The sequence below is a fragment of the Sylvia atricapilla genome, chromosome 13, assembly GCF_009819655.1.
Source record: "Sylvia atricapilla isolate bSylAtr1 chromosome 13, bSylAtr1.pri, whole genome shotgun sequence".
Taxonomy (NCBI): domain Eukaryota; kingdom Metazoa; phylum Chordata; class Aves; order Passeriformes; family Sylviidae; genus Sylvia; species Sylvia atricapilla.
Genome location: NC_089152.1, coordinates 5,990,527 through 6,132,259, shown reverse-complemented (window position 1 = coordinate 6,132,259; position 141,733 = coordinate 5,990,527). Strand labels below are relative to the sequence as shown.

The following is a 141,733-nucleotide window of genomic DNA, read 5'->3' as shown; positions in this document are numbered from 1 at the left end:
ACAGAACTAGGAGTAGAAACTTAGTGCAGAATGAAAAGTTTTAGTTATAGACTTCCTAATTCTAGCTCATATAACCTCTACCAATTCTGCTGTTTGTCCGTGACAACTTTATACAGCTGCAAAGCAGACATATTGATTAAAAAAAAACCCTCTTCAACACTTTATTGGGCTCTCGGAAACCACATCACTTTATGAGCACATTTATTTGCATTGCCTTTGCCAGCTGCTGCACATACTTAAGCAGAATACAGTTAAATGTCAATTTCTTCAGAAAGTATCAGCCCTGATCATTTCGGTTTATAGACCACACTTTGGAATACTACCATCGTGAACGCTGCCCTTCCCACGTGGAATTAGTTCAAAGCAGGAGAGGCAGAGCATTTCAGCCGTGCACAAAGGAGCTGCCTGAAGACAGAACAAGGAAGAATACGCCGACTCCACTTGTTTAACCGCTTCTGTCACCTGAGCCCCGGCTCGGCCTCCTCCCGCCGCCGAGCGCCAGCTGTTCCCGACCCTTTCCGGCTGTCCCTGCCCAGCAGCCGGACACCGAGCTGTGACACTTCGCCATCTGGGCCTGGGTCTCCGGCTGGGCTTTGTCCCCACGGCCAGGCGGCCCCAGGCTCCTCGGGCGCCCATCGCAGTGACCCACCACCGCCAACAGCCCTACGAGCTCCCAGATGTTCCAAGGGGTTCTCCCGCGTTTCGCTCCGTGCCCGCGGGTGTACCCAGGCTGGAAACCCGCCCTGGGAGGCCAGCTGTGCCCCGAGTTCCTGCAGGAGCGGAGGAAGGCGCGCTCGCCAGGCCGGCAGCCCCACACGGCTCCCCGGGGATGCCGGGCCAGCCACACCGCCGCGCCTGAGGCCGGGCTTTGATCACATCGTTAGCAGGTTATATAATACATGTACTGTACGTATTATAGACATCAATGATAAAATGATAAAACAATAAAACGGGAGGGCCTTCCCCCCCTCCGGCCCCTGGGCCGGTGCCCCGATCGCGGGTGTCCCCCTGCCCCGCCGGGTCCCGGGCTGCCGCGGGCGGTCCCCACCTGAAGACGCGGAGCAGGAGGCAGGCGATGAGCGCGGCCGTGAGCGCGCAGGCCCCGATGACGGCGGCTTTGAGCGCGGAGAGGTCGCGGAGCACGGCGGGCACGGGGCTGAGGCGGGCCCCGCTGTGGTTGCCGGGGCCCGGAGCGGCGGGCGGGCGGCTGCCGTTGCCCGCCGGCGGTTCCAGGCTGCCGCGGGCGGCGGGCGCGGCGGGCAGGAGCAGCGGCAGCAGCAGCGAAGCCGCCAGCAGCGGCAGCGGGGCGGCGGCGGGGCGCATCCTGCCCGCTCCGGTGCCCCGGTTCCAGCCGCACGGCGCCGAGCCCCGGAAGGCAGCGCCGGCCGGCCCGGCTCGGCCCCCGCCCCCCCGAGAGGCGCCGCCTCCCGCCGCCGGGGCCCCGCGGCCGGGCACGGCCGGGCCCGGGGCCTCCTCCGCCGCCTCCGCCCCCGGAGCTGCCCGCGGCCTCGCCGCCGCCCCGGGGCCCGCCGCTGCCTCAGCCGGCGCTGCTCCCTCGCTCAGCACCAGCAGCTCTTGGTAGAGAGGATCCGAGGGGCCTGCGATGGTGGGGAAGGGTCTGGAGGGGCCACACGAGGAGCGGCCGAGGGCACTCGGTTGTTCAGCCTGGAGAAGAGCAGGGCGAGGGCAGAGCTGACCGCGGGCTGCGGCTCCGCCAGGAGAGGCACCTCCGATCTCTGCTCGGTGTCACCAGCGACAGCCCCCGAGGGACCCGCTGGAGCCGGGTCAGGGGGGGCTTAGGATGGAGATCGGGGAAAAGGTTCTTCACCCACAGCTGGTGGGCGCTGGAAGAGCTGCCCGGAGAAGCGGGCACAGAGCCGAGCCTGACAGAGCTCAAAGCAGCGTTTGGACAAGTCTCAGGCACAGGGTGGGATGGCTGGGATCTCCTGTGCAGGACCGAGTGCTGGACTTCGATGATCATAGTGGGTCCCCTCCACAACATTCTCTGTTTCTGTGATTCTGTGGCTACTCTTTTAATTACAACACACGACATCAGCCCAGCTGCAAAACAATCACAGGGTTCACACTGCCATCAAACAGGGCACAGACCTCCCGAGCTGCTGGGTCAGCATGGCCCAGCTGCTACATCAACAATTCCTACATCAGATTTATGTTCTTTTTGCCTTTTTGCTGATCACCAGGGCTCTGCTTCCAGGGTAATATATTTACAGATCTTTCCCATCTTTAAAAATGTAAGATGTGAGAAAATCAGAGTCATGTTTCTGCAGACCATCCTGGAGCACTGAGCATGTGAGTGGTGCCATCAGCCAAGTCAGACAGGAAGCATAAATCACAGAATTATAGGAGTCAGAGAATATCCTGGGTTGGAAGGCAATCACAAGGATCATCCAACTCCCGGCTCTGCAGAGGACAGCCCCCAAAATCCCACCAAGTGCCTGAGAACCTTGCCCAAATGCTTCTTGAACTCTGACAGACTCACTGCTGTGATTGCTGCCCTGTTCCAGTGACCAGCCACCCTTCTCTAGATCCTCCACCATCTTCATAACCCTCCTTTGAACACTATCTAATGGCTTTATATTCTTCTTATCTTGTAGCACCCAAAACCACACAGTGTTTGAGGTGAAGAGTAAATGAAGGAGTAAAGCGCCTGTGCCACAATACTGCCAAACACAAACTACTTTTGCTTTCAGTGATCAGTATTAGCAAGAGCTCCATCACTGCTAGATAATTGTACATGGGGAGAGGGGCACGTTGGCACTGAAATGATGTGAGACAATGGGGAAAGATGAAAGATGTGATTTCTGTCCTGTTAAACTCTGCACTTCACAGCTGGCATGGCAGGGTATGATCTGTATTATATGTGTGACTAAGCTGTGCAGGAGATGACAGAGGTGTATTCCTGCAGGCAGTGTCCCTGTGGAGAGGTGGCAGTGAAATAATGCCTGGTTCATTGGCCTCCCTGGCCAATTGGGATGCTGTATCAAATGCCACCCACTTGGTAATAAAAGCATCCTGTGTGTTTTGCAGGGAGTTCTTCGAGATGAGGAAATTTTGACGTGGACACTGTACAGAAGGCCCCCCAGACCGTCTGAATCGGGCATTGTTCCAGCTTTATTTCATTGCTGACTTTTGTGCAGTTTCCCAGTTTCCACCATGGGGCCTTGGTTTATTTCTGTTCTGTGGAAAAAAAAAAAAAAAATCAGTAAAAATTCCATCTGGGCAGGAGGTCAGATTGGTGGTGCAGGCTATTTCCCAAACACTGGTATGAGCTCTGCTCACATGAGTTATCATTTGTAAACACTGACCCTGTTGCTGGCCCTGCCTGTTCTGAGATGTTTGCCAGCTGCTGCCCGGCCTCTGGCAGATCCCTCTGGCAGAGCAGTGCTTCTCCATAGGATGAGGGAAGGTGTGTAAAGGACTTCCAAAACAAGAACCACCTCCTGCAGTTGGAGTGAATATATTGGAGGTGAAGAGCCATTAAAACGACAGTTTTGGAGAGCGTAATTTGTTTCAAGTGCCTTCAGGATTTCTTGTTTTGGTTTGGCTTTTTTGTAGGTTTATTTTTTTTTTCTCCTCAGATGCTTTACTGATATTTCACATGTCATTTGCCTAATTTGGGAATCATTCCTGGGTCCTGGTCTGGAATGCGGGATTTCGCAACTCTGTTCTTCAATGACATCATGTGGTTTGTTCTGAACACAGCAGTAATAAACGAGAGCAAGGGGAGTTTACCAGCCCTTCTATAATAAACATTTTATCTGAACAGTCATCTTTTGGGGATCTGAACTAATTTGTGGGGTTTAAATTTTACCTAGTAAGTCATGTTTTCCATGTATGTAGGACAAAGAGTCTCACTTGGATAACAAGGAAGCAACATCTTGGTTTCATCTCCCCTTTAGCAGTGCCGGCTGTGAACGCCAGCGCTCCCGAGAGCTTTGGTAGAAGAACATGACTTTGAGAAATCAAGAAGAAATTCAGACAGTGAAAAATGCAGAAAGTATTTGGTTTCCCCTCTGATGAAGCTTGTGTTTCATTCCTGACACACACAAACTCCGGAGGAGAAGGCTCTGCAGGTTGCAGTGCTGGGAGTTGGTGTAGTTTTTCTCCCTGCTGAGTTTTCTTCCCATTTACACCTGTTTGGTATCATTACAAGTTGGAGCTCTCAGTAGCAATTGCACTTTCTGTAGGAGAGTCTGTGCTGGCTCAATAGAAGGAACGAGTGTGTTTCTGTATGCAATTGCTTCTGGGAATGGCAGATTTCTGTATTTATGGATGCCTGATACAGGAGCAACCTTGTTTGTGGGGAAGGCTCTTCATGCACTGCTTAGCAATGCATATGAAGCTCAGGCTGCCCCTTCCTTTGTGCTCTCAGATGGCCTCCAGGCAGCACCCAGATGTATTTTTAGCTCTCAGAATAGGGGAAGAATTGGAAGAAATTGTGCAGAGAAGAAATAAGCAAAGGAGTTGAAGCTGGCTCTGTCGTCAGATTTAGGCAGGCTGGATTTGCAGGAATAAATAAGTGTTTCTGTGAGAGAAATGAAATGTGTACAAAATGAGGCAAACTACATTCCCAAGGTCTTGCTGCAGAAGAAATACACCGTTGGAAAAGACCAGGGTCCAGTAAGGAAGGAAATAAAATGGAGCTGGTAAGATATCTGTGCTCCATGAGTCCATCTCTGACATCTCAAAACCAAAAAGCCAGGCTACTAGCAAAGATAGAAATTCAAGGAGCAATCACCTCTCCATCAGAGGCTGTTTGGGCTTGGATGTCAGACAAGAGAGCACAGGGTAATTGCAAGATTTAATCATTCTTCCAGTGACTATTGCTAGATAACCTCAACCAGCAGTGCAGTAAAACTGCAATGCCTCATCTATCACAAGTGGGCCAAGAGCTGCAAAGATGTCCTATTGCTAATTAAAGACCAGTGGTGTAGAGCAAGCAGGAGCTTCAGATATACTTGGACAAGTCTTTGCACATTCCTAGTTAGCACATTACATTAGCCTGTTATTTCTATAACCCTCTAAAACATTTATGGCTTTTTGCAGACATTAAAAGCCAGTGTTACTGCTGCAAAAGGCCTGTAATTTAAGTCTGTGATAAGCAGCAGATTCCTCTTAAGCGAGGTTGGTGCAGTCATTAAGCTGGGGTGCAGAGATTATCTCTTGAGCAGGTTCTACAATATTGCTAATACACACAACGTTGCAGTGCAGCAGTTAATCTAAAGAAAACAGGGAAAGGAAGGACAGCAGTAAACCACAAATCTTTGTTTAGTTTGGATAACAATAATCAAAGAACACAAAAGCCGATTATGACTTTGCCTCCTACTGCTTCACTGGTTAGTCATGCAGTCTGTCCTGGCTGGCCCGCTGAAGTGTAGCCTGAAAGAAACTGACAAATAATTCAAGCCCTTTTTTTTTTTTTTTTTTTCTTTTTAAGATAATTTGCAAATGGTTGCTTAGACTGGTTTTCTTCATTTCAGCTGCATGAAATAAACTTGACAGGGTGGTAGTGGCTAATCTTGCAGCCTCAGATGGGCTTAGAGGTTCATTGATGATGGTAAAGTGATTGCCAAGTAGCAGCACTCCATCCAGAATTGCAAGTGACCAGGATATGGAATAAACAGAATTAGATTTAACCTCTACACTACATCATAGTGCAGCTGAACCATTGTCAGACATAGTACTTATTTTGTCATTGCAGGAAAATAAGTCAGACCTGCTCAAAGGGAAAATATCTGTGCTGTGATAGTGCTTCTTATCCATCAGTATCTAGTTACCCATGTCTTAGAAGTCCTGCACAGGCAGAAGAAGCAGGCAATCCACCTTGCCCTTTGCAGGATGCTGCTGTAACACATCGTGGTCATTGCTGCTGTGAGAGCAGCTCGGGATGTCTGTGGAGCCCTCACCAGCAGACATCCCTCTGGAGCGTGCAGCTGCCCTCCAGAACGGCTGAAGGGCACTGAGGTGCTGTGTCATTCCCATGTCCATCCCAGTGGAGCACCTCACCCTGGCAGTGCCTCTGGAGAGGTGATGCACTCTCCCTGTCCCACACCGTGCCTGTGATTTGGAGCTGCTGCTCCTGGGTGCTCTTCTGTAAATCATGAACCACCCCAAAGGGCTGCAGAAGAGGGAGTTGTTGGGAGTCATACACCTGGCCAAACATCTGTTTGCACGGCCCAGGAATCTCAACACCCAGCAGAGCAGGGAGCAGGGATGAGGCACACTGCCCCTGGCTCTCCAACACATCTCCCTTTCAGCAGCAGCAGACTGTAATCCTGGTTTAACTGAGCCTGTAACTGTCATCCCAGCACCGGCCTTCCCCCTGGAATGACAGTGATCTTGAGTTGCCTGGAATAATTCTCTGTGTGAAGCAGCTCCCCTGGAAGCTGTGAGATTAAATCCTTGTGGCATCTTGTTACAGGGATCAGCTCATCGGGGATTATGGATGTGCAAGTGGCACCCACTCTCTGGGGAAAGCAGGGAAACATCTGTTAACATCTGCAGCCAGGCTTCCAAATCCCCAGTGTGAACCAGACTTAAGGCTGTCTCGTGGCAAGATGGATATCAGGAGGAGAGTGTGCTGACCAAAAGGTGTGCTGACAGCAGGAAATCCCTGAGCTCTCACTGCAGTTTGTTGCTTTCTAAAATGTTGTTTGTTAGTGGAGTTTTTGTTTTGTTGTTTTTGTTGTGATTTCCAGAGAAGGATTTTTCTGGTTTTACTTTAGCATCATTGATGTGACCAGGGGAAATCCAGCTCCTCTCCTCACCTCAATAAATTAAAGAGGGGGGACAGATACTCCGTGGTGAGCCCCAGCCAGGGCCTGACCCAGTTTAAGAACCTGCACAGTTGTTGAAAATTCCTCAAAGTCCTAGGCCTGTCACTGGTTGCCAACTTCTGAGGTGTTAGGGTCTGGTTGGCAATCTCAAGCCCTAGCTTTTTGGTTTTGTTTTGTTTATCAGAGTATGAATGTTTTATATTCAACTAGTTCTAGCTCTGGTTCTAGTTCTAGCTCTGGTTCTAGTTCTAGCTCTAGTTCTGGCTCTAGGTCTGGGTATTTCTTGTCCTAAACTGTTGTGTGAGTCCACAAACCTGACACACCACCACACATCGTGCAGCCTTATCTCTGTGTGGCTGGAGGGTCTCTATGGATGACTGAAAAAATAGTAGGATTATGACCTTACTAGATCCAAAAATAAAAGATAAGCAATCGGGAAAGGAAGGATTATTTCTTAAGCTGCCAAAAATTCGCTGTTGCTTGTTATCATCTACTTAATTCAAATATCAGAAAGACACCTGGGGTAGGAATCGTGCTGCTCAGAAGATTCAGGTATCTTATCACTGTGAGAAAACCTCATACCTGCTTTCCACTCCCTTTAAAAAGCAACGCAGAAAGAGAAAATGTCTTGATTGTTCTTCAGCAGCAAACCTGTTTTTTTTTCAACTAAATTTTGACACAAGGAGTGGGTGTAAAATATATTTGTTTCCCTTCAAACCAACTAAATAAGTGTCGCTTCCTACCACACAAATTGTCACTTAAGCCAGCCTTTGCGAGCTGCAATTTCTACCCATCTCTTGTTTTTGCTTCCTGAAACACCTTTTAAAATATTTTCAGCATCACTCCAAATACAGCTGATGATTTTTGGAAACAGCACTTCAAATGAGGTTGGCTGTGAAGAATTTGCCTGGCACTAAACATCTGCTGTCAGTGCTGTTATCAGCAGAGTGCCACAAACCCTTCCTCACCTGTGGGATGCTAATGGGTTTACTGCAGTTCAGATGAAAGATGTCTAGTCCATAAACCTATCCTGTTTCTCCCAATTTTCTTTCCCCAACCCAAACACCTGTGAAAGAATGTGGTGTTTAAGAAGTTGGAGTCTGATAGCACTATTTGGAGCCAAACATAACATACAACCCTCCCTAAGGATGCACTGGGATTCTAGCAACAAAGATTTGCTAATTTAGTCCCTACTCCAACTCCTGTCCCTGCCAGATCTGCCATGCCTTTAAATCCTGAGCACCAAAAACCCTATGAGCCCTTCTTCTGAGCCAGATGTACTTACTGTCTTCCAGTGTACCATAAACTTAATTTCAAATCAAACCCCTTAAAACTTCAGTCCAAAATTCAAATCCTTACTGGTAGAGTGAACCTTGCTAGAGCATGAAGCCTCATCCAGTGCAGGGAACAGCATACCCATTCTCTAGGAGAAGGGCTGATAGAAAAATCAACTCATTTGAATTCAGCTCAGAAAAATTTTCCACTTTATGTCATGCTTCCTGCCAGCAGAATGCAAAGCCTTTTTAATCAGACTAAACATTCTCCAAATCCCTGGGCAGTGAGTAATAATGTCTACTTCTATAGTGCACTTCAAAGCCTCTCTTCAAAGCCTTCACTACCTGCACAACACCAAAATGACCTTTATTTCACAGAGAGATAAAGCCACACTGGGCAGCAGTGCCAGCCAGGGGAGAGATGATGCTCTGCACATGGATTCGTATCAGCTTCAGTCAGAGGCAAGGTGGGACAGGCCTGTAGGTCAGAGAACAGTGAAATCATGCAGACGGTGTTTCCACAGGCAAGAGGGCTTTAGCTAATGCCAGGCAGGGTGGTGTGAACCTCCAGGCAAACATCATCCCCTCTGCTCCCACTTGCTCCAAATCCTTTAGCACTGGGTGCTCTGGAGCCATCTAAAGCAATCTGGGCTCAGATTCCCTTCTCTCAGTTCCCTGGCTGCACTGCTCCATCCTACCTCTCCTCCACAATGTCCTTCCCTGGCTGCTGGCATAGTGTCCAGAAGGGAAGGGTGCCACAGCATGGCAGGGACACTTGCACAGAGGAGCTGCTCCAACTGGCTAAATTCACCCAGTTTCCCCAGGGCTTACAGATCAATGATTCATTTACAGTTGAGAGTGTCCCTAGGAGCCTTCTCCCTGCCCTAGCCCACTTCTCTTCCAACTAAGAGGTGCTGGGAGATGGCTTAAGGAACTCAAGGCTGTCTGCACACCGTGGAGATTCCAAGGCCTAAACCTTGTTTGGTATCTCGAGAATCCCTCCTTAAATCCAACTCCAAATCACTAAACCAAAGGAAACACAGCAGACTTTTTCACTTCTCAATTTTCATCTGCCAGCGGAGGAGCCGAGTGTCGATTTCAGGGAAATAAGAGAGAGTTAGTTACGCTTCCCTGAATAACCCACTCTTGTCAACAGAGGTGGCTAATAGAGGCTCTGCCTGGGCATTTGGGTGGAAATTAATGCATGGAGGAGACAAAGCCGTGTGCAGTTTGCAGACATGACACCAGCTCGGTGAATGGAAATGATACATCGAGTTTTATTAGAGAAGATTCTTGGTAGACATGTTTATTAAATGACCTGCCTGCCAGAAATGCTAGAGGACTCTCTGTTGTTTCCCTTCTGGCTCGCTGTATCACATCTCTAGGGCTTCACACAAAACATCTCCCCACACATTGCACTTTTTAGGCTTTTCACCCCATGGCATGATCCTAATGAGTATCACCTTTAAAGCCTATAAGGCATCTGCAGAGATGAAACTTTCAATCTGCCCAGATTCACTGCACTGGGGTATTTTTGCCCCAGACTTCTGGTCTATCCAGATTCTGTTGCATTATCTTTCAGCTTACCCTGGTGTGTGTGTGATCCCTTTCAACTTTACGTCACTGTGTGAATGCCTGTCATCCTTTTGTTTAATCTTTCCTTAGAGTCATCAATGAAAATGTCAGTAAAGACCAAAGACCTGATCTCTGATGCTCTAATAAACATAATTCTGTAGCAGAATCATTCCTTTTTTAGTATTCTTCTTTGCAGCCTCTCAGCTGTGATGTGGTCCATGGATTATTGTATTCAGATCATCCCAAGAGCTAAATTCTGTGATACGTTATCAAGTGCTTTACCAAATCCAAAAAGGCTCACTGATATTTAAGATCAGAAAGAAGGATGAGAACATCAAATCTGCTCCTTTCAATCCTCAAGTGAACTTGCTAAGGTACCACTAAAGCATTTCTTCCAGAATGTCCAGAGTTGAAGACACCATGAGATGAAAAAAGCAAACATTTTGCTTCATTAATCACACATATTGCTTTTTTTCATTTGTTTTAAAATAATTATTGTTAAATTTAATCATGCTTTGCTTTCTAGGCATTTGGTTTGTGTCTTTTTTTTCTCAGATTAAAGATTGCGTGGTATCCTGTTGTTTCTCACTGTGCTTATTGAAGTTTCATGCAGTGATCTTTGGGGTTTTTTTGTGTTTGGTTTTTTTTTTTTTTACTAACGCTGCTCTTGATTCTACAAACTCTTCTTTTCACATGTGCCTGTGTGGAGAATTCAGTCTCTCTGATGAGGAGGCCCTGCTTTCATGGGGCAATTTGCAGACTTTGAACTAGAGCTTCTAATTCTCCCCATAAACAAATAGCTCTGGCAAGGCTCCCCATCCTGCACATCTTGCTATTGCCTGTCGGTTCCCTGATGTACTTTAATTTTCATATTTCTATGCATAAATCATTTTCAATCATTTCAAAGCTTAGGTAAGTTTCAAGACTATCTTTAAACAATGGTCCAGCTTCTCAACTTGTTCAAATGTGGGCAAATGCAGAGCAACTACTTTGAAGTCAGCATTGGAAAACAGGTATAAATGCCAGGGGAGACAGCCACAATCTCTTTTGATATCTCTGGAGCAGGTCATGCAGAAATAGAATCCCAAACAATATCTGTGACCAGCTGTTCCGTTCATCCTGGCCTCCAGTCATTCTCCACATACATCAGATCTCATCTCCCAGCTGACAAGAAAACCAACTAATCCAAAAAATGGAATTACCTAATTTTCTTCCCCATTATCTGAGGCTCATAATAGAAATGTGAAACGACCTGCTCTCTTTCAGCAGCAAAAGCAAAGATGCCAGTTGACTCTCAGCTCTCAATTCTCACTACATCATATTTCCATTTGCAAAGGTCAGGGTCAAGCCTGGTGGGGATTTTTGTTCAGGGAAAGCTCCCTACAGATTAAATGGGATTCTTTCAGATTTAAAGAAGCAAGGGGAGAAAAAGAAAGAAAGAGCTGCAGGATTTATTTAATGGAAAAACCTTACTTCTCAGGTGGAGGCAGTTCTGACTTAACACCAGCTGAAGATTGGGAGCATCCTGTGCCTGTGCTCCACGGTCTCATCCCATAAACTGTGGCCAGAATGACTGAGGCTTCCCTCTGCCCCTTCAGCCAGCTAGGGCTGTGCCCTGCCTTTCTCCAGGGGAAGGACAGTGACTCACCCACTGTGATGTGGATTCAGGGATTCCCCAGAGCCATCAGTGAAGGAGAGACAGGCAGCTCCATCCTCACACTCGTGCCTGTGATGGATAGTCATCCCACAGGCAGGGAATCAAGAGGAGGGAGAGATATTTAAATATTTTCTTTACTTGCTCAACCTCTGAGCACAAATATACGGGTGTGTAGGTCTGAGCTTCATCTTGTGAGCTGTAAATAAGGACCTGTAAGCCATCTTAAGCTTGCAAATCTCCCTGTCAGCCTGAGAAATCAAGTGACGTTGCCAGCCAGAGCCGGCAGAACCCATTTCATAACACCCATTGCTCAGGGCTGAGAGCAAACCAGCACTGCCTGCAGAGCTGGGGCATCACAGAGCACATGGAACAGGGAGAGCACAGACCCATGCAGAGCTGCTGTCACCACCAAGGCCACCAGCAGAGCTGGCTGCTTCCTCTCCAGGGCTGGAGCACTGGATGAACATGGCCAGATGCTGTACAGAGCCTGTAGCATGTTCAGGCTCCTGGCATTGAGGTTGCCAAGGAAGCAAAGTCGCAGAATCTCCTCCATGACATCTGCATTGTCTCATAAGGCATCAAATGTGTCAAGGAGATTCCTCCCTTGGGCCATCATCTAGATTGGTGGCATGTTTGACTTGCATGGTAGTGAAGGTGAGAGGCTCTGTGCTGTGAGCTCAGTGCCACCAGCAGTAAGGAATGATTTTGCTCTCGGGTTTGAGTTTCACAGTGTCAGAAAGGCCCACACTTTATGCCTGAGCACAGAGCTCTATATCCTCATTCATGTGCCTAAAGGAAAGTCAGCCTCAGGCTGTGAATTCAGGCCAGGTGGTTTGGCAGAACCCTGCAGCAGTTTTTTGTAACGTGTTGCTCTCAGACCAGCTTCCTCGGCTGCACGGCTCCAGGGAGGTGATGGAGGGCCCAGTACCTGCCTGCAGCATGGTGCCAACAGTGCTGAAGTTATCCTTTTTTTCCTGACTATCTTCTCTTCCTTCCTGGCCACCTTTCCACAGCAGAGGCTGCAGTGGGACTGTGGAGGCACAGGTTTATCCAGGGACTGGGAAGCCAGAGGGATGAAAGGGAGCAGCTCCCACGGCTCCCAAGATGTGAGGAAAGGGGCAATGAGTCAGGCAGGAGCACTGATCCACGTTCTGCACGGTGAAGCTGCTCTACAGCACATCAGGGGCTTTTTGGAGAGAGAGGCCAAGCCCTGGCTGGCAGAGTTACATCCAGACAGTAGCAGTGATGAATGGGATGTGATTCGTGTAGCAAATGGGCTCCCGTGATGGAAATCACTTTGCTGGAGGATTGATGATGCTCGGCATGGGTCAGTTCATCGCTCCCAGCTCCCTGTCCTAGATCCTGCCAGACACAGAGAGCACAGCTCACCCTCCACCAGCCCTGAGCATCTCTCACACTGTAGGAGTGACTCAAGGCATCTGCAGGGGATTAGCTTTTTGGATGGAAGATTTTCTGGATCCATTTGTTGGGAGCTTGGGCAGCACCACTGAAAACAGCTTTGCAGCCCAACTGAAAGCTGCCCAGGGCTGCAGGGAGGCTGCAGAGCCTATGGCACAGGCTATGCAGTCTGGGGGAGACAAGCAGATTTTGAGGGATCAAAGTGGTGTAAAAGAGGGTGTTTCTCACTTCGGCCTCAAATAATAGGGCAAATCATTGCTGGGAAGCAGTAGGAGGAGTGAAAGCTGGAAACTTCTGTGCTACCAAGTGAAAAGGTGTTTGGGACCCCAGGGATCAAATGTTCCTTTTACACTCCTGCTTGATCCTGCATGAGGGACTGCACTCAAGAAATGGTATGAGAACAGTGATATCACCTGGGGATGGGACTCCAGTTCCCCATGAGTAAATGGTTAAACTCAAGCAATTTTGTAACTTTCTTTTCCCAAGTCAGGACCATCTTGCAGAACCTCTGGGGATAACAGAAGGAATTTTCCCTGCTCCTTGGAAGCACCATTGCCACGTGATGCAGGCCAGCTGGGGAGAACTGTGGAGCAGCGTGTGGTGCAAGAACAATGCCAGCCTGCCTCTGGGATTGAGGCTGCTGCAGCTTTCTCTCCTGCTTTATTTCAAGAGGGTTTTAGTAACTCTTGGGACCTCTTAAAACAGATTGTCTGATTCTTGGCAGTATATTTTGAGCGCCAAATTTGTTTCATGGCACAGAAGCATTTGTGGACCATGATGTTTCTATGTCAACACGTGCTTGAGAAGGGTTTTTTTTCACCAGAAGTGGCAGGTGTTAGAATCCAGATCAGCTCTCTCCCCACATCATTATTTTTAGAAAGGGATTTTTTATAATAAGACATGTTGATATGTTTTCTCTATGTGGGATTAAAAGCACTTCAGGCTCATGCACAGAATTTTGCTTTATAAGTCTGTGGGAGTGCAGATTTCCTCCACTCTTGTCCACTCATGTTATATTGCCTTTGTGAAATGGGAATAATAAACCTTGTCTGCCTCCTGAAGGGGCAGAGAATTAACTCTTTGAAGTTTGAAAGACCATATAAATGCCTTCCTATTATTGAACTTACTGCTGCTCGGGGCTTTTAAACAGCTGCCACATTTCACTTCAGAGGAGGGCGCCTTGAACTAGGTGAAGTGAACACAGTATATCAGGGTGTTATGCTGAAAAAAAAACTTTGGGATCTGTTAGATTGAAAGGCCCTATATAGATATGAATTATGTGTAGAAATAGATTTTATAACCCTATCATTCTCCTCTGGTGTACCTCTTAATCTACGGGTTTCACTATCTTTTATGAACACTTAACAAGACCTATATTAAGCTTCAAGCCTCTTCAGAGCACATATTTTACACGGAGTCAATGCAGAGGGGACAGACCCATTTTTTTTCCCAGCTTACACAGCAGGTCAGTGACAGACCCACCTGGCCTACTCTGGTAATTAGTAATTCATAATGACCTGCTGCACAGAAAACACTGAGAGAAATGGAGGAGCTTCAGGAAAAGATGGCCTCTAATGCTGTCATGGTTTGAAAGATTCACTGTCTTTTCCTCTCCTTTCAGCTTTTCTAGGAATAGCTGAAGACTGATGGTCTTGTTTAACAAATGTAGGCTGCTGTTAAGTGGTTTTGGATTACAGGCTCAAGGGCCAGTCTCTGAGCCTGGTGTCCCTGTGTTGGATCTGCATACACCCATTCTCATACTGTTCAGGAATGCTGGAACAAAATAGTAAGTAAAAGCTTGTGATTGTTCCAATTAATGCTGTTCTGGAGACACAATGGGGAAACTGAGGCAATTCCAGACCATTCTATATTGAGAGTGCCAGAATTTGGATTGATAGAAGATGTAGGAGAATGGCATATAAACATTTATTGAAGAAAGATTTGTGAGGATTTCACTGCTCTTATTTATTTTATAATACGCATTTCTTGCTTAATGTCCTCAAAGTACTCAATGAGCATTAGCTAATTAATCTTTCTAGTGTGGCCTGTAAAATTGGTAAATATTATTCTTGCTCTAGAGCCAAAGAAGTGGAAAAAAGAAGACACAGTGGCTCCACTGAGCTCACCCAGAAAATTGGTGTTAAGGGCAGAAGTAAAGGCTCCTGACTGTTGAGGGCTGTTGTCATCTGTGCTGCCATGGGTGTGCCTGTGTGGTACCTTTTCTAGAGGAATTAACAGCACAGGCCTCATTTGTCAGCATCGAGATGTGCTGAGGTGCAGCATGAATTCTGATTTCCAGCCCTGTCAGCCACTCACGCTTCACCAAGCATGGGGTTGCTAGAAGGAACAAAGCAGAACGTGGTCCCACTGTGCATTAGATGCTCAGCACCCTGTGCTCAGTCGCATTTACAGGTGCCATGCGAGTTAGCAGTTAAATACTGGGAGACAGCCCCTTCTTTTACAGCCACTTCATTTACAGCTGCCAAGTAAATCGGTTTTAGAAAAGGCATCTGAATTTAGGACATTTCTTTCCACCAAACCAATGGAAGTCCAACGCAAGTGAAGCATGAGGGTACCCTGGATGTGAAACATAAACCAGTTTCCTATACCTGTTCTCAGCTGGAGCTAAAGTTTCCCTATTAAAAATGAGCAGCCAGCACTATGGATGGAAATGATTTGCCTTTTTTGGATAACATAAGTCTTACAATAAATAAATAAATAAATAAATAGAAGCCTAAGAGCTTCACACCATTTCTCCCAGTTTGATGATCAAAGGTGCTTTTTGTTCTTCCTGCTGCCCCTGTTGTTTGACATGGAGAAGATGCAGTAAACAGGGAGCACGGCTGCCCAGGCAGCAGCAGGAAAAGAGGATTAAACTCCAGGAGCGAGGCACAGACGGTACCTGGAGGTGACACATTTTGCACTGAACATTTCATTAGCTCCCACAAGGCTGACGCCTGTTCATTAGCCACAGACATCCCAGCCCAATTGCCCATGTAGCTCTGCAAGGGATCCCATCGCTTTATCCCAACGGTGCCGCATACAAAGCAGGAAGGCTCCAGATTTCCAGCCAGCTCCTCAGTAGGAGATGTAATTAGGGACCCTGGTCCATCAATATTTCACCACATCTGCTCCTGATCTTGCTGTGGGATGTTTCTCTGTAGCTCATGTGCTGCTTAAACTTATCTCCTTGACAACTCTTTAGTTTAAACAAAGATTATTTTAGAACAGGAGCTGTCAAAAAAAAAAAAACCTAGCAGCTCCAGGAAGTTTTCTTGTTAAAATATGTTGGCTCGGCAGCACCATCTTCTGTCCTGCCCTTCAAACAGCCTGAGATGTCACTTGGCGAACGGGAGCGTGTGCCTTGGCCAGCTCGAGGCGAAAGAATAGTTTGACTAAGACTGAGTTAATGTTTTCCGTGCTGGGAGTCGAAGCCATAAAGCAGCGATAGCACAGCAGATGGGAACCCCGAGTCCAGCTCTGCAGGGACCGGCCAGCCCTGGAATCCACCGGCAAATCGCTCCCAGTCAAGCGCTTTCCCGGTGAAGCACCTCGGCTCTGGTGGCTGTACTCCTGCTCAGAGGATTTATCAAGGGCTGTGTGTGACCCCCGTGGCTCGGAGGGAGCAGGAGCTCAGCGCTGCTCGGCACAATCCATCTCACACACGCTCGCTGAGCCACGCTTCCCGTGGATTTCTGCCGCTGCGTTCGCTCGGCTTTGAGGTCATAACATTGCTTCTGGCCAGAGAAGTGGCTTGATGGTTGCCCATTGCTTCTGCCAGGTCCCACTCAGCAAAGCCCAGGGAGATCCAGGGACAGGAGAGGAGGAAGGACTCAAAGGAGACAAGGCAGACAGTGAAAAATCAACAACGGTGAGAAATCAGGAATTACAGAAAGAGCTGCTCCTTGTCCCATTCCTCCACAGCGCATTGGGATTCAGGCAGAGATTTGTGGCATGAAGGTTAAATTAGGAGGGCAGCTACAGTCATTCCTCATATGTTCCAGCTGGCTGCTGTCTCCTCTCAGCATCCTGCACACATCCTCTGGGCTGGCAGCTCACTTTTCCTCCAAAACCAGCTCCTCTTCATCCCACCACTCAGGCAACACCCATGTATATCTCTATAGTGTGTACAGGAGAAGGAGAGGCAATATCTGTATTTACCTTTTACTTTAGTGTATTGTTGCAGGCCCTAAGTAATTAATATCCGAGTAGCTCAGATCCTCGTGTGACAATCATCACACAAGAGAAAAGCATTCTTATGAAAAATACAACAAAGCCCTTAAATCTAAACAACAGCAGCTTCCTTGTAAGAGACACTCTGTGGCAGGATTGTGCAGCACAGCAATCAGTCTCGCTTTAATATACAGATCAGGGGAATGTAAGAAATACTTGGAGAGCAGCCACAGCTTTCACAGCAGCTGCTGCTACGTTTTTGTCAGGATTAAGTTCATTTCAATTATAGAAAGGCTTGTGATCACCTGCTAGGGGGAGGGTTTCAGCCGTTCAGGAGGCTGAGGGTGTGTATACAGCTATATTTAAATGGCAAATGTGCAGCACACTGTGGTACCATCCCATTTGCAGAGCACTCTGCACACATCCCCTCATTAAGTGTTTAACTATAGATTCCTTCTTCCTTTATAGTGTGATATAAGGGGATTTTTAAAGTGAATGTAAAGGAAGGGAAGAGAGGAACTAATATGGACACCATGCTTTGCATCCCTCTGTGCTGCTGCATTGCTCAGGCTATGTCAGGAGAGGGCTAACCACCATCCCTTTTAGTGCTGCTGCAACCCTTCACTTCTTACAAGGCAGCCATGGAATGTTCTGTCCCAGTGTAAGCACATGACCCACAGCAAACACACAAAATGACGAAATTTTGCACAGACGTTGATGGGCAAGATGCTGAGAAACCCATATGGAAGCCTGGAGGGAGAAGGGGACTGGAAGCTGGGACAGAAAACAGATATCCAAGAAGTTGTTTCTGGTGAGAAGATATGCAGTTTGACACGGCCCTTCTGCCAACCACTGACCCCAAAGGGCTCTTCCATGATGTAACTGGGCCCAAGCAGCCAGAGCCTCATGGGTGCAGTGTGAAAGAGAAGAAGCTTACAGGGATTGGTCCAGGTTAAAGTGTGTTTTGCACAGTACTTCCAGCCTGTACCATTTCCTTCCTTCGCTCTAAACTAGGTGCAGCCACAGACCTCTGCAGCTCCTGAAGTTTAATCATATTAAGACTTTGCCCTTCTGGGGCCTTATGTGTAGGAGGTTTGCAGAATTAGCAGCAGATGGTCCCACAAGAAATTCTGGTATCCCTGTGTGACTTCAGGAGAAGGCAAAGAGGGAGGGGGGCCATTCACCTCCCACTCCCCATCGGGTGGCCCTAAGGAATGTCACCTTGCAGAGCTGGCCAGCTAGGTCACCACTGATGCTCCCCCTTCCTGTCTTGTCATCATCAGACCCCACAGTCACTGTGAAAGTGCCAAAAAAGGACAGGAAGAAAGAGGCCAAAGGACTTCATCACTCAGACAGAAGGGAAACCTTTCAGGGTGACAACAGCTGTGGGAAGTGATTTCTGGTGAGGAGGTTTGGCACCTCATGTTCCCATAGCACTGCTGGCAGGCAGGTCACAGCACCCAATTGACCTGGGAAGCAATGTGGCTTGATTGTCCTTTCAAAAATAAATTAGGAAATGGCTAATGCCAATTATAAACAAGTGTCAGAACAACAGAATCTTCCTAGCACTTTCCAAAATGATGCCAGAAGGTTGCTCTCAAAGGAATTAATTTTGTCTAATTAAATATCTTCACAGAGCTCTCCAAGTATCAAACCACAACATCAACATACAGCACTCTGCAGACTAATCGGAGTCACACTGGAATTGGCATGGTGTGCTGAAGTGTCAACAGATGGAGCGAGTGGTCATGATGGAGGAGGAGTGGGATAACAAACCTCCCTTTCCACTTCTGCCCCAAATGACACACTTCACCCCCCCATCTGCTAAATCCATGGAAATACTTCCTACAGCACGGATTTACCCAGAGGGCAAGCTAGCTATGGTCATGGAGCAGGGCAGCAGAGGCCTTGAGGGAGCTGAGAGCTTTGCATATTTTGGATGAGGTTCAGATGAGCAGGGGTAGAAGCCCTGGTGGGATCTGGGAGATTGCACTACAGCAATGGAACTCTCTCTGTTTGCACCCCCTGAACATTCAGGCCTGCTCAAGGACTCCCAAATCTCCGTGTTTTGTTGTACACTGCAGCAGAGACAGCCTGGAGGGTTGAGCTGCACCCTGGAGGCAGAGGGCTGCTGCCAGCTCTGCCCTGGAGCATCCTCTTCTTGGATTGCTGATTCACACCAAAAATCAACCAATTTTCCTTCCAGCCTGATTCAGTTACTGTCACTGTCTCCTTTTCCTTATTAATGTCCCTAGGAAGTGAAAACCTTGTGTTACAATAAGCTCTGTTGCTACCGCCAAGTTGCTGTTCTGAACTCCTTCTCTATCAAGGAGGATTTACACCCATGGCCATGTTTTGGCAAAGCTGGAGGGGTTTCTGACACTTGAAAAAGGGAGCTTTTTAAAGTGTTCCATATGTCAACACCTCCTGTTTTATAAACCCAGGGTTATTAATTACAAATCAGGTCAAATGAAAAGGAAAAAAGTGGGAAATAGCAAAGTCTTCAGAGGAGTATACAAAATTGCCAGTGCAGCCTGTTATAACACAGCCATTCCATGCAGGCTCAGTTATTTCTCCAGCTGCTTTGAAATCCCACTCTTGTTGTTACCTATTACGAGCATTTACCCTATTTATAGGAGACATTTGTACACAGTGCAAACTCTGGATGAGACTGGACGTGGATGCTCCTGGAAAATCCTCTCTGCATCAGCTCAGTTTGCAGCAAACCCAGTGCTTCAGCACTGCACGGGGTCACCTGCCTACAGACAGGAGCCTCTCACCTGCTTAAAACTGACAGATTACTGATCCCTTGCAGCAGACAATGTGATTATTCCAGGGTGTTTTGGCTTTTTAGTGAAGTGACAGGCTTTCAGTTGAATTTTTGCACGCAGGATGATTCCTGTTGACAGGGATAGTCCTTGCTGCAGTAGGAAAAAAGACATCACAAAAAGACCTTTTTTCTCTTGCAAATAATACAGGAGGTGAACAAAATTATCAGTGCTGTGTGTCTGTGTCCAGTTAAATGTTTCTGTTAATGGCATCTCCATTGCCACGGGCCTGATCCCTGTAAATGCTGGGTCTCCCACAGGTGGCTGGGCTAAACAGAAGTTTCAGCAGGAGAGGGAGCTCTCTCTGCACCGACTGCTGGGGAACCAACGCTTGCTGCAGGCATTAAAAATGCCAGGGAGAGGCTGGGCTCACCATTTTGTCCTCATGTGTTCTCTCATATGCTTGCAGGAATTTCACAGGCTGTTTAACTGCAGTGATTTGGGGTTATATATCTAGTGACACTCTATAAATCTAATAGTAAAACGAGCTTCCATGTGGAGTGTGCGTTCATTTGGTCCAAGAAGAAATAACACACCCGCTTAAACAACAGCTTTTGGAGGAGCTTGGCATCCTTTGAGGGAGAGCACACTTGTCACATCCTTTACAGAGCTGCAGGTGGGAAAATTTCCCTTATTTCAACAAGTTTACAGAATGCTAAAAGCTGTGCAAGACAGAGCCACAGTGATACCGAATTTCCTATTAAAAAATTAAAAATTAGATCAGATGAAAAGGGAAGGGAAGGGAAGGGAAGGGAAGGGAAGGGAAGGGAAGGGAAGGGAAGGGAAGGGAAGGGAAGGGAAGGGAAGGGAAGGGAAGGGAAGGGAAGGGAAGGGAAGGGAAGGGAAGGGAAGGGAAGGGAAGGGAAGGGAAGGGAAGGGAAGGGAAGGGAAGGGAAGGGAAGGGAAAGGGAAGGGAAGGAAGGGAAGGGAAGACCCGTGCCGCCTGGCATCCCACTCTGGTGATCAGGGAAGTAGGAAATAGATACTGGATAGCTAGGTGGATGCTCACGCCCTTGAGCTCTCTGAAGCCGAGTTTACAGATACAGCCTTCAGGAGGGCTCGGGCGGTCCCGGAGGGAGCGGGGATGTTGGGCTCGGCTCTCCCGGGCCGGTCCCGCCGCGCGGGGGCAGCAGCGGCCGGTTCCAGCGGGACCGGAGACAGAGGGCGGCGCCGCATCCCGGGAATGCCGCGGCTCCCGCCGAGCTGCCCCTGCTCTGAACTACACAGTCACGGATGGTTTGCGTTGGAAGGAACCTTTCATGGCCTGGGATACCTTCCACTACACCAAAACCCCACCCAACCTGGCCTGTAATGTTTTCAGGGATGGGGCATGCACCACCTTTACGGGCAACCTGTGCCAGTTTCTCCACCCTCGTTATAAAAAACCCCTTCCTTATAGCTAATGTAAATCGACCTTCCTGCAGTTGAAAACCATTCCCCCTTGTCCTTTCCCGACAGGACCTGCTAAAAGGTTGGTTCCCATCTTTCTGGATGCAGCACAGGGTATTTTGGGTCTGTGGGCTGCCAGCCTCTCATGTCCTGTCTCACACTCAGCAGCACCCCCAAACCCTTCTCGATAAGCTGCTCTCCATAAATTCTAGAGAGGAGCCTTTTTATCACTCCCCGCAGTGTGCTCCCTTGGCTGTGCTTTGCTGGGAATGGGTGTGGGTGGGATTTAGCCCCAGTCACTGATAAGGGCAATGCCACGCAACTGGCAGAGTGTTAAATCGGATTAGGGTTTCATTTAGGGTCATTAGAGTGGATCAGGGTTGATCTAGGTTAAAATTGATTAGGGTTTGACGTAGCAGGCCCCAGATTTAAGGACTTCACGCTGCTCCTGCTGGGTGGTAAAATAGGGCTCTCCTACCTTTGTCCTCTGGTCCTCCGGGATCTCCAAATGGATCCGTGGGAGCTTAGTTGTATTTTCTCTCATATTTTTTCCTTTATTCATCCTGAATATTTAATTTTAATATCTGATGTAGTTCAATTCTCCTGGCTGTTAACACACTGAATAAGGCAGATTTTAGCAGCCCATTCGTTACTTTATTTTTCTTGCCGGTTTTTTGTTTTTTTTTTTTTCTTGGCAATAGTAAAGTCTCATTTCCATTTACTGCTGTGGACAAAGCAGTACATGTCAAAGATGTATTTCCTTTTCACACTCTGTGTTGGTTTTGGCTGGTTTCAGGTCTGACCTCTCCCAATATACCAGATGTTTGTGTCCTGTTGTGGTTGGTGCTGGACAGAAAACAATGCCAGACAAGCAGTTCTTCTTTTTTCTCCTTTTTAAGGAGAAAATCCTTGAAAAAAAATCCTTATCCTTGGCTCAGAACAGGAGGGATTTACATCTACTGGTATTGATTTGATTAAGAAAACAACATTTTCATTTTCTGTTGTTTCTTCTCTGTTGGGATATTGTCAAACACTAGGAAATTTCACAATTCAAATGACTGCTTAACTCACAACTGCAACAACCTGCAATTGCAACAGACTTTGGAGTGAGCTCATGCCTGACTGCTGAAACAGAATATTCACTGATAAAATATTATGTGTTTAAGGAAGAAAGCCTACAATACATACCTTAAAGCCATGACTTACATTTCAATCTCATAAAAGATGGGGGAAACCATAGGGTTTGTTTTGTTTCTCAGCACAGCAGAGCCATATTCACCTCTCAGCTTTGGGCACAAAGTTCATGGCAGAGAAATGATATTTCAGGACCGATTTAATCTTTCTGTATTTCATAGTTACTCCCATGAGGCACACAGGGGGCCTCAGCATTTCACAGTGACAACAGGACTGAATTGTGGACCTGCCTGTGCAAATCTCCCCAGCCAGCAGCAGGTAAAGGTTTAGGGGCTGGAGCAGTCCCAGACCCAGTCAGAAGAAGGACATGGGACCAGTGGGGCACATATTAACCAGCTCTTTAGTGGAAGCTCTAACTGAAGCTGGAACAGCTAGGATGAAAACTGATGCAGCTCTCCCAGGAGGTCACTGGTCTCATTAGGTACATATTTAACCGGAAAAAAAATTCCAGTGCTGGGCCAAACCACAGTATCAGAGGTGAAATCAAAGTCCCCAGGGAAATCCAGTGTCCTCTGAGCACTACTTTAATCTCTCACCCGCCTTGGTATTGGCATTCATTTCTCTGTGAAAGGGTTTTTGTTTATTTGGGATAATGTGTCATTCTTCCCTGGGGAGCTGGAATTTTAGCTAGGTGCAAGTCATAGCAAAGTTTTGCCAAATGCCCCATGCACTGCAGCGGATGGCACAGGGAAAACTGCAGCTCCTGGGTGGAAAAGGACAAACCATGGTGCTGGCATTCACCAGCACAGCCATGCTCACAGCAGGGTAAGACTGGGGTACCAATGTTTGACCCAACCTTGCTGGGGGCGTGAGGTGGAGTACAGCAGCCAAAATACCAGTTTCCCCTTTCAAGTGGTCTCAGGGGTGCTATTTTGGCATTATGTGTGTCCTGCAGTGGAATGTGCACCCGTTAACATACTCCTCCAGAATTACTCAGACAAATGGGACGTGATTCTCCATGAGCAGGAAGTAAAGCCTCATTTCCTGTAAATCTATGTCCTGTATTACTAGACTCCACTGCGAAAAAGAATCCCTCCCCACAGCAAGCAGAGAGTGTGTGGTGTGATGACATGCACACTAATGAACGGGCTGAAAGGCAGCTGCCTCCGAGCAGGATGGCAGACGGCCACGCTCACAGGCTTCCCACCCCGGCTGTCTGGGGGTCAAGTGGGAAGAAGGAGTTTTCAGGAGACACACAGAAACTTCTCTTCAGTTCTAAAACATGTCTTTCAGGGACAGTTGGATGTGGCATTGGAGCATTAAGTGTTTTAGCAGGCACTGCCAGAACATGCAGCGCAGTGTTCCCTTCCCAGGAAAGCAGGATGGCAGGGCTGCGTTGGACTGGCTGCTGTCTTGCCTGACTCCACAGAGCCTCTACCATCTGCATCTCCCAAACATCCTCAGCAAGTCTGGAGCTGCAGACGTCGTCACACCACAACAAGCTCCTGTTGGTTGGAGCCTGACTTGTTTCCAGGCTTTGCCTTTTCTGGGGTAACACAGGAATACATGCTGAGCTTAGGAAATGTGTAAATACTGAAACCAGAATGGGGTAACTTCTTTGTAAGAGTGAAAGAGTTGATAGGCTTCCTCTTACAGGTTGTCTTCCTGCAGTTCCTCTAATATCTGGGGTGGCATTGCAGAGAAGGCCATGGGATCTTTTCACCTGCTGATTTCATGGTGCACACACTGTGTGCTGTGTGCTGGATTCAGAGAGACAAACTTCCCCAAATCCTTGCCTCTGCTGGCTGCAGGCATCTTGCACTCCTCTGTCCCAGTCCCCTATCTCCACTGTGTGTGTGTCGGCTCTTGTGCTCATGGAACTAATCCAGCTGAAAAGTCAAGAAAAAAGGAAAAAGATGGAGTTTGAGCCTGGATGAATCCATCAGTCTGGCTGACAGCGTGGCCACTCGATAGCAAGAAAAGAGAGTACTTTGTCCTTGAGCAGCAGCTGATCTAGAAGCCAGCTATTGAAAAGCATGTTCCATGAGCACTCCTGCTTTCCCCTCCAGCCCCATCTGCTGTGTCCCAACCCAGCAGTGCCCCTGCTCTGCTGTCGGGTGGTTTCAGCCAGGGCTGAGCTGGCTGCAAGCTCCTGGTGAGGTCGTCAGCTAACTTAATTCCTGCCCCGGCACCCTGGGTGGCTGTGTGTCCACCAAGGGTGGTGAGAAGGACATCCGTCTCTTCCCTTAACACTGCAATGGATTTGTGCCCAATTAAAATTACTATTAACTGTGGCCTTCATTAGTAGCACTGACAATGGAAACTTTTAATCAAGTGCTTGGCTTTCAAAGAGGCGGTGGAGGGAAAGGATCACTTCTCCATTTACAACGGGTAAATTAAAAAAAAAAAAAAAAGCCAACCTAAAAAAATTTCCCCATGAGTAATTTGAGTGCAATACAGCTGGATTTTAAATTCATGATTTAGGCATGGGAGGGAGAAAATAAATTTTACATCCCTGCTTTCTCCACTCAGCCAGATAAGTTTAGCAAGGATCAGGTTAAGACGGTGAGTATTTCCTTGTTGGCTCGAGTGTTTCTGCCAGAACTGGATTTTTATGTCGCACTTAGAACGGGGCTGGAGCAGGGGAAAGGTGCTGTAATGGAAGTGCTGACATCACTTCAGCACAGGGCAGCCCTGCTCATGGTACCCACAGAGCTGGAGGAGCTCACTTGGCAGCTCATACACAGCTAAGCCTGACAGAAAACCTCTTTGAAAACAACTCACTGCTTCAAAAATAAACGCAAAAAGCCCAACCTTCTTCACACTGAACGGGTGGCAAAACTGCTCTCAGCTTTATGAGAGTCCCAGGACATGGTCCGGGGCTTCCCCAGCCAGTGCTGCCATGGGATAGGGTTAATTGCTTGAGGTGTGGTGGGAATTGTTGGGTGTGATTTAATAACAGTCTACATCTAAAATCGGAGGCAGGAAAAACCAGCTAAGGTGGAACCGCCCTGGCCTTGCTGAGGGCGGATGCCAAGTAGGGTGCAAGGGTAAAGGTGTCTTATCTGTTCTGTGTCCTTCTGTCCCCAAGGAGAGCTGCTGGCCATCAGATGTCCTCCCAGCCCCACAGCCCACCCATCCAGGACTGTCCCAGGCTGCTGTGGTTCCACTCTTGGCTTCTTCACGTATTTTTCATGATCCCTTTTGTTTGTGTAGAGTGGAAATCTGTTCCAAGAGAGGAGGAACAAAGGCTGGGTGCTTTAAGCCACCAGGCTGTGGGCTTGGGGAGTTTCTGGTGATGTTTTTGGAGGAGCTGCCTTTCTCTTTCCTCCATTGGAATGCATGTTGTGCCACAAACCACAGGGCAGGGCAAACCCACTGCAGGTGTGGGCAGCAACCACCCTGCTCCACACAGCACAGAACCAGGAGAGCTGGGCTGCAGAAAAAAAGCTGCTGTTTAACACCACGTGAAAATGCTTCAGCTGAGGACACCACCGTTTATCTGATTTTTCAGGAAAGCAAGTCCAAAACTGAGTTTAAAGCAGTCAGCTGTTTGCAGAGGGGAGAACTGTGCAGAAATCAGGAAGTCCTCAGAGTTGCTGTAGCAGAAACACTTATTAAAACCACAGAATCTGAAGGGAAGTTTAAGGGAGCATGGGCCTTTCAACAAAAAAATTGCTCTTTCTACATAATGAGTGTTTCAGCAGGGAGGTGACACTTCACCAGCAGCACTGGGAATCCAAGTGATGCTCAGGAGGTGGGAGAGCAGTGGGGCTACCACAAGAGCTGGGAAAATGAATTGAAAATGTGTATTTCAAGCGAACTGCTATAGTTGGAAAAGTGATGGGGTTACTGGAAAAGCAGGCTGTGAAGAGATGTTTTAAACTCAAACCACGTTAAGGTGAAGAGCCCCAAGGCAGGGTTGTGCTCAGTGAGGCCCAGGCACAGTGCAGCACATCGTTCACTGCCTTGCCCTCCCTTTCTATGGAAAATATGTTTATTTAGTGGTGGCCAGTGCTGTGTTTATCCACTATGCTGTGACAACAGTGTCCACCGTGTGGAAAACCAGTTGCATTAGCAAACTTAAAAAAAGCTGGGGCATCTTTGCATTCCCTCCCTTGTCTGCGTTGACTGAGATGAAACCCCTTTTGCTTTCTTTGTTTCAGAGCACAGCCTTGGAAATGCAGTAGAAAATTCCCTCAATTCCCTCCAGCCAAGTAGAGGCTGCCACACAGGCAGGTCCATGGACTGACCACGGGTCCTCTGTGCCTGTATGCAAGATGTCTTTATGTAACCCCAGCCTCCGACCAAGATTAACTTTCACCGAAATGCGGGTTTGCAGCTATTCCAGGGAGGCTCTGCAGGAAGCCCTGTGTGTTGCTGGAGGGTTTTATTTCACTTCTCTGTACAGCTTGTAAAAAGCTTCTTGGAAACCAGATCTTTGCATTTTACTTTGAGTTCACTTATCTGCCAAAAGCTGTTTCAAGTTACTCTTTCCAAACGATATTAAATTAATCCTTAGGTAAGAAGGAAACAGCAACAAGTACTGTGTATCTTTGTTGAGAACTCAGCGCTTCTAATTACGTTTCCCTCTTATAAGGTTTACTATCGAGGACTACAAAATGAGGTCAACCTCTATTAAATATAATGACTTTCCCTGTAGAGCCTGCAATGAAAACAGCTTCACAACAAAGGTTTCTATTTAAGAGAGAGGAAGTTCTATTACAAAGTAGTCTCCTAACTTGGTGCAGGGGCTTTGTTTTCATTTGCTGGCTACAACAGAGTGAAAAAAGATTTGGGTTGAGACTTTAACCAGTGCTTATCTGAGAAAAAACAGGCGAGTTAATGCATGAAGATAGAGAAGAACAAAAGTGCTGTTGCTGCAGGAGCTGACCTAGCACCAGTCTGGCATGCAACATCGGTGATCCTGAGCCACACCAGGGCCACCAGGAGCTGCATGCAGTGAGCAAAAAGGTAAAAGCAAGAGCGACAGGTCTGTGTTTCTCTTTTGCTACAGGCTGGACACAGTTCCCAATAGGTATCCCAAGAACAGGCAGTGTGGTCTGCTCCTGCAGGAGACAAAATGAAACTTGTAAAGGATACAGGGGCTACCTTTGAAGGCTGGGAAGAGCACCCTTTGGTGCTGTGCTGTCATGCCCCCTGTGTGCTCTAGGGCAGATCCTGCCATGCCCAACCAGTATGTCTGCATAGCTCTCATTTTCAGAGGTGCAGTGGCTCGAACTGGCTGTTTGGTGCTCCTGTAGCTATTTGCGTGGCTTTTTGGCTTGGTATTAAAGGCTAGGTAAGCACAATGCTGTCTTTTTAACTAAATTCTCTTTTATACCAGAAACGGAGGTAAACATGACCCTATTTTTTTTTTTAATTGCTGTTGTCCTGATAGCAGCCTAACCACTTCCAAAGTTTGCTATTTATTTAAGGATATTTTATTTTCTCCCTGGAGGCTTGCAGCAGGAATGTGCCGGGCAGTTGTTAGAGCACTGCCCCTGCCAAGCGCAGGAGGGTCATTTGGCATCAGCCCGCAGCCCGCACGAACTGCGCCGCGCTAAGGTTACCACGTTCGAGCCGTGCCGAGAGCTGCCGATCCGCTCCCCCCCTTCCCTCGCAGCTCAGCTCGCTGCTTCACCCTCCTGATCCCCCGCAGCCGGTTGAATAGAATGCAAATGATATTTCATTGTATTAATGCCCCGGCGCGGTGACGCACTGCAGGAAACACAGGCTGACCCTGCGGCGCGCTGGGAAGTGGGATGCGGAGCAGCCTTCCCCGCCAGCGGCGGTGCTCGCCCTTTAAGAAAAGCCTGCAGTAATTTTCCATTACCCTGCACGGTCCTGTCTACGTGGCAAGAATTGTTTGTGCAGGCTGGAGCATCGCGGGTGAGGCGCAAGCCCCAATCCGGCTGCCGTTGCCTGGCTACGCGCTCGGCATGCCGGCGGCACGCCAGGCTCCTGGAAGCACCTTTGTTCCCGAGAAGGGATTTGAGTTGTTTTTTCATGCCGAAAGCTGCGGACAAATGCTGCTTTTCTCAAGCAGCCTGGCAGAGCTGGGCTTTCCAAACAGCACAAGCCGGCCAAAACGCTCAGTAGTAATAAATAATAACAATAAAAACACGCGTGAAGTCCATCTCTTGCGGCGGTTTCTCCTTCCTTTGCGCAAGGAAATATCTTGTAATGAGCTTGTGATGTTTGTTTGCTGTTGCTCTGATCACAAAAGTCACTTAATCAAGGTAGAAGTACTGTCAGCAAAATCCTCCCCTGCTCTTGTTCTTTCCATCTAATAAACCAGATGGATCACTATTGTTCTACAACTTGATAAGCAGGTTATTTTACTTTTTTCAATGTAAGCTCTGGAGTCGTGACAGGAGGAGTAGTCTGAAATGCCTAAAATATTTCAAATGCCGCCAGCAGAATCTGCAGCAGCAGGAGCAGGTCTGTGTGCTGTCCCTGCTTGCTGGGGCTTAGCTTTAAGTATGGCAGCAGTGTCAGTGCAACAGGCGTTTGTTTCCAGGATGTCTCGAGCAGGGCTTCAGCTCCAGGATAGCTTCTTTTATCTGTTTGAGGCTTGATAGTTGCAGTTAACAGAGTTCTGTGTTCCCGCTAGCAGCCCATGCTGCCAAGGTCTCTCCCAGCATCAACAAACAAACTACGCCGGTAGTTGTCACACAAACAAGTGTGGCACCCCACAAGGCCCCCTCACTTACGTAATGCTGCCACTTCCTTCTGCAGCAGCTCCACGAACCCTCAGAGTTGCTCCCCAGGAGGAATGAAAATGACTTTGGTGTGAGAATTAAAATACTTGGTATAAAGTGGAACGCGCTGAGCATCGGCCTTAATTCTGCTTCATGGAGTTTGCAGCCAGAGGGGAATTTTGTGCTGCGTTTTGGCATCCTGCATTGCACAGATGAACAAAGCTCACCCAACAGAGCCCTGGCACAGCTACACAGGGGACCACCTACCTGGCCCCACGTCTTGGGGAGCTTCACTTGGCTCATGGCTTTGAGGCATCTCTCCTGGGCATAGGCAGGCCCTGCAGCGCTGTCACCCTGCCACCTGTGTCTCCTAACCACAACCCCTCGGAGGTTTACAGTTAAGAGATGTTGGTTTCCTGCAGTTTCTCTCTCAAATCAGCAACGTTCTCTGCTTTCTGGGCTCCTTTTTGGTTCTGTTTCCTCACACCCAGCCTTTCCACCACCTCCTCCTCATCCCTGCTGCTGAGGGCTCTGTTGCTACCACCCAGCAGCTCGGTGGATGCCCCAGCCATCTGGGGACCTGCACAGTGTTCCCCACCTCCGGGACAGCCATGCAGGAAGGGTGGAGCAGGCATCTTTAGCAGCTTGGCTACATGCCATCCATCACCTGGAATATTCTTGTCCTCCATCATGAAGTGTGCCTTGTCTGATGGGAACGACTGAACAGACGTTTGGGAGGGTGAGTTTTCCACATCCCTAGGTCAAATTTTACCATATGGTTCACTTGATGGTTAGAAACAGCACCTTATCCACGTGACACACTGTTTGACTCTCTGCTCAGTAAACTTTTGGACTTGTTTTATGTGTCCTTGGATTGGTTTTGGTTGTTTGTTTGGATTTTTTAAGTAAACTACTGCCTCTAAGTATTGAAAAAATGTATCTAAGAAAAGATGGGTTTGGCTTTTAAAAACCGGTTGTTAGGAGTAGCCCTTTTCCTTTTCAGTGTTTTCAGAAGTGACAAGCAGTACTCGGGAATTCTTTATTTTTTTTAAGAAGGCATATAAACACAGAGGTGTGCAAAGAAGGTGCCTTTCCAAAATACATCTGCCCTGTCTGCTATAACACACCACCACAACCGCCTTTGCTTGGGATTTGCTCCACACAGGAAAATGTGGAGGATCCTAACTGCAGAGGAGGGTTTGCCTCCCTTGTTTGTGCAGTTAGGAATGTGGGTGAGTCACTGCCTTTGAGGAATGAAACCTTCCATTCCAACCTTATGCCTTGTTTGCTTTTGAACCTGCAGTGCTGTTGAAGGTAACTCACCCTCCTGTGGCTAGTCTGGGGCTCAGGTTTAACATCTGGGTTCACGTTTTTCATTCCCTTCTTAAAAGCACAGAGGTGGGACTACATCTTCCCACGTGTGGTCCAAAATCCAGAGGATCCTGAAGACCTTAGGAGATCAGAGCAGGCAAACTCCCAGCTGGTCCCAGTGAGTGAGGCTGGTTTCCAGCACCACAGTGCAGTGGAATGTGGTGGCTCTTGAAACAGCAACGTCCCTAATTAAAAGAGGCATTTTCAACTACAAAATTAGAACAGTCTTTGAGGTCATTTTGTTTCAGGAAGGCAAGAAATGTGGAGAAAGAAAAAATGTGCTAGAAAGACACAAAACCCAGAGGCACAATTTTCTAACTTTTCTAGCTTTCAGCGATTTAAGCGTAGGGGACCTGGGGCCATTTTGCGATGAATTATCTGATTTCAAGGTTTTTACGTGCCTTAATTATATTCCTACTTCAGAAAATGAAGTCTTTAATTTTATGGAAATGCTTTAAGTATCAGTTTCATTCTTTCTTTTATATTCTGAAGATTGAAAAAAATATAAAAAAGACTTTCATACATAATTGTGCCATTTTCCTTTACTTGCAATTTGACATCTAAACATGATCTTTTTTCCATATATAATAGATGGTTTCATTCTTGGGCTGTTGTGTTTTTGGGGGGTTTTTTTGCACTGTAAGTCTGCAAGTTATTCCCAAAAGCCCAGTATTTATATTTATTCCACAGCAAGCATGGACTAGTGTGACTGCATAATTATATAAAAATGAATTTGAATTCCTTTGTTGCAAAATGTTCCGGGGCTACAGATATGTTTGAAATGCGTAATAAGCTCTGGGTATTGAGATTACAAGAGAAACTATCTGCAAAATCCTGCGGATTAAGGTCATGCATGAGATATTTAATTCTCCCTCCTGTGAGGTTTGATTGCAAGATAGTATGCTCCCACCGACTTCTTAAAATGAGACAGCTTGAAAAATTGACTAGATTCTGTCAAATTTGCTTCGCTGCTAGTGGAACTGGAGGTGTTGAAGAAATGGGGAACTGTGAGGAAAGGAAGAAGTAGAGACCAGGAGGGTCAAAATCCTGCTGGTTCACAGCTTGGAAGTGAGGAAAGACACCAAGATGACTCTTTTTTTCTGCCACAATTTGATCTACTACAGAATTCGCTGTATGAGAAGGGGAAGCTCTTTTCTCTGTTGCTGTGACTGCAGCAGTGTCTCAAGGCTGCAATTGGGACCAAGGTTCTGTTTTGTCGGGCCAAAGGATGTGTCCTTGAGGGTAAAGAATGCAAAGTGCGGCTGGGAGAAATGCAAGGAGCAGAGTGATGGTCATGGGGGGAGCACATCGCCCTCTGGAAATTCCGTCATATCTTTTCCCCCCTGCCCCAAATGCACATATGTTCAGTCCATATACCACAGAGACTTGATGGAAGGTAAAACTGGGTAAAACTCTCTGGGGGACAGCCAGTCCCCAAGGCCACTGCTCTCCTCCAGATTTGCCAGGAGGCGGATTCAGTGAATTCTTTTTTTACAGAGGTGGCTATTCTTCTGTTGTTTGGGTTTGTTTTGTTTTGTTTTTTTCTCCCCATAAACTATTGAAAATCATCTGATGGGAATAACTTCCACTAACTGATTATGTCATACAAATAGTGAGTATACTTATAGAGAACAAAGCACCATGGATTTAAGGTTAAATATGGATCAGCTGCATGGACTCCCTCTCCAAAAAGGTGTGGGTGGATATAACAATTTCACCCTGTTGCAGACATGATTAGTCACTTGTGCCCTTCATGCCGCCTGTAACTAGGGCAGTGCTGCTGCCTTACTGCCAGTCCCAAGGGGCCTGGGTGGTGGTTGTGCAAACGCGATTGGGCTGAGGAAGGGGTGGAGAAATGCAGCTCTCAGCCCGGGATATATTTAGTGAACGCAGCTGTGGGAGGCAGCACGAACAAGCGAGCTTTTGTATTGCCTGTCCTCTGACAGCTCACATGCCTAAATAATCTGCTAGTTTCTTACCCAGATGTTTCCTCCTCTGGTCCCTAATGTTTTTAATTTGAATGTAAAGTTATACTTCGGTTAGAATCCTTCCTATAGCTTAAAGTGAGATGTTTTACAATATCAGCCTTGGTACAGCACTTCAGACAGGGCAACCTGCAACTTCACAGGCACTGGACTTCTCCATGGCGGCTAGGGAAATTTGACTTCATCTTTTAGGGAAGGTAGTGATGTTTGACTATGCTTTCATGTGAACTGCAGAGCTTACTTGGGGTGGGAGCAGACCTGCAGTGCTGCTGCGGCCCCTCCCAAGCAAGTAAATCTGCTTCTTGCCAGGGCTGCTGAACCGGGGTGCAGAGCCTGCTTTTGGCACCCTGGGCACTTCACTGAGCTGTACAAACGCTGCCGGTCCTCCTGGCATCCCTGGGAGTCTGATCCAATATTTGCTGGTACGTCATGGGGAAAAAAAAAAAAAAAGAAAAGGAGGACAAAAATAGGTTTACTGACCCGCTGAGTCAAGCGGCAGCAGGTTACTGTTGCTGTGCATTAGGACTAATGGCCTGTGCTCTGGCAATGCTCAGACTTGCCCAGAGAAAAGAACGAGGGCTGAGGATTCCCTGTGCGTCTTCCTCCCTGTCAGTCGCACACAACAAGCCACGAGCTGGCCTGCCTCAGGCTTTAAAGGTTTATAACACATTGTACATGCAGAATATAAAAAGAACATTTTGTTTGGTCCTATTCTGATGTGGTTAAGGGGTTGGTAAAAATGAGACTGGTGCAGGGTAGTGCTGTCTGGATGTTGGAGACATCACATTTAGAGGGAGACAGGCTGTGCCATTGCTTTCCTAGAGCTTGTCCCACCTGACGGTGTTTTTCCACCCACAGCAGCATCGCTGGGAGATGTCGCAGTGACACAGTCCATTCTTTGGCAGAGCAGCACTCTGACCCTTCCCAGCCCGCCGTGGACAGCCCGGATTGCTGTTCCCGTGGCAGAGGACCCGATATCCGTATCGGAAATGCACCTCCTGTGGGTGGCTTTTAATCGCTCCACCACAGGCCAGCACTGATCCTGACACACATCCAGCTTCTCTTAAAACTGTGCAGGACACAGCCGTCCCACCTTTGCATGCTGTGATCTAAGGGAGTTTCAGCGGTCAGTTGTCTATCGAAAGTATTATTATTAAAGTATACGGGAAAAAAATGCATCTATGAAAAAAAACTGTACGAGCAACCAATGCCCTGGGAGCCCACAGCGTCTTTTCTGTCTGGAATCCCGCGGACCGCGCGGCCGGGGCTGCCTTTGTTTCCGCAGTGAAAGGGTTAAGCGGAGCACTAATTGGCTCTGAGCGCTGCAGCCCTTTGCAACAGATTATTGGCATGCTGGTAGGAGCAGCTCCCTTCCTTCCCTTCCCCCTTCATTATAAAAACATGTACTGTAGAGAAACCAAATACCACATGGCGCCCTGCGCCGAGCCCGTCGCCCGCTCCCCGCTCCGTGTTCAGCACAAAAAGTCCTTTTATATTTGGGAAGCGGAGGGAGAAAATTCTGGAAAGGCAAGATCGTGGCGATAGCGGCTGAATGGGCACATTTATTTACAATGTTCGGGGGCCGGAGCGCACAGCCCCCCACACCGCGTGGGGAGCGGTCCCGGCGGGGCCGCTTTAATGAAGGACAACTCTCCCCTTCGGCTTTCGGCTTTGCCGAGGGCTCTCGGGAGGGACCGAGGGGCTGAATGTGAAGAGAGAAAATATAAAAGCTTTGCGGGGGAAAAAAACTAACCAACCAACCAAACAAAAAAGAAGTTGCATTTCTGTTTTGCCGAGGAGCCGTGGGCGTTCGAGGCAGCTCTCTGCAGAGGCAGGCGCCATTTCGTGAGGCGGCATTAATGCAGCGGGAGGAGACATGTTGTGTGTCGTGCAGCTTGGGTTTGAAGGTTTTTCTCCTTGGTTTGAAGCAAGAGGCTTATTCATTCCGCCTTCACTCTCGTTCAGTCCAAAGGCTTTCGTTGTTTGTTTTTTTTTTTTTTTTTTTTTTTTTTTTTTTTTTTTTTTTTTTTTTTTTGTTTTTTTTTTTTAACTTGAAGGGAAAAAAAAATAATGACAAGCGGGGAAAACCAGGGAAAAGGGGGAAAGTTCTCCTGAGGGTATCACAGTGTGCAAGCAAACATCAGGTTTCTCTCCGAGAGGCAAAAACAATCTTAGGGGTGTACATGGTTCCAAAAATGCCATAAGGCTGTAGGAAGGATAAGCGGGATGACAGGCTGTACACCCAACCCAGGTGTGCAGGGGAAAATGTGGTACATCAGGCGTGTTTTAAAATAGAGAGTGTTTTTTTCTGCTACAAAAAAAAAAGGTCTGGCTGGTCCTGTGCCCACAGCAAAACTGGCCTTTTTGTGGTTTACACGAGCTGACTTGACTTTCAGGTATTGAGATACTAGTTTGATCTGAAAGCCCAGAGTACTGCTAGTGCTGCAGAGTGCTCTTTTGATCAAAGGAGAAAACAGGAATCGTGGCAGGAGTGAGCTCAGGCTGATGCCCTTCAGTGCAGAACTGGAGTAAGCTGCAGCATTTTCATTAAGGGCCTTTGGTATGGGAGTTGACTTTTTACCACTCTGGGACCTTTCACTTGCAAAATGCATTAAGGCTCATTTGTTTAACAAGTCTCTTGGAGCTGAAGAGAGAGAATTAATGCTGGCATTTGGGAATACAACTGATAGTGCTGCATTTGATTTTGGTTTCATGTCATTATTTTCTGGTTTCAGAGTCAGGAAAAGCTTGCTCATTTATTTTTCATGTAGCTGTAGTTTTTTCCCCTGGCTTCTTAAGGAGGCAGAACTCATGAAATTGTGCCATTAAAGGCCTGGAGCCTTTTGATCTGATGTTCAGTTTCAACAAATTTCTGTTCTAGAGGTTCTGCACTTGAGGGAAGGCTGCACGGTATAGAGATGAATCAGTGCATCTGCTAAAGGAAGAGCTACAAAATGAGTGCAGGTCTCTGTTCACTTTCCTTGCTGACCCATCAAGGAGCATCTCGTTGCCAGCTGACCAGTCCGTAATGTGTAGCTGGGAAATGTTGCAGCCTCTGCGGGAATATGATGGGGGATTGGGAATGCTGCAGCAGTGCAGCACACTTGGGTGTGGGGCTGCTGACTCCCAGAAAAACAGCCGTTGTTATTTCAGCTGCTCACTAAAGATTTGAAAACTTCCAGCCACAGTATTCAAATCCCAACGAGGTTTGTGAGCAGTGTTAGTCATAATTAAGACTCCTCCATGTTACGTGCAGCTGAATTTTGCAAGGTCTTTTGATCTCCTCGCTCTGAGTCTGTAAGTTCCTTTCCAAGCTTGTCACCTGCAAAGGTTTCTTTGAGACAGTGATTCCTTTATTACAGAAAAGCCTCTTTGCCACCTCACGACCATACCATTATTTTCTTGATTGCCCTTTTTTACTCTGCTAAGGTTACATTCCATCTGCAGTTCAAACATAACCTGGGTGCAGTGCACTGATCACCAGCAATAAATTTAGTGAAGAGCTCTAAGTGTGCCATTTGTGCATATCTTGATTTGTTTGTCCAAGACTGTGCATTATAATGATAATATAAAGCATAAAATAGTTTCCATATATAAAAATCACTTTTCCGGCATATACTTACATGCTTTTTGGAACCTCTCAATTAGGTTATATTTTCTAAACTTAATTCCACATTATTACAGCACTTGAGTAGACTTCAACATTCCAATTTTCAATTTCATTCTGTTCAGTGTGTGTGTTATATATGTATATGTATATACATATTTATATGCAAGAAGATAATCCTTTATTAATCTTTTGAGCAGAACAGTTTTCGTTTGTGCAGCAAAACTCCTGTGCCTGAATGTTCATTATCAGCACCTGATATTCTAGCCTGGAGCACAATAGCCTAATAACTGGAGTTTAAGCAGGGAAAAAAAGCTAGTTATTAAAGTCACAATGTTTCATTTTCATGCATGTTACAATTGTAAATTATTCAAGCATTTGCCTTTAGCTCCTACACATACTAACTTATTCTCCCCACACATTTTTTCCCCGAAGTGCTCTATGGTTTCCTTTGTCTTACATCCTAGGTTAGAGTATTCAAATGTACTGTTTAACACCAGTAAGATGTGTGGCTCGTTACAAGAAAATCTTAGATAGTTTTCAATTAAAAGCATTTGTTTCTACTTCTGTCTAACATTGGGTCTCTTCATAGTCGATAGTCTGCTTTATTGAGAGGTTTTTCAGGTGTACTAAAGGAGAGGAATAAGAAGTCAAATACCTAGCACAATTTATGTACTTGCTTTTGCCATTATTAATAAAAATGTGAAAGAAAAAGAAGTGTTGGGGAAAATTAAAGGAATGGTGATGCAATTATATCTGTATGTGCAAAGCTATAACGTGCTTGCTCTTACTCTTGAAATTTAGACTTCTGCTTCAGGTTTTCTTTCCCTTCTACAGACTGGATTAGTTCATTTCAGTTGCATTTTCCAAGTACTGCCATACATGTTCATCCCTAAATTCACTTCATGTGCTTCCAAATCCTTAGGACAACATTCAGTTTAGACACCAAGAAAAAACTGGATTGGTTCCACGGGCCTAAATGTAATCACTCAGCCCTGAATTAAAGGCACAGACACACAACTTAAGTCCCATGTGTTTGGAGTAACAAGATGGGGTCAAAATCTCAGCTTTTGCCATTGAAGTAAATGTTTACACTTAAGACACCTTTGTAGAGAGAGGTGATAGATCCTGGTTAGATGCATAGTTAAATCTTGAAGAAAATAAATTTCATTTTGGGGACATAGAACCTTGTTGGGATCTTTGTCTGGGTGAAATGGCAATAAAGGTGGCAGTGAGATTTTTCAGGTGGTGATCAAGCACTGTGCATGTCTCAGCCAAGATGTCTTGTGTTTGCTCTGCTGCTTTAATTGCACAAAAAGCCACTGACCTAATTTTGTGACAGTTTTGTACCAACAGCGTTTTCTAGGGCTGCTGATGTTTTGTCACAGCTTACCACCCAATACAAAACTTTGACTGTTAAAAAAAAAAAGTGCACTGTGAATGGTTTTAAGCTGAGACAAGATCGTCACCCTTAACGGCTTGGTCAGAAAGGGCGAGTATTTTTTCAGTGTGAAAATTTCTTGTCTGCAGCAGTTAAGGCTGGTAATTCCAGGGTTTATGTGCCTGACATGCCCAGAACTGCTCTAGTCCCTGGGCTGATGAGCTCTCTGAGTTGGGTAAAGCTCTGGCAGGAACCAGTTTATAATGAGTTGACTACAGGAAGAACATATAAAAGCTCATGGGAAACATCAGCCTGACATAGGAGCTGTTTCTGTTCAGGTGACATTCTAATCAAGTGTGTCTGTGCATCACTACAGCAAAAATTGATTGGACTCCATATCTAGCAAGTATTGACAAATATGAAGAAGTTTGTTTTGAGCTACTACATAAAGTGTCTTTTTATATATATGGTGCATTACAACAGGGTGATTCAATACTTTGTCACACTGTCTGTGAAATAAAAAAAAGAATATGCTTGTAAGATTTCAGAAAAAAAGGTACCATTTTTTTCCCTGCATGTGGCAATTTGCTGAATAATGCATCATTTTGTCAACTTTTATATAGCAATCAATAAATGCCCTACAGTGCTACCTGCACACTGGAGACAAGAATGAAGATCATTATGGAAACAGGCTTGAAACTTGCTTGAAATAAAAATCCTAGTTCTATACTTGCGGTTTTGGAGGCCGGCGCTGTTTTTCTTTTCATTCTAGAGTAGCTGTAATTTATCTTGTTCAATCTGAGTGAAATTCCTCATGTTTGCAAGGCCGGTATGAAACCCTTTGCCTCCAAAACTCCAAGGAGATTTACCAAGAAAATATAGTTTTTGTTATAATCACCATCATAACTTTCCAAAGTCTCCACTAGAACTCAAATGGAGCGTGAGTAAAAAAAAATTAGAGCTTATAGTTGGAAATTTTTTTTTGTCTTCAGTTTTGACGTGTAAACACATATTTTGCTAAGCCTGTTTTCCCTTTTTTGATCGTATTCCTCAAACACTAAAGCAATCAATCTTTACTTGCTTTTGTTTGCAGGAAATAAGTTTCAAGGATGGTCAGGTAAATGCCTTTGGAAAATGAGCTTTAAATGTGCATAAGGAAGTAATCATGCTAAAATTTCAAATGATCTGAACTTACAAAAAAAAATGTCATTGGCTGTATCCTCTAAAAATATAATTTTACAGTTACATTTAAAATCGAGATATTCTAAAGATTTGTCTTAAAATTTACAAAATGTTCTGACTCTTCATGTAACAATTCCATTAGATATTGGAAAATGGGAGAACAGTATCTATTTTGAAATGTAAGATGGAATTAGGCTCCTTTAATTGTGCTGATGTTTTTGTGTCTTCTTTTGGTTTGTTTTTTGGTTTGGTTTTTTTTTTTTTTAACAAACTCTTGATAAAACAATGACCAAAAACCACTCCAGTAATTCTGCAGACTATTTCCAGCCAAAATAGTGAGATAAAGAACACTGCTTGCAGCTTCTACTTTTTAAAGTGATTTTAAACCTTATCACCATGTCTAATCCTTCTATGGTTCCAGTCCTGCAAGTTTCTAGGCAGGGAACTTGATCAGTGCAGAGCAGTTCAAGTGTGGAGGCAAGGTCACAGCACCTGCCTTGGTGTACTCTACCTGTGGCATTACAGCCCCTGGGAAAGGTGCACATTAGTTTCTTATTTGTTTTCAAAGGTGATGTCAGCAGTAAGCAAAGTTGCATCATCATTTTTTCTTGTAAGGAGACATGTAAGACCTTGTTAACACTTTTATAAATTCCAGTGTCTAAGTGGAGACAGGTAAAATGGTCAGTATTTTTCTACCATGTCCCAGTCCTCTTATAAAGTTTTCCAAGCCAAGCAGAAGTTTGTTACCTAAAGGGTGACCTCGAGAAACAGTACATTGCATAGAAGAAGCAGGGGCTAAAAAGGGGGTTAAATAAACAGATTTGTTGTTCCAAGCTCAATGGTTTACTTTAAGAAGCAATTAAATATATTATTATCCAGTCACCCATATTATTTAAGTTTGAAGCAGTCTAGAGTTTTAAAGTGTCGTAACATTTCACCAAAATAAGGACTACTGTATCTTTCTGTCTTTTCTTAACACTTCTAAGGCTGCCATTTAAGGCAATAGCTGTGTGTTAGACATTGACCAAATACAGCATAAATACCTTAACTGAGATGGTCTCTATTTCTTACATCTAGTTCAGATGACAACAAGGGTTAGTTTGAAGATTATCTGTGATAAAAATGAAAAGCTTCAAGTCTCAAACCTCCTTAAGAAGAGTGGATTTGATTTCCCAAGAAAATGTGTGTATATTCCCTAGTGGAGTTAATATAAAGCATAATAATTAATCCTCTCAGTAGACAATAGTTGCTGGTCTGTTATTTGCTTTATTGTACACAGGAACTCATGCAAAACTGAAACAGTGAGGTGTGTCGGTTGTTAGGGAGCTCTTAGATCTAAAATTTGAGCTCAGGCCACAAGATCACGTGTACAGTAACAGTACTGACTCTTTCACGCATTGTGACCAACAAGTTAAAAATTGCTTGGGAGAGACCATTAAATCCCACTAAATATGTTGATTCCATTTCTGACTTCTATTGTGTCTTTATACTTTTTTATTAATAACTTTCTTTCCTTTGAAAGCAAGAATAGAAAAGGCTGAATCTTGGTTAAAACTGCTTCATTTTGAATAAACTGTAAAACACTGGGGTTTGGCTTAGACTGAAAGATTTTTTTCTTTACCGTATGTTTATAACACTGATAAGAATTTGTTTCTAATTATTCATGGTAATAAATCCTTTTCTTGCTGCTCACGAGGTTCATCATTCTGTATATGAGCCTCATAAAAGTGCCAGCAAACCCCCCTATTAACATAATCTCAGTTTTCAGTGTTAAAGCCTAGGAACAAAAAGGGCATAGGTAAAAGTTCTCTTTATGTGTGTCGATGTGTTTGCAATTATTCATTACTGGCTGGAGTAAAAGTCTGGATTTCAGTTCCAGTTCCAGACTTGGAGCAAAATGAACTGCACGAGTTCATTGCTAGAACTGAGTTTTATCCTTGCTGCTGTTGGGTTTATTGCTTGTCTTGTGACAATAGCAAAAAGCTTTAGCTGTGATCAATACACAGTAATCATCTTCACCAGTCTCAAAGGGAATGTGGTTCCATGCTTAGAAGGTGAATTTGGATCTACCTGAGCAATTACTGTGATTTAATAGAGAATTACTGAGGAAGGAAACAGAAGAGGGGAGTGGGGGAGAAGCAGATTGATTGTTTGACCAGCATGTTACAGGTTACATACAAAACCTGAAAATAGAGCCCCTGCTTGATTCAGGACAAAGTGACAATTTCTATAAACACCCAGTTCACAGGACGTTAAATGCCTCCCACAAACAGCTCGCTGTGTTCAAAGGGCATTCCATATCCAGTCTGCGTAGTCTCTGTCCAAGTATTCCAAATTATTCTGTTTGGCCCAGTGCCTAGAAAATTGGCATTGATTTCTTCTGAAAAGTGAGAGTTTTAGCTGAAGAAAAGTTTGGTGACATCTCTCAGTCTTGTTCAGACTCCTGTTTTCTACTTCAAAAGACGGATACAATACTCAACCATTTTGCCCAATATTTGCCTTTCCATTATATTTGTGTTTCCAAAGAACTGTGGGCTGTATAACAAAGAGTAAACTGCTTCACCAGTCTTTTGGTGTCCTCTGGTACAGAGTGCAGGTTGAGACAGGTGAGGAAGAGACACTGCCCTGGGGGATCACAGTGTGCCTTTGTATGTTGTCCCTAAGGGATAATAACATGGGAAGGAAGAAAGGTTCAAGAAAATAAGAGCACCAGAAAGTCAGGTTCTGTGCCTCCATCTGGAATTCCAGCCATAGACACAATCTCAGAAAATAGTTCCCAAATTAGTAATGGAAACATTAACTTGTATCGTCATATTTGGATGTGTGGTTCATAAAATATGGCTGAAGTGTTTGGTCTAATGATACATAAAGGAAGAGAGTGTGTCATCTAAAAGAGAAGGAATAACTTTATAGAAGAAATTGCAGTGCAGAAATGCTGAATTTAGGAGGAAAATAACTCCTAAATTGGGGTAACTGTAGAGGAAGTAGGAATGAGAATTTTTTTCCACTGTTCCATTAGGAAGAAGAATGCAAAGAGTCTGTTCCTGGTACGGGGAGCCATGGCTCTGCACGCAGTGACTGTACTTGTGTTCACCTCCATACAACTTGCTCAGGGCCAAGGACACGTGTGTAGGGTTTTTTGGAGCTGCTTCAGGTCTTGGTACCTAGAAAAAGAGCAGTGCTGCACATATTTAATGAAGATATTAGACTTTGAGTAATTTTTTGGTTACATGTAGCAGCAATAGTGTGAGGGATTTCCAAAACCATTTGTCTATAAATCTACATAGGAGGTTTTTTTTTTTTTTTTTTTTTTGTTTTTTTTTTTTTTTTTTTTGTGTGGTTTTTTTTTTTTTTTTTTTTTTAAGAGGAACAGTCTATTACACTTGACAGGCTGGTATAGTTAAAGAAAATCAGATAAAAGTCTGAGCACACAGGTTAGGTCTTGTTCAGGTACTATCATAAACTCTCCTGGCTGGAAGCACACTACTCTAACAAGGCACAATTATGTCTAGAATCCCTGATCTTTTTTCTCTCTTTCATATGGTTATTGCAAGTGATCACACATATATTCTTCTGGTAACGTACTTGTTTTTTGGGAAGAAACAAGAGAAAGCTGGAAATTGTACATGGAATTTCTAATCTTGGCCCTTGCTGTGAAGTTTCACCACACAGGATCAGCTGAAAATGCTGACATAAGGAGAAGTGCTGTTGGCTGCACCATGCTTTCATCTGGATCCTGCCTCATCCATCCCCCTTTTTTCACTGCTGGTGGTTTTCCAGGGAGGATAGCGTCTGGGTTCTGTACATGGAAGCACCTTTAGAGACAGTTACATGTGAGCAGTTCCACTGACAGCAAGAGGATTGACCTTCGCAGGAATCTAAATGGGAATGAAGTTGCAGAACAGGCTTTCTGTTATCCATAGTGTCTGTAGACCAGAACTTCAATAATTCTTCTTGTGAGAAGGGAAAAAAAGGTGACTTTCCAGTGAGAAGTTGAATGAGCTCTTTCGTACCACCACTGATTCCCTGACTGGAGGTTCCTGTGCTGTGGTACCTTTATGTGGGTCACCACCATCCCTTCTCCGAAGATGGTAACACCTTATCCCACTGTCTACAACTAGTAGATATCCCCTGCTGTCCTATACATGAGGTCAGCTTTTCTCTGTATTTTGAAAAGAAATAGATCTCTCAGCTCAAAATCATAGGGATTGATTCTTTTCAGGTGGCCACTTCCTTGTGGTTTTTCCAGGACTCAGCTCAGGATAGAGCTGCCAAAATCCAACTGTGTGATCTCAAGTGCCAGAGTGGATCATGAGGCCTTCTATAATCATTTGAAGTATTGTTAGTTTAATTCTGTCATAATTACCCAGGTTCATTAATATGAAAAAGGAAGATCTAGACCATTTCTTTCTACTTTTATGGAGTCACCTGGGCAAATGAAAGAAGGTGAAAGGTGCACATATCATTCAAAGTGACTGCTGAAGTGTATAAATATCAGTTCTGTCATGTTTTCCTGTGTGTGCTTCTTGCAGAGTAGCAGCATAACTGGGGCTGGGACGGGATTCATGGCAGTGACCAGGAATGTGAGGGATGCCTTTCCATCTTGCTGATATCTGAAGTGGTTTCCATGGCTGTAGTCAAAATAGCAGACAGTGTCCTGGTGAGGCTGGCACAGCAGACAGTTTCTGGGGTGTTGGCTAAAAAAAGCAGGATACCTAGTTTTTATTGTGCGTCTGTGCTGTTTCCGAGCAGCAGTAACGGGGGATTGATGTGGCAGACAGGCAGGTGATTGGGTTGTGCTGGCTCTCTGCTCCAGTCGGGCTCGGGAGCTGAGGGTTCACAACAGCGGGGTGTATCACATCAGAATAGAGGGGCTCGTGGCCGAACTCCTCCGTGGAGACCCTGCTTGTCCCTGGGCTCACGTCAAGGGCTGATAACAGAGGTGGTGTTTGTGGAATGGCGGCAAACGGGGCCGTGAGATGCGGGGCGCCAGCAGCCAGCTCAGGGGGCTTGAACCCCGCTGTGTGTCAGTGCAGGCAGGCGGAGGCGTGAGGAGATCTCTGCAGTGGGTCTGGCAGGGCCCGGCCCGAGCGGGGTCACAGCCACACTGGGGCAGGACAGGTGGGACGGCCCGGCCAGGTGGGGCTGGAAGGGGGCGGCGGCCGCTCCTGCTCCCGCTCCCGCCTCCCCCTGAGGGGCGGCTGCTGCGGCCGGCGCGCGAGGAGGCGGCGGCAGCCAATGGGGGGCGGCTGAGGCGGGGAGCGCGGGCCAATGGGAGGCGGCGACGGCGGAGCGCGCGGGGCCCGGGCGGGGGGGCCAATGGGGAGCGGCGCGCGGCGCGCGCGCAGCCGAGGGCGGGGAGGGGCGGGGCGCGCGCGCGGTGCCGCCCCTTCCCCGCCGCAGTGAGGAGCGACCGGGCGGCCATGTTGCGCGGGGGGAGGGGAGCAAGGAGTTGAGAGGAGACGGCGGAGGCTCCCTCACACACGGCACAAGATGGCCGGGGAGCAGCCGCGGCTCCCGCCCGTCTCCCGGCGCTGTCCCCGCCGCTCGCACCGGGGACGCCCGGCGAGCGCCCTCGGTTCCGCTCCCGGGCGCCAAATGGGGCCCGGCGCTCTGTGGGCTCCGGGGCTACGCAGGGCGGCGAGCCGGGCTGCCGAGCGGGGCTGCCGACGGTCGGGCAGCAATGGCGCCGGGCTGCGGAGCGCTGCCCGCGCCGCTCCCTCGCCGGGCGGGCGCGGGGCCGCCCTTCACCGCGGGCAGGGAGAGCCGGGAGCAGCGCCCCGTCCTCGGGGCCCCGGGTGTCTGCCAGCGGGCTGCTTTTCGCCGGGTAAGTGCCGGAGTCTCCGGGCTCCTCATTGTCCTTTGTCCTTGGGAGGAAAAACAAAATGTCCTTGGAGCCGGGAGGGGGAGGGGGCGCTGCCTTCCCCCTGCTCCCCGCTTCCCCCCCCGCCGGTCGCTGAGGGGACCTGCGGGGACCCTCGGGGACCCCCGCCCGTGCCCGAGACCGGGCTGTGCCGAGGGGCAGCGGGGGACAGGGGGAGCCCCGGTGACCCTCGGCGGCTGCGGGCGCTCCCTTCCCTCTCCTGCGGCACCCGGCGGGCTCCGCACGCCCCGTCCCCGATGCAGCCCCGGGGGCAGCAGTGGCGGGTTTGGCTCCCCTGAGCAGCACCGAGCACAGGGGCGGCTGCAGAGCGGTTCCCCCCAGCGCAGCGGGCGAAGGGGGTATCTGCAAACCAGCCTGGAACTCCAATGCAGCAGTGCAGGGAGGGGGGAGGGTGAAGGCTGTACGACAGCATCACTGAAATGTTTAGCCCCGTGTTTGTGTAAAGAGCGTTTCTTGCCCGTCGCTGGTCGGATGGGGAGATGTTTTCGTAGGTCTTAAGAACAAAGACGCCATGTCCTTTTCTCTTAAAAATAAAACTTGGAGTGGTTTTTTGGTGGGGTGTTGGCTTTTAACTCTTTGTAAACCAGTAAGAGAGAAAGAGGCTGCGGATGAGACAGATAGGTACTTTCTGAAACAATAGAGAGAAATGGACTTCACTCGAGAAACAGCAATTCAGGTGCAGAAGTTTAAAAGAAACTCTTAGTAATTACGTGCAAATTTGATTTTGCAATTACAACGGCAACGTAGAAACTTAAAAGCTTCAGAAAAACAAAGCTCGGTCATGCCAAGTCTACAGTTTAAAGTTGGCAAAATACTACAGTTGTGATTTAGACGATACTACAAAAAGAGAGTTACTTAAATACGGATTACGATAAGGAAACGGATGAGTTTGTGTCTGACATGGAAAGCCTTTAAAAAGCATTTAACGGGTATCAGGTTTATTTTTTTATTATTCAGTTTATGGATTTTCCAGAGACCTCACTGTTACTTCTCTTTATGAAACATTTTAATCGTCGTTTCGGTGTTCCGATAATTTAGAAGTTGTACAACACCTATTGCAGGACTTGCTAACGATGCAAGTTTAAATGTAATGGCTGACGTTTGTTTTGGGCTGGCTCGCGTTCAGCAATTACCAATTTAAGGGTGAAATTGTAATTCTAAATGTATAAAATGTCTCTGTAGCAGAGCAAGAGGTAAATAAGAAAAACTTTAGTTATAATTGGAGGTTGTGTATAGTCGTATTAGTTGGATTTTGGTGGTGTACGCCTGTGCAAGGTTATAAAACTCTGTGCAGATTTTAAATACTGCAGTTGGAGGTAAATCCACATTTTTCGGTACTTGCTCTGCAAATAATTTATCATTGCACCAATCGAAGGTAGCTCTTTTTGTGGAAATAGAAATACAAGTTTCAGCAACCATTGGACTTCTGTCACCTTTATGCAAAGTGTTCGGTGTCTTTATTTTAGATTTGGATTATGGTGGTTTTATAACCCCAGCAACAGTTCTGCAGCGTAGAACAGGTTCTGGCATACACACTTTGCCCTAAAGAAAGTTCTAGCTTTAGGTGGGTGTCTGCTGGATTTGTCTTGAGTATATTAGAGGACAATTTTTAAATAGTTTTGACTGGCTTTTTTTTTTTTTCAACAGCTGAAAATAAAATAGCAGATAATTGTCCAGTAAATAAATTACCTGCAACTCATAATGTGCTTTATTTAATAGTTCTGCGGTGGGTTTTTTATATTTAAGGTGCAGAGGTTTGAATTTGTAAATTTTTTAATCCAGCATTAAAATATTTTTTCAAATTGTATATTTACAGAATGATTCTACACTTCTAAAGTATGAAGTAGTGCTGGTGATAAATATAATTGCTGTAAAAAAATGTTACGGCTTTGGTTTGTTAAAGGCAAGAAAAGTTGGCTAGAGGTAGTGCAAATATGGTGTTCCTTGTGTTAAAAGAGTATAGTTTGAGATCTTATTAAAGGTTAAAGAAGCTGAAGGCTTTCAAACTGTATTCTGAAGGGCAAAAGAGATTTTTTTTTTTGGCAGATGAAGTAACTTAGGACTTAAAATTCAGAGAAGCTGATGACAGAAGCCATTTTAAAATAACCTTGCTATCAGTAGAGGTTTTATTTAATTTTGCATAGCCTATTCTAAAGGCTTTAATGTGGAACAAAAAGTAAAAGGGCTGAGAGATACTGTGTGATAAATTACTCAGTTAAAAACTTAAAATTGGCATTTTAGCTTTGAGACTTTCAAAATTAAAGAAATGGGAGACAGAAGAGCAGACTGCAGTTATTAATGAAAACACAGATCATGCATGTTGTATGTCAGTCCCTCATCTCCAGTGGGTTTTTCTTGAGCCAGGAATGTGCAGCCACTCATACTTTTATTTTTAGAGTTCAGTTTGAAAGATAGTTACTGCAATCATAAGTTTTTCCCGACTTAATAATTATCTGAAGACTGCTGAATTTCAGACAAATGACTTGCGCTGCTTTTCTAAAGCCAAATACTGAAAATTTCCATACTTTGTTTTTTCAGGTAGAATTTCCTGAACAGAACCTTATTTCCTGACTGACGTCCAGAGGATTCATTCATGCCTTATTTTTCTTAGGTAAGAATGGTTATACGTTGTGTTAATATGTTCATTTTTGAAAATGGAATTTGCCTTTTGCTACTGTGCAGATGTGATTAAAAATATCATTTTTATGCTGGAGGGACACATTTTATAAATGGTCTGGACTTCTAGAAAGCTTTCTTTGCAGTTACATGCGGACTGCCTGCAGATAATGTCATGTTTATGTGCTGCTTGAGGATAAATTTCGGTTCTCTAACACTGTTAAATAAAGTGGATTGTTTATTTTTATAACATATGGATATGTATTTTGTATTTGTGTTGGAAAAGGACAGTGTTTGCATATAAACTGAAGTTCTCTATGTCCCATTTTACCAGTGAAAACCTGCATTAAACTTTGAAAATTATTTAGGTTTTTACTTAATGCATTTGTAGCATTAATGTTTGAGGGAAATTTTAGAATTTGTATATGAAAGTAGTAACCCAGGACTTCAGGGATTCATAGAGAAGGAGATTTGGGGGCCTGTTTCTTGTTTTTGGGGACCTGGAGGGTAATGCTGAACGATAGAATATTGGTTTTTACTGTTGGTAAAACTTCCATTTATTCAAAGACATTTCCTGTATATGTTTTCAGAGTTTGTCAGTCAGAATGTTAGGACTTACAGAGCTTGTCTGTACCTTGTTTTCAGACAAACCTGGTTTTGTTGTTTTTTTTCCTTTAAGGGCTATTGCTGGATATTGTTCTTCCCAAGATTCAGATGACTGGTTGGGCAAAACCTTGAGCAAAATTCTGTACTGTGCGTGCCAGGTATGTTACACTGTGCTGTGGGGTTTTGTTTGTTTTGTGGTTTTTATTCTTTAATTATCCTGAAAACTTTTTTTTTTTAAATAAACATTCAAAATTCAAGTTCCAGTGTTTTACCTTGTGGATTTTTTTGAGTAGTGCATTTGGAAATTGTTAGTACATACATACTACAGTAATGTTAATGTCTCCTATATCTTTGAAGACTCTTACGGTCACTCTCAAGTACAACTTTAACATTCTGCAGTGACCGTGGTGACATGTGGTGAAGGACTGTCATCTCCTAAGGATATTGTCTAATCAAACTTCAGGAATGCTTTTCCTTAATTCAAGGTATCGGTTCGTTAGCAAGGGACACTCCTAAGCTTTTCCTTTTGAAGAAATTGTATCTACAATAAACTGAAAAAATCTGGGTTTTGGTGTAAATTTTATTCTAAAAGCCTAAAGTGGTACCCAGTTGTTACGCTCTCTTCCTTGCAGTGTAAACAAAGCAGCTTTTTAATGTTTTATTTTTTTATTTTACACTTCAGATTCTGCATTTAGGATCTGAGTAACATGTTGCCTTTGAGTCAGGCTTTCACCACTCTGTAATTAAAAGTGGGGGATCCTGTTTGTCTTAACTGGTTCCTTTTCACAGCTTCCCATGCTCATGTACTTCGGTGCATACTCAGGACCTCAGAGCGTAAGGCATCTTCATGAGGACACGTGTATCAGGATTCCCAAAAATACTTTTGATGATTGGCTTTCTAAAGTTACGTAATTCATCATGATAACCAAAGAATACAGTTGTGAACCCCCACCTGAGCGCAGCTGAGGTTTTTTTTAGCTTAGATGAAGCCTTCAGTCTATTCACAGAAAAGAGATTGTACACAGTTTTCCATAAGCTCTACAAAATGTCTCTTCAGGTTGTAATAAACTTCTGTCTGCAGTGAGTCACTGCTGATGTGCAAGGTAGAGCTCAAATTATATTTAGAGATATGGACATGTGCCACCATCATGGATGTCCTGCAGCAAACACAGCTAACGAGCAAGGTGACATGACTGTGTTCCTGCAACTTCATCGTGCGACTGTCTGATGGGAAGTGTGAGAACTAGAACCTCGTGTCAGGAATGATCTTGTATCTTGAGAACGACAGGGCGTATCTAAAATCCCACATAAATTTTCAATTCAGAGGTCAAAAATCACAGATACTGTACAGTCTATTACGATGAGGGCGAGGCCAGCCTGGGTCACACAAGTCTGATAATAGTGATGGGATTGAACTTGTCAGACTCAACTTAAATTCCTGATACTAAATTCTGAAATGTCTGAATCCGTAATCTCTAAATGACTTGCTCTTAAATAAAAAGTAGAAAAGTAAAAATTAAAAAACGCAGGGCTCAAGAGCAGATCTTGGCTGAGCCCTGAGCATTTTATAACTATGAAATTGAGCAGTTCACTCTGAATGGTCTTGCATCTTTCCAGTATTGTCCTGATGCTGATTGTGCAGAATAGACATTAAAATAAAAACAGCTTTAACTGTCCCTTTTGTGAGCTCATTGGAGCTCCTTGTAAGAACAACTTGTTTTCATCTAACAGTGGCTTCACCTCTAGGTTAAGTAGACCTCAGTGGGTTAGATCACACTACTGGGACTTGAGGGAAGTTCCAGTTCATGGCTACACTACAGCGTGCTCCTGAGATTGAGGGGGGTCAGGAGGATCTCCCATTTTATGTCCAGACCTTTTCAGTTGAGGAAATGGTTCTTCTCTGGGGATTCAGCCTCTATTAAGTGTTCTCATAGAATAGATTTTGGTAGCATTGACAGCATACATGGAAGAATGTTGGTGCAGTAATACACATCGTCTTTGCCAAAATACTTTGTTAATTAAATAACAAATACAAGGGAAAACGTGATATCAGGTGATAGCTTTGGCATGTCCCACCTCACCTCTTGCTGGAAGAGGAGATGCACTGTGTGATGGTTAGTGCCAGTCTTTGGGGGAAGGAGCCATGGACCTGTGAGGCCGGGCATGTTCTGTGTGGTGTAGGCTGGACTGCACTTCAGATGTCTGTAATTTAAAACAAAAATAAGCCATAACTCTTAGATTACCTAGAATAAATAAATTCATGTTTATTTTTAAGTAGGGGATGAATTTTTTTCATCACCCAGGCTACAACAATTACAGCAAGTAGTCTGATTAAAAGATTTTGACATTAGATACAGGAAGTACAGCTGTTAACATGAAAGGTTAAAGTTTTTTAGCCAAGACTTGTATTTCCAAGCTCTGATTTCTGGCTTGTGGCATAAACCTGCAGCTTTGGTGATTTATTCTCTAGTTTGAGAGAATGTGTTTTGGTTGTTAAAATTAAAAACTCAAAATACAGGACTGTATTCTATAATAGTGAAAAAATAACTCATGTGAAATGTAATATATTATCAACATCCTCATGCTGTTTTACAAAATTGTTTGGTTCATCCACTCACTTCCAAGAAGAGAAGTGTCACTACTACTGCGTGATACCACTCTGACAAACAAAAGATTCCTACTGCACAAGTGTGCTGGGGTCAGAAGAACAAAACTCGGGGGGAATCTTATAACACTGTCATTAGAAGAAGGTGCTCTGTGCTAATAAACATATTAAATACCCTCATTAAAGTTTCTGTCAAGCTACCCTAGCTGTGCTTGCTCTAGAACTAAAGAAAACCAGCTGAAAGCAATGGTACATGTGTAGCTGTGCCATGAATTATTAAAAATGCCTGAGAGCTGTAAACTGAGTCTCCCAGTCATTAACTTTACCTGGCTTCATGTATTAGTTTTTAATTTCTAAGTGGCCTTTTAAAAATGAATTGATTCAGAGGGCCTGAGTAACTCTGTTTCCTGGGTTCATATTTCATGCCTTGGATGACTGGTGGATGCCTCATGGCTGATCAGAGTCCAGCAGCCATGTTGTGTTTCTTCTGAAATGGTGGACGGGCACTTCACGGAAGTTCTGTACTTCTGTTTAATTGCAGCTGCTTGTACATGTTCAAATACATTTTAAAATATATTGATACGTTTTTAAACCTCTAAATTTCACACGCATTGGGATATTCTACATACTTCTGCCAGTCTACTGCTATATTTTTTTTTTTTTCCCTTTTAAAGGCTTTTTCCGTAATAAGAGTTTCAAGTAAATTACATCAACAAATTACAATCCTGTTCATCCCATCTTTCTTTCTACACATCTGAGTAGCTGTCAAATGGAAGGGTAGGATTTAGAGGATTGCACATTACGCTGTCACTGGATAGGTTCATTAATTTTTATGTATTTGAAGCAATATTTCAATATAAGTAGATTCTGAGAGATTACAAGATAAGTCGTTTGCTTATGTGTCAGGAGGATAAACTGGAATGGCTTATTTCAGGTAGTTAAAATTTACAGTAAAAAGGGGGTTCATGAGTTTTCTTAGAGCTTTAGGTCTGTAATCTTGCTACAGGTGCTTAAGGTAACTGTGAATAAGAATTGATTGATACAGCATTTTCAAAGTCATATTTCCACATTTGGACCTTGCCCATACTTGAGTAACTTTGAGATAGAGAAGATAATTTGTTCCACATAAATGTCTTACATAATCGCCCTGCATCCAGCTGATACCTCATCTCAGTAAAAGGGGCTTTTTATTTTCTATTGTGAAGGGCAAGTCAATTTGCTTGCACATGCTTCCACTTGATGCCTGATTAATCTTTTTGAAAAACTTAAAAGTCTATATTTTTTGTTGGTTTTTCTCAATGAATTTGTGGACTGGGTCTGAATTTCTGGGGTTGTTTGCAGGTTCTTTAATAACAGGTTCCTTAGTGATACTTTATTTTTTAAATAAAAATAACTTATGTAGCACATGCTGTGAGGTGGGAGTGCTTGAGTGCTTTGTTTGTTTTTGTGTGTTTTGTAATAAACTAATGCTTGGTTTTGCAGACCTTAAAGTCTATATCTATTTTATTTTTAATATATTTTAATTCAAGTGTTTTAATATCCCATTTTCCCTACAGATTTGTTGAGGAATTGATTTACTCACTGTAAGCAAAATAGCTGCCCTTGGTTGAAGCACTGGTAAGTTGTTATTCCTAAAAACATTTACTTTCTAGCATTAAAAAAAAAACCAGCAAGCACACATGGCGGTAATGTTTAAGTAGCTGAAGGCTTTGGCTGAATACATTCTGGAGGTCCTCAGTGTGTGGCCACATGTGGTAGAGGAAAGGTCAGTTAAAGGGAGCCCAGGATGATCCTGCTGGGCTCTGGGGAAGGAGCAGTCCTTGGGCAGGGCTCTCTCCCTGCCTGGCTGCCCAGCAGCTCTCAGATCTGATTGTGTGCTGGCAGCTTCCGTGATTTGACTCCAGATTTCACTGAGAACTTTTATATCCTCGTTTTGCTTGTTCAGAAGGGTTTTGCTATGTAGATGTCTGTCTCTAGAGAGGTACTACACACAATTTGGATAACAAATGGTATGGAAAGTACAGCAGAAAGAACTTGGCATACAAGCATCTCGTGTTGTCCTTATGCTTCTCAGAATCGTTGGGAGCCTTTGAGCAGACAGTTACTGCCTCCTATTCTACAATTTTCTGTTTCTGTTCTTCATTCATAAAGCTCCAACTTTGCACGAAATGATAAATGCCAGTACAGTTTCCTGTATTTTTTTAATTAAACTGCTAACTGATAGACTTGAAATCGTTCCTCATATAGTCAAAACATAAAATTGGCAGGCTTGAGTAGGTAAATTAATTCAGTTTGATACTGGATGAATATAGGGAGAGAATTCTTTCCTTTCCTTAACTAAAAGAAATTTGGTCTTGACCTTTTTTGTGTCTCTGGCACATTTTATGACTTTCTTGGGAGTTGCCGGTGGAAAAACTCAAGTCCTTTTGTCTTCCTCTCTGCTTAAAATTAAGATCTTGATTCTGCATGTTCAGTTAGGGCATCCATTGCAATTTGTGTACACAGATTAACTTTTTTCCTGGAGCACTGTGCTTTGGAATACATGCTTTTCTTTAAGGGACAGTTTCTTTTAGTCTGACATGCTTACCTGAATGAGCAAGGCCTTCTTAGGCTTCAGATAGGTTGGGAAGATGTTCCAAAATGCAAATCCACTCATTTTAGTGGCTAGATGACAGTGAATTTACTGTCCTGTGGCTGTGTTTGTTAGCAGAACCATCCAGCAGCCACTGCCTTCTGCACTGCCTCAGGTGCTGGGAGAGAAGCTGGTTTTGTACTTGAAAGTCCTGTGCTTCTCTTCCACTCCATGGTTGGACACTAATGTCGAGCCCTTCTGAAAAGGGACATGTGGGGTAAGGTGCAAACCTTGCCAGGATCTGTTAGTCTGGCCTGCTGCTTCTGGTCCATTTTTTTGGACCAATTTTATCGCTTGAGTTTTCAGTCCTGAAGCAAAAGAAGTAGAAAAAGATTACCAGAGACTTCATGGACTTTGAGGAATTGAGTTTTTAATGTGTGTACACAAACTCAGTTTTGATAAGTATTTAATCTCTTCAACTACTTTGGTCTGTAAGTTTCCTTACTTTGTTCTTTCAGAAGTCTTAAGCTATTTTTCCCACTGCAGGTGTGTCGAACAGCATATTTCTTGGTATGTTCTTCTCCAGCTATTCCTCAACACTCTTCCTACTGCTATCCACTGATGCCTTCCTAGCCCCAGTCACCTACTAGAATCTCTCAACCATTTTAATATTAATCTTCATGAGATTCCTAATCTTTCTGTGTGCATTTTTGTTTTTTCGTTGGGTTGTGGTATTACCTATTGTCAGATCTGCCTTTTTTGAGCTTAGAAACTTTGGCTTTTAGTTACCACTGAGTAATTCTTTCATCCTTTCCTAGTTTACACTCCTTACCTAAAGAAGAGGTGAATATGAAACCTTTAAATTACTTAATTGAAATAATTGTCCTACAAAAGAAGTTGCTTCAAAAGCAGTTGTTGAAGCATTCAAATGGGTGGATCTATAAAGATCTGGTGTGTTGCATTCTCTGGTTAACATGGGTTTAGTTGAAGCACTGATTTTTTTTAACTCTTCTTTTTTAAGAGAAGAGGGAAAATACTCAAAACCACCAAGAGCTTTATTAAGTGTGCATACTTTGCTTAATGCAATAAGATTTATTATTTAAAAATAATACCCACAAAAGAGTGTATTTGTCAATAAAGCTACATCTTATCTGGAATTGACCTTGAAACTGACAAACAGCCTTTCTTACCTAAAAATACCCAACCCTACATGAGCTGTGCTTTACTGCTCTGCTTAAAGAATGTCTAGTGGTGGTAAAAGCAGATTTAGGGCTGTCCAGAGCACTTAGTTCCTGCTGAAGATGGTACCCAATAAATAACATAATGGACTTAGCTGCCAATAAAGGAGACTTTCCACTGGTGTAAAGTTACCAGGGATGTCATGAGAATAAAACCTTGCTTTAAATGAACTTTGAGGTGTAAAACTGAGGTTTGGGCTGCTCAGAACTCATGCTGTCCATTCAGCTCCCTCTGTTGGAGTGAATTCCCTTTCCCAAGTAGGTCACCCTTGTTTAAAAGTTTTAAGCCTCAGATTTCATTCTGGAATAGTTTGTAAATGATTGGTGTCTTATGCCGGAGTGTTGTACGTGTTGGGCTTCAGTTTCACACTTGAAGGAATGCAGGGTTACAGTGGCCTGAAATGGCTGAAGCCATGGGTTTGGCCATAAGGGATGTCTCTTACTGCTGTGATCTTTTAATACAGCAACAAATATTGCTAAAACTGAAGAGAAAAACTTTGTCAACTCAGATGTTTTCTAGTTGTTGCCTTGAAACCTTTAGGCAGGTTGGGAATGGATGGCATAGAGTGTCAACATGTTACCATTGGTTTGAAGGAAACTTTGTCGGTATTACAGGACTGCCAGGTCCTCATTTATCTGACCAAAATACAGTGTTTGGAAACCAAACCAGTAATTAGTAGATAACAGAAGCTTGAAAAATGGGTGGATGCCTAATTAATTTTACCGAAGGAATGGTAAACTCATGTAATCTAGGATAAAAAAACGGGAATTTTCAGTATCTACCTCAAGTGTAGGATCACTGCATATGTCCTCATGGAGGAATGTATTTTTGTAACATTATTGAAATTCCTTAGTAAATGTGCCTTAATCACAAGTAACAAATGCTGTGAAAATCTTTAAAGCAAATGTAAATTTCACGAGCGTAGAGGCTGCTATTAATATTTGGCCATTCCTGTGGCATCTTTTGATGTATAATAACTTGGAGAATAAGAATGTGTTCTTAATTATAATACCTCATCAGTTCTGTTTACTGCTAATTATTTTACAAGATTTAGAGAAGAGTTTAAGATGAATGTCATGGAGTTACTTGCAAAGTTCTGGTCCAACACAACGTAGGTGAACCTAGCAGGGAAATAGCTCTGAAATTGCTTTGGCAGGTCCCGTCAGTGGTCTGAGGCAGAGGGCTGACCCAGCTGGAAAGAGCCTTATAAGGGTGACTAATGCATAACTTAATTACCTTTTTAGAGGTGGGGAAAGTTGATATCAGAGATTGGATTTCTGTATGTTAAGCTTATTAAAAATAACTAAAAAATATTTTAATGGTCTTATTTATGAGGTTTCCACTGTATGCATTGTTAGTACTTCTGAGTGTTTGATTGTGACAATAGTGGACAACTTTGTGGTGGCTTTTTTTCATGTTTTGATACTTTGGGCCAGGCTTTACCAGGAAAAATATTCAAAATTTTAATTCATCTTCAAAAGCCCAAATAGATCTGAAATTAGTTTTGTGAGAGCTGGTATAAAAAGCAAACCAAACCCAAAGCGACCTCAAAACCAGCCTAGCATGAGGAAAAAACACCTTTTCAAAATATTCAATACATTGTCTTAACTGAGGATGAGTTAAATGTTGGAAACAGAGCATTTCTTTAAACTTGAAAGTTCTGTTTCTGAAAACATGAATGTTCTGGGGTTGAATACTCCTGCAACTCTGCACGTTTCACAGTGCAAAGTGAAAGTACCAGATCCTATATTTCCAGTTCTATGTGTAGTACTTTCCTATTGTATTTTAAACAAGGATTCTATAGAACAGCGTAAAAACAGGACACATTGGTACTTGAGAAAGGTCCAACTGGGGCTTGTTGCAGTGCTTCCAGTGCTCTTTGCTGTGCTATAACTGGTGATTTCGAGATGAGACTGGGGAAGCTGGGATGCTGAGGCAGAGACCACTAGATGGCCCCACTGGTTTTTGCTGGGCTGTGGGTAATTTCAGCATCCTTTGTCAGAATCTGCCCAGGGTTATCAGGGAGCAGAGTGGTGGTGAACTTTGCTTTCAGACTAAATGAGATTAAACCTGGTACATATTCAAAAAAACATAAATTGACGTTGGAGTGCAGATACTCAAAATCATGAAGACCTTTAAAATCCTTTTTGCATGTCAGCCCTAGAGTCAGCATTGGTTTCAACTGATGTTCTTAGCACTTAGTAACTTCCTGTACTTAAGTTTTGCACGTGGGGAGGAAGTAAGGTTTTACTTGAAGTAAATTGAGCTTGTATTTCTTGGAAGAAGATAGGAAGATGGGACATTGGGTTTGTATTATGCATGTGGATATTGTTGCTCTCTTGGTTTGTCAGTCACCTGTGGGCTTGATTGCTGTTCCATGATGAGTGCAGGTTGGAATATGGCTCAGGAGCCTTGCTTAAGGCAGCTAGTGTGACTTGTCACCATTTTCCATCTGATTTCTGATGTGTCCATTCCCACTAATAACTAAAGCAGTCATTCCATTTGCTTGTGTTTTTTGCTGTTGCAGTGTACATCTTCGTGAGCTTGGAAAACTGGGTTAATGTTGGTTTTCTTATCCAGAATCCAACAGGTTAAGATGGTGGAATGTCTTGTGTCCAGTCACCAATCTGTCTATCAGAAACCAGTTTCATTGGTTTTGATGACCTGTGTCTTCAAAGAAAGGAGCTTGAAACAGCACTTGAAATTTTGGCTTGTTCTAAGAACCTAAGCAATGAAAATGGTTGCAAGAGCAAATTTCTTAGATTTCCCACCACTATTCTCTTGTGGTTTAATACTCTGAAGAAATCCAAATGGAATTCAATGGTCCTGAAGGATTCTTGGACTTGTAATAATTTCTTCCAATTTTTATATAGTTTTGATTAACTTTTATTTTTGATTCTTGAATTGATTATTTGACATTGTTTCTGATAAAGTAGATATTGTGGATGGTGTAGCATGGAATGAAGCATCAGTTACATATTTAAATTATCTTCAAGGTACGTAGTGAATGTCTGAGTTTAAAAGCAATGATGTGTATTCCAACAGCATTTTTCTTCTAATTTTTCATAAGAATCCATTCAGATGAAGAGTGTCAAAGAAGTCTACGAATGAGACACCAAGATGGCAGTTCCCTGGGGATTGAGAGGTTGAGGAAATGGACTAATGCATGAGTGCTGGGATGTCTGTCCAAGAAAAGGATATTAAACGTGGACTCTCATGTTGTTAAACCAGAGAAGATTTGGGTTGTGATCATCCTACCAGAAGGACTTTGCATTTGAATTAATCAGTGACTATCCAATGATGGATCTGTTTGAGACTGGGTGGCTAATTTTCTTTTTGGGTTGTGTTTGCCATGACAAGCAAGTTAATTTGGTAAAAGATCTCTTGCTACTCCTTTAGAGAAAATGTAATTTATAAAGTGACTTTAAATAAAAGGTTTTGGTTTATTTCACATTTTGTGTTTGTCCTTTCGGCTGAATATTTTTATTGCGTTGATACTGAAGTGGGGTTACATTTTCTTTGCTATTAAACTGAGAAATACTTCAGCTAAGTACTAAAGGCAAGGTAAAATTTTCTGGTATACTTGATATTAAATGTGGTTTTCATTTGCAAATTACGTTCACTTTGCCATGACTTCCAATGAATTTTTATTTGCTGGCTTGTTCATTCAGGTGCTTAATAGTGGTTTTCAGTACTTGGCCTATTGTCAGGCACTGCTGCTGAACTTGGTGAAGTTATTTTAAGATGGAATTGATACCAATTGAAGGCTGAAAAAAATGACAATAAAGGAGTACTTGAATGTTTTGTGTAACTTTTTTAGGTATGTTCTTGGGTTGTGTGGGGGTACAGAAACTTCTCAGCAGATTTCTTGGACTACAGACTTCCTGAACCGTCTCTTGGTCTTAAAATTGTTCCATTGAAGTGTCCAATCTGCTTCACTGCTCTTGAATATAGCCTAGTGTCATGATACTGTGCCATGTGTTTGATGAGAAAAAACTATTTTTGATGTTGCTACAGATGTCATACTAACTTTGCAAATGAATTTTAAAATGGTTCTAATATTCAAAGTCATGATTTCCTTACAGGTTTCTAGTAGATCTGATAATTTAAGTGTAATAATTTCTTTCCTACATGTTTCACCTGAAACTCAGAATTGTCTTTGTTTGGTGGTGGTGGGCCGTGATGATAAATCTGGTGCTGAGATAACCTTGAAATTATCTTGGAAACCCCAACAAAATCCTGTTCATTGTCTGTTTTTAACCATTTGCCTTGCTCAGACCTATTTGGAAATACCCATTTTTGCCATGATGAATTGCTCATCTTGTTGCATCCAGCCATTTTGGTGGTGCACACTTGCCCTAGTTTGGTTTTGCCATGTGTTTTTATGGTGGAGTTGGATACTGGGACCAACCTGAAGCGTTTCTCATTCAAATGAGTGGATTTCCTTTTTGTTTCCAAGAAATGCTTGGAATGGTCTTGTATTGTGGTCTTTTAGTTCTTGAAAGTTGAGGTGCAAGGAGTCTTCTGTGAATAATTGGTAAAGTGGAACTTTTTAAAATGGCTTGTGGCATTGGAGAGTTCCAAATGAAACCTCTTGTGGAAAGAGGATAGATGGTTGTAGGAGATAAATGGCAGGTCTGTGGAGGAATTAAAGGGGATGGTGTCGATTCTAGTGGTCGAAGCCAATGGTTTTGGGCTGTTTGGATGCTGTACCATGGATGTTCCCATAGACCCCCAAACTAGCCATTGCCCCTTTGTCCCCCAGTGGTCCCCCAGTGGCTGATGGCTCTGTATTGTAGTGATGCTTATGAATGTGCAGGATGTCCTTGTGCTTTAAGGGGTTGGTTTTGGTCGTGGAAGACAACTGATGGTCATAATCAAGTGGTCAGGGGATCACCTAGATCACCTCCATTCCTTTGTTGATACATCCTCTCAATTCCAGGATGTTGTGTTGGAGATGTCCAGTGATTGATTTGCAGTTCTGCAGCTTGGCTATTGTGCAGCTTTAAAATTAATTTGTTGTGTTAAAATCTGTTCGTGACCATGAATGGGTTAAGAAAGTGCGTTAGAAACGAGCGGTTTGATGGTGTTGGACTGACTGGACCGTAGTGCCTTGGCGTAGTGGTGGAAATGGTGTGGCTGTTGGATTGGAGCTGTTGGGGAAACCACCAGGGAGGCGCTCTTGAGCTGGAGGGCAATCTCAGCTCTGTGGGCTTGGCTTGGGAGCGGGTGATGCTCCTGTGCCCCCCTGCCAATGCCAGCACTGGGGGGCAAAAGGGAGAGCCCTTGTCTGGGGATTCTGCCACCAAACTGGGGGGAAGCTGCCCCTTGGGTGGGGTGACCCCCAGGGTGGGCTCTTGCTGCCTGCATGGCTGTGAGCTCCACTTCCATGCCTTCAAAATGGCTTGTAACAGCACCACTTCCTGTCCAGGGAGGAAGTAATTTTAGCCCAGGCACTGAAATATTTAGCAAATCTTTAAAACAAAAGGCACAAATTCCATTTCTTTCTGGCTTCCAAAGGGTGCCTGAGCCACATGGGGTTAAGGTGCCCCTTGAGCTGGGGTAGTTGGAAGGAGCCAGGGCTGGTGGGGTAGCAGGCACCCTTTAGGTGGAGGCTCTCTCTTTTTTGGTAGAAATGAAGGGGTGGGTCTATGGTACATCACCTGAGTTGTGGGGTAAATGTAGAGAGTGTCAATCAAAGGCAGAGCTCAGAGCTGGGAAGGAGCTCTAGATGGCGGCTGTGCCTTAGAGAGAGCGCGCTCAGCTCCGTGCCTTCCCCAACACTTTACGCAACTTTCCCTAACTTTCAGGCAGCCTCAGGGGGCCCCCACAGCCCCTTGCCTCTCCTAGGCACTAATCGGGGGCCGAGCGGACCTTTTCGGGCAGAAAAGCAGCTTTTGAGGGCTCCTTTTCGTGCCTTGCTGGAAAGAAGAAGCCGTGGAGAGAGCCCAGGTCGTTGTTTTTCCAGCTTAGAAGCCATGGCGTACCTCCATTTTTGTGCGCTCTCCTAATGAGCTTTTTCCCCCGGACATTTTTGTACTAATTACTGCTTCTTTTGCTTTATCGGCGGCATATTTTTGGGATTAGAATATATACTTTTTTTTCATTTTCTGAAATTTGTATTTTATCGGTATAATTCTAAATATTTTGGATCTAATGTTTTTCCACTACCCGAAACTAATATCGACTTGGTCCTGGCGGCGGTGCATGGATCAGGTAGGTGAGCAATTAATAATAATAATTTTTAGATTTCTGCCGGTTTTAGTACTTTGATTTTCGACCGATTTGTGCTGTATTGGGATGACGCAATAAGATACAGAGATTATTTGCATCCAGTGTTACTTTGGGAAAGTTTGCAGGATGCTCCTCTCCTGTGTTTATTCTCGGATTTTTCTTGTAAAAATGATTATTTGTTTTAAATCTCCGGTTTGCCGTGTTGATCAGTGCTGTGTATTGTTATAACAATATCATTGCAGCGTCAGGACTTTGTTCCTGATAATGAAAGCCAGTGAAACGAACTGGGACCTTACCTTTCTTTCAACTTTTGACAGTAAATACCTGGGCACAGGACTTCAAAGCAAACAGACACCCCTGACCCCCTTTTAATATTTAAGAATAAAAAGATGATGAGAAATAAGGACAAAAGCCAAGGAGAGGAGGGTTCAGTCCACAGCAATGCATCGAGGTATGACCTATCAACTTTCTTTTTTTTTTTTTTTTGTAAAACCTGTGAATACCCTGTTTACTTTGACAGCCTGGGTTACTGTCAGTGCTTAATAGAAAACATTTTACTGATTTTGCTTCCTTTTTAAGGAATGACCTTGAGATTGTTAGCATGCCACACCCTAATTTTTTTTGGTAGCAATTTCTGAAACTTGTGTTGTGACTTAAGGGCCCATGTCCTAGGCAAAAGGTACTGTACCTTTATTCAGGGAAGCCCTTGCCCCTGTATGATGTTTTTCTAGCTTTTGAATTTCAGTTTTTAGGTTTTTTGTGCTGTGAAAAATGACCTTGTCGGTTTAGCCATTGCTGCATTGCACCATTTTACATACAAGGCAAATTTTTCTTTGAAGAATCTCAGAAGTCTAAACTTTAACTGAGGGCCATACAGAAGCCTGGTGTAGTAGTAAATTATAGTAAATAGGCACAAGAAAAAGTTACATGAATGAAAAAAAGCTTGTTTTAAAATATAAACTGAAAAGTGCCTGTTCGTCGGATACCTCTTACTTCAAATTTTATTTGAGCTTGTAGAACTTTGATTCTGTGGAGGTATTTTAGAGTATTTTTATACAATTTAAACAGACTATGTCCTGCTGGGGATGGCATTTTGTATCAAAAAATATACACTTGGCACTATGTTAACAAGAGGCACCAAATGATTTGCTTGTTTTGTTCAACGTATTTTTGCTCAGAGTGTATTTATTTACTTTTGTCAAGTAATGAGATTCTTTACAGATTTTTAGAAACTTAACCTTGATGTGGGAAAAGTGTGAAATACTGAAAATGTTTGTTTACTGGGGATGCAGAAGTACAATTACCAAATCGCTCATTTTGTATTTAAAAGGTCGGCTCTTCCAAAAACTGGGAATTAAACAGTGTGCATTTTTGTTTGTTAGTTTGTAAATATTACTGAGTTTTGCATTTTGTTAATTTCAGTTGAATTTCAGCCTGTTTCTTTTTCTCTGGTGTTGTCTTCCTGCATTTTTAACCAACATTAATAAAAAAGAACTCTGAACTGTCTGTTGTATCACATGTGCTCTATGTGATGTTCAGGTGTTGGAATAGTATTCTTGATGTCCAGTATTTAACCTTCCTTAAGAACACAAACTTGAATTAGTGTGGGAATATATATATTCTCAAATTACTGTAACCTTTTAGTATAAACTCGGATGGTGTTCTGGGTGTATTAAAAATGCAGTCAGATTTTAAATTCTAAAGTAAATATGGGTAAGATTGTTTAATTTGAAATTATTAATAACTAAATTAGCCTCAGGGGTTGTTGAAGCACTTAAACAGAGCTTTTCTAATAATGTCGTTTAAAAGCACATCAGATTTTCATACTGTGCTTTCTTTAAATGCTGCACACAAATATTATGTAAAAAAGTCACTGTTTATAAAAATTATTTCTCAATTTACATAAATTTTTATGCTTTTTTGAAGTGGAGATTATCAACAAGAGCAGCAATAGACATAATTTGTTGAGGAAACTGAAATTATTTTTATCAGTGTTGGAAAGAAATAGGAGCTAAATCTGAGCTGTGTAGCAGGAGTCCCACAGGGGGTTTTGTCCTTAGGGGTATGAGATTTGCATAGTGTCTCATGTGCTTTTGGGGTTTTCATTGAAAGGTTATTTATCATAATTGATCCATTTACATTTAACACCTGTTGTGTGAGGTTACCCTTCTCCCCCTTCATGTTTTTTTTTTCTCAAACCTGCTGTGTGTGACACCAACATACCTGAAGTGTGGGAACAGTCGAGCACAGGATATTTGCAAGTGAACCCTGTTGAGCTTATTTGCGAGCTGTGAGTCAGCTCAATGTCATAAAATGGGCTTTACTTCCTGAGGTTGACCTGAAGTAGGGGAAATGATTTCTAGGAAGTAAAGCCACCCCTTTGCTGTATTGTAACCCAGAAATGCACCGGTGTCTGCACTTCACACGCTGCTGAGACCAGCTTGGCATTTGTGGAAGTACCTGAATGTGGAAGTTGCACAGTCCTGGTGGGAGCCCTGGGTGGTGGAGGAGGTGGATGTGGCCAGTGCCATTCACCTGGGCTGGAGAAGGGTGTTGGAGTGGAAGAGAATACAGTCACTGCACACCACTGTGGTGCCCTAACTGAGGAATTGACTCTCACCTTTCCAGTTCTAAGGAATAGAAAGGCCTGTGTGGAATAAACAAAAATGCCTGAGAATTGTCCCAAAGCAGATGATTATTCTTGGAGAGAGATGGTGTTAACTCTTTGTAGTTCATAAGCTGAGGGTCCTACTCCTTCCTTTCCAGGTGCCCAGCAACACCTGTCCTTTGTGCTTTGACAGTAAATCGAACTTGGAGCTGTGTGATTTTGTGCAACTTCGCCCAACAGGGTAAAAGTTGCTCTGGGTCTGCTGCAGTTCCTGCTGACCCCCACCTGTGTGCCTGGGATTTGCATAATTGAACACAACCTGCTGTATTTTCTAGCATCTTCTGTGCTGCATGCCTGAAAGGCAGATGGTGTGAAGGTCCATCCATGGTCGGCCCTCATGGGAAGGGCAGAGGCCGGAGGCAGGCTCTGGGTCCCCCCTGAAGCCCAGGAGTGAATTTTGCAGGGATAGCGAGTAACAGGCATGGGATATAGAGTTTCCCTTTCCTTTGCCTCTATCTGTTACAGTTGCTCTCCCACCTTTGAAATACCCGGTGTGGGAATGATTTGAGCTGCAGAGCCTTGCTGCCCTGCGACTCTAGACAAGCCCTTGTGTCTGTGTCCAGCTCTGGGCTGCTTTAGTATTAAAACATCCTTTTTTCGGGGAAAAAATAGGTTGCGGTGGGTGAGCTCCCGGGCCGTTTTCTGTGCAGAGCTGGAGCTCTGAGGTCTGAAATGGCGTGTTCTTGCTCAGCAGCCACCTCCCAGCGCAGGGCTTTGCGCAGCACAACACCCTCGCCTGACGTGGCAGCCATTTTATGGAGATGTCGGTACACACGAACTAGCGTTTGGCGGAGGGGGGGGAGAGGAGGAAACGATCACGTTAATCCGCGCAAACCGCCCTCGGTGCGCGGTGCTGGGAGCAGGGGGCAGCCCGTCGTCGGTGGGGCAGCGGCGGGGCCGGCTGGGGCGGGCGGCGGCGGCCGGCGCCGTCACAAAATGGCTGTTCTTTGTGCCGCACTGCTCGGGCGCCGCGGGAAGCGGCCGCGGGGTTCAAAGGCCGCCCTGAGCCGGCCGCGCCGCCATTGGCTGCGCGCGCCGCGCGGGCCCCCGGGAGCGGCAGCGGCAGCAGCGGGCGGCGGCCGCGGCCTCCCCCCGCTTCCGCTCATCTGCCGGGCGTGGGCTCGCACCGCTTTCATTTTCAGGGGTTTGCATTTTAATACTGCCAGCTATTTTGAGAAGTCACTTGAAAAGAAGCGAGGCTATTTTTTGCTGCGCATTTTTTAGTTTTTTTTTTTTTTTTTTTTTTTTTTTTTTTTTTTTTTTTTTTTTAAACTTCAAAGGAATTGTAGAATTGCCATAGTATTCCCGGAACATCTGTCCCTTTCTCTTTTTTCTTTCTTTCTTTTTCTTATGAGGAGAGGTACAGCTTTCAGTATCCTTTAAATCACCAAAATGCACTGTTCGCTTTCAGTGTGCGTTTTGCAACTGATTTTCTTTCAGCTCAGTAAAAATATTGAGCCCATTTTTTAAAATGCCTCAAACGGTGGGTTTCAAGTTTTTATCCAGGTGATGAGTTCTTTTTTAGCTTTTGTGGCCATGTGCATGGGCCGTGGCTTTCAGTTTCGTTTGCACCGCTGCATTCTTCAACAAGGAGATTTTTTTTTCTCCCTCCCTTTTTAAGTTTTAACCCTTGTGAAACTGTCCGGAGCCTTTTTTGCAAAGGAAAAAATGCTTGATCAGTTCGGCACACAAAAGGGATAATGTGCAAGGAATTCAGATGAATCGTGGTGTAATCTGTGTGCCGCACAAAGGAGATTGTTCTTGTTTTGCTTTGTTACTTCTGTTTCACATTACCCTTGTGAAGGAAGTGTCTCATCTAATTACGCATGCACAGTCCTGAGGCTTTCAACTCCTCTGTTCCCTGTTTTGTGATTGCTGCCAGAGATGGATACAGTATATACAGTGCTATAAAAAGGACTCGCCAACTGCAAGAAACTACATTTAGCTGTAATTCATTGTCTTCTGGATTGTTCTTTTTTTAGTTAAACATCTTAAGCGAATTAATCAAATTTATAGATCTTCTAAAATGCATGAGTTTTGCTGAAGAAGAATTGGAGAATGGGAATGACCTGGGTAATTCTGTAACCCGGTTTCTGTGGCACAGCCTGTGCTGGGGCAGGGGCGTTGCCATGGCTGAGTGCACGTGTGTGCAGACGTGTTCCCAACCCCGTGAGTGCCTTCAGCCAAGGGAAAGTGACGTGGCTCAGCTCGCACATTGGAGCCTGTTCCCCTTTCTGTCCGATTGATGTTTCACCTGCCACACTCTGAGGGCAACAGTTGCCCTTATCTGCACCTTCCCCCACTTCCTCCAGCGCTGGAGCCGAGCTGTGGCTCGGTGGTGGCATTTCCGAGAACGCGGATCCTGGCTGTGTCTCGGGACTGCCATAACCACATTTCTGCCTTCAAACAAACACTTCCACTGGTAGCTTCGACAGGGCTCAGAAGGAGGGCCAGGAAGGCACCGATGTTTCATTTTAATCTCTCCAGCTCGGTATAGGGATAAACCAATTCCTGGCTTTGTTTTCTTGTTTCACCCCTCAGAAAGTTGCTCATAGCATTAGCGGGTTACTGACCTGCCAGACTTGTCTCTGAGGAATTTTTATACTGGGACATCTCTTAATTCAGGTTTATCAGTGCTGGTTTTGAGGAGCAGGTGAGGGTACCAGTGGCAGATGCAGACTGGCCATGAAGTGAAGTACCTGAGACAGTGAGCAGGAGTCTAGGCAATGAACTGGATCTTCTGATGCCATGGACTCGCTGCTTTTGAACTCAGGACAGCCCAAGCAAACCAGCTTTGGATGGGTTTGGCATTTTGTGCTGTATTTGCATCTCCTGATATGTAACCTGGAGGTGTGTGTGTCCACTGTATCTTGTTTCGTGTTGCACACAACGGTCCCAGCAGGAACTGCAATGTTAAATTAAGCTGGTAAATTCTGGAGATGGAAAAGGCTTCTAAATCTCTCCTTGCCCCTAGCTGAAATCCAGCTCAGGAAGGAGGTGATAATGGCTGGAGAAAGCTGTTCTGCTTTATCTCTCCTCCAAGGAAAATAAATACAAACAGCACAGCACTGGGGGAGGGGATGGCCTGGATTACCATTATTAGATAGAAGCAGCCTTCTAGCAAAGGATGTGCTGTTCTACTGACATGGTGTCTCACATCAATCTTTCCGGTGTGCTTTTATTAAAAGACGTGTGTCGAAGTGCCATGTGAAGATGCTCTTTCAGTAGGTGCTGGTGTGTATGTAAAGCCCACCCTCATATCCCATAGAGGAGCCTTGAAATGAAAGAAAAAAGGCCCAGAGGAAAAGTTTACCCCTGGTGACTTGCAGTGAACCTTTTATAAGTCTGTCACACTGTTAATGCCTCATTTTCTTAGAGCAGGGAGTATCTTTTGGATGTAACGAGCCAAATGTTGCTGAGTCTTTCCAAATGTGCAGCAGCCCATTTTACAGCTTGTGTAACACTGCTGCGAAATTATAATTTTCAATTCTACCTTCCTTTTTATTTACCTGTGGGCTGAGATAACCTACTCTGTACTACATGTGCTTTTCTGACCTTGACTAACAAGGGTTAAAGATTAAAAAGTTTTTACCAGTGATCTCAGATTCCTTTCTGGTATTGTGCTGGAAGTGCTGGCATGGCCGTTTGATCTTGGCAGGACTCAGTGCAGTGTGTCTGCCAAGCTCCACAGACGGGATGTGATGGGATGCTTAACACTTCATTGCTCACCAACCTTTACCCCAGCTATGAACAAGGGTGGTGCAATGTCAAGAATCCACTGACTCCAGAACACCCAACTTCTTAGGAAAAAGCTGTGTTGCAACTGTCTTCCTTGCAAGTGTTATTGTTAGGTATAGATGACTTAATAGAATTACTAATACGTTAATTATAGGAGTTGTTTGCATCTCTCACATGCGGAGGAATCTCTGTGCTTCACTACAGAGTTGTCACCAGTTGAGATTTGAGTGCCATGTGCTGTCTGTAAAATTTAGGCTTTGTGATGCGCCTTAAATCTCTTGGTAAAAAACAGCTTTTAAAGAGTCACTTGGAATAACCTCCTCAGGCCAGATCAGGCTCCCTTTTCTGAACTGCAGGTCACCTGGAACCGTAAAGGAATTTCTGCACCATCATGTTCCTGTTAATGGGGTTTAGGTCCTAAATTTCCATATACACTGCATGTCTTTAATCTGAGAGGTGTTAAAGGAAGTTTACAAATGTTAAGGGAGAAGAAGCACCCGCTTTTTCTGTACTAATTGTGTGTGCACACTCCAGCCCCCCTCATGCACCCACATGGCCTTTGCCAACGGGATCCACGTGTGTGCAGAGTCCCCTTTGTGCTGCCACTGAGCTTCAGCCTGGCTGTCCCTGGAGGGGACAGGCACTGCAGGGCTGGAACCGGAACGGCGGCGGGCACAGGGACAGCCCTGCCCGCTGTCTGAGGAGGGTGTGCACCCCCGGGCTCCAGCTACTCTCCTTGGCTGGGGGTGAGAAGGAGCTGGGAGCTGCCAGCAGCCAGCCGAGGTCCTCCCGCTGATGGGGGATGTGGGGCCCGGAAATGCATCGCTGCCTCCAGAGGAGGGAGAGACGGGCCCTTTCAGACCCTGAGAACTGCAATTGTTCTTCCCTTTCTGTGCAGGGAAGGGGAAGGGGAAGGATGCTGCCTTGGAGATTATCAATGGCACTCCTTAATCAACCAGACAGGTTTTCACTCCTTTTGTCCCTCTGCTGGTTTTTGTTGTTATTGTTGTTTCGGGGTGGGTTTTTTTCCTCTTTTCCCACTAAACATCCTAAGCATTTTCAGCCTCTGACTTAAAGATCAGAGCCAGCTCTCCCCATCATGAATGAATTGCTCCTTTTGTATGCTTATGCAAGCACGACATAGTGTCTTTGTAGTGGAGGAAAAAAGCCCACCAGCTTTTGGAAAGTATGTATCATTCAGGATAGCCCCATGTGCTTTGCTGAGCTGCAGTAGAGCACTGAGGGATATACTTAGCTCTGCCTTTGGCATTTGGGAATCCTGCGCTGGGGTAAGTAGCAGTGGCCAGGATAGGCTGGAAAGCCTCACAGCCTAGTTCAGGTGGGTATTTTGGACAGATACCTCTTGGATGCTTAATCCCTCAGCTGGCACAGCAGCACCATGGCTCAGCTGTGCCTAGTGCTGTGTAAATGTAACTAATACCCAACCCTGCAAGCCAAGTTTGCAGGCACAGGTGGGAGAAGTGTGGGTTGTCCATGAGAACTTCTCACATGCCTGTTTAAGGGGAAGGAAAAAAAAAAGTTGCTGATCATAAAGTGAGATTAGGGAAGTATTTCTATGCTTCTTTGAAGAACATGTTGGTAATGCGGAAGGGGCAGCCCTGTCACGATGGGAGTTTGCTGTGCCCCTTTAAAGCTGGCCTGGATTTGGACAAATCTCAAAAAATATTTTGAGTATTCAGAGTTGTTTGAGACTCACATCTCAACAGTATGAGGAGCCTGATTGTATTTAGGATATTACAGTTTAAGTTCATGCTAGGAGACAGATCAATGTAAAAGTACCATGCTTAAGAATGGAGAGTAGAGGAGTAGGAGTATTTTTCTTCCTTCCTCTCCCCCACTTCTACTTTTCCCTGCAGGAAATAGACTGGGAAAAGCTCTTTCACCCAAAGACCCTTCTCAAGGCTTCTCACTCAGAAAATCTTTGCCTTGGGAGACAGGCAAGCCCAAATCACTCTGGTAGACTTTCAGAATAAAATCAAGGGAACTGAAAAAGCTAGGAATGTGTTTATTTATCCTCAGTGTCACATTCTGTCCTTCACTTAGCTCTCCATGTGCTGTGTCTGTATGGCCTTGTCTATGATTACTGTGGTATTCTCTCAGTATAAAAAATTTAGTTTAATTTTAAAGGTTAAATTTAGTTTAGTGCCTTTTTACAGCTACTCTGTGACTTGAGTGTGCATATCAACATTGACAGTGCTTGTTTGTATTTGCAATATATGTAATCATTTAATATATATTTATATAGAAACAGAATGGTTTGGGTTGGATGGGACCTCAAAGATCATCTCATTCCAACCTCCCTGCCATAGGCAGGGACATCTTTCCCTAGACCAGGTTGCTCAGAGCCTCATCCAACCTGCCTCAGAGCTTCCAGGGAATGGGGCATTTGCAACTTGCTCCAGTGCCTCAGCAAGCTCACAGTAAGGAATTTTTTTCCTAATATTTAACCTAAACATACTTCCTTTCCGTGTGAAGCCACTCCCCTGTGTCCTGTCACTACATGTTCTTGTAAATAGTTTCTCTTCGTAATAGGGAATATCACGTTTATAGATCAGATATTCAAAGGAAATGTTTAACAGCAGCACAGTCCTCATCTCAGTTGGTATGCTTGCCTTTTCTGTGGTTTGTCACCGTGCTTCTGTGTCCCACAGTTTGTGCAGGTCACTTTAGGAAGACAGATGTGTTTAAATAGTTTTAAGTTGGTGGCCTGCACTGGCTTTGCTGCTCTGTGCTTTGGAGTAAATCTCAGGTTGGTTCTGCTGGTGGATGGGAGTGGCTTGGAGCAGCTGGCAGCCTGAATTGCTGTGGGGGCCCAGGAACTCCTCTGAGGTAGGGTTGGCTCTGCCAGACACCCCTGGTCTGGACCCTGCTGAGGTCCTGCTGAGGCCAGTGGGGCTGTGGGGACAGGGCATGGAATTGGGCTGCTCACTCCCTTCCCAGGATCTATTAGTTTGAAAAAGACCCCTGAGATCATTGAATCCAAGCTACTGTTGCCTTGTCCCCTCTGCAACTCGCCTGCACTGCCAAGTGCAGTTTATTTTCATTGTTCCTGCTTGCTGTTTAGGCTTGGTCTGGGCTGAGCTTAAGCCAGCAGTGACCTGCTGTTTCTCTGGGCTATCCAAATGTGTTACCAGGAAGCCCGGCTGGTCCAGCCAGTGCTGGGAACGTGCAGGGTGAGGAGGGATGAGAGCAGGGAGGGGCTGAGTCCCAGCCACCTGCCTGGGGCATTTTGGTGTCACTGAGCCAGGATGTGCACCTGGGTGTCAGTTACCCACAGCACTTGTGACGCTGCAGTCAGCAATGCACAGGAGTTAAACAATAACGGTTCCTGCTGTCATCCAGCCCCTGATGTTACCCAGCCCTGGGATAATCTGCCAAGGTCATTCTCCAGCCTTCACAGGGTGGTTTTGCTGGTGCCAAATCCCTGCCGAGCTTGCGAAGCCCAGTGGAATGTTGCTGGATTCAAACTTGTTTAGATTCAAAACATTCACAACTGTTCGTAAAGCTGGGAGGAGCTTTGCTTGTGGGAGGATCTTAGGTTATTAATCCTCCTTTATTCCCCTGTTTGAATTCAAGTTCTGTCCCTCAAAAGCCACATTTTAAACGCTGGGGCAGAATGGTCCCAGTTAGAGCCATTCCCCAGTGAGTTCTCGGTTTCACAAATGCATATTGGGGTCATTTTTTCAGCTGTCTCATACCTTCTGGAAGCATATCTACTGTTTGTTCTTACTGAGAGCTTATAAAATTATTTGCTGTTTGCAAAGATAATCCCCTATAAAATGAAGTCATGTGAAATATTAAATGCAAAGTCTAGAGGCTTCAGGCACATGGTAATTGCCTTTTAAACTCAGATGCCTCACTGTAAAGGGTCTTATCGCTGCCTTTCAGCTACTTATTTCTTGGAAGGAACATGTCCTTCTTGGTAAGGAATGATTTCGTTTTGCTCCCCCTCAAGTCAGGAGCAGGCTCTTAATTAAAATAGACTTACAGCTTGAAGTATTTCTTAGAAACCAGAGGAATGTATTTGGCTGAGTCTTTGCAGCTCTCAACTTTCTTTAGGTGTTTCTCACTTCAAGAAGTTACCAATGGCCCATCTGTTGCTTTCTTTTGATATTCATGGGTGTTTTTGGAGGATGGTGGTCTGGCCGAATTGTGATTTTTGTGACAATAGTTATATCTTATCCCTCACTTATAGATTAATTGAAAGCAGGTCTTATTTGGATGTTTACTCAGGGGCATTAAACCAGGACAAATTCCAAAAATAACTTCTGAAAGGAGGACTTAAGTCTCCAGATATATACGGTGTTAGGCCTTATTTGACATCTAATGTTGCTAATACATTATATTCTGTTGGCAGGTAGAAATGCTTCCTGATTGTCCCAGTGACAGTTAGAAAGGATTATTTTATGAAAATAGGCCCTTCAGTTATTTTTTTTTATCTGATCAACATAGAAAAGAAGACAAACACATATTTTGCCTTGATAACAGGTTGTTCTTTAAAAATAAGAATTATTTGCAACGGCCTTCAAAAGGACATAACCACTTGTCATCTGTGTTTCTTTCCTTAGTAGGGAAAGCAGGTGTGCAGACAAATACCTGCACATACAGATGTATATGTCACCAGAGAAGTCTCCCTCTTTTCAGATGACACAGTTCAAAGCCTGGAAAAAAGAATTACAGTGTTCAGACAATGTTGTGGATAAAGCACATGAATTACAGCTATTAATGTGCAGAGAGCCTGTGTCCCTGTGTCCTTGAAATAAAGCTTAGGGCTTTGAGGAACAAAGAACTCCAGAGCAGGACGAGGACGCTAATTACTGTTCTGCCTCTAAACAAATACTGTCAGGTCTTTCTCGCCTCTGTCTTGCCTGGGCTGTTAAAATTCCTTCCAGCTATTGCTCAGAAATCCAATCGAAGGAAAGACTGTCTTCCTCTTCCATGCGCTCCTGTGGGACATGGGACACCAACATGCCTCAAGGAGACCCTGCTGTTGCCACTTCGTGTTGTGACAGCAGAGGTTTGGATGCCTCCAGATCTTGTTCCTTTGTCGGGGCCCGGCGGGATGGTGCCCTGCCTATGGACACATCTGTCCGCAGGGCTGCTGGGGTGCCATTCCCAGGAGCAGTGTGGCACCACCACAGGTCACGCCTGTGGCACCACCGTGGGTTCTGGCCATGGCACCACCACAGGTCACGCCTGTGGCACCTCTGTGGGTTCTGGCCATGGCACCACCACAGGTCACGCCTGTGGCACCTCCGTGGGTTCTGGCCATGGCACCACCACAGGTCATGTGTGGGGCACCACCGTGGGTTCTGGCTGTGGCAGTGGAGGGCTGTGGTGGACAAGGGGGAGACTTGTATAGCCCAGAGAACAAGGGCTGTAGTGGGACACTGTGCACGGGGCTGCTCTTTGGGTTTTCATGGATATCCTTCAACCATGGACAGGGACAGGCACGAGGGACTGGGCAGCCTGGAATGGCCGTGGTTCAACCTGAATTTCCAGTCCTACCTGCAGGACACAATGTGATAACCCTGTTCCCCTCTAACCCAGGCTGGGACAGTGAAACAGCAGCCACGGCTGATGGCTGCCCCCGCTCCTTGCGGAAGGGAGGAAACGGGCTCCGTTTGTGTCCCCTCAGGCTCGGAGGGCCACGCTCCCCGCGATTCCCCTTCCCCGGGGCAGTGCCCGGGCTCCATCCCAGGGCTCCTCCATCCCAGGGCTCCTCCATCCCAGGGCTCCCCCATGCCAGGGCTCCCCCATCCCAGGGCTGCTCCATGCCAGGGCTCCCCCATCCCAGGGCTCCCCCATCCCAGGGCTCCTCCATCCCAGGGCTCCCCCATGCCAGGGCTCCCCCATGCCAGGGCTCCCCCATGCCAGGGCTCCCCCATGCCAGGGCTCCTCCATCCCAGGGCTCCTCCATCCCAGGGCTCCTCCATCCCAGGGCTCCCCCATCCCAGGGCTCTATCCCAGGGCTCTATCCCAGGGCTCTATCCCAGGGCTCCCCCATCCCAGCGCTCCCTCCCAGGGCTCGGGCACAGCCCCGCGGTCACAAGATGGCGGCGCAGGGGCGGCCGCGAAATGGCGGCGGCGGCGCCTGAGGGCGGGCGGGTGCTGCCCCCTGCCCGCTCCGGGCCCATCCCCGGATCCTGGGATTGTCCCGGCCGGGAGCGGGCCGGGCCGCGGCTCCGTCGGCATCCCCAGCTGGGGATCCCTCTGCCGGCGGATGGAAATGTACATGTACACGTGCTTCGGTGTTTTCTTTTTTGGGTTATTGTGTGTTGGGTTGGTTTGTTTGTGGTTTTTTGGTTTGTTGTTTTTTTTTTTTTTTTTTTTTTTTTTTTTTTTCCTTTCTGTTATTTCTTCCTTGAATCATAAAATCTGAGCAAAGCCTTTGATGTCCTTTGTTACTTTTGTACCAAAGTAGGAAAAAAAAAATAAAAATCTGTTAATCCCTCTGTGAAGTTTTCCTGACTCTTCTTCCGTAGTGTTCTACCTAAGTGAATCCTTAAATATCACCAATACATCCAGCTGCCAGTGGAAAGCTGGCTGGGAAAGGGGTGCTCCTTGTTCCAAAGGTTTGTAGCATCATTGTCAGCGTGTTTTTATTTGTGGCAGTGGGGTTTGAATGCTGCCTTGCCAGCGTGTGTGTGATAAGGTGTACTGAGATTTCAGTCTGGTTTTTGGATCTTAAAATTAAAAATATATATATGTTGGGAGTGATTGGGCAAAGGTTTTTGAATATTTTGGCCACCTAAAATAGTTTGGCCTCTCATTGTTTTGTTGAGGAGCCTTTATTTAAGGGGATACTCTGTGAGTTAACCCATTTTTATATAAAGATGCTAAAAAAACAAGGAACTACACTCACTTAGTGTTCTGCTCTCCCATTATTGGTTTGAGAAATGCAGTCTGTACAGCACTGGTGTAATCCTTTAAAGAGAAGCTGCCCCAGCCAAAAGCCATATAAGCTTCTTTCTTCTGCCCCATTGCTGAATTCATTATTTTTGCAAAAGACATATTTAACATCATTCATGATGTTATGGGTATGGTGTTTGATACTGTCCTCGTCCAGAAAGTGGATATTATTTTGAATCACTGGCCGCACCGAGATGCAGTGGAGAGCCGTCCTGCAGCGACTGCTTATATTTAATACAGCAGGATGGTTGGTTTCTGGATGCTGCAGCTCCCACTGTACCTTACTCTTCCTCGCTCCAAGACAGCCAGATCCTCCCAGTAGCACCTGGTACTGATCATGCTTCTCTTCACCTACCAGCACTGCTTTTGTTCTGGATGAGCAGGAGATCCTGGACAGGGATTTTTGGGGCTGCACTCTCACCTGTGTTTGTTGCCAGTCCTGGGAAGGAACCGACTCTGCTGCAGAATGCTCATGTGGAGTTTTGGGGCCAGCAGGGTCCACACTTTTGTTCAGGCTTTTCCAAGCCTGTTGTTGTGGCTCAGATATGTCTCAGGTTTGCTCGCTTCATATTTCACAGCTGTGCCAGTGCAGTTAAAATGTAACCTCTTCTTTCTCTACCATTAGTCACTCGGCATCTGAAGAAGCCTCTGGCTCTGACTCTGCAAGCCAGTCTGAAAGTGAGCAGGGCAGCGAGTCAAACAGCAGCTCCGAGTCCTCTGAGAGTCAGTCTGAATCCGAAAGTGAATCAACGGGTTCCAAATCCCAGCAGACCCCTCCTGAAACCAAAGAAAAACCAGCCTCTAAGAAGGAAAGGATAGCAGATGTTAAAAAGGTATTACCCCTGCTGCTCTGCACAGACACGTTATTCCTGTACCCACCGTGGAAGGTCAGACAGCAGGACCTCAGTGAAGCTGTGCCCAGGTTCCTGGCCACTTGGCACATGGACCAAACAGCCTCTGACCTCCAGTGTCCCCAGAGGCTGGTCTGTGTGCTGGAGCCCTGCTGGTGTCAGCTGTGAGAGCAGGAGCCGCTGTGTTTGTGGAACAACCCCTGTGGCACCAACTAGATAGTTATGGGGCTGACTGGTGCAAATGAGGGACAGCTGCCTGTCATCAGCACATGATCCTGTCATTTCATCCTCTCCGTCTTTGCACTCCTCTCTCCTGTCTCCCTCAGAAGCAGTAAAGTCTCCCCATGTGATAAATAATCAGGAAAGTTTGTTTAGAGTTTGAAGTTTGAACCACTTTGAGTTTTTTTACATCACTCTTCCTCTCAAAAAAAAAAAAAATAGGGAAAGAAAAAAGAATGAAAAAGCTATTTAATCTTCATTATTTATAAAGTCCAGAACAGTGCTTCTTTGTTGTGGTTTTTTTTTTTTCTCCCTTGCAGCTTCTCAGCTCCTCCTTAGCAGTACCCCTCAGATAGCCGGGTTTTCCCTCCACTTGCTGTCCTGCAGGAAAGGGGATTTTGTGTGTTGCTGCATATGAACCCTCTGCACCCCTCAGGGCAGAAGCTTTACCTCTGGTACCTGCTTTACCTGAGGGATAGAGGCACCTGAGTAACACAGGGCAGTGTGAGGTGAGAAAGAGCAACCCAAATACCTTTTGGAGACAGGAACTCAGTGAACTGGGTTCTCTTACAAGGAGAAAATTCTGGTTAGGTCAGCTTGTTTGTTTGTGGTGTGTAACCGTCCTGTTGTTCTTAGCCGTGGGTTGCATTGGGCACAGCTTGCTCCTGAGAGTGGGTTTTATGGAGAAAGGTGTTATGTGTGTAAAGATTAAGGAGGAAGGAGAGTGCTTCCAGCCTGTGCTTCCCACAGACCTGCCAGGGAGAACAGGAGGATTTTTTTACCAGTTTCTCCCTTCCACAGAGCTCCAGACTGCTGGCTCAGGTCATGGCTAAATCCTCCAGTGTTCGGACTGGCAAGGGAGGATGAGTTTATTAGGCAGTTGTGGTAACACCATATTAAAATTTGAGGTTTATTGTTGATAAGTGGGCACCAAAGGAAGTCTTCTCTTGCTCTGAAGGATTCTAAGAGCATGCCCCTAACAATAAATCTTAACATTATCCTGTGAGGAAGCACATCCATACACAGGGTGATAATTAGCATGGATGAAACATGAAAAGGTCAGGACACCCTCTAATAAGAAAGCCTCTCCCTTCCTTAATTTCTCTGTTAATGGGTGTCTTCCTTAGCTAGGTGTTACCTAGGCATGTTGATACCTCTTCCCCTTGAATAACCAATGCAATTAATTATATTATTGTTTATTTGGTATTTGTTTAGATACACCCATGAAGGCGAGGTTAATCTGTTTCAGGTGCTATTAAGATTTGTCATGGAAGTTGCTCCCACATTCAAAACCCATGCCATATAATAGATGAAAAGACAAGTTCTTCAAGTGGTTTGGGGAGCATTAAATTTGAGGGTTTACTCTTTCATGAGAATGTACCTCAGTACTTTCATGCCCAACAGATACACACTGTCACAGTCTGTCCCTTATCCCATTACTCCTTTAACAGAGGCAGAGAAATTGCTGGGCTGCAGCCTTGTATCCATCACACTCTCAATCCCACTCACTGCTGCATCTGGCAGCATATTTTGATTTCCTTTTCCTGCCGGTGGCTTGCAGAGATATTTGAGGATTGGAGGGAGAGAGAATTGGAAGGAAACAAATAGATGTAGAGAACTAAGAGCTCTGCTGAGGGAGAGAGGAATTGCTTGTGTAGGAATTTGAGAGGTCTGGTGGTTTGTGTCTGCCCTGTAAATCTTGTCCTGTGTCACCAACACAACTCTGCATTCATCCCCCTCAGGGCATTCACTTTTGTGTCCCTTTCTCCTGCCCATCCACAAGAACAATTGCATGCTCCTATACACAGTGTATTGAACTGGTGAGGGCCTCGTTTTACAGCAAAGAGCACAACCATTCCCAGCAGTCACTTCTGCACTTCCATGTCCTGTGCTGCCAAGCCACATTCCCATCAGTGCATTCAGGAGAGGAATCAGCAGCCACTGCCTTGCCTTGCCAAAGGACAGGGTATCTTGCTCCATTTGCCATCCAGACTGGGCCATAGAATTCACCTTTGAAGCTGCAGCTGGCAATGTCTCCAGGCAGCTGGTGAGGCATTCCACCAGGAAAGGAATTGTGCTGGAAGCTGTTAGTAACAGAGAATTGCCCTGTTGAGTCTGTTCATTCCATGTCCAAGGTGTTGCCTCCATTCCTTTGGCTCATTATCTCAACACTGTCCTTCAGCCTGAGTGAGCTGGAGAGTGATTTCTTCCTCGGTGAAAAGATGGACCACTGTTAAGATAAGACTGAGAAGAACACATGCTGCTTTAGAGAGGTGCCAAATATCCCAAAATAATAATAATATTTTTCAGCCAGTTTTTTAAACTGTCCATCTACTGGTTGCTAATTCCCTGTGTTTCTTCACTGATTTTTTTTAAGACATCATCAAACTTCTCTAGAATGTCAAAAATAATTGGGGTGAAGCAGGCCTTCTGATGGTCTGTTTATTTTGCAGATGTGGGAAGAATATCCTGATGTTTATGGGGTTAGGAGGTCAAACCGAAGCAGACAAGAACCGTCACGATTTAATATAAAAGATGAGGTAAGGAAAAAAAAGGATGAGGGATTACTGAACATATAAAACCAACCAAACCCAAAGAGGAAAGGGAGGTTTCAACTGCATTGCCTTATAAACACTGAGTCCCAGCTTGGTTCATGGATGTTGGAGCTCACAGTTGAGGTCTCAGCCCTGCAGCTGGATCCTTGGCCTGAGACCTCTGGAGTGAGCAGGACACAGTGTGAGCTGAGATCTGCATGCACTGATCTGATTGCTGGAATGGGGTGTAGTGCAAGTCATGCTCTGCTGTAGGAACATCCTGAAGAGGAGTCTATGTAATTAAAAAAAAACACAGAACAAAACCAAAATGCAACACAAATCCAACCAGGAATAAAGGAAAGTTCCCAGAAACACCTCATAGTGACAAAAATATCATTGTTGCCCATCCTGGAATAGATCCCACTAATAAATGCATTTGTATGTGTGCAGCTTTATGACATATCACTTTTCTTTGGTTGAATATTGGGGAGTCTTTTATGCTTCAGCTGAAGATGACAGTGGTCAGAGCCTGGCAGCCAAACCTTCTAATTTTTCCTGTTTCAGAACACTGTTGTGGTTTTTTTTCTCTGAAGATGTAGAAATTAGGTGTGGCCTTCTTTTGCATCTGACAGGTTTTAGTTTTCTGCATGGAGCGTTTCATCTGCAGGTCTTTAGGAATATCGAGTAGCTATAGCAGAGGGGAAGGAGAACCAGAGAGAGGCATTTTTGGAGAGCTTGGGGCTTGGGGCTGGGATTCTGAAGATAAGCAGCAGACTTTGAGCAGAGCAGGAGCCCAGTGGTGCTCTCTGACTTGGGCTGTGCCTCACCACCACGGTGTGTGTTTGGATGCTCTAGGAGTCACACGCAGGTTCCCAGCTCCTTGCTCTGGTGTGTTACTGCTGAGCCTTGGTGGCACCCCAGTGCCACCAGCTGCCCTCCAGACTCCTGTGCTGGCTGTCCCGCAGAGCAGAGGTCAGGAAGGGGCTCGGGGTGCATCATTGACGTAGCTTTTGTTTTCCTTTTCAAGTTGGCAGAGGCTGGGCTGGCCGGCCGCCCCTCTGTGCGATGCCCCGGCATGCACTGTGCCAGCAACCTCACACCCACCCCAGAGCTCCGCTGCACACCCCCCTGCCCTCTTAGGGGCCCAGGTAAGTCCCTTCTTTTTTTGTTTTACAATATTACGTGGTTTTGCAAATGTTGTTTTCTTTTTCAATATCTTTATTTCCTACTACTTAAGGTAAAAATAAAAAAAAATTAAAAATCTGAGATGCAAAAACTTTGCTATACCACAAAATATTGTAAAAAACAAAAAACCTCCAAATGACCCCCACTGCAACTTCTGTGAAACAGCTGAAATTAAAAAAATTGGAGCACGCCCTCACCCCTTTCTCCCCAAAGCAACACTGACTGGTCCCTACAGGGCAACTCCCATCTGCAGCAGAGTCCGATGGAAGGTGTGGCCTGTCAGGAGCACAATGCCGGCACCTCGAAGAGAGCAGGAGATGGAAAGTCATGCTCTTGGAAGATGCCAAGAGAGAGAGGAAATAGCATAGATCAAGCCTGCGTGGTGCTGAGCACGCTTTGCTGCTGCTGGAGGGGACAGAAACCCAAGGCACATCTGAAAACGATTTTTTGCCTTTGGAGGGTTAATCCTGTCACCAGTGACCTGCATCTCTCGCTTGCTGCTTGGGACTTCCAGCACAGTGTCTGAGCGGCTCGTAATTGCCTTCTTCCCTAATGCTGCTTTGCAGATTAGCAAAGAGCATTGTGCAGGCAGTGTGGCAGGCTCAGAGACCAGAGCAAGGATGAGCCACCCCAGCTCCCTGCGCTGCCCCGTGACTCACCTGCACGGGGGAGATGGCGCAGAGGTGGAGGTGATTCGGGTTTTGGGGCCCTGCTCAATCACTGTGTCCTCTGAGAGCTGCACTCTGGGTAGGGTTGTTTGTGTGTTAGAAATGGTTACCTTCTGGGGATTTCTGGGCTCGTTGTGTAGGTGTCCGAGGTGCAATCAGGGAGGGTGATAACTCATGATCAATACCCAGGCGTGGGCTGAGCCTTCGGGGAAGCGAAAATGTAGCTTTGCATAGGAGCACAGATCTGCTCAGAGGCCCAGAGCTGTCTCCAGGAACAAGAGAATGTGTGAGTTTTTTAGTAAAAACACTACTTCCCCAGGCATTTTCTTTGCAGTTAATAAATCAGCTTCAGGTTTCAGCAAGGGGATGTGAGACGTGCAGAACCAGGTGCCTTTCAGAGTCTTTAAATTGAAAGAAGGGAGATTTAGGTTAGATATTTAAAGGAAATTCTTCCCTGTGAGGGTGGTGAGACCCTAGCACAAGGTGCCCAGAGAAGCTGTGGCTGCCCCATCCCTGGAAATGTTCAAGGGCAGGTTGGATGGGGCTCTGAGCAGCCTGGTCTAGGGGAATATGTCCCTGCCCATGGCATGGGGTTGGAACTGAATGATCTTCAAGGTCCCTTCCAACCCAAACCATTTCATCGTTTCATCATTCTGTGATTCCGGGGCAGTTGCGAAATAAATGTGCCCCAGCCAGACACAATCTTTTTACTATAAAAAGAATAGTTTCAGATTGAAATTGGTGACAAATGTCAGTGTATTTTTTCTGTCAGAGAGAGGCCAGAAGTCACGCACCAGTGTGTTCTAAAAATACAGCTGGTTTTCTTACTGTAAAAAAAAACCCTGCTCATTTGCATTCTGGTCAATGCTTTGCCTCATGTATTTGCTGAAAATTCAAACACTGCTCGTCTCACTGTGAAAGAGAAGTTCAGCAGACATAAGACTAACCTGGTGAGCTGAGATTCTCCAGCTTTTCTGGAGCACTAGAGTTTAGTCTCTGGCTGTCCTCTGTGCTTCCTTAAACAAGGAATTTACCACCAGGAGACATGAGGGAGCAGGGAGGAGAGGCTGAGGACCTGCGGCATGGTGCTTCCCAGCACTCCATACTGGGATGGGGAGGATGTGGCAGCACAAGGCAGGCAGATGACTCAGGCTGGGGACTGCCTGTGTCAGAGGAGATGGGGCTGGGCTTGACACCATCCAAAAGAGACAATGCTGTCTTTGAAAACTGTAAGAGAAGGTGGCTGAGCTGCAGTCACAAGTTAAATTTTTCAAGGTGGAAGAGCAGAGTAAAAGTTGAGTCATTTAGAGATTATCATCAACTTCGTGGAGACAGTGACAGAGCAGGGGGAGAGTACAGGCATTAGGAAAATGGACACTAGAAACTTGGAAAATGGGATTTTGGCACAAAAGTGGAGTGAATTTCAAAGAGCTAAAGGTTGTATTTGGTGTTCTCCCAATGTGATCTCTGACGTAGAGCAGAAGAGAAATCCACCCCTCTTTACTTGTGGCTTGCCAAAAGACAGCAAAAGTAAACGTGCAGTGAGGGGCAACTGTTAAAATCATGCCAAATTGGAATGGAAAAGCTTCAGAAAGTGGAAAAGAGATTAAAATAGAGAAAAGGAAAACTGATGACTTTTAAATTTTGTGTGTCAAAACTGAAATCTGTGGAATGTTTGGGTTGTGTTGCAAGGGTAGGTAGGGCTCTCCAGGGTGTTTGCCAGGCACTTGCTTCATGGTTGGTAAATGAGACAGGGATTTCATGCAGGGCCATGAAACAGGTGGATGAACATGTTTGTAGTGAGATATGGTGCAAAAGGTGTTATTGTGCCACATGCAAATCTGACACCAAATCCAGGAAAGCTCATGGTCAGACATGGCATCCAGTATTTTAGTGTATTTGGTGGATACACTGATGTGAGGCAGAAGTTTCTATTGATGGAAGGAAAGCTGGAAAATGGGAATGAAGAATGCATGTTGCAGCTCACACCATTTCACAAGGTCCTTGTGTGCACAGCTGTGTGAGCTCTGTCCAGGAGGGCAGTGGGGATGTCACAGCATGAAAACTGTGGTACCCATGGTGATGGACAGACAGTTCCTGAAGCCAAGGCTGAATACTGTGGCAAAAAGCAGCTGGGAGTGAATGATTTCCAGTAAGTGTGTGGAGCAAGCAATCTTGGAGTCTACTTCTGTCATTTTAAAACTTTAGAAATCTCACATGGGTTTCTTCAGTTTTGTCCCAGCCTATTTGTGTGTTCTGGGGGAGGCTAAGGAGAAGTCATGTTATCTCTGTGGTGATCTGTTTTCATGGTTGACTAGTTTTTATGAAAATGGAGTTGTGTACAACCAGCATAAAGAGATTATTTTAGCTATCTTGGTCTGTGGGAATTCATGACGCCCACTTTTAAAATGACACAGCAAGTAGTTAGAATAGCTCTAGATATATTTAGCCAGAGAGACTTCACTGATGGAGACTGTAGGACTAGGAGGAAGGAAAGCAGCAGGACACAGCTCTGACCGAGTATGGTCCTTGGTGACTTTTGCTGTGGGAGAAAAAACCCAACAGCAAGACAGGGACACTTTTGATGAGAATATTGCCTTTTTATGACAATATTTTTATTTCATTCCTTGTAGGAGGTTTTTGCAATGAAGGCAGAGCTCATAATGCATTTGTTGGGATGAATTCACCCGTGGGTTTGCAATCCCTGAGGTGTTGCACACACTGCAGGTCTGCCTGGCCACTACTACCATGGTGTTCGTTGGGCACTGAGGGTTGGTGCTGATGGGTGCTGAGCTCAGGGACTTCAAGATAGGTGATGTTGTAGAGCTTCAGGCTTCCTGCAGAGCTTTCTTCCTCACACTGAGAGCAGAGCAGCAGGACTGAGCAGCTGAGGTGGCTGTGCTGGGAGGAGGCTGCTCTGCACCAAGGTGTCCTTCAGGCTGCAGGGAAAGGACCCTGGCTTAGACCACAAGCACGTGTTTCACTTGCACCCTTCAGGAGCCAGTCCACAGTGAAGCCTACAACTTGATTTTCTTTCTTTTCAATTAAAGGCAAGTAGTGAATCTGAAAATGAGAGCCCAAAAAGAAGACGCCAGAAGCAGTTGAAAAGAAAGTAAGTTTCTAAGAAAAAGGTTTCGAGTGGTGATGCTTTGGTTTATTTCTCAGAACAGTAGTGTATTGGATTGTTTGCGAGGAGTTGTCAACACGGTGAGCTTGTAAAATAAGTACTTTAAAAATACTTTTGTTTACTACTGAAATATGAATATGAATCTATAGATGGATGCAATTTCCCAGCTTTTGTTTGTATTTTCCTGCTGTGCCTGTGACAGAATCTGAATGAGTCAGGTTCACTTTGTGTTGTGAAAGTCTTTCACTTTTCTATCAGGTTACTGATTCCCCTTCAGAGATACTTAAAACAGTTTAATCCCTTCTCCTCCCACCTTTTTGATTAACTGAGAATAAAATGCCAAATTATTATCCTCTTTTATCTTTTATAACCCTCTGTTAAAACTAAAGCACTCCCATAAAGAATGCTTTGGATGTCTAAGCACCATAACTTGAGTTCAATTACTGCCTTTTCCCATCTAAGAAGTACCTTCTAGTTTTCCCAAATACTAAATTGAAGTGGGGAACTATAAGCTGCCTGATGGAGAACATCTCTGAACAGAGCTACATGATCCTGGTTGCTTTCTTGTCTTTCAACTCTTCATTTAGTTGTACCCATCAGTGCAGGAGGGAAGGTGATAAAGCACAGGGAGGACTGTGGTAGTATGGACCTCTCCTGGGCAAGTACAATGATCCTTGTACTCTATCTCCTCTTGGAGAGAAGAGGGGCTCCTCCAAAAGGCATTTTGGAGCTGCAGCTTTATTCCTAGTTGCCCCCAGAGAATGTGCTTCCTTCCACTAATGGTAAAATGTGGCTTCACACTTGGACACTTGAATTGGCAGGAGAGTTTTGATGGCAGGAGACTTGTTCCATTTTCTGGGCTCCAAGGAGCTCATGTAACTGTGCATGTTATGGCTCCTGCTCTGTGACAGTGAGCACTTCTCTTCAGATCCTTCTAGCCCATCTCAAAAATGGAGAAGTAGAAAAAATGTCATCAATCAAAGCCTTGCCCACCTGGGTTTGAGCAGTACAGCTCTGCCACCAGCATGTAGTAAGAGCTGCTCTCACTCAAGGCAAACCTACCAGTGTGTGAGCAAGTGAATGAGACCCACCTCCTGAAAACAGAGAATCACCACACAACATCCCCCCTGCATTGCACTGAACAGCCAAGGATACAGTTTTGGACTTTTTTCCTCTAATTGTGGCCCTGATGGTTTGTTTCACCAAGTATTTGTGTAGAAATATCATTGCCCTTCATGACCTACATTTCTGACTGCAGAATTAAATGGAAAAGAGAGGTCTCTGCTGGAGAAGAGGATGAAGATGGAGGGGAGCAAGGCACCAGTGGAGAGAGTGAGCCTGAACCGAAGAAAATTAAAGCAAGAAGACCTGTCCAAAGGAGGTAAGGAATGGCTGGTTCAGTATCTTTTCCTGCCTATGCTGTGTGGAGAGGAAATCCCTATTTGTCACTTATGAATGTGTATTTTTCCTGCAATATTACCTTTGTTTATGACCTAGTAAACCTAGGGCCTAGTTACTCCTTCATCTCCCCATCTCATGCTTTAGTGAGCACTAGACTGGTTTCCATGATAATTAGAGCAGATTAAATCCCTTAGGAGTCTAATATTTGAGATTTGTGCTTCCTTAAAGACTTACTAAAGTGGATATTTACATAAACCATGCTGTATTATGGCTTTATTAACTCTTATTTTAGAACAGTGGCCAAAACTGGTGTTAAAAAGCCCCACAAAATCCAGCGTGGGAAGAGGAAGAAACCAGACTCATCTGAAGATGACGATGATGATGAAGATGACGAGACTCCCAAGAGACAAACTCGGCGAAGAGCAGCCAAAAATGTCAGGTGTGAAGAAGAGTGGGGATTGCTTGGGAGGGAGAGCTGGCTGGGGAAGGGGAGCACTGGGGGCCCTGACTCCTTGTGTGGTCCTGCAGAGACCCTGCTCTGCCCTACAGAGAGCTGTGGCTGAGGTGTGGCTCTTTTGACAGGTTCCTGCTGGGCCCATTTCGGGTTTTCCTCATTTTGCCATCTGTGTAGGAGGGAATGTTTACCAGTCCCTCTTAGAGGAACGTGAGCAGGTTTGGTTAATATTTCTAAAGCACTCTCAGATGAGATTAATAATTGCAAATAATAGATGAAAATGAGCAAAAGGGAGCAGCTGTGCTGGACTGGACCAATTGTCTGAGAGTGGCTGATAGGTAGTGCCCTGGGGACAGTGTGTTGAGACAGGGTGGAGGTATCCATTCCCCAGTGTACTTTCTCACCTTTGGGGAGTCCCAATAAGGGGCTTGCAAAGAGCCATCCAAATGATATTTTCTAGTGGTTAAACATTCATTAAAGACCAGAAGTGCAGTTCCTAGGGCAGTGTAGGCACCCATGTAGCCTTTTTCATGCTCTGCAACCTTCATAGAATAATGTTTCCCTCAGTAGTGGAGATTTTCTCTTATGGCCTTGCTTCTGCTGCAGGGATTGTTCCACCTTGTGAATCATTTGATATTGGCCATCGTCAGCAAAACTATATGGGCAAGATAGAGGGTTAGTCTGAAAGTGTAGCTTTAAGTGTCTTGGGAAAAAATACTGAATGGATGACTTTAAGACATGTGTGTGCTGAATGTGCACTAAACCACAGGATAAATGCTGCAGAAGGTGCTCCAGTCTGAGCCATTCTCTGTGGTGGTGTGCTGGGAAGAGTCAAGGGTTTTATTTATATCAGTTTGGTTTTGATCTTACTCAGCTACAAAGAGGATGATGATTTTGAGACGGATTCTGATGACCTGATAGAGATGACTGGGGAAGGAGCTGATGAACAGCAAGACAACAGTGAAACTATTGAGAAAGTCTTGGACATCAGGCTTGGAAAAAAGGGAGGTGCGTGGCTCTGGAAGAAGCCTTTATTTCTGATGGCAATTGCGCGCGCTCACGGTTTCTCTTCAGCTGCTGCAATGTTTTCGCAACTTTAAAGTGGGGCCAAGGGTTGTTTCAGTGCTTTTCATCTTTTCCTCTATGCCTCTTATTTACGTCTTGTAATATGCAATAGCTTTTGTAACATATGATATTGAAAAGCCTAACATCTCTGTAGTTGATGTTCTCTGCAGCTTTCATTTAGCCTGCACGCATTTTAAAGACGCAGCCATTGTTCTGCAATTCCTGCTTTTCCCTGCTTTGAAATATAAAACAGATCTAGGAGAGTCAGTTTTCATAGCCCCATTGACAAAGCCATAATGAAAATAAAGCCAATGTTTTGTTCTCAAAGCCTTACAAAAGTGTTTTTGTGAAACTGAATGGTTGTGAACACTTTCAAGAGGCCTTTGAATTATACTTAAAGAAAAGCTACTTATGACAGATTTTAAAAGATTCTGTTGTATGGAAAACTTTTGTGTGCCTGCCTTATAGTGTTGCAGAATCTTCTGGACGTTCTTTGTGCTCCCACAAAAGATGTGTTAGGAGAGGAAGGTCCTGCTCTAATGCAGTTGATGTCCAAATGAGAGTACCAAATGCAGGCTGGTTTCTCTTGCAGCCATTGGAGCTTCCACCACAGTGTACGTGACCGAGGCCAACGGCAACCCCAGCGCCGACTTCGACCCCGAGAAGGATGAGGGGGAGGTCCAGTACCTGATCAAATGGAAAGGCTGGTCATACATCCACAGCACGTGGGAGAGCGAGGAGTCCTTGCAGCAGCAGAAAGTGAAGGGCCTGAAAAAGCTGGAAAATTTCAAGAAAAAAGAGGAGGAGATCAAGCAATGGTAGGCTTCACTTAAAGCAGTGATTTGGCCTTGGGCAAATTGTTTTTAGCCAGAGGTTTGAGGAGTCATGAGTGGAAATGCTTGATTTCTTCAAATAAAGTGCATTTCATGTGCACTCTGGTCTCCCTCTGCCTGCTGAGGAGCATCACCCCACACAGAAATAATATCTGTGGTGTGGATGGTTGGAAAATGGAGAGGACAAGGCATAAAATCCGCGCTATTGCCACTTCTTAGGCTTAAGAGTTGGGAAGGCTAATGACAAATAAATGGTGCACAGACTCCCCTGGCCCAGGAGGTGCTGTGGGGACTTGCAGTTTTATTAACCATTATGGCCTTCTCTGTGTGCAACTTTTCGCATCAGTTTATGTCAAACTTCCCCAGGAACTATAAGGGGAGCTACAGTGTCTTTCCAAAGTGCTGAGGCTGGAGTAGCAGCTTCCATCTCTATTTGGTTCCTGTTTTGAGACTGATTCTTGCATCAGAATAAGGCAGCATTTAACAGGGGGACAATCTGAACATCTATGACATTTGCTTCTCAGCAATAATTTATAATTTTAGGAAATTTAAGAAACATGTCATGTAATAGTAGTTTGCCCCTGTCACTTGTCTGACAGAAAGTAGATTTTTGTCTATGCAACATCCATGAGCACTATGACAGAAGCGTTACAGTCTTTTCTTGGTTTTTGTTTTGAATTATTTTGCATCTAGGCTGGGCAAAGTATCACCTGAAGATGTAGAATATTTCAACTGCCAACAAGAACTGGCTTCAGAGCTGAACAAACAGTATCAAATAGTGGAGAGGGTAATTGGTAAGTGGAACCAAGACTTTGGTAAAGGGGTAAAGTAGGAATGGGAATTTTATTCCGTGTGACAGCAGAATGAGTGTACAGTTCTCTCGTCTTCCCTGTCCTCCAGTATCCCTGAAGAAAACCTCATGGTGTTTACTGTATTTCATTGTGTGAAATTTAGGAATTTGGACAGTAGAAATCCAGTTTTGCAGGTTTGTATTTACAAGGAATACAAATCAGTGACTCTCCTTGTCTGGAGTATGGGATTACACACTAGTTTCCAACGGGTTGCTAAAATTGTTGCTACTGAATTTCTTTGTCTTCAGCCCTTTGGATGTAAGATGTTTGTTTCCAAAGCAGCAGCATGGGCCTGGCTTTTGTTAGGTCCACTTTCCGTGGTGTGGTTGAGGATGTGGTTAGGCTGCAGGCAGCTCAGGGGTGAGATTTTCATGATTAATTAATAAAAATAAAAGCAGAACTTACTGAGCACTTTGATAATATCACAGTCATGTCAGTCACAGGTGCCAGTTGCTTTGAGAATTGGCCTGGAGAGCGGTTTAACCTATTTCCAATTCCTGTGAAAACGTGGGTGCGAGGCAGCGATCGCCTGCCCTGCTCCCTCTGCTGGCTGCCAGCATTCCAACCCTCCCTTCCCTTCTCTCTCCAAACACAGCTGTGAAGACCAGCAAGTCTGCCACGGGACACTCAGATTTCCCAGGTAAAGCAACATTCTTTTGGTCTCTCTACACTTTTCCTATGAGCCAAGACCTGTCTTGTGGCTGCCCAGGCAGTTTCAACCTGTGAACCGTGTTTGTGGTTCAGCTGCTCAACCACAGGTGCTGAGGTTTGGGCTTTTTTTGCATGTTTTTCAGCAAACAGTCGAAAAACATCCTCAAATGACCCCGAATACCTGTGTAAGTGGATGGGGCTGCCCTATGCTGAGTGCAGCTGGGAAGATGAGGCTCTGATCAGCAAGAAATTTCAGCACTGCATTGACAGCTTCAACAGCCGTAACAACTCCAAGACGATTCCCACCCGGGACTGCAAGGTCTGCTGGTTTCTCTCCTCTCCTTTGCTGGGTTCCTCCAGGCTGGGGGAAGATGCAGGCAGTGGGAACATGAAATTTTGTCAGGATAAATGTCAGAGAACATTTTCCCATCCTCCCACTTGCGTTTAAAGGGTTGTTTGCTGCTCTCATATTGTACTTCAAGCAGAGACGTGAACCCCTTTGAGTTTCATTTACTCTGTGCACAGTGAGAACGTTATGTCCCCCTGGGGAGTGGGAGGCTTAATTAATCCTTGCAAAGTGCTTCCTCCTCAGAAGGAGCTGCAGCAGTTTTAATATCACTTGGATGAAAAAACAGCACACCTGGGGAAAGAGGAAGCCTGCAAGATGCTGATACAGTGAAGGAGAGGGTCAGAAATAATGGGAGAAAAACCAAAAGAGCACAAAGAAGCAAGTGGAGCTTGTTCCAACTCCTATGTATTTTGTGCAGCTTACTACACTCCTGGGGGACTCAGAGCCCTGATCATAAACCACAGGGCAGCAGGCAAATCACAAGAAATGCAGACACAAGCACTGGCTAGGAAAACATGGACAGACTTGAACCAGTGAAGAGATATACGCTCTTTTGCTGAATTCATAGATTTCATTCCTGAATTTTCAGCTTTTCAGCCACTGAGAGTTCTGTCTTTCTCTTCAGTGGGCTTATGGCAGCATCTCTTTCAGGTGTTGAAGCAGAGGCCGAGGTTTGTTGCCTTGAAGAAGCAGCCCTCGTACATTGGTGGGGAGAACCTGGAGCTGAGGGATTACCAACTGGAGGGCCTCAACTGGCTCGCTCACTCCTGGTGCAAGTATGTACAGAGGCTGTGATGTTCATTCTGTGGCTTTTTTGTTCCAGAAGGATTTGGCACTCCTCCTTTTCAAGTGAGGTCTTTACCCGCCCTCCTTTTGCAGCTTGAAGGATTTCAAATGTTATCATTGCAGACACTGCAAGCAGGAACTACCTAAAGCGTGAACTTAAAAAACCTTGTGTGAAAACAAAAAGCATTTTCCCTGTCTGGGCCTGTTCACATGATGAATTTGGCTGTTTTGTGAGCCTGGTACATATCAGCCCTAGATTTCCATTGACTTAATGGGAAAAAATGGTTTCTGGCTCAGTGTGCTTATATACTCATTGAAGTCTTTGAGACATGTCCTTCTAAAATTAGGCCACTGGTTCCCCTCTGCCTTTGCCTGTTTTCCTCCAGTTTGGAGTCATCATAGTTAATTTTTGCACTCTTTTAAGCCATGTTCAGTCTGGCTATCCCTGGGATCCACTTGGAAGTGTTCCAATAACTGTTTTTGTACTGCCCCTCTCTGTCCTTGTCGTGGATTGCTGTTCATGTGGAGCACAGTAAATCAGCAGTGGCAGAAACACGCACTCAGACAGCATTTTTGTTTGTTCTCCTCTTTCTCAGGAACAACAGCGTGATCCTGGCTGATGAAATGGGACTGGGCAAGACCATTCAGACCATATCATTCCTGTCATACCTGTTCCATCAGCACCAGCTGTATGGCCCTTTCCTGGTGGTCGTGCCCCTGTCCACCCTCACCTCCTGGCAGAGGGAGTTTGAAGTGTGGGCGCCCGAGATAAACGTGGTGGTTTACATTGGAGACCTCATGAGCAGGAACATGGTGTGTAATCAGAGAGCAAAGGGTGAGGGCTCAGGGAGAAGCACTGGGTGCAAAGCAGCAGCTTGTGCATGATGTGTGTGACACACAGTCAGCTGGAGAGGCTGGTGGATAGTGCTGGCAGCACTGCAGGCAGCTGGAGCTGGTGTAGCTGAGTGTGTGGGTGTAAATCCCTGCTGCAGGGAATTTTTTGCTTTATTTTGCCTCTTGGAGCGAGTGCAGGAGTACTGGCTTCTCTGAGTCTGGAAGCCAGTACTGATCTGGACTGAAACATGCAGTGAGAAGTCCAGCAGAGTAAAAAGTGCTTGTCTTCAGTGTTTGGAACTATTCAGACAATGGACACACGAGTGTTGGGACTCTAGTGGTGTCCACAGTGAAGTGATGTGTTCATTAATGTCATAACAGCAAGTTAACCTTATTTTGTTACTTCTGTAAGGGCAGTTGAACCATGTGTGCTCTAAAACAAATTTAGAGGCATTTTGAGCTCATCAAATGGCACCTTGGAACAACAGGAGTTTTGGCTTGGTTGGAGTCTCTGGTTTACAGCTACACTGAAATAACAATTGTTAACTCTTTCCTTTTGATAACGTGTTCAAGTTAACTTTTGTCTCCCCTCACAGATACGTGAATATGAGTGGATCCATTCTCAGTCTAAAAGATTGAAATTCAATGCCCTTATCACAACGTATGAGATCCTCCTGAAGGATAAAGTGAGTAATGGTCCAAGAATGTTTTTACTTAGTCTTTCTTTCATTTTTCAAAGGGGAAAGCCAGTTCTCAGCTAGTGGGTTTTACCTCTTCCCTCTCTGGTGATGGAGAATTACAGCCACTATTTGCTTTTCTTTCCCAGTTATTGAAAGCAAATGTGGGAATGTGGGATACATTTTACAGTGTCTTCACTTTTGTACTGCACAGCTGTGCTATTCTTTTTACATATAAGATATCTGTCAGGTCCAGCAACCTGGATTTTTACCTGGTTTAATTTAGGCTTGTTATGAGGACAAAACATTACACTGTTAAAAGTATTTGCATTTTTACATCTACAAGAGATCTGTCTGCTTAGGAAATACTATCAGCTCTGTCAGTGTATTACTGAGTCCTAGCAGAAAACAAAAAACGTAAAAAAAGGGAAAAAAAAAAAAGATAATAAAAGCTCTCTCTGAACTTTTTAGGCTTGTTCATCTGCTCTCCTGTTCTTGCTCCACTGGGACCCAGGGCCCCAAGGGCATGGAAAAAGGGGGGAATAAAAAGCTAGGGAAAGACTGTGCTTTCTGAATAAGGGAGGAGTAGGATAAGTGTACTTGCTGCAGGATTATTGAGATACAGCAGGAGTGTTGTACAGCATGGCTGATTTTCACCTTTTCCTTTCTGGGAAGGCACTCTACTCCCCAAATTTTGTTAGCAAGAAGATCCTGTGAGGGTCCAGCCTCAGGGCTGGGTCAGGACACCCTGGGCAGCAGACTCTGCTGGGCTTCCTGGCCTTGGAGAGAGACACATCTGCAAGGTGGTGGGGCCTGTCTGACCCAGTGTCTCCTCAGTGCCTGTGTTTTTTCCTTCTCTTCCTGCAGACTGTTTTGGGAAGCATTAACTGGGCCTTTCTGGGCGTGGATGAAGCCCATCGGTTGAAAAATGACGACTCCTTGCTGTACAAAACGTTGATTGATTTCAAGTCCAACCACAGGCTGCTGATCACGGGCACCCCACTTCAAAACTCACTCAAGGAGCTCTGGTCCCTGCTGCACTTCATCATGCCAGAGAAGTGAGTCTCCTTTCAAGCCTTCCAAGAAATGTCTCTGTTTATTCTTGTCTGTTAAATAGGCTCAACGGACTGCAGAATGGCAGAAATCCCTGAATTAAATCCCTGAATTAAACTCAGTGGTGTGACAGCAATGACAGGAGAACAGACATTAGTGGGGAAAATCAAAGGTTAAATAACTAACACAAGGAGTATTTCTGGCAGCAAACTGAATGGGGAAACCTGATACATGCCTTTCAAATCTGCCTGCTGTCTTCCAGCCATCTCTAAAAAGCTAAACTTGTTTTAAGCAATCATTTCAGCCATTTCTGAGGTTTCCAGTACACTGTGGTTCAGGCACCTCTGCCAACCATTCCGTGGCAGCTCTAGGAGTGCTGTCTGACTGATTGTGTGTCCACAGGGTAACAAATGTTTTGTTTCCTTTAAAATAAAATGAGCTGTGAGTATCTCTAAGGCTAAGGCAGGCATGCCCCAAATTTCACTGAAACTATGTTTGACTGCATGAAGAGCTGTCCCCCAAATTCTTTTTGTTGGATCACAGAAAGAGTGAAGGAGAGGCTTGAGGTCTCCCAAGTGGAGGAGAGCGGATCTCCACATTTCAAAGGAGCTGTCAGAGGAAGCAACAATCCCAAAAGAGTCTTCAGAGCAGGGTAAAACAGTCCAGTTGTCAGAGCCGTGCCTGGGGGAGGCACCAAGGAAAGTTCAGAAACTGCTGCCAGGTAAATGCCAACAGAGTAAAATAGTGGGAGACTTGGGATTTTGGGTCCTGGGAGTCAGTATGGAGCTTAACTATAAGATGTTAGGAAGATGTCTAAGCCCAGAGATCTTCTAGCTTTGCCACCAATCTGTTCAGTTAACCAGAGAAAAGGGAATCTGTTATCTTCCACTGTGTTTCCATTAAACTGCTGGTCTCCTGCCTTGTGGTGCAGCAGGAGTGTATCCAGTAGATGCTGTTTGCTGCCATAAGAAAAGAGCTATTCTGACTCTTCCTCTTCTTCTCCTTTCTGTTGGCAGGTTTGAGTTCTGGGAGGATTTTGAGGAGGATCATGGGAAAGGTAGAGAGAATGGCTACCAAAGCCTTCACAAAGTCCTGGAGCCGTTTCTCCTGCGCAGAGTGAAGAAGGATGTGGAGAAATCTTTGCCAGCCAAAGTGGAGCAGATCCTCCGGGTGGAAATGTCTGCTCTGCAGAAGCAGTATTACAAGTGAGTCACTGAATAAGTTACTCAGAGTGCCAGTAGAAATGGGCACATCTTTCTGTGGGCCTTTGGCAATGTGTTCCAGTATTCTGTACATACTGTGGCCCTCAGAGTGCAGTGTGACACCATCACCTGTAGTACTGGCAGCTTCCCAGTGGGAATATGAGGTAGGGTAGTTGATATCTTTCCTTCTGGAAGATGTTTTTGTAGAGTGATACAGTTCAACTGGCCAGTTTTGCAAGACAGGTTATATTCTTCTTGGAGGAATGACAATATGCACCAAGTTGGGATTCTGTACAATGTTCAACTGTGATAATACCAATAGGCAAGTCAGGTCAGGGTTTTTAGAGAGCAAATAGCATCGTGTAAGAGAAGTGAGGAGAGATGGAGGGAGGAAAGTAGATTGATGCCTGAATGAGCTGTTCCTGAAGGTTTTGTTCCTCCAGGACTCTGCTCTGCACTGAGTAATGATCTGGACTTTAATTTTCCTGCCTGCAGGTGGATTTTGACAAGAAACTACAAAGCTCTTTCAAAGGGAACAAGGGGAAGCACATCTGGTTTCCTGAATATTGTGATGGAATTGAAAAAGTGCTGCAACCATTGCTACCTTATCAAACCTCCCGAGGAAAACGAGAGAGAGAATGGCATTGAGACCCTGCAGGTGAGTTGTGTCCTTGATCACCCCCTTTTTTCCTTAAATTTCATTATTTCGTCCTCCCAACAAAATAATTTCTAGTGAAGCTTTAGCTTCTGTGGCTTCTTCTTTAAAAATACTTCTCACAGCTAAGCCATTTGAACTTCTAGCCCTCCACTTCCTCTGTAGGTAACATTTCATGGCCTTCTAGAGCAGGAGCTGTGGGCAGTGTAAGATCTATCTTGTGTGATTCCTTGTGTGTGTGGGCTCTGCTGTGTAAATCCAGATGATTAGATTAGAGATGTACAAGATATGAATGATCCCAAAAGGAGCATGTCTGTGGGATGTACATAAGGGTAAGATTGGAAATGATGGTTATTTCTTCAGTCTTTGATTAGGAGCAGCGGAAAGCTGATTCTCTTGGACAAGCTGCTGACCAGACTGCGGGAGAGAGGCAACAGAGTGCTGATCTTCTCCCAGATGGTGAGGATGCTGGACATCTTGGCAGAGTACCTGACTATCAAACACTACCCTTTTCAGGTGAGAAACATCAGCATGGAAAACAGCGGGGTCCCTTCAAAAGTGTGGCAAAAACTGGAGGGAGCTTGAGCAATGGGAGTCATTGAGTTCCCAAGAGGTTGGGGATTACAGGTGCTGGGATTACAGGTTGCACTTACTGGAGAGAACTGGGATGTCCCTTCATTTCAGTGTGGCCCCATCTCTGCAAAACTCCTCTGACAGGCCCCTGCTTTGGGCTGTGTCATGTGATAAACCCTGAGGACAGTGAGCACAGAGAGCCTGGCTGGGAGGCTGTAACGGGAGCTGTGGTGTCACCCGCTGTGTGCCTGTTCCCTGAGCATCCCCCAGCCCTTGTGACACAGCTGAGGCAGTGCAGTTATTTTTAATTGGTGGCTATTTTTAACAATTAAACGCTGCAGGCAGCAAAGGGGGCTGTAGGGCTGACAGCACTCGGGTGCAGCAGTCCCTCAGGGCTCCTTTACCTTCTTTCTTTTATCACTGTTGTTGGTTTTTGCAGCGCTTGGACGGCTCGATCAAGGGGGAGATCCGAAAGCAGGCGCTGGATCACTTCAACGCCGACGGCTCCGAGGTACTGCAGTCCTGGGCACAGAGGGTTTGTGGCTGAGCCACAGGTTGTGACTGACCACAGGGGATTAATTCAGTTCAGTCTTTTTAACAGGACCCCAGGTACTTTTAAAGACACGGATATGGCAGGTTTTGCAACCCAGCCGTATTGCTTATTTTAAATCTCTCACATCCAAGGAGCAGGGCTGCAAGTCACATTTCCAGAAAGTCCTGAAGAGGCTGGGAAGAGCCAAAATTTAGCAATTCTCTCCCTATTGGTCTGGAGAATGAGGTGGTTGCTGAGTGATTCCAGTCTGAAGCTGGTTTTGAATATGAAATGAGAGAGACAAAAGAAGGATTTTAAGTGTTGGCAGGCAGTGGAGTCTGCTGCTGGAGGTGAAACTCTCCAGTGTAATAGGAGAGGGCATCTGAAACCTCTCATCTGGGCTTGCTGACTCACAGTGACTGTTGCAAGACACTTGTTTTTGTGTCAGTCAGCCCAGCTGTGAGAAATACTTTTCTTCACTGCAGAAGCCTGGGCTGGAGCAGAATTCTTGGCTCACACAGGAATTGTGAGAGGTGGTGGTTGTAGGAGAGTTAACAAAAGGAAGTGTGAGGGGGGAAGGAGCAAGAATGCCCATAGAACATGCCCTTTTTCCTGTCCTGAGGACATCCATGGGGGCTCAGGCATCTTGGCTCTAACTTGACACAATCTGTTCATTGTTAATCTCACTCCTAACAGCATTCAGGCAACAAAAAGCAGGTGTTTTCCTGCTGTCTTTGTAGGAGTCTGGTGGGCAATGTAGTCTGACCTTCAGAAGTAACTCCAAGGTGTTTTTGCCTTGTGTTGCTCTCCCATGTCGATTCATACCTGGAGTAGCACAGCCTTCACCTGGGCCAGCACTGCCTCACCCTGGGTCTGGGCTTTAAGACTGGTGCTTTTAAGCCTGCATAAACAGGGGGTTGGGAAGGAAATAATTTTTCTGCTTTAAGAAGCATGAGTGCAACAGAGCCTTCCCTCCATTTCCTTTTACAGCTTTCGAGTCACCATTGCTATTTTATGCCCACAGTTACAAGCTGGTTAACTCATGGATGCTTTTTTATTTTCTCCTTCCCAGGACTTCTGTTTCTTGTTGTCAACACGAGCCGGAGGGCTGGGAATTAATTTGGCCTCTGCTGATACTGTTGTTATCTTTGACTCGGACTGGAACCCCCAAAATGATCTCCAGGCTCAGGCCCGAGCCCACCGGATTGGACAAAAGAAGCAGGTCAGAAGAGCTGCCTGGGTTGTTTTCACTGTGCCTTCAGTGTGTGCATCTAAACATCCTCTCACTTCACCAAAGCTTCTGAAAACATGGGCTTTTTGTCCCAGCCCTTGCTCCAGAGAGTGCTGCCCGAGGGACTCTCATTTTAAAAGTAGGAGACAAAAAACCAGCCCAGATTTGCCAGGTGCCAAGTGTTTCTGTTGGTTTTAAGCATACCCAGAACCCAACCTCATGGCATTGCACTTCTCAGCCTAGTCCACTAGGACTCTGTTCTTTCTTGCCCTGAAAAATGTAAAAAGTAGAACATCTACCCTTACTAGGAGTTATTAGATATGTGAAAAGCTGGTTTGGTGCTGGTTTGAATTTAGAGCGATTGTTTCAGAAGACTTTTACTCTGTGCTTGGGCCCACTACAGGATCTGTGTCCACCATCCTGATTTTAACTGGTTCTCCTGAGATACACAGAGAATGTGCTTGTTTTCCTTCTGAAAAAGCACATGAAGAGACAATGTCAGCAGCCCAGTGAAAACAGCTGAGGGATGCATTGCTGTGTCAGCAGAGGCTGTCCAGGAAATAGCTGTGTTCTCTTTTTGCCTCTCAGGTGAATATTTACCGCCTGGTCACCAAGGGCACAGTGGAGGAGGAGATCATTGAGAGAGCCAAGAAGAAAATGGTGCTGGATCATTTGGTTATCCAGCGTATGGACACCACGGGCCGGACTGTTCTGGACAACAACTCTGGGAGATCCAAGTACGTGACAGTCAGGAGGCAGAAGTGTCTGGAACATGTGGCATAACCTGCTTCACCTGCTGGCATTTCCCAGTATTTATTTGATAGGGTACAGGGCAGAAGGCTAATAAATAATGGCAGCTTCCACTGCTGACTGATTTGGCTTCTTCATTTGGACACGTAGGATCAAGACAATCAGAAATTTAAACCCAGTTTTAGGCCATTATTTGATTTTGTTTCTGTCTTCCACCCAGAGATCATCTTGGTCTGAGGGAACCTGGCTGTGGAACAGCTGCATTTTGGCAGTGACCTCAGATTCTCTTAATTTCCCCCAGTAGATGGAGGTGGTTCCCATTACAGTCTTTGTCTGTGCTAGAGCAGGAAAGAGATTAATAACAAAGCTTTTTATAGTGCTGGGTAGAAAACTTACTCCTTGCTTCAACTAGGAAAAACACTGGTATGGTTCTGTGCTGTAGCAGTTCTGACTGAACAGCTCAAAACACTTTTCCTTCTCTTGTTCTTGCAGCTCAAACCCCTTCAACAAAGAGGAGCTGACAGCTATTTTGAAGTTTGGAGCTGAAGATCTTTTCAAGGAACTTGAAGGGGAAGAGTCAGAGCCTCAGGTAGTTTGAAATTGAAATCACACGGCAGTTTGTATTGCATTACAGGTCTGCAAAAGGGACTGTTTGTGGTTGCTCCTGCTTTGTTCTTGCCTTGTGAGAGCATGAGAGCAGATTGGTGAATAGGACATGTGGGAGTCTGGAGAAGCTGAAAGCAGAGTCTGGGATTGGGGGATCAGGGGCTGAGGAGAGCCTTGTTGTTGGGGATTAAATAGTAATGGTCACCAAGGAAGTCGCTTGCCTCCTGAGGATTATTTGCTAGTGACAGCACAGCCTACTGAAGGCTCCTCTCCCTGCCTCTTCTGAGCACTTGCTCAGCATCCTTTTTTGGTGGTTCTGAACGAGGCAGGAGTCAGCACAGTGCAGTGAACAGGTCTCTCTCTCCTGCCTCAGTGCAACAGTGCTTGACAGTTTAGCATTGAATGATTTGACCAATTCTCTTAATGGCCCAAGCAGCAGAGCTTCGCCCCAGGGAACACAGCTTACACTTCAGACATCTCACTGCCTGGAAATTTTCTCCACTGTTCAGCCTTGATGGTCCTTTCCTTCTGTCCTGTCACCTTATTTGTACTTCCTTGTACCACTTGAGACAGTTCATCCCTGCCCTCTGGGATGACACCTTGCAGATATTTGCACTTTATTTAGCTCATATCAGCACACGAGTCTGTCCTCAAAGCCTCTTACTCCCCGCTGTGCCTGGCACCCTTCACTTTATCCCTCCTTCTCCCTGGCTGGCAGGAGATGGACATCGATGAGATTCTGCGTCTGGCTGAAACACGGGAGAATGAGGTGTCCACCAGTGCCACCGACGAGCTGCTCTCACAGTTCAAGGTATGGGACCCCCCAGGCTCTGCAGTGGGCTGTGGGAATGTGGCTCCCCACACTCTGCCCTGGTGGTGAGGTCAGGAACAGGCAGGAGCACCTCAGGGACACGAATCACAGAATGGTTTGGGTTGGAAGGGAACTTAAAGATCATCCAGTTCCAACCCCCCTGATGGAGGTATTAATTTAATTTCAGGAAAGTGGTTTTCAAGGCTGGGAATAAAAAGGCAGAATTTACCAAATTTGGAAACAAACCCAGTAATTTACAAATATTCAGCAGTACTTCTTAAACTGCACGTACTTCCTCAAAAGCTGTTAGTCCAAAGACATGGCAAGGAGCCAGGAATGTAGTGACATAGGGATCAATTATAAAGTACTTAGGAAAGTGTTGGCAGAATTCCTATGGAGAAGAAGTAGAGGCTTAGCAGACAGCTCTGGGGTGTTCCTGCCAGGGGAGGGAGTTGCTAAAAGTTCTCCTTTGCTTGTAAAAGGTTGCCAACTTTGCAACCATGGAGGAGGAAGAGACAGAGCTGGATGAGCGGTCCCAGAAGGACTGGGATGATATCATTCCAGAAGAGCAGAGGAAAAAGGTGGAGGAGGAAGAAAGGCAGAAAGAATTGGAGGAAATCTACATGCTGCCTCGAATCCGGAGCTCAACTAAAAAGGTACAGCCCATCTTGAGGGGATGAGAGGCTGGAGGAGAGAGCTGGCAAAGAGAATGCTCAGGGGAAATCTCCTCGCCATCTAAGCATCTTTCCCTCCTCCAGAGTTGGTTGTGAATAAAGCACAGAGGTAGCACAGTGACCTCTTGTTGGCACTGTGCATTGGACCAATGGTTTGGAATGCAGCATGAGGGCCCTGACTGGACTTGGTGAAACTCATCTCACCAGGCAGGCAAAATAAAAGGAATCTATAGTGACCACAAAGCAAAGTATCCAATTGTATTGGATTTTGCTGCAGATTTTGCCATTTTTTGGCTGTCTCTTTTCCTTGGGTTCTATAGCTCCCTGGGTGACTATTGCCTAAATCTGGATCCTGAGGAGCAAAAGAGATGGTGACTTCCCAAGTTCTTCTGTAGGTAATGGGATCTACCCCAATCCAAAAGAAAGCTGAGTGTGCAAGGATGCTCTGCTTGGACATGGGACTTTAAGGAGTTAGAACTATTCTCTGGGGTGAGCTGGGGAAAAACATTGACATGAAAAACACAGAGAAGGATAATTCCTGTTGGATGAATCCAGATTAATATCCGAGGTGTCCTGGTTTTCAAAATAGTCTAGAGGGACTGTGCCACAAACCCATGGAAATCAATATTTTAACATCTCTTAATAGATCAAAATGCAATTGTTAAACTGGTGGCTGTAAAAGGAGGATGACCACCACAGCCTCAGCCAGCTGGGAGCTGCAAGGGTGTGCAGCCTCTCTGGGCTGGTCACACAGGCTCCTACATCTCCAGGAATGGATGCTCAGGTGTTTTACAGTCCATGAAATAGTGCCAATGCACGGAGGGACAGAAAAAGTTGTTAGCTGATTAGATTAGCAGTTGTTAACTGTACTGCTGTTCCTCTGGTACGTGCAGGCTCAGACAAATGACAGTGAATCTGATGCAGAGACCAAGAGAAGGCTCCAGAGATCATCTGGATCAGAAAGCGAGACTGACGATACCGACGACGAGAAGAGACCGAAGCGCAGGGGACGCCCTCGGAGTGTCAGAAAAGACACTGTGGAAGGATTTACTGATGCTGAAATCAGGAGGTCAGTGCTGGGCATAAGAGACAGTTCAGAAAACAAATATAGAAATCCCATGCAGGTGGAGAAAATCCCAGATTAATCCAGGATGTGTTCACCTGTAAGCACATCAGTGGCTAGGCAGAGCTGGTTCACTGGCACAGCTTCTGCACCTTTATGTAATTCACTTTGATCCCAGCTGATGACATTAACATTCAGGTCAGTGCAAAATGGACTTAGATTGTCTTTCATCAGGCTACAGTGTAGCTGGTACCTTCCTAAAATTAATCTGTGCTGTAACTGCCCTTTGTGGGCCAAGTGGATTGAGCTAATGCCCTGTAACATGTGAGGTCTTTGGTGCCATGAGCTGCAGAGCTGGACAAGCCAAGGGCTCTGGCCTTCCTGACATTTTTTTGGCAGTCATCCTGCTGATTTAAGCACTCAGTGAAAGGCAGGCTCTGGCAAAATGACCTCATGAGAAGCACTGGTCGTGTGATCCGAGTGGTTGTGTGTCAGTCTCTGATGTCAAATGGGGACTGAATTTTAGAGCATTGTTTTCCTCTCCTGTCTTCTAGTTCTTGAGTCTTTCCCAGAGATCTTTGTCATACAGCTCTACCCAGATGTTCAGCCAAAGATGGAAGAGGAGGTGTTATGAGTTTTCCTTAACTCTTTCTATCTCTGAGCTGGTGTATTTTTAAGCAGGAGATATCAGAGTTTTTTGGCTGTGACAGTTCCCCCTCAACCATCTTGAAACCACAGAGCAGGAAGGACATGTTACAGTATGCAATGTAACAGCCATTTAGGTTATTGTGATGTAGCAGAAAGAGGCTGAAAGAATACAAAATGAAAAAAAGAAGGCAAAAAATGAATTAATTTTTAAAATAACCTGTAGTTATAGCCATTGTGTCTACTCCCAGCTCAAGGCAATGTTTGATTGCAGCAACTCTTGCCCTAAAGTTGTGTTAGCCACAGCAGGGATTTTCACAATAAAAATAAGACATGAAAATAAATAGCAAACCTCGTCTGCAAACCTCTGTGATGGATTGAACCACATTTGGCTCTTCTGTGATGGGTTGCCTGAGCTTTAAAATTACTAATGACATTGATTTAATGCCTCTTTTCTTCCTGGAAAAATGAACTTAATAATTACCAACATGGTGTAAGCCAATGCTTTTTTTTTTTTTTTTTTCTGCCCTACAGTTACCACTCTCCTCTTTTTTTTTTGTTTCCTCATCTGTCAAACACTCAACATTCATAATAATGTTATGTTCTTCTTCAGCCAAGGTCACAAAACTCTTTTGTGGGGGCTAATGGATGAGGCTTCCCAGTGCTGAGGGATGCTGAGCTGATCAGTGGGGAATGCAAGGGTGATAATGTGACAGGCTGTAATTAATATATTCAAGCGTATTTGTGATATTGGACCTACTTTTTATGGCAGTTATTTTAGGGAGTTTTTTATTTTTGGTTTTTTCTCCTTAGGTTTATCAAGGCTTACAAGAAGTTTGGATTACCTCTTGAACGGTGAGTCCCAAGTTGGCCCTGCCCCAGAGGGGAATCATTGGAGGCACATTGTACTTCTCAGCACAGCCAGGCACACACTGCTCTGGGTGTTTGACACAACTTCCACAGACAGCACAAGCCTTTCTGTCCTGCCATCAGACCCCAAGCTCTGCTGTACAGTCCCTGGTGTCTTTGTTGATGGGCATTGATGGATGCTGGCTAAAAACCAGCTGGAGCAGTCGTGGCGCCAGGCTGTGACACAGCAGTGTCCTGCTGGCACAGTCCAGCCCTTGGGGCATTCCCACTCTGCCCAGAAAGGAGTGGGAGCAGCTGTCAGAACAGCAAATGCTACCCAAAACACTGGCCAAGCTTTCTATGCACATTAGCCTCAGGACTGAATTTGGAGCATCTTTCCATTCTCTGTCCCTCCTGAAGGGAAACAAAGAGAGGCGCTATTCTTGAACATGGATCTGCAGAACCTCAGCCCTGTGCTGGCTCTGGAAAGGTGTCAGGGCTGAGGCAGAGTTCCCTGAATGTATTGTAGGAGAAATTCAGTGCTTTTTCAGCTGGTTCTGCTCTTCTGGCATGAAACACAAGGCTTACGTGTGAGTCTTGGTGTTTCTGACTTCAGGCAGGCAAAAGGGACAGCAGATGGCAGCTTTGGACCATCAAATGGAATTACTGTGGCACTGAAAAAGCCTGAGGGAATACGGGACAGTCACAGAGGGTCCTTGTTTTCCCCAAGATAGACAGTTCTCACCTTTGCTTTCATAAAAAAAATCCAGAGGATTGGATCAGTTTTTCTACATCTGCACTGCAGCTGTTAGACCAAAAACAAGGACAAAAACTGGGTTGTTTCCTTCACAAACTCAACTCGTGCATGTTTTATATGTTCATATTTGTACAGCACTGAGCTGTGAAACAATTGACTAGGAAGTGATTGAGAGGAGATATGCTGTATCAAACACAAAACTGTCCCTGTTTCCCAGGCTGGAGTGCATTGCCCGGGATGCTGAGCTGGTGGATAAGTCTGTGGCTGACCTGAAGAGGTTAGGAGAGCTCATCCACAACAGCTGTGTGTCAGCAATGCAGGAATATGAGGAGCAGCTGAAGGAAAACCCAGCAGAAGGTAGGCAGAGGGGTTGTGTGCTGCTGTTAGGATGGTTTTGGGAGTGTTCCATGGAGCTTGCGAGGAAACCATTCCCACGCTGGACAGGAAGGCCACATTGTGACTTAGAATAAATGAACAAGAACACACTTAAACCACCCCATCTCTGCCAGGCAGCTCTCACTCACAGAGAGGAGTCCCTGAGCTTTCTGCTCAGACTGGACAGTGCCACCTGGGTCTGTCAGCTTCTGCTGGACATGAGTTTTTGTGGGGAGAAGCTGAAGTGACCAGCTTATTGAATGCTGGGCCACAAAGCAAAGCAGATCTTATTTTAGCTCCTCCTGGGGCTGGAAATCAAACTGGTGCTGGGTATTCCTCAATAAAGCTGGATCCACAGTTAGCAGTTCCTGGAGCTGGAATCACCACCCACACTCTGTCTGGCTGTTCTTTGCTGTTTGTTTGGACAAACAGAGTCAGGGATGGATTTCCTGCTGGGTCTCTGCCTGTTGCAGCAGACAAGGACTGCAGAATCAACAGCTCCAGCATACTTAGAAGTATTTTTAAGAAAATGATACTGGGAGACGTTTAAATTGCAGATCTAAGTGAGATAGTGGAAGAAATCTTATCTTTTGGGCCTTATGTTTAAATAAGAGGTTGGAGGCAAGGTCTTGATCACTGTCTGTGAAGCTATTTTACAGAGACAATTCCTTCTGTAAGGGTTCTCTTAATTGCTGTGTTTTATTGCTGAGCAGGGAAAGGACCTGGAAAGAGACGAGGTCCTACCATCAAGATTTCTGGTGTCCAAGTCAATGTGAAATCCATCATCCAGCACGAAGAGGAGTTTGAAATGCTGCACAAATCCATTCCCTCGGACCCAGAGGAAAGGAAGAAGTGAGTTTGGCTAAGTAGGCAACGCAGAAAGAGGCTCAGGGAATTTGGATTTTGTAGTGGAAAGAGAATAGCCTGGGTGTGTGGATTTGCTTTACCCTCCACAGCATTAAAAGTAGCTCGTGTTTGAAATGCCTTTAGGTACCGCCTGACGTGCCGTGTCAAAGCTGCTCATTTTGATGTAGACTGGGGAGTGGAGGAGGATTCTCGCTTGTTAGTGGGAATTTACGAGCATGGTTATGGAAACTGGGAGCTAATTAAAACAGATCCGGAGTTGAAGTTATCTGATAAGGTAGGTTGCTTTGCTTGGTGCTTCCATTGGGACCATTTGCAGTGCTCATAGCAAACATGCCTCATTTACTCCAGAAACAGATGTTTGTGTTTGTAACTACTCCAAAAAATCATGGTAAATAATAAATGAGGGAAACAATGACCTTCATGGAATGTTGCATGCTGTATGGAAAGCAGAGTTGTTTGGTGAGCAGTACCAGGTGAACCACACTGAAATGATGCAGGCAGAAAACAGCAGTGCTGACATGTGTGGTTTCATGCATAGGATAGGAGAGGCTGTGACTTGATGTTTCCTCGAGCATCTCACAAGCAGCTGAGTGTGAATTTCTGAGTGGAAATAATTTTTCACAGATTTGACACTGCTCATGTCAAGGCTGGTCTGTGTTAGCTTTGAGGGTATGGTTACAGGACTGGGAATGGCAGCACAGCCAGCTGGAAAGCCTCCACCTAGCTCCTCTGTTCCTCAGTCATCCCCACAAGAACAGTTTACAGGCACCATGTTGAAATGATCTGGGTTAAAAATAATCCACCATCCGTTGTGTCAGTGTGGTAGAAAGAGTGTGGAAAGTGCAGCAGAGGGCTGAGGAGCACTGGGAATCTCCACAGCAGCTTTGCTGCCAGCATGCAGCATTCCTGTGACATCCCTGCTGGTGCTTCTAAGCAGAGATCAGGCTCTGCCTGAGAGCCCTCCATGTGTGGAGCCCAGAAAGGCATTTTGCAATGGAAACAGCTGCCTGAGACACGCCACCCATTTTCCAGTGAAGGATGAAGCAAACCTAGCTGGCAACCTGAGATATTTCCTCCACAAAGTGTCACCTTTCAGCCTTGTTTTCCACTAAAATCTGTTCATCTGTTCCCCTGCTGTAGCAATGTCTCAGGTTACCGGAGTGACTGGGCTGTTGTGACCAAGCTGTCACAAACAAATCTGATGTGTGAAGGCCAGTGGACTCAGTTTTGCAACTAGAGGCCCCAAATATAACTTGTAAAGGATTTTTTTTTCCTTCAACAGAACTTAGCAAGCCTTGGGATCCTTTAACTTCTGCAGGATTCCAAGAGGAGGGATGCTTGCTTGCTAGGAGCTTTGCCTTTGGCCAGACAGGGACAATCTGAGAGGGAAAGAAGGCTTGAATCTTTTTGTTTCCCCAGAAAGTGCAGTATCTGCTGCCCTTTGCTGGGTCTGGAAGAGCTGCTGCTAATGTGTAAATCTTTTGTCAAGCTTTGTGCATATGGGTATTTTTTTTCTGCTTTTATCAAAGATACTACCTGTTGAGACAGATAAGAAACCTCAGGGAAAACAGCTCCAGACCCGAGTTGATTATCTACTGAAACTGCTGAAAAAAGATCTGGACAAGAAAGAAAACATGAAAGATGGAGAAGAGGTGAGATGTGGCTGCTTGATTTTGGGAGTGTTTGGCTGATGGCAGGAGATACCCTGTGTTCCCAGGTCACCAGACATCATTTATGTGAAGGAATATGGACTTGTCTATTGTCTGATTGCACTGTGATATTACTCATTTAAATTATAATAAGGGGAAGGTTATTACTCCACTTACTGAAGGATTTAGGCTCATCAGGCTTCAGGCTTCCTGCCAGCCTGCAGGACCTGCAGCTGTTTGCACAACATTCAGGAGATGGGAATTGTCCTCAGGAAGAAGCTGTATCTCTTTGCTTTCCTTGACTTGTTCTATGTTTTTACCAGGGCAAGCTAAAGAAGAGGAAACCACGAGTAAAGAAAGAGAACAAGGCTCCCAAAGTCAAAGACGAGCACGGAAATGAACTCTCCTCTCCTCGGCACTCAGACAACCAGTCAGAAGAAGGTGAAGTCAAGGTGAGTCAGCCTTGGTGAATTGTGACTTTTCCAGATTTCCTTGGGCTGAGCTGTTAGTGCCCAAAGTCACCTTGGGAAGCATTCCCAGCAAAGCCCCTAGGAACCAGAGGCACTAAGAGCAAATTCCCACAGGACTGGCAAAGTCACAAAACCACCCAAACAGCTGTTGGTGTGAAAGAATGACCTTTCCCACCTATTCTTTTAGATTAGTGCTTTAAGGGATTTGGGGCATCCCAGAATGGCCACAAACATCCACATATTGACTTAGGGGAAAGGTTGCCTCAGGACAAAGCCTGTTGCCCTTATAAAGGAGAGAAAGAAGAATTGTTTCCCTCTCCTTTTGGGCAAGTCAGCCCGTGGTGGAGCTGGAGTTTACCAAGGTCATCCTGTTGCTTAGAAAACGTTCAGTCTTTGAGTGGTTTGGCTTGTAGTGTGAGGCTTTTTGTTCATGTGCTGATCAGTATCTACCTCAGGGGCTGAGCTTTTTGGAGCGCAGCTGGCACAGGAGAGCAGGGCTGCTCTGCAGCTTGCCAGCTTGTCACAGAGTGGGGCTGGTCTGGTTTTCATACCCTTTTGTCACATTTGGGGGGATGGCAGCTGCTTGAGCAGGGCTTGCTGTCTGCTTAAAGAGGTGTGAGGGTAAATCTGGATGGACCTCAAAAGTTGCCTGTGTTTTAAGGATGTTTTATGGAAGAAAATGTACATGAGGTGAGGGACTCCAACTTTGTGCTGTGACTGATGTTCTAGGAGGATGGCTTGGACAAGAGCCCAGTGAAAAAGAAACAGAAGAAGAAAGAGAACAAAGAGAACAAGGAAAAGCAGACGTCCTCTAAGAAAGAAAAGGAAAGCGATAAAGAGAAAAAGAAGACAAAAGACAAGAAAGAGAAGGTATGTGGTACTTTCAGGGGCAGCTTATAGGGCAGTCCCTGAGCAGGACAAACTGTAAGATTTAGGATTCATTAAAGGCCCTGTGTGAAGAGATATCGGTGAGGTGAAGGGGTATCCCTTTTTCAGCCCTTCTGAATTGCCACAGAAAGTAGAAAAAGGCAGAATGTCCTAAAGCTTCATGGAATGTGACCAAAACAGAAGATATTTTGTCAGGCTGCCTTTAAAGTACAGCTGTCCCTGGGACATGGATATGGCCACAGAGCTGATGTTAAGGAAGACCAGGGAAAGAGCCTGGAGCACTCAGATCAAAGTTCTGTCCAGCTGTGATTTATCACAGGGATGGCAGCTCCTTGTCTGTATTCCCCTTTAATTTAAACTCACCCAAATGACCCAACTGTCCACATCATCAAGACTGTAAGTTGTCATTGTCACTGTTCAGGACTCAACAGAATGAGTGTTTCAACATCACTGGTATGCTGGAGACTCAAATGTCTCTTGAATTTTGGGTACAACTGCCCTGAGGCTGGGTGTAAATTGGAAGGGGTGGTAAAAGCTTCCATAATAATGACCTGAAGTACCTGTCCAAGGAACAGGTATGTACTGCATGCCCAGTGTGTTTTGACACTGAGGTCATAAGTGCAAACTTAGAAGTTTTGTCGCCTGTGTAGGGGAAAGTTTGCTTTCTAGTGATTTTTGGTACAGCTTTGACTGCAAGTAAGTCATATAGGTAAAAATGTACATGAACAGGCCATGATTTGAGAACTATTGATATCACATAAAGTTGAAGATCTGTGTAGACATGAGGTTACCCTGAACACTGTCCTTTGCAAGGGAGAGACACTCTTTATTTTAACCTCTCTTCTAAGTCTTCAACATTGGTTTCTCCCCATGAGTGTGAATATCATATTCGTGTCCAAACTGTTGGCTCTGATTTTCCCCTGCTCCCTCAGGGATGATGTAAAGCTAAACAGAGCCATTGCAGCTCAACAGTTGGAGATTTTGAGAGGAAAGCTGTAGGAACTGTGCCCAGGTTTAGCAACTGCCAGTAACAATAGTGTGGAGGTTGTTAGTTGGGTCACTTGGGATCCTCCATTCTGGCTCATCGTGTGATGTGTGTAATTTGTCCTTGTGAAGCCTAAAGGTGGCGAGGCCAAATCTGGAAGCAAAGGGAAGAGATCGCAAGGTCCCGTCCACATCACAGCAGGGAGTGAGCCAATCCCCATTGGTGAAGATGAGGATGATGATCTGGACCAAGAAACATTCAGCATAGTGAGTATTTTTCTCAGCAAACGGGAGGGCAGTGCCAAGAGCCCAGCGAGGCGGCCAAGGTTTGCTCAGATGTCATCCAAGGACGTGTCTTAGTTGTTGGGGTGTGAGCCCCCTCCTTGTGCCCCACAGGGGTTTCCTCTGGCTGATCTGAGAGCAGGACAGGACAGCCCTGGACAAGAGCTGCCCACCAGTGCTGCCAGCTGATAGCCTGTCAGCAGAGCATGCACAAGGGCTCTCTGCTTCAGCTGGTGACTTCCCACTGCTCAGCTGGCAGCCCTGAGTTACAGAAGACCCTGCAGCCTTACATTCCCTGTCCTGTAGAAGCTAAGGAGCCACTGAAGCTCTTTCAGGCAAGGAAATGCAGGAGAGTTTTGAGGGTGACCTTGTAGGAAGTGCAGAGCTGTGTAAATGCTCTCACAGCAAACATGCCCACAAGGCTCATTGTAAAAATTGCTTTCTAGTAAAAGTTGTCATGGCAGATTCTCCTTGGCTGAAAACCCACTTCTTTAAAGCAGTTCTCTCAATGCAAATCTCTGTATTTGCTGCAGGTCCTGTGGGATTTTTTTGTCTTTAACTTTCCTTCTGTGATGCTGAAAAGATCCAGGCAGGCAGTCAAAAAACCTGTCTGATTTCTTATCTGTGCAAAGTGTTGATGTGCCCAGGCCAAAAAAAACATGGTGCTTTCATCTCATATCTGCCAGTTTTGATAAAAGCAAGCATTAAAGTGACCAGAGATGGGATTGGACAGGATTGAGTTGAGCAGTCTTTCAGCTGGGGTGGCTGGTTCAGTATGTGGAGGCTTGGATACACTTCCCTGCCTGCCCCAGGATCCATGCAGGGGCAGACCATGAGTGGCTACTGCTTTCAAAGCAAATTGTTCCCTCCTAAAAGGCAGGGGCAGTGGAGAGTGGGGAGACTCTTTTACTGATTATTGTCTGCAGCTTGTCTAACCATTTGCTATTTTATAGCTGATTTCTCCTTGCCTAATGGCCAGATAAAGCTAAACAAACTTCTTTTCGATTCACAGGGCAATGATGTAGAACTCTCTGCCAAATTAATCACTTTCTCCTCTCTATTGCTCTTTCAAGTGCAAGGAAAGGATGAGACCAGTCAAAAAAGCATTGAAGCAACTTGATAAGCCTGATAAGGGATTGACAGTTCAAGAACAGCTGGAGCACACACGCAACTGCCTCCTAAAAATCGGTGATCGCATCTCTGAGTGCCTTAAAGCCTACACTGACCAGGATCACATCAAGCTATGGAGAAGGTGAAGGGTTGTTTTGTTTTCCTTAGCTGGCCTAGGATATTTTGAGATGGTAGTTCAGAGACTGCTGGTTTTTTTTGTGGGTGGATGTGCCATTTGGCTCTTACCTAACCCATGAAATTTTGTGTTTTCTGGTCCACTCAGTCTACAGAATCACAGAATCATGGAATGCTTTGGGTTGGGAGGGACCTTAAAAATCACCCAGTTCCAACCCCCTGCCATAGGCAGGGACACAGTTCACTAGACCAGGTTGCCCAGAGTTCCATTCAGCCTGAACTTTGAACATTTCCAGGGATGGTCTTCCATGACCAGCCCCAGGCAAGTGTTTTGTCTTTAAGCTGTCCTGATTTCATTGATTGGTAAAATTGATTTCAAAGCTAAATCACATAAACCACTGCAAACCTCTTTATTTTACTTTGAAGAACGTGGTTCCAGCCCTCCTGGTCATCCTGTTCTTAGCTGAGACTCTTTTCCAGAGAGGATAGAATGAATTTGATGTTGGTTTGGAAGCCGTTGGCAATTAAACTGCTGCTGTAACGCTTAACAGAAAATGTTAATGTCCTTCTAGGAACCTATGGATATTTGTGTCAAAATTCACAGAATTTGATGCCAGAAAACTACACAAACTCTACAAGATGGCTCATAAGAAAAGATCACAGGAAGAGGAGGTAAGAGCTGAAGTGCTTTCCCTTTGATTTCTGTCCTTAAAAGTTGCTGCACTGGAAGTGCCAATTCTTTCTGCCTCTAACTGTGGGTGTTCTTTGTTGTTGTTGTTGGCAGTGTGTGATTTTCTCAACATCTAAACAGTCTGATTGCATTTGCCTTCTTTGTCATGTGGCATTTCTGGTCACTTTGTCCTGGCTGTTCTGACCGAGCAAAAGCACTGTTTGGTGTGGCATGTGATGTTCCATTGCCCTGTGGAGTGAAAAGCCTGGGCATGCTGCCCTGTAGAGATCAGGTGTAGAAAGCAGAGCTGCTAAACTGTGCCTGTCCTCCACCACGTTTGTGCCATTCTTGAGCGCAGAGTTGGCTCACCAAGTCCTCAAAGAGGCAGGAAAATCCAGAGCCTGGCAGACAAGGCCATTGCTCACAGTCCTGATCTTTTGGTGGGAGAGCAGCTGAGCTGTATCCCTCTGTTCCACCTTGCAGGAGCAGAAGAAGAAGGAGGACATGTCCAGTATGAAGAAGCCGTTCCGTCCGGAGCCCTCAGGCTCCAGCCGTGATTCCGTGATGTCCCAGTCCCACGTGCCTCACAATCCTCATTCCCAGAAGATCCACATGCCCCCTTCCCACACCCAGCAGCAGATGCATGGGCACCCACGGGACAACTACGGCCACCCAAACAAGAGACATTTCAGCAACACAGGTGAGCCAGGAGAAACCTTCCCTTCTGACCCAAATGCTCCTGGACACAAATCCTTCTTGGATTTGTGACTGCTCAGGTTTAAAGATGATGGGATAGAACATACATTACCACTGCACTTACTGCTGGGCTAGAAAACACGGTGATGTAGTGAGGAAAAGAATGTGAGAATGGGACAGGATAAGATTTGCGAGGGTGATAAAAAAATAGTGATAAAGAAATTCAAAGAATAAAATATCGTTATGATTCAGGATGGCTCATGTAACAACATGTAGAACTCCCAATTTCTTCAGAGGGCTTATTGCAAACGTTATTGAAAGACAGATTCTTTTTAATACAGTGTTTCGATACAATAAATAGAATTGGTCCTTTAGGGCACCACCTTTTTGTAAACATCTCTAGCAGTAAACAAGCTGGAAAAACACAAGGTGTCAGGAGGACGGTATCTACGAGACTGTTTTGGGTTCCTCCTTATGATTTCCCAGGCCAGACTGAGCCAGTTTTGTCCTTGGCTTTCCCACAGGCTTCAAGGCACTGCCTGGAGCCTAAAAATCCATGTTCTGACCACTGTCAGTTCCCACAGTAAAATGGGGCCCACATAGTTCAGGGAGGAGAAAGTTAAAGGGGCATCAATAGCTATTATTTCTTGGAGAATTCAGGGAAATAAATGCGCTTAAAGCATGAAAGACACTCAGAGGTGCCCTTTGCTCACGGCAGACCGAGGAGACTGGCAGAGGGATCGAAAGTTCAACTACGGTGGCAACAGCAACCAGATGTGGGGCGGGGAGCGGCACCACCAGTACGAGCAGCACTGGTACAAGGACCACCACTACGGGGACCGGCGGTCACGGGGAGATCCCCACCGGAGCTCCGGGAACTACAGACCAAACAACCTGTCCCGCAAGAGGCCCTACGAGCAGTACAACAGCGACCGAGACCACAGAGGCCACCGGGACTACTACGACAGGTAAGTGATTGATTGATTGATTCCCCCACCTCGGCAGGTCTGGGCAGGGCTGGGCAGGGCTGGGCTGGGCTGGGCTGGGGGGTGTTTGTCAGGATGGCTGACCACAGAAGCCAGGCTGAGGGAGCTGATCTCCGTCCGCTTTTCTCTCCACAGGCACCACCACGATTCCAAACGTCGACGGTCCGACGACTTCAGGCCTCAGAACTACCACCAGCAGGATTTCCGGAGGATGTCTGACCACAGGCCGCCCATGGGCTACCATGGCCAAGGACCTTCGGACCACTACCGGTCCTTCCACACAGACAAACTGGGAGATTACAAACAGCCCCTCCCTCCATCTCACCCTACGGTGTCGGACCCTCGCTCACCCCCCTCTCAGAAATCCCCTCACGATTCCAAGTCGCCTCTGGATCACAGGTCACCTCTGGATAGGTCATTGGAACAGAAAAACAATCCAGATTATAACTGGAACATTCGGAAAGCGTAAAGTGACTGAGAGGGGGAAGCGCACGTCTGAAATTCTGGGATTGGTGCGACGGTGGCTTTCTCCAAGCCAGCAACGAGAAACTCTGAACATGCTGCTATCATCTGGCTGGGTCAAGGAGGATTTTGGGGGAGTGGGTGGAGGAAGATTTTCCCTAGTTCTTGATTCTGGTTTAGATTCCCATTTCCTTTCCCCATTTTTTACCATTGAACTGTTCTGTCATGGAACCATCCTTGCTGCCTCGTTGTTTTGGTTTTGTTTTCCTCAGTCCAATGAACCCAAGGGAATTTTCTCCAGCCAATGTTTCCTCAGAAGAAGGCGGCAGATTGATGCTGCTTAGGATGGTGCAGAAGGCCGTGTGCCTGCTCTGACTTGATCTTATGTGACAGATGCTGCTTTGGGGTTGGGGATAAACTGGTTGGGCTGGGATTTGTGTGTCACCAGCATGGGGCAATGGGAGGATATATTCAAGGAGGGACAGGAAAGTCCCTCAGCAGCCAAACTTGGTTGAAAGAGGGACTTGATGTCCCTGCAGAATGACTCCAAAGGAGCTGGAGCCATGCTGGTGACCATCCATCATTTTCCTGGCCATGTTATCATTTCCATGTCTTTATCCATTTCAAGAAACTGGCTCTGCTTTGATTGCTCTTGTGTCCTCTGCAACAGAAGAGGTGGGGGGGATCTTCCTCCCATCTCCAGAGCTGGAACTGGCAAATCTTGACTCTGGGGGTAAGCAGGAGCTGGGATATGGGAAAAAAAGGTCAACTTCCTTAGCAAAGGCTTAGTTCACTTCTGACCAGCAGGAAAGAAACTGGAGTGAGAACAGTATTTTCCAGTGGACAGGCCTCAGGAATTCATAACAAAGCTCTTCTCTTCTGGCACGGGCAGCTTGGGTGGTCCAGGATCTAACAGATGCTGGCTGGGAGGTGCAAGATCAAAAGATGGCTCTGGGGATCCTGGAACTCCTAATCTTCCTGCCACTAAAGTCTCTGGTCTTTGGGCAAATCACTTCTCTCTGTGCTTCACAAAGCAGTGATCACAAACCTTTACTGTAACTGAAGCATAACGGATGGTAGAACAAAGTGATACAGGAATCTAGTGGAGAGATCACTGTTCAGGGAATGGTCACCTTCCTGCCACCTCTCCAACAGTCAGCAGTGACTCTGAATAGCTGAAAGTACCTGCACTTACAGACCTTTTGTTTGTCTAAATTGGAAATGAACCTGAGGACTTAGTACCTCAGTGAGCAGGGAGAGAATGAGGAATTCAGGACTGATCCATAAATATCCTTGGAGCAAATGTCTTAAGAGCCCAGCATGGCAGAAAGGAAAGAGCAATGTGCAGCCCAGCTCAGTGGACTTCAGGGCAAACACTCCAAGTATTCAAACCACAGCATTTGGTGCAAACAAGCATTAGGCCTGGACATTGGTGTGGTGAGAGGGGCTGGTTGTGCACATGCTGCTGGCCAGAAGCACCTTGGGTGATTATTTTTTTCAGGATGGAGTTCCCTAGAGACCACAATGCTCTCCCAAGATCCAGGCTGCCCCAAGCGTGGTGTCTGGGGCTGCTCAGTATTAAAGACCAGGCTGTTCCAGACTACTTTTTGGTGGGGCACAGAAGCTGGGCCTCCTGTTAAGATGCCAGTATTTGACCCTAATAAGCTGTGATGTCCCTTCCCCAAAAGACTGAGGGCAGATGGGTGTTCAGGGCTGGTTTCCTGACTCCAGCCAGTGCCTTGGAAGGCGCATGCAAACTGACACTAATACTCCTCCATGCAGTGTACCCCTGGAAATCTGCTGCCGTCACTCCTCCCCATCCCGCTGCTCTAACGGGACACACAGGAAGTGTTTTGTTCCCCTTTTGGTTTTATGTTGCAAGATTTCCACCAAATTCAGGGCAGTTTTGTTTCCTTAGGGGCACTTGCTGCCCTGATAAAGTGTTACACTTGTGTTTACCTGTGCAGGGTGAGGTGAAGGCAAGTCTTCCACAGTCCCCCTCGGAGGGGTGGGAGGTGTGGAGGGAGCACCTTTCCGTGGCATTCCCCACTAAGCTGTGATTGCAGGCTGTGGTATTCAACAGAGGTCCTTTCTTTTCAGAGGTATTAGCTTTTAATGTGAAAATGGGGGCAACCTTGGAGGGGCAAAGAGAATTGCTCTTTTTGTCACGGTGCGGTGCTGTCGTGGTGGGATGTTTGTGCCATACTTGTGTAGCAAAGGCAATACTGGCCAGCCAGTGTTAGGGTTGGTGCAGGAAAACTTTGGATCCCAGCAAGAGGCATTTTCTGTACTGAGATGTGGGGATTTCTGCTCATCCCAGGTTCCAGGCACGAGGTTGGTTGGGATTTCCTTCTTGTGCAACAGCAAAAGCTTCACCCATATCCACTGGAGAGCTGTCCCCATTGTCACTTTAGCCTGATGTTGAAGTCACATCATGTCCACTCATGGTGGGTGGGTCTTTGCTGGGTTTGGCTTTGGTGAAAAGGAGGAGATGTGGGAGAAGGTCTTCCCTGAGCACACACACACTTACACATTTTATGTCCCCTCAGCATAGGGACCATAACCAAACACAATCACGGGGACATGAGTGGGATCAGAGGGACACATCCACAGCCATAAACTTCCCTGTGGTGTTTGTGTCAGCATCTGGTACAGCTCTTCCTTCTGAACCAGCTGCAGAATTCCCTCCAGCCTCTTGGCAGGAAAAAGCAGTAACTTGCTGGGATTCAATAAAAAAAAAAAAAAAACCCAAAGTTTTTCAGCCTGACCTCTCGGGAAATGGTGTAAAGTTATGAGTTCACATGGTGGAAATCGTGCAGACCAAAACCTGCTGTGGGGACAGGCGATATGGTCCCAGCCAAAATGGACACGGAACCGAGTGCTGAAGCCCTTTGTGTGAATGGTTTGTGATCCACACAAAACTATTATTCTGCTTTCACCCGTTTCCTCCCCACCTCTGCCTCCTCTCTGGGGGGAGAAGGACTCTTACTGTAAAAATACGGACTTTTAAACCTCTTGACTAAAAACAGTAATTAATATTAATTTATATTTGTGAAAGAAATGCCACTGTCCTAGTGATTTCTGATGTAAATATGTTGTTTATATAGTATGTATGAAATTTTCCTACATTGTAAAACTGCTGTACTTTTGATTCTTGTATATTAAAAAGTGTTACTGAGATTTTCAGAAGGGCCCCAGCGTGGTGTCTCTGGGGGGTTCCCGTGGCAGGTCTGGGGGCTGGTTTGGGATGACAGGGCCCTTTCCTGCCAGCCACACCGTGGATGTTTTTGCTGTGCAGGAATAAGCATGTTCTGCTTGCCTGTTTTGACATAGTTTCACAGTCTGTGGTGATAGAGACTTGGAAGCCTCTTCAGATGGGAATTTCCAGCTGATGAGAAGGAGCTGTACATTCTCTAACCCAGCTCCACCAGGATTTCACTGAGATGATACTGATGATTACACATTTATCCCACCTCCATGTTTTATGGATCTCTGAGCATGTGTACATTTCTTTTTCTGTCCTTTCTGAGGAGAATTCCCCCTTCTTTAGACGTATTGCTCCTGTTGCATGGCTGAGTTCTCCTCTCTGTGCCCAGCCCCTCCTGGGCAGGATGTGCCTCTCCCCAGGTGGGATGTGATGGCATCCAGGGGCTGCTTTGGGTTGGTCTTTACCCTCCACTGCTCACACTGAGGCCCACACGGCAAGACACGGAGCAGGGATTGGAGCCATTTCTCCCAAGTTATAAAAGCTCATTGTAAAAAGCACTTTTCACACCTGCAGCCACTGGGTCCAGCCCTTCCCCAGTCTCTCTGCTGCTGAGCCAAGTTTCAGCCAAGAGTGAAATTTCACAGCTGAGTTATATGCTCCTGAAAAATGGATTTCCTAATGGAAAGAATGACTGGCTGTTAGCCATGGGGCTCAGCAGGGAGAGGGGCTCAGCTGCAGGGAGGCACAGGGGCTGCAGGGAGCTGGGTGTTACGTGCCTGGGTGAATTTACCTGAGACCGGTGACTATTTCTTTTAAATTATTATTTAAGCAGGCAGGTAAGGACGTGGGCACCCTGATGCCAGGTGTCTCCTCAGCACAGCTCAGCCCAGCATCTCCCTGCACACCCATATCCACAGCACCACACTGAGAACAGTTCAGTCCTAAAGCCTCAAAACTGATGAAGAAAGGACTCCTTCCCACCTGTCCATGGTGGGCAGGGGTGGTCAGTCCCACAGGACGCTATCCTCCGTAAGGACATGGTCCATGCAAAGCCGTGTGTGGCACAGGGAGCAGGATCCCCAGTGAGGGACAGGGCTGTGCTTTACAGTGGGGCAGAGCCTCTAGAGGGCAGCCGGTTCCCAGCAAAAAGCCAATTTTTGGTGAACAACATCCTGCAGTTGTGGCTGCTCCCGGACAGCCGGTCCTGGCTCACCCCGAGCACTCAGATGTGAAGCTCAGAGCCCAAGGCAGGGACCAAAGGCCAGGGGATGGGCAGGCACAGCCAAAGTGGGGCTGGAAACCCACCCCAGGCCCCAGGTGGTGGCACTTGAGCTGCTGCCCATCACAGAGTGATGGGATGGGACCCTGCATGCCCCCTCACCAGCCCTGAACGTGGTCTGGAGAGCAATGTGAACCTCCCACAGGTGCCACAGGGCCACCACTGCCACCACCAACGCCCCTGCACAGCCTGTTCCTTTCCCACCTTTCTCCTGGGGATGCTTTGCTGCCTTGTGTTAATGGGGACAGGGCACCCTTGTGCCTCGGGGGTCACCATTCCCTCACATCAGCACTTTGTCCCACTGGAACATGCAGGTGCTGCCTGCTCACTGTCCCAGGAGGGACAGCAGGGGACCATTGGTGACCTCCTGGCAGAAGAGTCAGCGAGGGACACCCCTGGCCCCTGCACTCTGGACACTCTGTAGGTGAGTTTTCAGGTTTAGCCATTTCAGGTGTAACCATTTCATTTGGCTAAACCTGAGCTCTGGTGAAAGGAGGGACAGAGGGAGTGGATTTGGCTCTTTACAAACACTGCTAGTTCTCTGGGCTTTGAAGGACGATGTCAATCATCTCTGGTGCTGGGCATCACTGCATGGATTCACCCAAATGATGTGTGTTTTGAGTTGGTGTGGTGTCCCACACCTGTCCCCAGCTGCTGTGACAATGAGTCCCTACAGATTTCAAAAGCTGAAAATTCAACAGAAAAAAAAAAAGCAGTTTTGTTTTTCCTCATTAGAGGGCAGCAACAAACCCAGCTGGGACAGGAACGCTGCCCAGCAAAAGGGAAGATCGTGGAAAGGAGGAATTACCAATACCGGGATGTACACCCCAATCTGCTGGGCTGAGCAGGGGAAGGGTTGCGGTACCCACTTGGACTCCATCGCTGCACATCTCCTTTCCCAGTGAGGCAAAGCTCCAATGGTTTATTATCTATATTACCCTCCCCATCCCCTTTTTAATTTTCCCATTTGGCTGTAAATAAATCCAACTCCAGAGTGAAATTCTCAGGAGAATTCAGGACAGAAATGAGCTGTCAGAGGGTCCCCTTCAGGTGGAAGAAAGCTGCTTTGGACTGAGTGCAGAAACGGGGCAACACTTGCATTCTGCGTGGGGAACAGCACCAGGTAACACATGGGGAACAAACTGAGACCCACTCATTTATTGTCAAAAAAACCCTCAAACTTTACTTGCGTTTCTTTCAATAAATAATTTACAGTATTTACACGCGGTGACACTCCCGTGGGTCTCAGCGCAGGGAGGAGCTGGGGGGGCCTTTTCACAGTGCCCCCCTTTGCCTATGTTTTGTTTTTTTTTTGTTTTGTTTGTTTCCAAGTATCGGGTCCTTCTTGGCCACACTTCACCTTTAACCAGAACTGGGTCAAACACAACCAAAATAAAGTGCTTCACTGTTTGCTTCTAAAATAGGGATACCCCGACCACCCTGCACCATCAGCCACCACTGGAGCGCCCACCTGGACAGAACTACACCATAACCAGACTTTCCTTGGATGGAAACTGTCCCTCAGCCACAGCGTGTCCTGCCGTGGGGTGACTGTTTTATAGGAAGGGGAAGTCTTAAGGGAATTATTGACCTGTTGACACGCTGTGGCTGGGCCAGCTCAGGCAGCTTTCTAGCAGCGCTGCGTGCTCAGAGGGAGGTTGTGCACAGCTGCATTTAGCTGTGGGGTAAACCTCCTCTTTGCCCAAAGATGGATTTTGGCTTTTAAAAGGTGTATTTTGAAGTTGTAGGGAAGATTAAATTTTTGTTTTCTCTAGAACAAAGGAAACAGAAAGTTCCAATCAGCCTGGCTGAGCATTAGTGCATTGGGAAATGAATCTGTCAGGTGCCGTGGTCCAGTGGCTGCTCCCCTCAGCATCTCCAGACTGTGATATCCTTATTTCAAAATCTCCCTCAACAGAGTATCTGGGGCATCAGCAAACAAAGCAAGGAGCAAAGTAGTAAACACATCTTTTTGTTTCTTTTCTTTCCTTAAACATTTAAAAACCAATTACATCTTTTCATCTGTACAGTCACACGAGATCAATGCCAGGGCTCTATATATTAAAGAGACAATATAAATTACATCAATTGACACAAGTTTGCATTTCTCTGCTGCTTTACAAATGGAGCTCTAGAGCTGTAAGGACACAATGAATAGTCATGTTCAGTATTTACACCAGGCTGCCTCTTGGCACCAGTTCAGACACCAAACCAAGCCTGTTCCCACCTCTTTTGGTGCTAGCTTGTCTCATCACGCCCAGAGACCTCCCTTTTGAGAGCAGGAGGTGCCCCCAAGTGTGACATGTTTTGGGGCTTGTTTCTGGGAACCTCCCCCTGAGGAAAGGTGGGGGAAACCCACCAGGAGGTCTTGAAGGCGCAGACCAAAGGTGGTCTTGATGTTTGTTCAGTGAGCGATGGGGTGAACCAGAGAGCAACACGGAGTGGAGGAGATGGGCAGCACTATGTGGTGGGGGAAGGAGATTTTTGATAGTTTTGAGGCAGGGAACAGACATCTGGAGGCAGCTGGGGGGGGGGGTCCTCTGCTGCATCCCATCTCCTGGCTGAATTCTGACATTGCCCCATTTCTGATTCAAGCCCAACAGGGCTTAAGGTGCAACTGGTCTGCAATGGGGTTGCAAGTCGCGGCCCCAGGATGGGGAGCAGAGCAGAGACCTAGCAGCAAAAAAAAAAGAGCACCATGCTCCTGCTCCATCCCAGGGCTGGGCCACAGGCAGGGACGGGCTGGAGGGAGGTGCAGGTGGGGTCTCCCACTGAGCAGCCACCCTGCTGCCAGTTTTAGGGGACCAGAGAGCGAATGGTGTGAGGAACTCATCCAATGCTGGGCAAAAGTTGCAGAAACTGCTTGAATACTGGCCAGGTTTCTCCTGTTGCCATCAAGAGTCTATGGTGGGTCCAGGCAGAGACAAGGGAAACAGGAGTAAAACTACTGAGTGAATCAGCCAGCTGAACCGGCTGAAATAAGGGATGCCTTTGAACCACAAAAAATGCAGGCCAAGGCTTGAGGAACGTGTCCTCCTTCCACCCAGAAGGTGCCTGGCACCAGCAGCCAAGCGAGTGTGGGATCATTGCCCACCATTTCAGCCTCTTGCACCATCTTCTACAACAACAGGACTGTGGGCACAGCAGGACGTGCCGAAAAGCAGAGCCCAGCCCTGGTGAGCAGGACATCCTGCCCTGCTGTGCTGGCCAGGCTTGGTCCTGTCTCACTGCTCTGTGCCCTCCTCGTGGGCTCTGCTCTCTGAAGACAAAGCCACGTTCACACACGCCAGTGTCACAGTCACCACGTGCACGGCTGGGACCAGGGGAGTGCTACAAGGAGAGTAGCTACAAGGGTTCCCCAAAACCCACTCGACTGGGAGCAGGAGGATGGGGACATGAGGAAGGTCCAGACAAGGTACAGTCCAGCAAAAACTCCTGACTGGTCCCACTGGCAGCACATTCCTCCCAGGCAAGAGCTGGGAAGGTGGAGGACTTGCACCAAGAGAGAGACTGAGGTCTGAGGACAACCCATATGGCTCTGATGTCCAACCTCTTGTTTTCCAACACCTGCATCTCATCCCTGGTTGCCTCCTGCTCCCCCTTTCCCTTCTCTCCAGGGTGTGAAGGAGCAAACCTCTATAACAAGCACAACCAACACAAACACAGCAGTGCTACCCAGAGGGTGGGATGTGTTCCTGCGGGAGCCGTGCTGCCCGGGCTCAGCACCCGTGTCCTTTCATAGAGGTGCAGCTTGTCTTTGTTGGAGTGAAGCATCTTCACGTCCTCAAAGGCATAGTAAGCAGCCAGCATGAAGTTGACATCCCCCGTGGTGAGGAGGTCAAAGACACAGGACTGGAAGTAGAGGTCCTCCACGGGCAGCTTCTCCCTGCACTTGGCCGTGGCCGTTTCGTAGGTGAAGGCCTCGGGGGGCGCCGGCAGGCTGGGCCCCTTCCTCCGGGCACGGCCCTCCGTGGCCTGGGCCGAGCGGATGGCCTGGAAGTCAATCTGCTGGTTGAGGGGACAACCACGCAGGCACAGGTAGAGGCCCTGACTGTCCCGGTCCTCCACGGCGTTGACCACCTCCTCCGGCATGCGCACGGCGAAGGTGAGGTAGCGGCCCACCTGCCGCACCACGATGGTGGTGCCGATGTACTTGGCCTGGATCTCGATGTGCTGCCCCGACACCTTCTCCGTGATCTTCAGGCTGTTGGCCCCGTGCTTGTCCCCTCCGTTCCTGGAGCCGTCCACAAAGGCAGCGGGGAGCTCGTCCATCTCCGCCTGGTACACTTTCTGGTCCACGCACTCCTGGAAGCTCTTGAAGATGATGGTGAGCTGTGGGGGAGGAAAGGAGCACGGTTACAGCCAGTGGTGGCCACCTGAGAGCACACAGTCGCCACCAGCAGTGGGGTGGGAGGTGGAAGGGCTGGATGCTCTGTCCAGACAGGAGCGTGACCTTCAGCTCCTTCATCCTAAGAAGTGGCCCCAACTTTTAGCCCCTCAGCCGTGGTCATCCTGCTCCAGCAAACGGGTGAGGACACTGTGTAGGTATCTGACACCCAGAGGCTTGACTGAATGCACCACCTGGATCTGCCTGTTATCTCCAGGCCCAACACAGGAGCCTCCTTGCAGCTGGAGCTGGGTGGAGTATCCCTACTCACAGGCCTGTGGCAGCATGCCCCTGCACGCAGCACTGCCTCGCCTCCAGGGCTGGCAGATGGCAGCAGGGATGAGCCCTGACTCCCCTGGAGGCGGTGCAGCTTCTCCTCTGACTTCCATGACATTTACATCCCAAGGGCTGGACCAATTTGTTTCCCTAACCAGCTGCAGACCAACAGGATTTCTCCCATGGGTCCTCAAACATGTCCTGCTCCATCTCAGGCACACACATGTTCAGCCTGTTCCAGTGGGATGGCCCTTCTAGGGGTGACTTCGTGGTGGCCTTGGCAGTGCCGATTAATGGCTGGACTTGATCTTAAGAGGTTTTTTCCAACCTTAATGATTCTGATTCAAACACAGCCCAACAAGCCTCCTCACCCCGGCTGGGCCCAAACACAGGCGCCTTGCCAGAGGAAGGACCTCACAGCGCTCTTCCCTTGCTGGCCTGGGTTTTGGAGGGAAGACCTGGGGAGGAAAATGGGTAGAATTTGCATGTACAAACAGTACAAACTACGCTTCCTCTTTCAACTCCTGCAGAGTTGCTCTTGCACCTTTCTGCCCATAAGGGAGAAGTGCCAAAGGGGACCTCCTGCCACATGGGCCCCATGAAGGGGGAGACTGAGACCTGAGCAGAGTGCGGCAGGGCTGGAGAAGAGAGCAGAGAACATAAAGTGCCCCAAGGATCATCCTGTCCTTTGCAGTAGCACAGTGCCCACAGCAGTGCTTCCCACAGCTCACACTGCAGATCTCATGACTAATCCCTCTTCACCACAAGCCTGTGAGGCAGATAAGGAGAGAAAAGGCTCAATTAAGATGCTGATCCTGCGATCCCAGCAGGTCCTGGGATCCTTAAGGACCGTTTTCCTCAAACCAGGTTTCCTTGCAAGCTTCAGCACTTTCTGCTGTCTTTAAGTGGGTAAGGATTTCAGAGCATCATCAAGTATTTTTTAGGAGGTTTATCAGGACAGGTCAGAACCTCACTGTCAGTTCCAGCTCAGAATAAATGGGTGCTCAGGATCCAGAGCAGAGAAGCAGCCCCTGTCCTACACATGCTTCTCTCCTCTCCCCACACACAGGAAGCAGAACTCCCAGACATGGTGGGACAAAAGCCAAGTGGATGCCTCCTGCTGAGGTTACCTTTTTCTTTGGACCAAAAAGCACCCTGTTAGCTTTAGAGCTTGTGCACCAGGGGCAGCACACCAGTTCCTCAGCTCCAGGTCCCTCCTGAAGCTGAGGCTGTGACACACAAGTCCTGCTGTATCACAGCAGCACATTTTCACTTGGACTTTCTGTGTTTGCCTTGTACCTTCAGGATGTTTATTTAGTTTGTCAAAGCACCTCCAGAACAGACTGTTCCCCACAAAATGTCTTGACTTGGCTGCAAACCACAGAGACAATTAGAAGCTTAGGTAGAGGGGAAGGCAGTGTGAGGAGCTCAGCTCTCTCCAGGCTTTTCCTGCAAGCTGGAGCCTCCCTGGAGGCAGTTCTGGGTTTGCTTGAGCCTTGGGGGTCTCCTAAGAGGTGCCAGCATCATCCCTGATCTGGCTGTTCACAGCAGTCTGGAGTCCCAAGGTGGGAGCCCTCTTAACTTGCAGCATCCAGCTTGGCCATGAAGGCCCCTTGGGGTGCAGCACCTCACTCTGCTTGCCGTGATGGGGCTGGGGATGTGCTCAACAAGAAACCACATTTCAGTGAAGGCTGGGGACAAAACAAGGATGGACACCTGATACCAAGGGCCAAACATCCAAATATGAAGTAGCTCACACTCTGTATTACCCTCCCCAAGGAGATGTGGAAATGGGGGAAGACATAGAGGAAAGAAATGCTGTTGTGAAGCCTCTCTGCCCTTGCCCATCTCTGTCCAGGGAGACAAGGCTCACCTTGCTGGTGGCGGTGGCCGAGGAGCCGGGCAGCACCGGCGTGTTGGTGACCTGCACGTTCAGGTAGTTATTGTCTATGAGCGGCCAAGCCCCTTGCACCTTGCAGGTCTGGAAAGTGTCCGTGAAAGTCCTGAGGTGGGGGTCCCCAAAAAGCCCGCAGTGGGTGTAGTTGGGGGCGGCCGAGTGCTTGTGAAAGCTCTTCTCGTAGTGGCAGATCTCGGGGCTGTCGGAGCGCTCCTGGCTGTCCCCGGGGGGCAATGTCCGGAGGCGGGGCTGGGACGTGGGGCCATCCTTGGAGCAGTTGTGCTGCACCATGAGATCGTCTATGCCATGCACGGCCGAGTGGTAGGCCAGGTCTCCCCTGCAGGTGCGGGCGGTGCGGCGGGTGCAGTGCGCGTACGCCCGCAGCGCCGTGCAGAACTCGGGCGCCTCCTCCGCGCCCACGTGGTGCGAGCCCGACGTGGCCGCCCAGAACTCAGAGTTGCACTTGAGGATCTTGCATGGAGATGTCACTGCGGGAGCAGGGGAGAACACAGAGGGGTCAGTGCTGGCTTGCCCGAGGGTGGGGTGCCCAACTCTACCCCCAAACTCATGACACCGGCCCGGCCGCGTGACGGGGCCTCGCTCACCAGACGTGACCCTCTCACATGACCCAGCCCTCATGCATCAAAGTCAAAGAAACCACCAGCATTTGCCCCAGCTGAAGCCAAAAAGGGAAAGAGCATCCAGCCTTTAGATGAACGATCATGGGGGGAAACCATGGTGTGGAAGAATGGGACATATTCATTACCAGTGATGAGGGAGGATTATTAATGTGGAGGGGAGATGCAATGGGGTTTTTAATGCCCTTTTAGGGTTTGACATTCTAAGCACTGTGCTGCCTGAGTTACTGGAACTGTGTCCAGACTTAGCTCTACCAGCACAAAGCTCTCTTCCTTTTCCTCCTTTATGGGCTTGGGAAAACCAAGCAGCATCACAACCACTGTGCCCAGGTTAGAGCAGGACCAGTGCCATGACCCACCCTGCAGCACAGCCAGAGGCCATCCACCACCCCACGCAGTGACAGGGTGCAGCACTTGTTCCTGTCCCTCCAGCAAGAAGCAGGAACCAAAAAACCTCTTTCCTGACGTCTGTGCGACTCTGCCCAGCCCTGGGAGCCCGTTCCCCACCACAGCCCGCTGAGAGAGAACAAGAGGTGGAGGAAAAAAACCGGCACAGCGGGTGCAGGGATGCCAGCGAGCTGAGCTCCCCATCCCCTTCCCAGCCGCCGTGTGTTGCCCGGGCGGAGGCGAAGCCAGAGGCTGCAGGGCCTTTGCCCGGCTCAGCCGCAGCCCCGGTGCTTCCTGGCAAGGCGGGGAAAGGCAAAGAAAATTCAGATCCTGTTTCTTCCCCCCACACACAACGTCTGCTCCCTGGGGCAGTGTGGCTTCCCCGGAGCAGACTTGAAAGCAGCTGTGCGAAAAGCACATGGCCATTGCTGAATGTCACAGACACTGCTCTGCCCCTGCCAATTTGGAGTCTTGCTGGGTGAACCCAGGCTCACACTACTTAAAATTCATGGCATTTTCCTTCCTCTCCTCTTAATCGACCCCCTCGGAGCGCTTGGAAACAGGATGGGTTCAGGCAGAAAAGGCAACAGCAGGAGGAGAAGACAAGCCCCACCATTTCCAGATGCTTTCATGGTGCCTTTTGCAGGCGTACCCATATATTCCTGTCTCGGGACTTGTTTAGAAGGAGCCTGGCAGGGCATCTGTGCCAAAAGTATCTCAGATTTGTTTAGAAAGTTACAAAACCCAGTATTGTTTCAGGGAAAACAGTATGTTTGAGTTTTAAACATCACAGTGCTGGAAACCTAAACAGAGTTGGTGCTGGAAAATCAGAAAGGGAGACTTAGACTATAAAACACTTAAACAGTTCGGCTGTGAGAAACAAGCCTGTCTCCTCTCTGCTTCCAAGAAGACTGAAGTGCAAATAGGAAATGGTGACAGGTTCCTCACAGTTTTAAAATTCATGTTTAACAAACTCACATGCTAGCAACAGCACCGAAAACCTGGGAGCTGTTTGGTCTTGGCAGCATCCCACTTAAACCTGCAAGACGCTCTGTGGAAATCCTTTAACTCATCATTGACCAGAGGTGACTCAACAACAAGGTTCTGACCTGGGACATGGCTCATGTTTCTGCATGTACGGGTCAAATTCAAAGATGTTTATTATTCCACATCCCTCTCTTGTTCATCCCAGGAGTGTGGTTTTCCGGGACTGTCATAATGGAAGGCAGGAGTGTGACCAGTGCCACCACCGCTGGTTATCCCAAACCCTTGTGGCATCAGGCAATTAAAGTCATTGCTCTCCTAGTTGTTATGCTAATGTACAGCTTGAGGACGCCTTGGGGTTTGTGTGGCAGAAGGCGCTGTCACTGCAGCCCGACTTGCCCGCACAGCCCCAGGAGAAGCTGGAGGACACATCCCTGGACACGCAGGAGCCACACACCCCACAGCTCAGTAAAGCATCGGGATGCACTAACACAAAGCATCCCATCCAGTGAGCAGATTGCACAGTCCTGCCTGCAGCACTTCGCCTGCTCCAGCTTTTCAGCTGCTGCTTAGAGGGGATGTTTTCAGTAGGAATAAACCCACAGCCTCTTGCTCTTTAAGGACTCACTCGGATGAGGAGATGAACGTGAGTTGTGGCTGACTAGGGACAGAGAGGGCCCTGCTAAACAGCCCCCCAACACCCAGTGCTGGACACATCCCGATGCTGAGCATCCCCCAGTGCTGCCCTGCCCGGGGTCACACATGACTTTATAAGGTACTGAAATTAAAAAAATCCCATCCGAAGGGAGGGCAGGGAAGCCCATCTCCTTCCTCCGTGCGCCTGAAGGGGGAGCGTTGTGCTCTAAGATGTTATCACTCGGGTTTTGGCACCGATCCCCTTCTCGCCGTTTCGCTCAGGGCCCCATATAAGGCCAGATCTCCAAAGGCAGGTGCCCCGGCGCTGGGCGGTGTGTGAGCCGGGCCCTCCCCGGCCTTTCCCATGGACATTTCCCCAGCCACCCCCTGGCAAATCCACATGCTGCTGCCGAGGGACGACAGCTGACAAAGGCCGTGGAGGAGAGCAAACACGACCCTTACCCCTCCCTCTCGAGCAGCCTTGCCTCGTCCCCTCTGGCAGAAGCTTTGGCACAGTGGTGCAGGCTCATTTGTACCCTGGCCAAGAAACGATGTTTATTCAATTTCGCATAATCTATTTTCCATCGACTCACAATGGTTCTGTTTTTCAACCGCAGATGACTTAGCATGGAAACAAATCCCTCTCCAGCAGGAACCCAGCATGGCTCTCCTGGGATCTGTGAGACATCCCCAGGTCTGGGTGATTTCTCGTCCATGGCCAAGCAGCCTTCATCTCACAGACAGGTGACTTCAACCCCTCCAAGCCACTTCCCAACCCTCCCCAAGATCTTCTTTCAAGGCCTCGGTGCCACTCAAACCAGAGAACAAAATTGCCTTTGTTATCTTGAAACCAACTGTTTCAGAAAGTTAAAGCCAGAAAAAAACCCCCAGAAAACCACCTGGACTAGGACAGCCCCCTCCCATATCCCCCATTTGTTCAGGGACACTTCCCGTGAGGACTCCTGAGGTCTGTGCCGACTGAAAAGCCCCGATCCCGGGGCAGGCTGTTTCAGGAGTTTATCGCCTTTACAAAACACGGGTCTTGGTTCTAAGTGGATTTTATCTGACTTCATTGTAAGGACATAAAAAAGAACCAGCGATTTTCTCCAAAGCAGTAAAAGGTCCGTTAGTAACGAGTGTGTTTCCCACAAAGATATTTACACACTGCAATCAAGCCCCTTGTCAATCCTCCAGATAAGCTAAACGGGTTGCACTTTAAAGTTCTCGCTGGAAGGTGTTTGCCCAGCCCCACCATCAGATCTCCCTCCAGCACCCTCGTTTCCTGCACAACCTACCACCCCGACTGGACACAGGGAATAAAGGACACACTCACAACTCTGCCGAGGTCAGCCCTTTAACCAGGACATTGCATTGAGCAGGCAAGGAATTGTGACCTTTTCCTGGGCTCCTGGTTTGGAAAGCCCTGTGGTCCTCCATTCAACAACATCCCATGGACCACCAAACACACACTCAGGGTTCTGGGGTACCACACGACCCCAGTCCCACTGCTCTGCCCTCGTCATCGGTACACTGCATTACTTGATGCCAAATTAAGTGTTCAAACATATGCACACACATAACTTTAGCAGCATTTAATTATCAGTGCCCCCCTATTCTCCCTTTCAGCTGGTGTCAAGTAACCTGGATTTCATTTACTCAAATCAGGCTCTCTCAGAAAACTAGCACAAAACCAACATTTCATCTATTCTCCTGTAATTCCTGTAACAAATAGAACTACTGGAAATTAATTTCTGTAAGCAAAAGCCAATTCTTTCAAGACTCTTGAATGCATGTTCACCAGACCTGTTAATTTTAAAGTGTTCACTGCTAAGCAATGTTTTTTAATATCCTCTTGGTTCCTAACGGGCTGGAAAGTATTTCATCACCCACATGTGATGCAAATACATCATCCCGCGTTTTTCCAAATACATGGATTGAAGTGTAGATGTGCAAGCCTCACACATGCAGTAAAGGGCCTTTTTGGAGAACACAGTCAAACCTAATTACCTTTGGCCTCAGATCTGAGCACCCAGACTTGGGCTCCTAAACACATATTTATTTAAGTAATCTAAATAAACATATTTATGCTGACACCTCAATAGGAAAGGCACGATTCTCCAAGGTGCTAAATACCAGCAACATCTGCCAGCTTTAAGGAGATGTGGGCCGCTGTGCTCACAGGCAGACAGCAGCCACCACCAGCATGAAAATGACCCCGAAAGAATTTAAAATATATATAAAAAAATCACATTGCTCCTTAAAAACACGGCGCAAGGGATTGCTTCCAGTAAGGTTACAGGAGTCCCAATCAAAAACTGAGGGAATGAACAGTGTGGTTTGCATCCAGCCCCTCGTGCTGCTCCTGTCCCAGGGTGTGTCCCCATGAGCCATCCCTCATGGTGACCATGCTGGACCCACACCATGACACCCATGAGGGTCGTGAGGTCAAGATATAAAGAAGGAATTTTTTTTACAATCAGAGTGCTGAGACACCGGCACAGGTTACCCAGAGAGGTGGTGGGTACCCCCATCCCCGGAGATGCCCAAGAGATGGAAGCAGAGGGGTTGGACGGGGTGACCTTTACAGGCCCCTCCCCAAGCCAAATCATTCTGTGATTCTCTTTTATGACACGGATCAGCTGGCGCCTTGTCACACCAGGGAGAGAAAGGAGCGCTTCGGTGCAGCCGTGATGGATGGGATGTCACGGGCAGGGACAGCTCTCCGCAGCCCCACGGCACCGTGGGGCCAGCAAGACCCAAGGGCCACCTGACCCAGGCTTGCTGAAAGGATTTGTGCGGGAAGGCAGCGCCGGGCTCTTCCAGCGACCTCCTTTGAACTGTTAATCAAGCACAATCTTGCAGAATAATAGCCTGGTTATTATTGCCTTGTTTGCATAACAAAGAGGCCCAATAAAACTGATTTGACTGTGCTCAGAGGGGGTGTGAAAGATCAGCCCTGAGAAAAGAGCTGCAGGAATGCAGCAAACTGCTCCAAAGCCTCAACCCAGGAAGAAAGACAATGCAATTTGCCATCAAGAAAAGCCCAATAGACCAATAAATTACCCATGTGCAAAGGGATTAGATCAGGTTTCAGTTGCACTGAAGTGGGGGGAGGACGGGGAGGAGGGAACCGAAGGAGAAAAATAAACCTGACTCTCTTAAAGAGCTGGGGCTCATATTTTGCAAGGGTGTGCGTGGGGAGGTTGGCTCAGAGGGGCCACCTTCCACGCTGGGGCCGGGGTTACGTGCTCATTTCCACCGACAAAAGCCGCAGATGCGTTAAATCCAGGCAAAGGCTCTACTTTGTGTACGATAAAGTGATTCTAGATGTACCCCAGAGCACACCTCAAACCATGCAGCTTGCTTTAACCCAGTCCTTGTCCTACTCAAGAGGATGCTGGGGGAAGGAAAAACCAGTTCCTTGAAGTCAGAAGAGGGACACAGAAGGGTTTTTCTCCTTTCAGCCCGTGTCCATCGCTAAAGCATCCAGACGACCTGCCACGGCCAACTCCTTTCTGTCCTCAGCGCCGAGTTCACGGCCCCCCATCTCTCCTCTGCAGGCATTGCAGAGACACGGGGCAAGTACAGGCAGGAAAGCAGCAGAGTCAGTGTCTTCACCAGCTACAGCACAAAGTGCTGCACTGCACGCTGCCGAAGGAGCCCTTGATCGCTGCTGTCACTTAGTCAGCTCTTTTGGCTCCGGCTGACCCGGCATGCTCCGCGCCAGCCAAGGCGGCTCTCACAGCCCCCCGCCAGCACTGCTCCTCCAGCCTCACCTCGGCATCCTCTGCGGGGAGAAGGGCGAGCAAACACCATCGGACAGGGCACCAGCCATGGGGCTGCTCTGAGAGCTACCAGCAAACCGTGCGGAGTTCAGTGGGCACGGTGGGCTGAAAGGGGGAACCAACGAAACAGACAACGCAGCAACGGAGTCACAGACTGCTCTTGAATTTTCCTCCTGGGATTCGGGCCTTAGCGCTGCCTTTGGCGCAGCTGTTGGGCTTTTGCCTGCTCAGAGGAAGTGGTGCCAGTGGGTGGTTCAGAAGAGGCAGGTTTTACTCCTCCATGAGCTGGTGGATGGAGGATAAGAGAGAGGGAAGCAACGGGGCAGTGATGTCCCTCTGACTCTTCATCTGCAGAAGGGCACTAACAAAGCTGGCTCTCCAGCACAGTGCGCTGCAGGCTGGGAAGCCATTCTGGAGCTGCACACCTGACTTTTCCCATCGTGAGTGCACTCGGATACTTTCACCAACAGTTCCCAAGAGCTGGTAAATCTCCTCAGGCAAATGGTCCAGTTTAGAGATGAGGACACTGAAGCCTCGTAAAGGCTTTCACCCAAGAAGAGAGAGGTGAATTTGCACTCTCATGCTCTGCATGAAACATCACCCTCACCTTCCTCCTCAGCCGCCACCACCCCTGTCGCCATCCCTCTGGAGCAGCGGTCCTCGGATTAGGTCACCTCTGCCAGCCACCCCCACCGCCGAGTGTTTCAGGTTTCCAGCAGACATCACTCTCCCCACGCCAAGGCTGTTTTCCCAGGGTGCCTTTGAAGGCAGCGCTGCCACCCACCAGTGCCCGGGGGCCCCCCAGGTGTGGCAGCGGGTCCCTCGCCCTCCTCCCCCTCGCCCGGGCCGCGGCAGGGCTGGCAGGGAAACGCTTTCTGCTCACAGGTGTGGATTCCCTCTAGGAATAATCATCCCCGCTGTGCTCTTGTGAAATTTCAGCCCTTCAAACGCAGAGGTAAATGAGATACAAAACGAGGAGATGGAGAAAAGCCCGGAGCACATAAATCTGGATGAGGCAAATTTATACAATTAGATGTCTGCCAAAAAATTGCGGCATCTCAATCGGAGGCGTTGGCTTGTGCAGGGTGTGGGATGGCAGCTGCCCCGGCTGGAAGGCAGCAGCCCCACAAGCCCATCAAGACACCTGACTGATGCTGGAGCCCCACCTGGCATTGAAAAGGGACCTTGTGGATCCTTTCCTGCAGGCTGGGCTCCCACCCAGCACCAGACTCCCTCCCCATCGCTCATACCCCATGGAAGCCTGCTCATCTTTCACAGCCACAGACCTTCAGAGGCTTATTTATTTTTAAATGCTGCCTCTCCTGGGACTTAGGTTTTAATTTTAAGAGGAAAAAGTAATTTTCTAACTGGAACCTACTCCCCCAGTCCCACTTGTATCCCAGCACAGTGATGCTTTCTCATCGCTGTGGGCTGGCAAAGTTCGGAGTCATGTCCTGCCACATGTCCTTGTCATCTCAGAAAGGGCCAGCTGGAGTGTGTCACACAGCAAGAGAAAAAGGTAGCTTGTCCAAAACCCAAAATGCCATAGATCATTACTAAGGCTTTGGGGACCAAAATCAACAGCTGTCCAGGAAGGAGAGGAAACCAAGGGAGGAAAAAATTCTTTGGCCTCAAGTGAAGCTTGCTCTCTGCCTGACCCATAAAACCTGTATGTCAGGGACAGCTCTGCTTGCTGGGAACTGAATGGCCAAACACTTCTGGATGCTCATGCACTGCAAAGTGGTACTCAACACCCTTCTGAAGGACCTGCTGTCCCTGCAGCTGTGGGGACATGAGACCCTGGCCACCCGACAGACCACGGCCAGGCCGTCAGACAGAGCGGCTCAGTCTGCGCCTACCAGGGCTGCGTGTGTGCTGGAGCCAGCTTGTTCTCCGCAGTGAGAGCCCGATGACTTCATCAAGGGGATGGCATCTGGTTTTGCAGTTGGCTATAATTCAATTCTCCCCCTTGCTGCAGGAATTTCAGCTGGTGGAGCAGTGATTTACTCAGCCGGGCTGTACTTGAGTGCAAAGCAATCTTGAGGCTACAATCGAACGTACTGTTATTTTGAGAGCTCACGGACAAGGGAATAAATATCCTCTCTTCTTTTTATCCCGGTAGCTGCCAAGTGCAGGCTACAGAGCTTTTTAAAGGCATTTAGGAGCTCTCCTCTAACAAGTGCACTCAGGATGCTGTGCATGATCAGGCAGGACCCTGCCTCCACAGCTAACACTTGATCTGTGGCATCAGGAAGGGATTTGCCAGGACAGCCAGAAAGATGCCAGGGCACCCCCTCACCTGCCCCACCACAGATGAATCTCCACGCAACTCCCATCTTCTCCAAAAACCCTCCCTCATCACCTCAGGACATATCATTCCTGGATTCCAGCAGCCCTGAGCTCACTACAGCTCCCTTCAAGCCACCTGGGACCCTGAGGCTCTTCTGGTCCTGGGTTCCTGCACTAACTCTTACTCCAAGTTTGGTATCTGCTCCAACAGGAAAAGCAAATCAAACCAATCAAACTCAACCAGATGGATCAAAACCCTTCATCTTTGACCTTTTTTGCTGTCTCACCAACACTTATCCCTTGGGAGCAGTAGGGCTTGGCTGTGGGATCTCCTGACGGGCTGAGGAGGGGCTTGCCTGGGCCACACACTGCCATGCCAGAGCCTACGGATGCTTTATGGGATGTGCCCATCAGGGAGCCAGAAGAGAGACCACAAAACTCATTGTCACTGGGGCCGCAGCCTGGCTCTCCAGGGACAGCAGGTCAGTGCAGAGCCCGAGAACAGCCCCCAGGTCAGGAAGTTTTTATGGCTGCCCAGCCCTGTGAGCACTTTCATGTGCACATCCGACTCAGCACAGCTGTCCAGGCCACAGAGAAAGAAACCTCAGCTGTTCCCATGATAAACCCAAAGTCACTCCTAACACTGCCTTGTCCTCAGTAACCAAGGGCCAGGAATTCCACGATTTTCTGTGGAAAAAAGCAACATATCTACCCCATTTATATTAAAAACAAGGCGCCTCCTTCCAGCCCTGCAACGTGCCTTGCTGGCAGTGGCAGACAACTGTTCCAAGTACGAGACCAGCTCCAAGCTTTCAACAAAACAGGGAAGCCAGAAAAATTTCCAGGTTTACGTTTGAATCCCTCCCTTCTTCTCTGCCCTGACAACATCCCGCACAGGCGTGTTCCTCCCCAGCCTCCACCTTCACCAGGATGAGCTCCCTGTTCACAGCACTGCAGGGGTTATTTTAGCCTCTAAGACCCCATCTCAATTTTGGCTCAATGCTGCCATCACCTCCCTGCTGCTGAGACAAAAGGCATTTATTGACTACTCTGATACACCTCTGATAGGGGTGGATCCTTATCTGGGATCCACTGCACTGCACGGATGGACCAAGAGCAGGAAACTCCAAATTTTTATGGAGGCAGGAGTGTATTACAGCCAAAACAGCCAAGCTGGAAACAAACAGGGAAAGCCAAAGCAAACCTGAGCCTGCCACACCTGGGGCAAAAACATCCAGGGCCAGATTTTGGAAGGACAAAAGGATTTGCAAGAAAACTAAGCACAGCTTGTACTGGGAGGTAGAGGTTCGGTTCACCCAGGAGATCAGGGTCTCAGCATCCATGAGCATCCAAGCACTGGGACTTGGCACAAGCTCCAAGGAGAATTTCTGCCAAGGAAACTGTGAGCAGTGGCCTGCTCTGCCCAGACCTCCTTCCCCACGGTCACCGTGACCCACGGCCAGAGGACCCAGCCCAAGGGCACTGGACGGTGAGGGCTGCCCAGGAGGCAGCAGGGCGAAGCCACCAGCGTGAGAGCAGCACAAGCAGGAATCCAGCCCGGGCTGTGAGCGTAGGGGGGGTTAAGCAAATAAATAAATAGGGCAGGACTCGGCGAGGCACTGATCTGACACGCCGAGCGCCCGCTTGGGCAGCCTCCAGCGGCCCTGCTCACCTGGGGCTCCCAGGAGGGCTGCGAAGCCTCCTTGGTGCTGGGGAACCTGCTGGGAACCCACAAATCCCCCAGGAAAAAGGGGCAAAAGGATAAGGCAGGGAATAAATCCCCCCTTTTTTCCTACCTTCCCACCCACAAAGCTTTCAAAAAAGCCCCCAGCCTGCTCCCAGCCCAGGGCACGGGGAGCCCCGTCTCCGCCTGCGCCCCGCTCCCGCGGGCTCTGGATCGCCTCGTTCTGCCAGTTCTTTGCACCTTATTTGACTGCTGAAGGGAGAATCAAACAAAGCAGCCAGCCAGATCTCCTATCAAGTTCTTTCTTGCACCGTAAATCTCACAGCCTCGACGCTTTGCAACTCGACCGCTCCGAAAAGGGCGTTAAGCAACACATATGGGAGCAGCTCCAGAGTTTCCAGAAAAAAACCCAGGGGGGGTTCAGCTTCCAGCCTGCTGGGAATTTTCATGGCAAAAGTAGGGTCCAGAGAGACACCTCGGTGCTAAGGGCAGCGCAGAAAAGGTTTTCCTGGAAGAGGGCGAAGAGGGCAAGGATGGGAGGAAGGGCGTAAAGCAGTTATTTATTTATTTCCTGCATGTGTGTGCAAGACTACTTCACCTACGGTTATGCAAAAGAAAGGCAGAGGCGATTTAAAAATTAATACATTAAAATAAAAAAAAAAGGCCAAGTTTTACTAAACTGAAAAGAGAGATAGGGGGATTTAAGCCTTAGAGCTTTTCTTTCTCCCTCCTGCTTTCTTTCCATTTTTTCCCCCCTTGCAAGTGAAAAAAAAAAAAAAAAAAAAAAAAAAAAAAAAAAAAAAAAAAGGAGGTAAAGAAACTGGAGAGTTTTGGAAGGAACAAATCCGCCTCTGTGGACTGGGTTTCCCCTCCCCCAACAAAAACAAGCACTCAGGGCTTGAAGGAATTTGCAGGCAGAGATCTGCCAAAAACATTGTGAAAAACTATGGGGGATTCATTGGAAACAGATGGCGTTTTCAGCTGTAATTCTGAAATTCTCCCCTTTTCTGACACAATACAAACATCGGGGCCGGGGGCGGCGGGGGGGCCGAGCCCCGCGGCGGCTGCGAGCGGCCGGCCCGGGGGTGCCGATGCCGGCGGGGACCATTTGGTCGCCATCCCGCCCTCGGACAGCACAACAGCTCCGGGCCCAGCCAGGGCAAGGTTTCCAAGCGAACGCGGGTGCTGAGCCCCCGGAGCCGTGGGGCGGCGAGGGAGAAGGGGCGGCCGCCCGGAGCGCCCGCGCATCCCCCGCCCAGGTGCGCCCCGCGGCCGCGCTCTGCCCGCCGGGGCCGTGCGACCCCCGGGCCCCCCACCGACCCCAAACCGCACCGAGCCCCGCAGCTCCCTGCCTCTGCCCTCCGCGGGGGCTCCAGCGCGGAGCCCACCGCTCTCACGGCACAAATTTCCGATGGGGGTGTTCGTGAGTGGGTTCCCCCCACCGGGGTCACCCTTTCCTTTCACGGCGCCCGGGAAGGGGAGAACAAGGTAACCTGGCGCTGTCAGGAACACCTCCCCGCTGCCTTCGCCGCTTTGATTTCCACCATCTCCTTCCTTGTGGGATGAGGAGCGGGGAGACAAAGAAGACGAGGTCGAGGAAAAACACCCAGCGCGACTGCTTGGGGATCGGGGAATTGGGGGTGCACGCAACAAAACTGAGCCCCACTTGCTTATTTTAAACATGTGGCAAACTGCTGCGAGGAGAGGGAGAGGGAAAGAGGCCCAGGGACAGGGGAACGGGGGCGGCGATCCAAGGGCTGCCAGAAACACAAGGAAAAAGTCTGCAAAATAAAGAGGCTGTTCCTTACCTGAAGGGAAGATGCAGAGAAAGACAGGGAGGATTTGGAAAAGTCCCAGGGCTGTGGATCCTGCCCCTCTCCCCATACCCATCCATCCAGCTCGAGCTTTAACCACTATCCTCTCCCTGGAAGAAGAGTTTAAAAAGGGGAAGAAAAAAAAAAAAAAAGGAGAAGGGAAGAGAGGAAGAGGGGGGAAAAAAGGGAAAAAAACAAATCAGTCGAAAGAACTTGGGGGAAAAAAAAAAATGAAATCAAAAGCCCCACATGGCTCCGCGGAGCGCGGCAGGCACGGGCGGCCCAAGCTCCGGGCTCTACACTGAAAGATTACACAGACTTTTTCTCCTTCTTCTCCTCCTCCTCCTCTCCCGTCCCCTCCCATTACAACCCAGCCCCAGCCATCAATCATCCCGCTGCCTCCCAATGCCGGCATCCTCCTCTGCACCTCCTCCTCGGAGCGCGCCCGCCTCCCCGGCCATGCTGCGGGAAGGGGCGGGAGCGGCCGCGGCCATGGGAGCCGGCCGGGGAGGCGGCGGGGAAAAGGAGCCGAGGAGAGCCAGGCCAGGGGGGTGTAGCTGTGGACAGAGCCGCCAAGCTCTCCCGTGACCCGGGGGAAGGAGGTGGCGGTGGTCCCCCGCAGGATGGGCAGCGGGAAGGGCTCTGGATGTGTGCCCGCCGTCGCTCATGGAAGCTCGGTGGTAGTTTGGGAGAGGAGCTTCCTCGCACCCCATCGGGTCTCAGCGCCTACTCTGCCTTCCCTGCCCCTCTCCCATGGGCCTACCAAGAGCGCTTTGGGTCGCCCAAAAATTAAGCGTTTGGGGTAAAGGGACTGTTGTACAGCAAAGGAGGGAAACTGAGGCAGGGAGGGTTTAAGCAGCTAGTGCGGGGTAGAGGTTGTGACAGTGACACTGAGGTCCCCAGCCTGCTGGGGAGTGGCGTCCCCTCCAGCACATGGAGCTCCTCCGTGTCTTTCCAGCCCTGGCACCATGGTAGGTGAGAGTTTCACAACAGTTCCAGGTCATTCACCTGCACCTGCACTGGCACTGGCAGCGGTGAAGTAACCCCAGGTGACTCAGAAACAGCAAATCTCAGAGATCCTTATCACTAGACTGGCACTCCTTCCGAGCAGGGACAGCTCTCAGGTACCCCAAATCCAGCTGCCAGCCCACCAAGGACTGATGGAGATGACTAAACAATACCTACACTCTCTCAGGACCTCCACCCCTACCTCCTCTGCAGCACCAGCCCACACAGTGTTCAGCTTTCACTGGGGGAAAGTCTCACCAGTTATGTTGGTAGGGTTTTCCTGGGGTCTCACTTTTAAGCCTCTCTTGGAGACCCTCTGGGCAGTCCCAGGCAGACACCAGCCCTGGGAGAACCCTGCCTGCTCACAGAATAAGATGGAGCAGCAGCTTGGAGCACACAGGCGTTTGCCTGCTGGGTTTCAAGATCCTGCTCTTTTCTTCCTCCTGTAATGCCACAGCATGTGGAGGTGAGCAGATTGAATCTGCATCCCCACCATCCCAGGGGTCTGTGCCACCCATGAGAGGGCTAGGCCAGGAGGAAGGCATCCAATTAGCTTGGATCTCTTAAAAATTTCCCTTGAGGGATGTTTTAGCCACAGTGAAGTAAGACCACTTCTGAATGAGGGTACCCACGGGTGTAGGCTTTAATAACTTCCCTGTTTTGGATCATTAGCTCTCCTTTGATGTCGTGTCCCCTCTCTATCCTGATGTTTCATCTCCTTTCTTTTGGAGTTCTTATACAAAGAATAAAAGGATGCTGGATGTTTTACACCACTGTTCTCTCAACTCTGTAAGACCATGAATGTTTCCTCCAGCAGGTTGGTTAGGCTGGGATACTCCATAACATTTCTTCTAATCATTCTTGGAAACCTCCTTTTCTAGCTCATAAAGATCCTTGAGTGTGCCTTTTTGAGTGACTGTGGCTGAGTCTCTAAAAAGAGTTTGTGATCTCCTCCCTGTCACGGATTGAACCTGTGATCCATTACAACAAATATCCCATAGAAAGAGGAAGAGGAGATGGGAGTAAATATCCAAGAAGCAAAGATACCTTTTAACACCTATCTATTTCTCCATGAGGGGAGTGAGCCCCCATGCCTCCAAATGAAGGAGGAGCTTCTCTGGGGCTTTATCCAGGCTGCAGCAGGAATTAAAACACTGCAGCTTTTCCATCTGGGACCCAGATGGGATCCAAAAATCCTGTGGCCTTTCCTGCCTAACGGAATATCTGTCTTGGTCCTGCTGGTCCTAGAGCTGTGCTCAGATGGTGTCCACTAAAGTCAGAGGGAGCTCTGTGTGCAGAGGAGCTGCCAGAGTGGGCAGAGCTGGGCAGGAGATGAAAGCTGGCAAGCCGGATCCAGACCTGTAGCAGAGGCAGTGTGGGAGGAACGCCGACTCGAAGCACCTCTTTGTGGGGGATGTCAAACAGGGGCAAATATGTCCAAACCCTGCCAGCTGCTCCTACCACCCAAGAAGAAATGCCTGCTGATGGGATGTGTAGGCAGCTGGAGCTTGAAGGGGCCTGGGGGGAGGAGAGAGAGGGTCTGTGAGCTGGGGAGAGCCCAGGACAGGGGAGATGGGGGTGGGGGGGGGAGATCCAGGGGATGGGGTTCCAGACCTCAAATCCTTTCCCCTTGCTCCCCCCTCTCCTCTCGCGATGCGACTTTTGCTTTTATTTCAAAATGCAAAACATAATTTTTACTGTTATCCTGACTGATGACATCTAGCATGATCTGTTTAACTAAAAAAACCCATCTGAATGACGAACTTTTAAAACCCAGCTGTTAAATAGCTGCCGCGAGGCTGCTTTGATGGTTTGACCTAAAGCACCACTTTGGTATTGCCGTTTTGGGGCAGGCTGACACGATAGCCTGGAATCCAGTCTGAGGCATTATAGTTAAAATAAGACCCTTGATGGAAATTCTGCCTTTGGTGTAGGGAAAACTGTGCTGCCATAAAGCAACGGTTGGATGCCCCTGGCTCCAGTTTGTAAAAATTTCTCCTTGATTTTGCTCCGTTGCATCATGCATTGCAAATGGGATTGCTGTTCTTGGCACGGATCAAAGCAGCGGATTTCGCTGGAGAAAACAACAGATGTGTCCAAACCGTAACTTCGGGGAGGAAAAGGCCCCAAATAAGGTGTGTTTCTGAAGTCCTGCTCCCCCTTACACGTTTTTGAAATAACCTTCACCTTTCTGTTTGGCTGAATCAAAGATCCGGACTTTAAATTGCCTGCTGAATCAGAGGCTGTGTGAAATTCACATCTCTGCCCTGCTTAACGGGGATATCTAGGCTTGGAAATGTGGAGAGACTGTATTTCCCCCAACTTCTTTCCTTCTCAGGGCCCGTCCAGGACTCCTGCTCAGGCAGCCCGATGCAAACAGAGTGTGGGAAACCACCCACCACTGAAATGCAGCCACTGCAGCAGCTCAGCTCCGGGGCACAGGCACCTCCGTGGTCATCTGCACGTTGATTGCCGTGTTCAGTGTCACTGTGGAGGGGTGACACAGCCTTCTCTGAAGTATTTGCAGGATGCTGGAGGAGTCACGGTTCCCATGGGATGCTAAGCCGGGGATGGCTGGTCTGAACTTTCCTTTTCTCTGCCCTTTGTGGCTTTTCTCACACCGTGCATGGCTGTGGGCTTCAGTGGGGCTGAGTGAATGTGGCTGATTTGAACCCGGAGGTTTGCAGATGAGGGCTCCCCTTACAGCCTTCCTAATGGAATCATTCACTACCTGTAATTATATGGCTAAAATAGTAAACACGGGTATTTCTGAGGGCTGCAACTAGTAGTTAGAGGAGTGGATGTCGGGGCTCCTGGTCTGTTCCTGACTCTCCCATGAACTTTCTGTGTAGCCACTTTTCACACCGCTATCTCCACACTCAGTGCCTTTGCCTGCTCTGCCTCAGGACACGGTGTTCAGTTCATGGCCTGCCTGGGATAAGCCATAATCACTCCTGCAGGAAGCTAATCCTGAAATGCTCTGCAGGATGTGTGTGTTTGGGGTGAGCAGCAAAAAGCAAGCAGCTCCTTAAAGGAGGAAGAAAGGAAGTTTGGAGTATAAACCCCCAAGTTGTTGTCTGGAGAGGTTTGACAGCTGATCTCAAAATGTTTGTGGAAATAAAAGCAAATGCTTGTGCTCTGAACAATTCCCTTACTAAAGGAAAAAAAATCTAAAGAAGAAGAAACAAAAAAACCCCAACATCTTTATGCAGCAACAGCCACCTCTGATGTCTGCAATTAATTTTAAAGACCTTCCTTTTACTCATCATTCCATTTTTTAACATTTTTATAATTTCCCTGGCTGACCAGTCAGACGCTGTCCCTGAGCTGTGCACCCAAAGCTGCCAAATGTGCATCTAAAGCCCCTTTCCTACCAATTGTTCCTTGCAGGTAGAGCAGGAAAATGTTCCCCCAAGATCTCCTTAGTGCCCTGCACTGAACTTTGGCATCAGCTGGACAGGGCAGGCAGAGGCGATGGCACAGAGCTGGGCTTTGGAGGGCAACCCGCTCCTGCATAGTGAGGTGTAGAGAAGAGTTTGTAGGTTTATCTAAATCTTCCTTCCCACAGCTGCGCCTGTGAACATCAGCCTCACCAACCTGGCTGTGCAAAACGAGGCCAGTTGTGAAAGATGGAAAAAAAAAATACAGCTTTGTGCCACCAGTAAATGAAATGTTGGAACTCTTTGGTGACATCCTTGCATCTGCAGATTAACTGATTATCAGCAGCCCCCACTGAAGTCACAGTGGGTAACCTTCTCTCCTCAAATTGCCTGCTCCAAGCCCACAGCCATAAAAATCACCTCTAAATTCTGAAAAACAGCCGGGCTGCACAAGGGGAAGGGAAGATGGGCTGGTGGAAAATTTTCAGTCTCATCCATGACAGAAAGCAAAACAAGCAGAGATATTTTAAGGCAAGTCGAGTTCATCACATCAATTATTTTTTTTTACTTGTAACATTCATTTATGTCTCTCTCCTTCCTTTGCTTGCAAAGCTCCTGGTGGAGTGAGGCCTCATTCCTACATATGGGAGCTTGTAACCATCCCTGTTCAACAGTGTTTGGAGGGCTGGCTGGAAATCTGTATATTTAATTCTCTGCAGGGAGCTGGTCTTCCTGGCCCAGTCTCCTCTTTGGGGTAGATACCAAGCAATATCTCTGCAGTATATCTTCTTCACATCTGGGCTCCCCTCTAAGCAAAACTAGAAGATGGGCTGGGAGGTTCCCAAGAGCAAGTTCAAATGGCCAAATGTCAGCTCAGCAGAGAAGATGGATCAGTCTGAACTGCCAAAAAATGATCAGAATCATAGAATCACGGAATGGTTGGAGTTGGAAGGGGCCTTAAAGATCATCTGGTTCTGATCCCCCTGCCATGGGCAGGGACACCAGATTTGCAGAGAACTGGGTGTTTATCAGCAGAGACAGAAGCCGGTCTGTGTGATGGGACAGTCTTTCTCTGCTGCTTTTAAAAGCTCCTGACATCTCGAGAAAGTGCAAACATAGCTCACTAATTCCCCTCCTCTGACTGACAGGTCAGCTAAGGACATCTCCTCGATCCTATTTAAAGGTGGGAGATGGCATCGAGTGTTTGCAAGTCTACATCTGCAGCCCTTTGAGCAAGGGGTGTTTGAAGGATCCTCTGGAAAAAGCTCTGTGAAACCCAATCACCTTTGCCAGGTGTCCTTCTGTCAATTTGTGGCAGCAGTGGCCAGAAATACAACCCAACACAGGATGCTTTTCCTCTGTTCTCAGTGGTGAAACACTGGGTGACTGTGTCCTCAGCTAATTTAAAACTTTGTCCTGAATATCAGAGAAAGTGACATTCCTTCTTAAGGGGGGGGAAAAAAAACCCCACCCAAACCAAAAGCACTTGAATCGAGCACTTCTGTGGGTATTTTGGCAAATGAAAATGGGAGTTTTTGTGGAGGGGGAGCATCTTGGAGTTGGCACCAGGAATCTTGCTGGGTGTGCCTGGCTGGGGCTGGGCTGGGTTAGGGTTGGGCTGGGATTAAGACTGGGTCTGGGGCAGGAGCTGGGACTAGGGCAGGGTTGGAGCTGAGCTGGGACTGGGGTGAACTGGGCTGGTACTGGGCTGGACTGGGATTGGGCTGGGCCGGGGCTGCGGCCCCACTGGGTGGTGCTGTTATCCCTGCGCCGCCTGCGAAAGTATCCAGTTTATAAAATAAATGCAATCCAACGCCGCCTTAAACCACATGACATAACAGCAGCTTGCGAGCTCCCATTAAAATCTCAATTTGGGGAAATTGATTCTACCTCTGAGCAATTGCGATGCAATTACTCCAACAGGCAGCAATCAAGAATCACATCAAAACAACACCAAACTTTCATCTCCTGCCTCGCAACCACCACCACAACAAAAAGCACCTGTCTTGCAAAGGCAGCCCGGTTTCCATAAATATATGTAATTTTTAGGAAGGGCAACGTGCACGTCCCGGAGTGGAAGCTTGGACAGGGGCTGCTCTGGCTGGTGCATCTGAACTATCCTGTCTGGCGGCTAGAATCTGTCCCCCCCCCGTCTCCTGGAGGAGGTTTTGGGCTATTTACGGACTCAGAACATCAGGAATGAAGTCGCTCTCCCTGCCCTGCCACGCTCCAGCTGCCCGTCCTCTCCCTGCGCACAGCCGTGCCCATCCCAGCCGTGCCCCACATCTGTCCAGCTGTCACCCTCCACCTTCCTTCCCCTCGGAGCTCCTAAACCCCCCCAGCACTTCGCAGCCAGGGCAGTTCAGGCAAAGCTTTGTATCCCCGCTCCCGATCACCGCGATCAGCCCCGGGATGAGCTATCCAAGGGAAAGGGGGAAATATCGGGGAGGATGTTTACAGTTCTCATCAGTGGTCTGCAAGGAATTACTCGATTGACTTAGCGCAGCAGGGAGCAGCTTTAGTGGCAACCATCAGAAGGGAGGATAAATGAATAACCTCATGCACGCCAGCTAGCGCCGAGCCGGGCAGGGAGCGCTGGGCAGGGGAAGAATCGAGGTTTCTTATAAAAAAGGCCGGGGAGGGGAAGCCGGGAGGGGACCGGGAGCCTCAACAGGTCCGGAGGAGGAAGGGCCATGCAGGGAGCCGGGGGACATGCGGCCGGGGGGGCCCCAGCCCCGCTTACCTTGGCGGCCGCATCAGCCTCTCCAGCCCCGCGGGGGTCGGTGCAGGCAGCGGCGGCTTTTTAAATAGATATATCTATATTATTTTTTTTTTCCAGGAAGGGTAAATAAAACAAAAATAAAACCCGAAAATAATAATAATAATAATAATGAAAAAGAAACCCCAAAGGAAATAAAATAGTCAGAATCCCCCAAGGGTGGAAGCGGGGGTGGCGGGGGGCGGTGGAGGCCGAGGGGCGCGGGCAGCCCCCCGCCCTGCGGGCAGCCCCGGCGGGGTGCAGGCGGCCTCGCTCAGCGGGACGCGGGGAG

The 141,733-nt window shown here is 46.9% G+C and overlaps 3 protein-coding genes across 8 annotated transcripts in view; 1 reads left to right on the top strand and 2 right to left on the bottom strand.

Annotated features, from left to right (window-relative positions):
- FAM174B (family with sequence similarity 174 member B) overlaps positions 1-1,347 on the bottom strand; it is a 16,411-nt gene extending 15,064 nt beyond the window's left edge. Inside the window, exon 1 of the mRNA XM_066328286.1 lies at positions 1,049-1,347. Coding sequence (XP_066184383.1) covers positions 1,049-1,323 — 275 coding nt within the window. The 5' untranslated portion in view covers positions 1,324-1,347. The remainder of the gene's footprint in view (positions 1-1,048) is intronic.
- Positions 1,348-29,522: 28,175 nt separating this feature from the next.
- Positions 29,523-111,267, top strand: CHD2 (chromodomain helicase DNA binding protein 2). 6 transcript variants are annotated; one of them, XM_066328280.1, is made up of 42 exons: positions 29,523-29,689; positions 46,899-46,971; positions 47,656-47,740; positions 51,744-51,804; positions 60,550-60,683; positions 74,197-74,404; positions 77,095-77,181; positions 82,079-82,140; positions 83,414-83,536; positions 83,849-83,995; positions 84,885-85,018; positions 85,668-85,893; positions 86,602-86,702; positions 87,355-87,399; positions 87,554-87,729; positions 88,411-88,535; positions 89,142-89,358; positions 89,976-90,065; positions 90,924-91,114; positions 92,126-92,314; positions 92,807-92,969; positions 93,330-93,482; positions 93,979-94,050; positions 95,144-95,293; positions 95,891-96,039; positions 96,545-96,641; positions 97,377-97,469; positions 97,952-98,125; positions 99,037-99,212; positions 100,665-100,706; positions 101,675-101,814; positions 102,546-102,684; positions 102,823-102,973; positions 104,229-104,351; positions 104,672-104,800; positions 105,548-105,688; positions 106,823-106,957; positions 108,046-108,224; positions 108,790-108,889; positions 109,371-109,587; positions 110,302-110,551; positions 110,705-111,267. In XM_066328280.1, exons 5-42 carry the CDS (start codon positions 60,622-60,624, stop codon positions 111,036-111,038), a joined length of 5,490 nt encoding a protein of 1,829 aa, XP_066184377.1. In that variant the 5' UTR covers positions 29,523-29,689; positions 46,899-46,971; positions 47,656-47,740; positions 51,744-51,804; positions 60,550-60,621; the 3' UTR covers positions 111,039-111,267. The 6 variants fall into 6 exon arrangements, with proteins under 6 accessions (XP_066184377.1, XP_066184376.1, XP_066184381.1 ...); XM_066328279.1 differs by lacking the exon at positions 29,523-29,689 and adding an exon at positions 43,882-44,303; XM_066328284.1 differs by lacking the exons at positions 29,523-29,689; positions 77,095-77,181 and adding an exon at positions 43,882-44,303.
- A 5,386-nt stretch (positions 111,268-116,653) lies between these two features.
- On the bottom strand, positions 116,654-141,505 carry RGMA (repulsive guidance molecule BMP co-receptor a). The gene is made up of 4 exons (XM_066328278.1): positions 141,427-141,505; positions 134,290-134,405; positions 122,055-122,566; positions 116,654-119,850 (listed from the first exon to the last, which is right to left on the bottom strand). Exons 1-4 carry the CDS (start codon positions 141,438-141,440, stop codon positions 119,155-119,157), a joined length of 1,338 nt encoding a protein of 445 aa, XP_066184375.1. The 5' UTR covers positions 141,441-141,505; the 3' UTR covers positions 116,654-119,154.
- Between the last annotated feature and the right edge of the window lie 228 nt (positions 141,506-141,733).

Bases quoted from the DNA above. Each gene is read 5' to 3' on its own strand.
- CHD2 (XM_066328280.1), top strand. From the start codon at position 60,622: ATGATGAGAAATAAGGACAAAAGCCAAGGAGAGGAGGGTTCAGTCCAC. The intron at 60,684-74,196 runs GTATGACCTATC...CTCTACCATTAG, and splicing joins GTCCACAGCAATGCATCGAG to TCACTCGGCATCTGAAGAAG. The intron at 110,552-110,704 runs GTAAGTGATTGA...TTCTCTCCACAG, and splicing joins CACCGGGACTACTACGACAG to GCACCACCACGATTCCAAAC.
- RGMA (XM_066328278.1), bottom strand. The intron at 122,567-134,289 runs GTAAGGAACAGC...CTGCTCCCGCAG, and splicing joins TCTCTGCATCTTCCCTTCAG to TGACATCTCCATGCAAGATC. The intron at 119,851-122,054 runs GTGAGCCTTGTC...CCTCCCCCACAG, and splicing joins CGGCCACCGCCACCAGCAAG to CTCACCATCATCTTCAAGAG.